Source organism: Andrographis paniculata, unplaced genomic scaffold (genome assembly GCF_009805555.1).
Source record: "Andrographis paniculata isolate CXL003 unplaced genomic scaffold, ASM980555v1 Contig30END, whole genome shotgun sequence".
In the NCBI taxonomy this organism is placed as follows: domain Eukaryota; kingdom Viridiplantae; phylum Streptophyta; class Magnoliopsida; order Lamiales; family Acanthaceae; genus Andrographis; species Andrographis paniculata.
Genome location: NW_026137563.1, coordinates 815,978 through 937,431, shown reverse-complemented (window position 1 = coordinate 937,431; position 121,454 = coordinate 815,978). Strand labels below are relative to the sequence as shown.

The 121,454-nt window shown below is 33.5% G+C and overlaps 21 protein-coding genes and 1 long non-coding RNA gene across 32 annotated transcripts; 8 read left to right on the top strand and 14 right to left on the bottom strand.

Moving 5' to 3' along the window:
• Positions 1-6,257: 6,257 nt before the first annotated feature.
• LOC127246291 (ABC transporter I family member 20) lies at positions 6,258-9,789 on the bottom strand. The gene is made up of 7 exons (XM_051267560.1): positions 9,339-9,789; positions 9,113-9,246; positions 8,107-8,226; positions 7,223-7,318; positions 6,973-7,125; positions 6,808-6,885; positions 6,258-6,621 (listed from the first exon to the last, which is right to left on the bottom strand). The coding sequence occupies exons 1-7, from the start codon at positions 9,502-9,504 to the stop codon at positions 6,385-6,387; spliced, it is 984 nt and encodes a 327-aa protein (XP_051123517.1). The 5' UTR covers positions 9,505-9,789; the 3' UTR covers positions 6,258-6,384.
• Positions 9,790-11,795: 2,006 nt separating this feature from the next.
• Positions 11,796-14,696, top strand: LOC127246290 (ADP-ribosylation factor 1-like). 2 transcript variants are annotated; one of them, XM_051267558.1, is made up of 7 exons: positions 11,796-11,862; positions 12,840-12,996; positions 13,445-13,515; positions 13,828-13,947; positions 14,031-14,149; positions 14,252-14,333; positions 14,489-14,696. In XM_051267558.1, exons 1-7 carry the CDS (start codon positions 11,839-11,841, stop codon positions 14,492-14,494), a joined length of 579 nt encoding a protein of 192 aa, XP_051123515.1. In that variant the 5' UTR covers positions 11,796-11,838; the 3' UTR covers positions 14,495-14,696. The 2 variants fall into 2 exon arrangements, with proteins under 2 accessions (XP_051123515.1, XP_051123516.1); XM_051267559.1 differs by having other exon boundaries at positions 14,486-14,696.
• A 1,750-nt stretch (positions 14,697-16,446) lies between these two features.
• On the top strand, positions 16,447-17,931 carry LOC127246289 (galactinol synthase 2-like). The gene is made up of 3 exons (XM_051267557.1): positions 16,447-16,896; positions 17,024-17,350; positions 17,447-17,931. The coding sequence occupies exons 1-3, from the start codon at positions 16,573-16,575 to the stop codon at positions 17,777-17,779; spliced, it is 984 nt and encodes a 327-aa protein (XP_051123514.1). The 5' UTR covers positions 16,447-16,572; the 3' UTR covers positions 17,780-17,931.
• A 3,254-nt stretch (positions 17,932-21,185) lies between these two features.
• Positions 21,186-24,968, bottom strand: LOC127246287 (chloroplast stem-loop binding protein of 41 kDa b, chloroplastic). Its single transcript, XM_051267554.1, has 10 exons — positions 24,754-24,968; positions 24,441-24,575; positions 24,263-24,349; positions 24,065-24,155; positions 23,594-23,648; positions 23,143-23,203; positions 22,768-22,989; positions 22,240-22,356; positions 22,081-22,170; positions 21,186-21,523 (listed from the first exon to the last, which is right to left on the bottom strand). The coding sequence occupies exons 1-10, from the start codon at positions 24,853-24,855 to the stop codon at positions 21,344-21,346; spliced, it is 1,140 nt and encodes a 379-aa protein (XP_051123511.1). The 5' UTR covers positions 24,856-24,968; the 3' UTR covers positions 21,186-21,343.
• Positions 24,969-25,320: 352 nt separating this feature from the next.
• Positions 25,321-28,725, bottom strand: LOC127246288 (Golgi apparatus membrane protein-like protein ECHIDNA). The gene is made up of 6 exons (XM_051267556.1): positions 28,597-28,725; positions 27,891-27,947; positions 27,587-27,790; positions 27,381-27,440; positions 26,772-26,898; positions 25,321-25,696 (listed from the first exon to the last, which is right to left on the bottom strand). Exons 1-6 carry the CDS (start codon positions 28,609-28,611, stop codon positions 25,608-25,610), a joined length of 552 nt encoding a protein of 183 aa, XP_051123513.1. The 5' UTR covers positions 28,612-28,725; the 3' UTR covers positions 25,321-25,607.
• A 4,729-nt stretch (positions 28,726-33,454) lies between these two features.
• Positions 33,455-41,601, top strand: LOC127246226 (protein AGENET DOMAIN (AGD)-CONTAINING P1). Of its 2 annotated transcripts, none has more exons than XM_051267477.1 (3): positions 33,455-34,224; positions 36,461-36,979; positions 41,189-41,601. In XM_051267477.1, exons 1-3 carry the CDS (start codon positions 33,742-33,744, stop codon positions 41,201-41,203), a joined length of 1,017 nt encoding a protein of 338 aa, XP_051123434.1. In that variant the 5' UTR covers positions 33,455-33,741; the 3' UTR covers positions 41,204-41,601. The 2 variants fall into 2 exon arrangements, with proteins under 2 accessions (XP_051123434.1, XP_051123435.1); XM_051267478.1 differs by having other exon boundaries at positions 36,473-36,979; positions 41,189-41,595.
• A 1,276-nt stretch (positions 41,602-42,877) lies between these two features.
• LOC127246967 (rhodanese-like domain-containing protein 6) lies at positions 42,878-47,986 on the bottom strand. Its single transcript, XM_051268646.1, has 9 exons — positions 47,733-47,986; positions 47,459-47,620; positions 46,498-46,603; positions 46,075-46,270; positions 45,408-45,489; positions 45,159-45,241; positions 44,582-44,714; positions 44,265-44,403; positions 42,878-43,732 (listed from the first exon to the last, which is right to left on the bottom strand). Exons 1-9 carry the CDS (start codon positions 47,919-47,921, stop codon positions 42,993-42,995), a joined length of 1,830 nt encoding a protein of 609 aa, XP_051124603.1. The 5' UTR covers positions 47,922-47,986; the 3' UTR covers positions 42,878-42,992.
• A 1,108-nt stretch (positions 47,987-49,094) lies between these two features.
• LOC127246540 (3'-5' exonuclease-like) lies at positions 49,095-49,748 on the bottom strand. The gene has a single exon (XM_051267980.1). The coding sequence runs from the start codon at positions 49,746-49,748 to the stop codon at positions 49,095-49,097; it is 654 nt and encodes a 217-aa protein (XP_051123937.1).
• Positions 49,749-51,476: 1,728 nt separating this feature from the next.
• On the top strand, positions 51,477-52,241 carry LOC127246805 (transcription factor bHLH150-like). The gene has a single exon (XM_051268379.1). The coding sequence runs from the start codon at positions 51,585-51,587 to the stop codon at positions 52,104-52,106; it is 522 nt and encodes a 173-aa protein (XP_051124336.1). The 5' UTR covers positions 51,477-51,584; the 3' UTR covers positions 52,107-52,241.
• Positions 52,242-53,867: 1,626 nt separating this feature from the next.
• Positions 53,868-57,082, bottom strand: LOC127246901 (uncharacterized). 2 transcript variants are annotated; one of them, XM_051268535.1, is made up of 3 exons: positions 56,895-57,081; positions 55,190-55,951; positions 53,868-54,212 (listed from the first exon to the last, which is right to left on the bottom strand). In XM_051268535.1, the coding sequence occupies exons 1-2, from the start codon at positions 56,965-56,967 to the stop codon at positions 55,194-55,196; spliced, it is 831 nt and encodes a 276-aa protein (XP_051124492.1). In that variant the 5' UTR covers positions 56,968-57,081; the 3' UTR covers positions 53,868-54,212; positions 55,190-55,193. The 2 variants fall into 2 exon arrangements, with proteins under 2 accessions (XP_051124492.1, XP_051124493.1); XM_051268536.1 differs by lacking the exon at positions 53,868-54,212 and adding an exon at positions 54,228-54,884 and having other exon boundaries at positions 56,895-57,082.
• A 468-nt stretch (positions 57,083-57,550) lies between these two features.
• Positions 57,551-58,155, bottom strand: LOC127246899 (histone H2A.1). The gene has a single exon (XM_051268534.1). It carries the CDS (start codon positions 58,103-58,105, stop codon positions 57,686-57,688), a length of 420 nt encoding a protein of 139 aa, XP_051124491.1. The 5' UTR covers positions 58,106-58,155; the 3' UTR covers positions 57,551-57,685.
• Positions 58,156-58,722: 567 nt separating this feature from the next.
• Positions 58,723-61,341, bottom strand: LOC127246539 (putative pectinesterase/pectinesterase inhibitor 28). Its single transcript, XM_051267979.1, has 3 exons — positions 60,739-61,341; positions 60,275-60,665; positions 58,723-60,209 (listed from the first exon to the last, which is right to left on the bottom strand). Exons 1-3 carry the CDS (start codon positions 61,339-61,341, stop codon positions 58,723-58,725), a joined length of 2,481 nt encoding a protein of 826 aa, XP_051123936.1.
• A 164-nt stretch (positions 61,342-61,505) lies between these two features.
• LOC127246734 (putative pectinesterase/pectinesterase inhibitor 22) lies at positions 61,506-63,446 on the bottom strand. Its single transcript, XM_051268262.1, has 2 exons — positions 62,437-63,446; positions 61,506-62,350 (listed from the first exon to the last, which is right to left on the bottom strand). Exons 1-2 carry the CDS (start codon positions 63,401-63,403, stop codon positions 61,680-61,682), a joined length of 1,638 nt encoding a protein of 545 aa, XP_051124219.1. The 5' UTR covers positions 63,404-63,446; the 3' UTR covers positions 61,506-61,679.
• A 1,465-nt stretch (positions 63,447-64,911) lies between these two features.
• LOC127246828 (uncharacterized) lies at positions 64,912-68,076 on the top strand. 2 transcript variants are annotated; one of them, XM_051268417.1, is made up of 9 exons: positions 64,912-65,248; positions 65,354-65,420; positions 66,418-66,457; positions 66,555-66,687; positions 67,085-67,156; positions 67,241-67,321; positions 67,410-67,471; positions 67,555-67,643; positions 67,780-68,076. In XM_051268417.1, the coding sequence occupies exons 1-8, from the start codon at positions 64,970-64,972 to the stop codon at positions 67,619-67,621; spliced, it is 801 nt and encodes a 266-aa protein (XP_051124374.1). In that variant the 5' UTR covers positions 64,912-64,969; the 3' UTR covers positions 67,622-67,643; positions 67,780-68,076. The 2 variants fall into 2 exon arrangements, with proteins under 2 accessions (XP_051124374.1, XP_051124375.1); XM_051268418.1 differs by having other exon boundaries at positions 67,770-68,076.
• On the bottom strand, positions 67,561-71,224 carry LOC127246827 (probable protein phosphatase 2C 34). Of its 2 annotated transcripts, none has more exons than XM_051268415.1 (6): positions 71,016-71,224; positions 70,089-70,376; positions 69,235-69,546; positions 68,407-68,524; positions 68,060-68,283; positions 67,561-67,968 (listed from the first exon to the last, which is right to left on the bottom strand). In XM_051268415.1, exons 2-6 carry the CDS (start codon positions 70,341-70,343, stop codon positions 67,756-67,758), a joined length of 1,122 nt encoding a protein of 373 aa, XP_051124372.1. In that variant the 5' UTR covers positions 70,344-70,376; positions 71,016-71,224; the 3' UTR covers positions 67,561-67,755. The 2 variants fall into 2 exon arrangements, with proteins under 2 accessions (XP_051124372.1, XP_051124373.1); XM_051268416.1 differs by having other exon boundaries at positions 70,089-70,371.
• A 5,180-nt stretch (positions 71,225-76,404) lies between these two features.
• LOC127246216 (uncharacterized) lies at positions 76,405-77,565 on the bottom strand. The gene is made up of 2 exons (XR_007837706.1): positions 76,869-77,565; positions 76,405-76,697 (listed from the first exon to the last, which is right to left on the bottom strand). It is a non-coding gene; the product is annotated as an uncharacterized LOC127246216 (long non-coding RNA).
• A 1,857-nt stretch (positions 77,566-79,422) lies between these two features.
• Positions 79,423-89,569, top strand: LOC127246299 (topless-related protein 3-like). 4 transcript variants are annotated; one of them, XM_051267575.1, is made up of 24 exons: positions 79,423-79,811; positions 80,499-80,678; positions 80,809-80,922; positions 82,578-82,736; positions 82,945-83,119; positions 83,245-83,371; positions 83,548-83,799; positions 83,957-84,066; positions 84,234-84,303; positions 84,377-84,450; positions 84,527-84,622; positions 84,704-84,796; positions 85,605-85,732; positions 85,862-86,096; positions 86,203-86,370; positions 86,462-86,545; positions 86,813-86,965; positions 87,048-87,158; positions 87,493-87,672; positions 87,774-87,902; positions 88,003-88,098; positions 88,254-88,436; positions 88,513-88,688; positions 89,067-89,569. In XM_051267575.1, exons 1-24 carry the CDS (start codon positions 79,732-79,734, stop codon positions 89,314-89,316), a joined length of 3,423 nt encoding a protein of 1,140 aa, XP_051123532.1. In that variant the 5' UTR covers positions 79,423-79,731; the 3' UTR covers positions 89,317-89,569. The 4 variants fall into 4 exon arrangements, with proteins under 4 accessions (XP_051123532.1, XP_051123531.1, XP_051123530.1 ...); XM_051267574.1 differs by having other exon boundaries at positions 83,242-83,371; positions 83,551-83,799; XM_051267573.1 differs by having other exon boundaries at positions 83,242-83,371.
• A 483-nt stretch (positions 89,570-90,052) lies between these two features.
• On the top strand, positions 90,053-93,622 carry LOC127246300 (pre-mRNA-splicing factor 38). Its single transcript, XM_051267577.1, has 6 exons — positions 90,053-90,474; positions 90,995-91,116; positions 91,204-91,294; positions 91,768-91,906; positions 91,983-92,053; positions 93,073-93,622. Exons 1-6 carry the CDS (start codon positions 90,185-90,187, stop codon positions 93,524-93,526), a joined length of 1,167 nt encoding a protein of 388 aa, XP_051123534.1. The 5' UTR covers positions 90,053-90,184; the 3' UTR covers positions 93,527-93,622.
• Positions 93,623-94,111: 489 nt separating this feature from the next.
• LOC127246634 (eukaryotic translation initiation factor 3 subunit A-like) lies at positions 94,112-100,882 on the top strand. 3 transcript variants are annotated; one of them, XR_007837748.1, is made up of 16 exons: positions 94,112-94,262; positions 94,510-94,612; positions 95,129-95,610; positions 95,942-96,157; positions 96,247-96,615; positions 96,706-96,735; positions 97,022-97,249; positions 97,323-97,484; positions 97,723-97,944; positions 98,019-98,225; positions 98,312-98,518; positions 98,648-98,728; positions 98,829-99,030; positions 99,116-99,547; positions 100,426-100,609; positions 100,768-100,882. XR_007837748.1 is itself a non-coding variant. In XM_051268111.1 (15 exons), the coding sequence occupies exons 2-14, from the start codon at positions 94,567-94,569 to the stop codon at positions 99,535-99,537; spliced, it is 2,874 nt and encodes a 957-aa protein (XP_051124068.1). In that variant the 5' UTR covers positions 94,112-94,262; positions 94,510-94,566; the 3' UTR covers positions 99,538-99,547; positions 99,698-99,817. The 3 variants fall into 3 exon arrangements, 2 of the variants coding, with proteins under 2 accessions (XP_051124068.1, XP_051124067.1); XM_051268111.1 differs by lacking the exons at positions 100,426-100,609; positions 100,768-100,882 and adding an exon at positions 99,698-99,817; XM_051268110.1 differs by lacking the exons at positions 100,426-100,609; positions 100,768-100,882 and having other exon boundaries at positions 99,116-99,621.
• On the bottom strand, positions 99,724-103,117 carry LOC127246636 (probable protein phosphatase 2C 5). The gene is made up of 8 exons (XM_051268112.1): positions 102,877-103,117; positions 102,121-102,383; positions 101,874-102,045; positions 101,526-101,743; positions 101,301-101,408; positions 101,103-101,228; positions 100,788-101,017; positions 99,724-100,253 (listed from the first exon to the last, which is right to left on the bottom strand). The coding sequence occupies exons 2-8, from the start codon at positions 102,334-102,336 to the stop codon at positions 100,034-100,036; spliced, it is 1,290 nt and encodes a 429-aa protein (XP_051124069.1). The 5' UTR covers positions 102,337-102,383; positions 102,877-103,117; the 3' UTR covers positions 99,724-100,033.
• A 4,869-nt stretch (positions 103,118-107,986) lies between these two features.
• Positions 107,987-113,866, bottom strand: LOC127246987 (kinesin-like protein KIN-14G). Its single transcript, XM_051268679.1, has 21 exons — positions 113,194-113,866; positions 112,964-113,059; positions 112,541-112,707; positions 112,307-112,426; positions 111,958-112,197; positions 111,800-111,871; positions 111,560-111,715; positions 111,397-111,462; positions 111,247-111,306; positions 111,024-111,146; positions 110,864-110,945; positions 110,675-110,770; positions 110,420-110,593; positions 110,207-110,313; positions 109,949-110,127; positions 109,688-109,849; positions 109,341-109,594; positions 109,108-109,271; positions 108,868-109,023; positions 108,464-108,795; positions 107,987-108,350 (listed from the first exon to the last, which is right to left on the bottom strand). The coding sequence occupies exons 2-21, from the start codon at positions 113,052-113,054 to the stop codon at positions 108,203-108,205; spliced, it is 2,949 nt and encodes a 982-aa protein (XP_051124636.1). The 5' UTR covers positions 113,055-113,059; positions 113,194-113,866; the 3' UTR covers positions 107,987-108,202.
• A 3,742-nt stretch (positions 113,867-117,608) lies between these two features.
• On the bottom strand, positions 117,609-118,811 carry LOC127246719 (uncharacterized). The gene has a single exon (XM_051268245.1). It carries the CDS (start codon positions 118,714-118,716, stop codon positions 117,775-117,777), a length of 942 nt encoding a protein of 313 aa, XP_051124202.1. The 5' UTR covers positions 118,717-118,811; the 3' UTR covers positions 117,609-117,774.
• Between the last annotated feature and the right edge of the window lie 2,643 nt (positions 118,812-121,454).

Genomic DNA, 121,454 nt, shown 5'->3' with positions numbered 1-121,454 from the left:
ATAAGAAAAAAAAAAAAGAAACAACTTTGCTACACTGATTCAGTTACCTATCCAATGTATCGTGCTCCTTCTGTTACGACAATTAGTTTCCGTCATATGTATTTTTAAAATAAAAAATTAATATAATAAAAAAATTTAAATACATACAGCGGAAGGTGATATATATTGACAGTAGAGTAACTAAACTCTACTATATATATAAACTAAAATAATAATATATACCACCGCTGAATATGTATGAATATAATATATATATATAGACTAAAATAATGATATATACCACCGCTAAATGTGTGAGAAAATAAAATTAATAAATGGATACGAACTGAAAAAGGATGTATAAAAAGAAGAAATATGATTGATCCTCATAAAATTGAGCTTCCGTTTTGCTTTTTAGTAATCCTTCCGCCCCTCTCTGTCCCAAAAAAAGTGCAACATTTATTTTTGACACAAGTTTTTAAGTGGATAGTATTAAGTATAATAATTTAAAAATTAGGTGATATAATTGAGAAAAAAATATATATTTTATTTTTTTTATTTGGACGATGTGAGGGGATAAAAGAATATGGGATATAAGGAGTATTTCACTAGTAAAATAATATGATTTTGTCGCACAAATATTTATCGCAAAAATGTATGATTTCGTGAAAAATTTAATAACATATTGTTACAATCTTCAGCAGTAATATTGAATAGCATTAATGATATTTTGTTGCGAAAGGTTGAATGTTGTAACAAATTATTGTAACTTTTACTGCAATACTGAATAACATTAATGACACTTTGTTGCGGAAGATTGAAAGTTGCAACAAATATATTGAATAGTGACACTTTGTCACAAAATATTGCAACAATTTGTAACTTTTGGTAACAAAATGTCAAATTAAATTATAAAATTGTCAATTGTATTTTATAATTTTTATTTAATTTTAATTTAAAATAATAAATTAAATATTCATATAAATATTTCTTTAAATAGTAAAATAAAAAGATATTCAAATTAATTTTAATGTCAAGATAAATATATTACAAAGGGGAAAAAATAGGATTATACAAAAATCTTATTAATACTAAGTAGGTCGAATAGTTTCATTATCATCGTCATTTTCATATTTATCGTCTTCTTTCTTGCCATAATATTGTTCATTTCAACTCGCTTCACTGTATCTTAAAATTTTTTAGAAACTCATTACTTCTTCATTTTATTTCATTTTTCAAGAGAAAATTATTTTGGAGATATACATTTTTGTTTCTAAGATAGTCTAAATTTCTTTTTAATAATCTGATAATTTTATTTAAAAATAAATTACAAATCTCATATTCATAGTAAGGTTCCCAACTCGCCTAATTCACACCTTCTATATATTATTAATTTAATTTTCTTTTTACTAAAAAAATACTAATATTTATTTTAAAAATTATATTAAGATTGATAGATTTATAATTTCTTTAATTTTATAAATTAATATTTAAATGATAGTACTTAAAAAATTATCACATAATTTAGTAAAAATAACTATATTTTACCTTATAAGAGTTTGTTGTGAACATCCGCAATAAATTATATAAAATTTTAAAAATTATTAATAATATTTATTTAAAAAATTATAAAAATATAGTGTTTTCTTAATATATATTTTTTAAAATAAAAATATATTTGTGTATTGTAATAGGGATTTCATAAAGAATAAAAGCTAATAATAATAATAATAATAGAATTTGTGAATAGGACATATATTATAAAACAATTGAAACGATACACGTGCTTATTAAATTAAGTATTTTTATTTTTATTTTTACAATTAAAATTCATATTTTATATACACAAATTTAACATACTGCAGTCAGCGTATAAAAAATTTAATTAATTTATTTGATAAAAAAATATATATAATGAGACCAACATATCAAATAATAGAAAAATAACGTAGTATTAATAATCTAGTCAAAATCACCAGAGCATATGAATATACTGACACTAATAAAAAAAAAAAAAAAAAAAAAATTTAATGAATGATAATTCATAAAATATATTTTTGGTGATTTTTTTTTTAAAAAAATTATAAATTATATACGATATTTTATATATTAGTATAATTTTTTAAAAAATCCTAAAATTTAAATACTTTAACAATAAATTAAATTTGATTTTTGTAAAATTAAAATAATATATATAAATTAGATAGTACAAAAAAGATTTTAAAAAATTAAAAAATATATACGTTTATATCATTTTTCTCTATTTCTCTGCGTATATTAGAGAAATAAAAATAGAGAAATAAAAATGATTTATTTCTCAAGTTCTATTTCTTCGACTGAAACAAACAAGAGAAATGAGACAATTTTCATTTCTCTAACCTTATTTCTCTGTACCAAACACACCCACTAGTATTCAATATATAGCATGTTTTTAATGAACAAATAAATATATATATAGTTTAATTATTTAAATAGTTTATAAATAAATTGTATCATTTTTATTAAAATAATATTTTATTCATTTAAAAAATATTTTGTTAGTTTATTTAAATAAAAAAGTAAAAAATAATAATATTTTAATACAAATGTAAGATAAGTAAAATATAAAATGAAAATATTATTAAAAAATTATTAAAGAGTTATAAAGATAATGAAATAAATAGAAAAAATAATATTTAAAATTGGAATAGTAAATTTGTGACTAGATAAAATATTTCATTATAAATATACTATACATAAGTATAGTGGATATTAAACAAAAATAATAGTATAATTTTGGCTTATGAAAAATAGAGTATATACTATATATTAAACTAAAACTATTGACGTGTTTGTCTACATTCATAATATATTACTCTAATAAGTTGTGAAAATTGAATAATGTTTTCGGATCATAATTTTATTATTATTATCTTTTTTGAATAGGGTGGGCAAGTAGAAATTGAATAGGTAGGCACTTGTTTTTGCAACAATTTATATAATATTTCATTTTTTTATTATTATTATTTTTTATTTATCAAAGAATACATATTCGGTTTGCATTATCGCTTTGAATAAACCTCAATCGAATTTAATAGCTTGCAAACTAGACTCAATAAGGCAAATCACACTAGGCGAATCATGTGTAACAGGTGGATCAGGAGGCATTGGGGTTTTTAAACCCATAACTTCACGATCACAAGTTTGCTTCCGATAACACCAGGTCATCTCTTACGGGACTTAATTTGACTCCGTTTTGAATGTATATATGCTTTGGAATATTTATGTTTGGATTCAACATTCTTTTCGTGCAAATTATGTTTATTTGGTAATTTTTTTAAAATTTTAAAGTTTTTTAAAATAAGATTATTGCTATTTTCATAAACTAATTTATTTTATAAAATATTACACATAAAATCAATGTTCAAAATAAATAAATAAAATCAGACTCGAACACACACGATTTTGGCTTTGAATTTTGTTTAAATAATGTGTTCTTTTACTCAAAACAAATTAATATAATTTTATATATAAAAAAATTAATATATTATACACACTCGTTATTTTTATATTACCTACACAATTTCTCATATTATAATTAAAAAAATAAAAAAAAATCATTCAAACCACCACAAAAAAACAAATAGACACATAGATTAAGAAATAAAATAAAGAGTTTAGGGTTTAGATGTAAAATATATATTTGCTATTAAATCTATATGACTTCAATAGAAATGTATTATTATTTTTATAAAATATCATATTAATATTCTATTTAAATCATAAACAAAAACAAACAAAGGGTGTGTTTGGATTGGATTTTAAATATATTATTCATCTCATTTTTTTAAAAAAATATCGAATCAAACACTTATTTTTTATTTTTTATATTATATTAAAAATCAATTTTACATTCAAAACATCACATCAACGACTATTTATATCACATCATACAACTATTCATATAAAATTTTTTTTAGAAATAGTAGAAATTCCACAAAATTTCTCAAACAAATACACCCTAAACAAATCCTATTATTTATATTAGGTTTGTTAACCCAATATTTATTTGAGTGATATAATTTTTGATAAATATTATACAAAATATACTATTATTTAAATGTACTTTTACAAATAATATACATATATTAGTCACTTACAACAAATTAATATTCAATTTGAAATATATATATTTTTTAATGTTATCGAAATAATTTTTCGTATCTAATATATATAAAAAAAACAAATTAATCTAAAAATATAAAATGAATTTACACCGAATATTTCTATTTTCTCCCTATAATCATTACATTAATTAAAAAAATTAGGTAAACTGTTTTTTTAGTTCCGTAACTGGACCCCTTTATCATTTTAGTCCCGTAAGTGGAGCCTGTTGCAAACTAGTCCCATAAGTGAAAAATTTTTGCTGTTTTAGTCCTCCAGCGCCGGAGACGCCCGCATGGCTCGCCGGAGGTGACGTGTCCGCCAGGTGTCCCGCCAGGTCAGCGACACCTGGCGAATACGTGGATTTATTGTTTTTTTTAAAAAATTTTTAATTTTTTTTAATTAGACCAAATAAAAAAATACAAATAAAATTAAAAATAAGTTTTAAAAAAAATTTAAAAAATAAAAAAATCCACGTGTCCGCCAGGTGTCGCTGACCTGGCGGACACGTCATCTCCGGCAAGCCACGCAGGCATCTCCAGCGCCAAAGGACTAAAACAACGAAAATTTTTTACTTATGAGACTAGTTTGCGACATACTCCACTTACGAGATTAAAATGACAAATGAATCCAGTTACGGAACTAAAAGACAGTTTACCCTACAAAATTATAGGGTTTGAAAACACATAATGGGTATAATATCAAACCTATTATATTGTAATAACTTTTTAATTTGCAATAATACTGAAAACGATTTTGGTAAGCTAGTGGGCATATAGACATTCCACTACAATCTATAAGTTCCCATAGCCAATCAATGACATTGACCATACAAAATTTCATTTATTATTATTTTTATAATTGCACCATAAAAAAAAAAGTAAAAGCATTTGGATTTTGTTTATTTAAAGTTTGATTTCTAGTTATTATATGTAATAATTATATATATATATATTTTATATAAAATTACACTATTATTTTTAGAAAAACATTATATTGAAGTAACGATCTTTTCGTAAGTGTATCAATTTCTTTTTTATTAAATGTATATTTTACAAAAGTACCTTTACAATCATCCTTCCACTTATGCTTCATGACTTGTAAATACAATCAATGGAATTTTGTTTGTTTATTTTGCAGTTTAAATTAATTTTTATTATTTAATTTATATTTTCTCCGTCTCAGTTAATTTTCTCTCTTAACTTAGGTATAAAATTTTAGATATTGTGTAATAGTAAGTAATTAAGAAGTGTATTAGTGAAAATAATTATAATTTAATAAAAATAATTATAAATTAAAATTAAGACAACTAAATAGTTTAATTCAAATAAAAATTTTTATAAATTATAAATTTTAAAATGAGATTAAAATATATAATTTTCTATCTTCAAACAAATAGAAAAAGTAAATATAAAAATAGTTATATATAAATATCAAAATATTCATAACTTTTATAAAATTATTTATTTTAATCAACTCAAAAAACAAATGTATATGCACTTCAATTGAAACTGATAAAATATGTTTTTTATAATATCAATTGGGAATATATAAAAAAAAATCTTGACTGAAGAACCCACCCACTACTTTTTGTGTATTCATTTGCAGTTTGATTTTTAATTTTGTTTTTAAATTTTAAATTTTAATTTTAATAATATTTTGATTGTAATGTTCTTTAGAAGAATACTACATCCATATTGTACCATTTTAGTATTTATGTCTATTCTATTATCATAAATAATTCTACTTGGACACGAATTTTAAATAAAACAAATAATTAATAATGAATAAAAGTACAAAAGTGATAAATATATGGGGTGTGTTAGTTTGGAAGTTTGGATCTTAGAATTAAAATTTAAATATTAAAAATTTTGATTAAAATATGATATTTCGAATAAATAATTAATTTTTAATATAATATAAAAATTAAAAATATATACTTAATTTAATATTTGTAGAGTGAAGCTCTAATGGACTGAGCCCAAGACGTAACGATTATAAAAAACAGGATATAAATTTAAATTCTATACTATCTATTTCGAAGATATTCATTTTATAAATCATTTTACAAACGCAGTTAAAAGTTTATGCAATCAGATTTCTTTACAAATGAATTTAAACCTGATAAGAAATCATAATTCAACAAAACTTATCACACAACTTATATTCGAGATTTATTGAAAATAATAATTGAAATAAGTTGCAGCTCAAATTGCATAATAATTTGTATGAAAATAAAAAAGTTTTGGTGTTCAAGGAATGTTACCTGAGGACCCTATTGGAGCTCAAGTTAAAATTCTCTTCTCCGGCAACGGTCGAATTTAGCCGGCCGGCAGCCCACCCATTGTTTAATACACGGACAGCAGCCCTGGCCGGATCTCCGGTGGCTCGACTGCCCTCAACTTGCTCTTCATATTCAGGAAGTCCTTTAGCCTTTCTTTCTTTCCTTTTTCGTCGCTCCTCGTCTCTCTCTTTTCTAAGCCAAGACTCCACAATTCTCTGCAATCAAGTGTTCATTTTAATGGAATCGGTATGATCATGTATTTAAATAGTCCTAGGATCATTATCTGTTCACACATATATGTGAAAAACACAACTTGATAAATTTTATAAGAATTACTGTCCTATCTATTAAAGTAAGCATAGCATAATGTAAACTCGGCGCCCTTTCGATGTTAAAATTACCATAAGTGGCAGCTTGCTCGTCTCCTTAACTTTATCCAACGGCATTGCTAATTGTAATTTTCCATGAGAAACATAAACCTGGAAAACATCGAGTAACTAAGATATTAAAGCAGTTTTGTGAGACAGCTATACCTCGAGTATCTATAGTGTTAGGATCAAACTTACGATATGCGACGGCCAATCCTCAAGACCATCAAAAATATGTGTGGCGTATATAATTACAGTGCCTCTTTCTTCGCATTCTTTCTTCAGAAACTTTAGAAGGTCGGCTCGGGCAAGCACATCTAAGTCCACTGTGATCTCATCGAGCAGGAGAACCTGACAAACATCAGGCATGATGTAATTGTGACCAATTCTTGTTACGGATACATAGATGAATGAATGAAATAGGTTCATGTATGGAAGATGTATACACCTTGAAAGGCTTTAGAAGACCCATACATATTTGAACTCGTCTTCTTTGACCATCGGATACTTTATGCATTCTCCAGGACAGGTCAATACCTAAAACCTACAACAAACAGAACATGCTCATTCAGAAAAGGTATAGATCCTTACTAGGAGATGGATTATATCTGAAAATTTCTATCAGATTTAATCCTCGGAGAAATAATAAATAAAATCACTATAAAAGTAGTCCATAGAATATCCAACCATCAAATACTTTTACAGATTTATTATATGTCCACCCCATGGTTCACACTACTTATCATCAAATGTCTATGAGACGAAGAAATTATTAACTAAAGCATTACACAAATACTGTAATGGTAAATAGCTAACATTCTACAATAATGCAAACTCATATTAATTAATGCAAGAGTTTGCTAACAAGAGAGCATACAAAAGGCTTGAAAGATCCAACTTGTGCTAGACATTGAGTTCTCTCAGAAAATGTAAAACCACAGGAAGCATATTCAGAGAACAGCAACTCCTTATGTTTTACTCTGACGATGATTCAATAGAAAATAAGATAGAATTAGCTCATTTAATTGATATGAATGTTTTATAACTTGAATGCCAACAGCAAATATGAAAAAGAACGTAATATGGCCTACACATTCCAAAAAGAATGGCAGAACCGTATTCGTTCTTCTTTCTGCTTCATCTTTCATTCATATTGCATCTAAATGTTCCCGGCTTTCAGAATTCTTAATTTTTATAATCTTAAGAACTGAGGCTGAGTATATATGTATGGCTTTGCAACCTCCTTATTGCTATTCAGAAAACTCCTTCCTAATCCGCAAACACAAAACACTCGCATGGCCACAAAAACAATCAAAGAAAGCATCATCATACCTTAATTAGCTCATCTCGTCTTTGGGGATCAATGCCTGCTACCCCAAAAATCATCTTATCAGCAGAAACATCCATCTGAATTGGAACCTCAAAACCAGCAAAAGCAACTTCCCTTCTCCACTGGAAATAAGCAATTTACACAAATCAAGACAGAAACTTGTATACAATAATCAGCATTCACATACTGAATAATAAACAAACGAAACTGTGTAAATAAACCCACAAGCATGTCCAGTCCCACCATAGAAAACAAATAACAAGATATAATATGTAAAAATGCTTTCACAGAGATTTTTATTTCTCATTTCAGTAACTGGTTTGTGGAAATTGTAGCTAAACCATCATAACACCCATCAAAATTTTGGAAACTCTTCCATGGCTCCAATCTTACAATAAGCAGCAACTTCAAAATCTAACATCTTTGGATGTAGTTTCACTAAACAAAAATGCACTTAAAAGACATAAGCTGCCAAACATAACTTTCAAATATCTAATGTTACATATCTAAAATTTCGACAAGTTAATAATGATTACTGGCCTCCAAGGTAAATTTTCATTTTAACAAAGCCATCTCCCCTAAAACCTTCAACTGACCATAAATCTTATATCCACCTAATCATATCATCTGACCATTTTATACTACTCTGTATAAATTATATATACATACATATATATATATATATAAACATGACTAATGAGGTCTACAAAAACTACTATGTGGGGATGCATTCGAAACACTTCAACAATACATCCAAACACAACTTAATACTGAATTTCAGTTAGATAGTTCCTTGTCAAAACTAAACTCATAATACAGAAAATCTCCTCAAGGTTGGCATGCTTATACAACAAAAATCCAATTCAAATCTGCATACCAAATATTGATACAAAAACAAAAGGCTAAGAGATACTAATGCATCCAAAATAAAAATACAAACAAAAAACAAAACCAAGAACATGAACGTAGTAAAAAATGTTAACAAAGTAAATTAAGTAATCGACAAACCTCCCCTCCAAGATAAGAAAGATCACCGGAGGTACACAAAGCAGTGTCATGAAACGCAGATCTCCCGAATACCTTTACCATATCCTGCTCCACCATGTGCTTTCCACCTATTATTTTCAAAATTGTTGTCTTCCCTGCGTTCCCACAATCCAATGGCGAATCAATCCACTGCCAAATAATAAACATAGGCACAATAAATAAATAAAAAATTGTATGAAGAGAGAACCAGCTCCATTTGATCCAACGAGAAGACACCGTTGGCCGGGAAATAAATTGAGGGAGAAATCGTCAATCAGGGGTTTCGAGCCAGCCGGTGGATGGCCGTCGATTCCAGGGTAGGTGAAACTGAGCCGGTTGATCTCTACAATCGGCCGAGGCTCTTTCGAATCCATTGTGGCCGCGAAATCAGGTTTAGAATTACAGATTGAATGAAGGTACTGCTCGACTGCGAGCTTCCGCAATGGAGTTCAATATGGCAGCAGCGAAGACGGCTTGTCCGATACTGGTAATCGATCGGAACATCAATTCGGAATGCAATAAAAACCCCAACTCCAAATTAGATCTGCATTAAATTCAATTCCGAAATCTGCGATGGCGCCATGAACGACTTGGCAAAAGGTAGAGCATACACGCCTAGCCATCAACCGCTCTTACCCAACACCTTAAACGCTGTAGTTTCTTGGTGCTGCCCAAAGTTATTATTAATTTTAGAAATATAATATATAATTATAATAATAATAATAATAATAATCACAATAATAATAATTTAACAAAAAGATGCAAACTCCATTTATCTTCCGTTAAATCAGCATCGTATTAATTTCTCAATAATATACTCTCTCTCTATCAAAATAATAAGAATATTTGGAATAAACATTTTAAAGCTTAAAATATTCTTAGTTCATGTAAATATTGTAACAAAAATGGAGATTATTTTTATAAAAAGGTGAAAAATTAGTTAGAAAAATTGAAAATAAAACTATTATTTTTACAGATAGACAAAAATGGCAAAATATAGACTATTGTTTTCAAGCTGAGAAAGTATATTATAAAAGTGCACAACATGTATGTTCGTTTCAAAATAATAGTCTTATTTTCATAAATAATCATTAAAATTATTTATACTTTTTTATTTTTATTACATAATTACCATTACTTTTTACACTAATACACTCTCACAAAAACCAAAAAAGTCTTTTATCTATCATTTTTACCAACTACCTATGTAATATAATATTCCTTAAATCTCGTATCCAACATAATTAAGATTATAATTTTAGGACGGAGAGAGTATTATATATTCTGATTTGATCGAATCAATATGAGATGCAATAACAAAAATACACAAAAGTCAAGAAAACATCCTTTGTGTTACTCTTACATCGTACCTAAGAGCATAAACATGGCCTGCACTTCGATGCCAAACTTCTTCAACTTCGACGTCATTTTTCATTTCTTTCGAAAAATTTCTAATACAGTGATTGCCAAGAAATTGACAGCAGAAGATTAAAGCAGCGTCCGCGTTGCCTGGTGCAACCGAAGCAACCTCGACCGTTATCCTCTCTCTCTCCATCTCTTACTCTTTTTTTTTTTTTTCTCTCTATTGTTTTTGTTGTGCTTTCTCACCTTCTCTTCTACACTTGAGCAAATCAGGCGATGGTTGGAATCAATTGCGAGTAGAGGAAGAAGTTGCGGGCGGCCGCTGTGGGAGGAGGAGGGTGGCCACGGCAACCAGGCTGAATAAAATCCAATGAGACTCTGTATTCCACGGTACTTTTGCAAAAATTGAAAATAAAAATAAAAAAATAAAAAAAAAAAGATTTCTATTTTTATTTTTAAAATAATTTGTTAATTGAGCACATCACTATAGTAATTTTTGGGATTGAAAATAAGAGAATCAATTTTATCTTTAAACATGGATAGATTTGGATAGTTATTTTAATTCAAGTCATTTTCTTTGTCCCGACAAAAAACATATTTAACTCTATGTCAGTATATATATTTTTTTATAACGTAAGAATAAATATATATATATATTATATTACTTTCACATAGTACATGACAAAAACATCTAACAATTACATATTCAATAAACAATAGTTTAGTATCTTGGAGTTGCTTCAAATATCCAACAAAAAAATAAATAAACAAAAAAACAGTATAGAAACTAAACAAAACACATTTAAAAAAATGAAATAAAATAAATCTATCATTTTCTACCAATTCAAGTTCTATGACCATAACCATTACTTATTATTATTATTATTATTATCAATAAATATTTATAGTATAAAATTTTGTGGTTTGTTAATTTTGTTGTTTAGAGTAATAAAATGATATTTGTGTGTTACAATTTTTACACAATTATATCCTATTAAACATAAATAAATACACCTTAGACCATTCATGAATTTTATTTTTTTAAATCCAATGTACTTTTGTCAACCATTTTTTCAAAATAATTATATATATATATATATATCTTTATTTATATAGTAATAAAAGAAAATAATAAAGTAATTTGGGAGGGAGGGAAGCATGCAGTTAGTTACAAGACGACGGTAGGCGTGGCGCAGAAATAAATGAAAGACAGAGAGCAGGGCAAGGTTTGGGTGGAGTTTGTGGCGCGCAGCCTCTCCTCTCCTCGACATCGCCAATGCCATCTCCCCTTAATTCTCCTTCTCATCATATTACGCTGCTTTCTTCCTCACATCATTTTGCGTAAGATGCCTAAAAGCATTACACGTTTGGTAATTTTTCTTCACATGCTTTGCCTTTCATCGTTCTCTTCTCAAAGATATGATGCTGCTGCTGATATCGACCTCAATTTTGTGTTGTTTTTGTGCGCTGTATTGTTTCTCGATGCTTTTTGCTGTTAATTTAATATATCTGCGTGAATCTGGATTTATTGCTCCGCTTTTTGTTGTTGTTGTTGTTATCTGTTGCACTTATTTTTGTGTATCAATTTGATGATAGGTTGGTGTTCTTTTGACAATTTGAGCCTGCTTGTTTTGGATTAGTTGTGCATTTGGAACAGGAAAGAGTTTTTTAGGTTCCATTTGGAGGAATGTGTTACGAGTCCTTTGATTTTCGGTTTTATTGAATTGAACGTGTAATTTGTAGGGTGGAGAAATCAATATTTTTAGATTTCGTAGGATTACTTTAGGAGGTGTTGGTGCTGAATTCAGATAATGAATAATCATATCAAGCATTATAGCAAATTAAATAAATGGAATTTTACATTTCGAGTTTGCAAGTGGGAAGAGCTAGCTCCTTAACTGATTCCTCATGCAAGTTAAATTAGGTCCTGCAATATGAAGTGATTTAATTTTTAGTACCACATTCTTAGATATGATTTCTCATGATAAATCTCAGATTTTCTTATTTTCGTCAATGTGCTTTTAAATGTGGATTTCATTAAGATATGCTGAGTTGAAATAAAACAACACTGTTATTAGTTCTATGCAATTTTCATGATGAATTAAATACAACTTCTATAGAATGGAAGTGAATGGTTACCATTACTATATAATGCAATGCTGTAATTCTGCACTATGACTATTCAGGGCATTTATTCTTTTCTTGTTTAAGCTACTCTCCTTGGTTCTCTGTTATATTATATCATCAATAATTATTATCTTATGGAATTGAGTACAAGAAACTTGAATCATCACGACAATTGTCTCAGAATGCTACACCTTACAGTTTTGGTACTGGTAAATTACAGGCAAAGAAAATGGGTTTGTCTTTCACCAAACTTTTCAGCCGGCTGTTTGCCAAAAAAGAAATGAGAATTCTCATGGTAGGGCTGGATGCTGCTGGTAAGACCACAATATTATACAAGCTTAAGTTGGGAGAGATAGTGACAACAATTCCAACTATTGGTAAGACAACATTGTTGTTTTTGTTGGACTCCAAGAAAGTTAATTTATGTAGCCTGTCTATGATGCTTGTTTGATTTTGGGGAAATTGTTTTATACCAGTCACCTTCACTGTTTAACATGTTTCATATTTGCAATTGCGGTTGCACATTCGAAGCACACATACACACGGAAAGAGAAGAATATATAAAGGGATCAGAGAAAATTTATGTAGTTTATTGCGTGAATTTTACTCTCTTGATCTTTAAGTAAGTTCATTGGTTGGTGAGGTGAAAATGTCATTTTGATGCAAGTATTGAGAATATGGTTTAAAGTCTTGCACATGTCTGTTAATGTAAATTATCATTATTCATTTTATGTTCTAATGTTGCATAATATGAGTCTTATGATATCACCGCCATCCACAATGTACCACCTTGTTCATGTTGTTAACAATGACCATTTCCTCCAGGATTCAATGTGGAGACAGTAGAATACAAGAACATTAGCTTCACTGTTTGGGATGTTGGTGGTCAAGACAAGGTATTATTACAAGCAATGTATTGTTTTTGCACTTGCTATTTATTGAAAATGTTATTAACCAAAGAGATTGACATATTATTCAAGTTAACCAACTTACATCAACATCAGGCATGGATGAAGAAATTGATAAACCCTATATAATTGATTACCTATTAAATGTATATGCTACCTGACACTATGCTCATTGCTCTCAATGTTCATACACCAAATCTCATTGAGACCTCTTGAATTTGGATTAGTCTCTCTTTGTTATTACTATTATTACTACTACTGTAATAAGTTGCTTGTTTTGTTCTACACTCCATTTCATAGATTCGACCGTTGTGGAGACATTACTTCCAGAACACTCAAGGGCTAATTTTCGTTGTTGATAGTAACGACAGAGATCGTGTTGTTGAGGCCAGAGATGAGCTGCATAGGATGCTAAATGAGGTAATCAACACCATTCAAAATAATCTAACTAACAATCATTAGTGCCAGAGAGTCAATTAATTATAGATTCTCATTAACTACAGGATGAACTGAAAGATGCAGTTCTTCTTGTGTTTGCAAACAAACAAGATCTTCCCAATGCCATGAATGCTGCTGAGATAACCGACAAGCTCGGACTTCACTCTCTTCGCCAACGTCATTGGTATGATCACATTTGCTTCGCACACACAACACAAATCTCTGTCTAAAGAAGTTTTAGCGTACCTCATGTCAATCAACTATCTATACCGTGTTTTTTTGCCAGGTATATCCAGAGCACATGCGCTACAACGGGAGAAGGGCTATATGAAGGGTTGGACTGGCTCTCCAACAACATTGCTAACAAGGTAAAGTGATTCTAATCTTCCCCTGCTCCCTCCCTCCCTGTATTATCTAATCAAGTAATCAATCATATTATTATTACCATAACCATTTTAAACCTGTGTAAGAAGAAGCCTATCTAACTCATCTTTATTGTTTTCTTAATGATGCACTGAAGTAGTCATAAGACATGGCTGTCTCTACACTGGTTGATGAACAGAGAGAGCATTCTTCTTTATTCTGACCACCACCCCACATTGTACACTGCAATAGGTTTATCTGTAATTTTCACCAAGGGATATTGGGCTTTATTTGTATATGTATGTATGTATTTATTTATTTATGTTATAGTATTATTATTTTTGTATGTAGTTTCAACACTTATATTGAATCCATCTATCTATCTAGTTGTAATTTTGGCATCCAATTGGTATCAGTTTTTGCTTGCTTGGGTGGGTATGATATGATTATGATAGATGAGGCGCTATTAGCAATATATTTACAAGATAATACATAGGCTTTGTTTGGTCGTATTTTCAATGTTTGTACTTTGCTGCAACATGTAAAGAGAGAGAGTAAGAGTTAGATGTCACATATTCACTTACCACAACACACCACACCTCACCTCGACAACTAATGAATGCCTAACAAATACTACTAGTAATTAATTAATTAAACAGCATTAAACATTGTGTTGTGTTTTCGTCTTAATTAATTAAGCAGTATTAACCACACAAGTGGTTCATGAATCAGCTAATCCGGATTAGTTAGTTAATTACCCTATCCAAAAGATTCACTAATTAATCTCCTCCTTTTAATTAGTTAAATCCTGTCCGCTCAATCACAACCCCAAACATCATCTTATCCACTCGTTTTAATTTAATTTCTTGGTGCCTCACCTTGCCTGCTGAGTTGATATATAATATAACGCGTGGGGGATCGGAGTTGGGCGGGGCACAAACGTCGGTACTGTGTTGACGGTCAACAACTGTCACTCTAGCAGAAATTTTTGTTGTAGTATCCATTGCACTAACTAACTATTATATTTGATTATTCTCCCCAACTAATCCTCAATTCTCACAAATATGCATTTTAACAAATTGGGAATTATTAATTAATTTCAGAGATTTCTATAATTTAAAATTAAAAATAAATAAATAAAAGATAAGAATTGCTCGGATGTCGGTATCAATAAAAATTGTGAATAAATATATGTATATATATATATATATATATATGGATGCTCGGGTCAAGAGTATTTCATATCAAAAAAAGTGTTGAGATCCTCCTAACTTATATATAAGAGTGAAGACTACTCTATTTAATATAAATTAATTTTAAATTAGAATTTTAAGATGATATCATATTAGAAGAAATATTGAGAGTATTGGAATTCTTTTTGTCCCACATAAAATTGTATGTATAATATACATTCACTTATTATGTAGCCATACATTATCACGAACGTTGGGTCATGAAGGGTTGGGAAATAGTGAAGGTTGATGATCCCCATCTTAAATTAATTAATACATATGTTAATTATTTATATAGTCAATAAAAATATTTAAAATATATAGTGTTAAGAAATTTAAGAATGTGAAGAAAAAATCAAGAGGGACTTGAAAAAAAGTGTTGATCATAAATATTACAAATTGAATTCATATTATTTATTTAGAATGCATAGCATTCCGAGAAATAATAGAAAATGTGCCAAATTCTAAGTTGTGTCCGTACATTTTAATCGATCTTTTATTTAATATGTAATTCAACACGTAAACATCCATTGTTATTTATTAAAATCAGAAAATATATTCATTGAGGAAATAGAGGGAAAAAAAAAATTGCAAACGAGCCTTTTTAGTGTAATAATCATTGTGGGCCAACGAAGGACTACCTATTTCTAGATTATTGATATTATGAATGTATTCCACCGCCCATATCCTCCAAGATCGTTTTCCAACCGCTCGATCATCCCCAACCAACATGTACGGTCCAGATTTACTCAATCTGTAAGCTTGTCGGGATAAAGCTACAAATAGAACTCAAACAACGCCGTACCCATATAATACGGCACCGTTGTAAAATCTTTATTTTTTATTTTATTTATTTCGTCACCATCAAATTCTATATAAACCCTACAGACCTTCCGACCTGAAATCACATTTACAGGAAACGAATTTCTTTCAATTTCTAAAAACCACTTTCAGAGCAGTCTTTCATTAATTTTCTCTCTCTCTCTCTCGACATTTCTCTGGATCATCGGAAATGGGTGCAACAGTGAGAGCTCCGGCGAACCGGGAAGCAGCCGGTTCAGCCAAAACCGGCGGCGGGGCTTACGTCACGTTCTTGGCCGGAGACGGCGACTACGTGAAAGGCGTGGTGGGTCTGGCCAAAGGGTTGAAGAAGGTCCGATCTCGTTACCCACTGGTCGTGGCGGTGCTCCCCGACGTCCCGGCTGAGCACCGCCGCCTCCTGGCGGAGCAAGGCTGCACCGTCAGGGAAATCGCGCCGGTGCACCCTCCGGAAAACCAGACCCAGTTCGCCATGGCGTATTACGTCATCAATTACTCCAAGCTTCGCATTTGGGAGGTAATAATTAATTAATTAATCTCTAAGAAATGCATGTATATATGTACATACAATTATATATATAACATTAAAATTAAATACAATTATTTTCTAGCTTCAGATATCTTAATAATGGTAAATATGGCAGTTCGTGGATTATAGGAAGATGATATATCTGGACGGCGACATCCAGGTTTACGACAACATCGATCACTTGTTCGATCTTCCAGACGGATATTTGTACGCTGTAATGGACTGCTTCTGCGAGAAGACATGGAGTCACACTCCGCAGTACAAAATCGGCTACTGCCAGCAGTCGCCGGAGAGGGTGCCTTGGCCGCCGGCGCCGGAAATGGGGGCGGCGCCGCCGCCGTATTTCAACGCCGGCATGTTCGTGTTCGAGCCGAATCTCGAAACCTACAATCGTCTCCTGCACGACCTAAGAATCACGCCTCCGACTCCATTCGCAGAGCAGGTCCGTAATTGAAATTGAAATTGAATTAGGGATAAAATTAGGGTTAGGGTTTTGTCCGATTCGATTAATAATTGGGGGAGACGTACGTACTTGCAGGATTTTCTGAATATGTTCTTCAGAGAGGTGTACAGGCCGATTCCGATTGTGTACAATCTGGTGACGGCGATGCTATGGCGGCACCCGGAGAGGGTGGAGGTGTCGGAGGTGAAGGTGGTGCACTACTGCGCGGCGGGGGCGAAGCCGTGGCGGTACACCGGAGAAGAGGAGAACATGGAGAGGGAAGATATCAGGATGCTGGTATCCAAGTGGTGGGATATTTACAACGACAAAACACTCGATTATAACCCTCGTGATCTCGCCGGCGCCGGCGCCGGAGAACTGCCGGAGGCCGGTGTCATTCGCTATATTCCAGCCCCTTCTGCTGCATAATTAGTCGTTAAGGTTGCTTAATTAGAGTTATTTTTAAAGATATATATATATATGTATATAATGGGGTTTGTATTATTATTATTATTATTATTATTATTATTATTATTATTATGTAAACTTTTCATTGTAATTAAGAATAATTTAAGATATTATTAGGAATAAACTTGAAAGTTTATTGAATGTGAATTTATGATAATGAAAGCATATTGGATATTAATAATAATTATTGTTGTTAGAAAATACTCTAGGGTGTGTTTTGTTTTGTGTTTAAATTCTTTGGATTGTGAATTTAAACAATAACTTGATTTAATATTTTGTAAAAAAATATATAGTATAAATATTGACAAAAAAAATTAAATTATAGTCCTACTTTGGTCATTTTCTCTAACTTGGAGTTTAATAGACCTTCCATGTATTCTTTGGGTTAAGTTTGGTTTGGTTAATTTAGGCTTCAAATCCTAAATACCTTTATTTTGTATTCTTTTGTATCTGACACCAGCAGATCATCTATTTAGCCAATAGTAAAAGTATTTACGAGTTAGTTATCAACTTTGATTGGTTCTTCTCTTTCTCCTTCTTCCGGTCAGCTTTACAATCACATAAAATTTTGGATATATATATAATTTTTTTTCTGATGACGTGGGAAAGCTAGTAGCTATCCGAAAGTGGGCACCGATAAAATAAAAAAAAAAAAAAAAACACATTTGTTTTTCACTCTAAAAAATTGCGGAAAGTGGGCACCGATAAAATAAAAAAAAAAACACATTTGTTTTTCACTCTAAAAAATTGCTCAGAATTCCACACTGTGTTTGTGTATATGATTATAATATAACAACCGATAGCTATCAACACTATAATGAGACCCTCTTCGTTATACACCATATTGGAAGCTGTGAAAGTAAAAAATTATATACATAGAACGTTTGTTTATTTCAATGTTTTTTACTATTAATTATTCTTTAAAATAATCATTTTTATTATTTATTCATTTACTATATATTTGCAAAGACAGAAATATTAAAATTATTTTACATAAATTTAATTTACTATAAAAATAAATAAATAAATACACATTAAGTTGGGATGGGAGAAATAGTTGTTTTGTACAACATAAATAAGTAGACATTGGTATAATATTTAAAATATAAAATTATTTTTAAATTTAATATAAATAATGTTGGGGTTGGTCTCGATCGATGTTCGGGTGCAAACCAAGTTGAAGAAAATTATTCATCTTATAAGTCTCAAGTAAACTTACAAATCAATTAATATATATTTTATCGAAATGAATATTATATACTTCTATTTCTATTTTAAGACTATCTAATTATAATATTTACTTTGCGTCTGGACGCTATTTTAAGACTGTCTAATTATAATATTTACTTTGCGTCTGGACGGAGGAGAGAGTAAATAGAATAATAAAAAATTTTAATTTGAGTTAAAGAAGCGGCAGTTAACAGTAGTCAGTAGACATCCACGAGCTGAGACTGAGCCGTTAACATTCTTGGTTGGGCAGCGGCGCGTCACCTGCTGCCGGCGCCGGACCTCCCTTGATCCGACACGTGGTCTTTACGGATGCCACGTGTCCCAGCATGCATACGTGTATTGCTTCATTAATTAATCAATTAATTGGATGGAATGTTTGGTCAAGCTTAAAATCATTGTATATACATAAATCCAGACCGTACTAATAAGTTTCATTTGGATAATATAAATTATTATTATCTCTATTAAACTTTTTTTTAAGGAAAAAAAAAATTATTTATATAATTTTTCTTTACTTTTTTACATTTATAAATATATTATAAAAATATACCCAAAAAATATATATATATATATATGAAATTATACTACGTAAATACTTAAAAAAGGTGAATGGCCCAATTATTATTATTATTATTATTATTATGAAAAAGTATATTTCGATTATTGCAATTTAACGAAGACATGTGTAACGACGCGTAATAAACCACTTTCAGTTAATTAATGGTTGAGTCGGTTGTCAATTTGATTGTTTGTTTCATTTATTATTATTAAGACCGAATTAAGTGTATGCATAATGAATTAAGTATTAAGACATTTATATTTTTTTAATTATTTTTTTATACTAATCTAAAGTATTACAGATACGTTCAAAATACTGTATCTTAAATGATTTGATAGTACATGTCATTAAATAATTAAAAATTATAAATAATCAAATGCTATATATTTAAGGCTTATTTTTATTTATTTTATTATGAAACCGGGTAAAATCGGATGCAGGTAACATTTTGTTCAGTTCAATTCGATAATAAATTAACATATGCGTATATTATCTTATAGTAACTATTATTTTAGTGTCAGAATTTATACGTACTCCATTAAAATTTTCAAACACGTGTGTAACAACTTCAATTTAATCGTCTAACAACTAGCACCACGGGAAATTTTAATCTTATATTAAATAAAAAAATTATATTAAATAGTGTATAAAAAACAGCTATTTTCATTCAAATGTCTAAAATATTCTATAATACCTTTCAATATTTTTTTATATATTGTATATTATAAATGATATATTTTAATAAATATTTGAGAAATCCTATATTTTTAATTTTAAAATACTTTTGTTTTGCATTATTTGATGTTTTATAAATAAACAATTGTCAGAACAGCCATAGCATATTATTTTTAATTAATATAAACGGACCGGACCTACCTAACTGCCAAATAATGACGCGTACACCTTTTTTCTTTAAAAAAAAAGTATATTATTAAATTAGTATAATTTTTAATAAAAATATATGTTATTTTTATATAAAATATAATATCAAATATTATTTAAATTAAAATAAAATCAAAATCAAACAAACCTTAGATATGATATATATTTAATTCTAAAATGTTATTATAAATAAAAGTAGTGTATTTGGTGTATTTTGATTTGTAGTGATTTAATATGAGTTTATCATTGATTAGAATAATATATATATATACTTTTCTTAGCCTAAAATCTAAAATTTTACACTATTTATTGGAATGGTAAGACGGTTGGGCAAAACTTGGTGGAGCCCAAACTTAGTTAAAAGGGAAGAAAAATAAAATTTATGGGTTAAAAAACCAAAATGAAGAATATATATATATATATATATATATAATAACAATAATAATAAATTAAATATAATAAAATTAAAAAACTGTGGAACACCAAAAATAGCATCGAAATATGTAACAGCACCCAAAAGTTGAAAATACACTAAGCATTCACAAATAAATGAGTATTCTTATAATTATTTGATATAAACAACTGCATTTTTTAAAGTAAAATTGTATAAATAAATTTATAGGTTGGAGATGACTTTAGTATCCTATCCAATTCAATTTTCCATTATAAGTGACTATTCTTACAACAATGTCAATCTGAGACTAAAGATGGTATTAAAATCATGAGATGTGTGTATAATATATATATATATATATAACAATAAGTTGCATTTGAACTCAAAACCAACAATGGAGAAAGATAGACAAAGGCTGATGACGATGAAAATATACATACATGTCCTGTCCTGTCCTGTCCTAGCTCTGGAGAACAAGCTTCTTTCCAAGAATTATGTCGTCCGCAGTAAAATCGGCCGCTTTCCTAAATGTTCCGCGGCCAAAGTCTAGGTTATAAGAGTCGGTAAGGCCTTCCACCAGATCGAATTCCGGCTGAAGCCCCAGCACACTCTTGGCCTTTTCAACCGATGCAAAGAAATGCTACAAGATTCACAACCACCACATTAAGTTGCTTGGAGATAAATTCTCGAAATCAATATCTAAATAGAAAATATTTCTTTTTCTTTTTCCAAACAAAAAATAACACTATCCAGTTTGTACGATTCATAATAAACATAATTTATTTTCTGTTGCCAAATATTACATCGAAATATTATCTAAACTAAAACTTAAATCAAACCAAACAAACTCTCTTCGTGTGAGCTATAAATAAATAAACATGCAAAATTTTCGGTTACTTTCAAAAGAAACATAGAATTATAGTATACAATATACAATTATTAGCATGAACACAATGGAATTTCAAACCGATCATCGATGTTAGAAAATGATAAAAATAAATAAAATTGATAGTTTTCCAAAAGTTTTGTTCACAAAAGAATTTTTAAGCATTTTTTGTTTTATTGGGGTTCATTTAAAATTCAGCATCAATATTAAGGAACACAAATTGCTATCCAAGAACATCTATATAAAGACCATACGAGTGAAGGCATATCTACATGATCAATAATCAATTAATGAATGTCAAACCCGAATACCTGATCTCGGAAGGGGAATGCTTTGCTCTTCCCAAAATCAAATTCTTTTGGATTGTAATGAATGATCTCCGGCTCGGGGAATCCACCAGCCTGTTGGATTCAAAAAATTCTTAGCAACTCTATCATCTTCTTCGGTTAAAATTTTTGGTTCATATTCACCTTAGCACAAGCCTTTGCCAATCCATCAAAGGTCACATATTTCTCTCCCGATATGTTGAACACTTGTTTGCTTGCCTTCTCATTCGCAAGAACCTTAACAAAGGCCGTTGCCAGGTCCTGGAAATTTGCAATTTCAAAGATAGTCAATTTTACGAACACACAGTTGATCAACTGGAAAAACAACTAAAAAAATTAATGGCACATTTGCAAATTTTAGGGGATATCTAATCAAATAATACCAACAGGAGAGTGTTGGGGAATTCCTATTTTTACTTAGGACTAATTTCAAAAATTGTACATTTCACATTTTCATAGCGGAACTAGTAACAAAAAGGTAAACACTGGTTTTTCCTAGATCAACAGTAAACTTTTCGAATTATGAATTTTTTAGCAAACCTTTCAATCTTTCAACTGATACTTCTTAATAATGTTAATTTCTAAGTCTAAGTTTGAGTGTAAATAAAAAAGTAAATGTTTTTGCAAAAAGTTCATTATCATATTTAAAAAAGATCTATTTGTACTACTAACCTTCACATGGCCAAGCTGTGTTATTTGTATTCCTGAGTTTGGAATCGGGATGGGGCGCCCTGCTTTCAGCCGGTGGAAGAACCACTCTTCAACAGGGTTATAGTTTAATGGACCGTAGATGTAGACAGGCCTAAGAGATGTCCAATTGACACCTCGTGATTGCAATAAGCTCTCTGTCTCAAGCTTTCCCTTGTGTCGACTCTTGGGATCAACTGCATCAGTCTTCAAAAAAGAATGCAGAACTCAAATCGAATGCTCTAGTCCAGTGCATATTAATGAAAATGCTCTTCACATTTAAATAAGCAGATGCTTATTGGTAAAACTGAATTGTTGCAATTGTAAACAATCTTTCTGATATAATGTTATAATTCTAACCTCGAAATGTGGTGGATAATCGGTTTTGAGGTAAACCCCTGCTGATGAGCAGTATATATACCTGGAAGTATGTCAAAACATTTCTTACTTTCGGTGTGCAACTTAGTTTCACACAGTCAAAAGCATAAAGATTCTCAAAAATTGATGATCGCAGGTCTCTTATTAGTAGATAAGTCAAATGGCATAGTTTCGGAAACCAATAAAAAGAATCAAACTTGCAGGTATCACATCTAAGAATGTCCATTGTCGTGCTGTCTAGTAGTATGTATCATTAGAGTCATTTGAACAACTGGAACCACATGATATTTCTTTCACAATATAACATGGATTGTGTAGAATGTAGTTGTAAATATGATCAACATTTAAATGACGTAACCATGGCAAAGACCTCACATCGACAATATCACCTGCGATAGAAATGAAATTCTATGAAGACAGGAGCAGAGCTTACTGTTCTAGATTTGGTAAAGCATCCAATATAGGTTCCACTTCAATGGCTTCGCGTCCTGAGAACACAAACAAACATTTGAAACTTCAAGTTGATAATATGTTGCACCAAACAACACAATTGCATTGCTAAATTAGGATTTGATCTCCTAAAACAATCCACCTATGCTCCACAATTTAAAGATGACTACAATAAAGTTCTAGCAAATTTAGTTCCATCATCACTAAAATGGAAAAAAAAAAACTAATATGCACAAATTCACGTCTCACATTCCAACACCCTATTGGACTAAAATTACTCAAGATTAGCCGACAAGTGCAACTTATTTTACATAGTAAAACTAAATCAATTTTACTGTGTAATGAAATCAACACAGAAGCAAAGGCTTCCTGGGAAACTAAATACTTTAAACATTATTACACACAATAAGAACACATATAGGAAGGATATCAAACAATCGAATCCCACACGCACCATTAATATCGTACACGACATCAAATCCTTGGGCTCCAAGGCTGCTCTTCACAAAATCAAAGTCCTGCCTGTCTCCCTTTAAGTGCAAGATCTACAAAAGGAAAAAATAAATAAATAAACACCACTCCATTCATGGAAGGTCCACAACATCAAAGGCAACTTAACACCATTCACAAAGCACCATAGCTCTTGTAATACCTTGGAGGAAAAATCAGCAAAATCAGAGTCCGATTCGCCCGGCAATTGCTGCGCAATAGGTGCTTTCCCTCTGGTAAACAGTGTGACCTGCAGTAATCCAAGCAGTCAAAATTTCAGGCGGCATGAAAACTCAGAATATCGAATCCTGGATAATCAGAACAGGACGGTTAAACGAAACCTGGTGGCCTTCTTTGACAAGAAGCCGGGACAAGAATATGCCGATGAATCTGGTGCCTCCCATTATAAGGATTTTCTTAGCGCTCGATGCTGTAACACGCAATGCTCCTTTTGGATGGCGCGCTCTCCTCTTATACTGCCCAAAAACAAACCCAAATTGTAAGTATGCACGTATGTAGCAGTTACTGGAATCAATCAATCGATCTTCACCGTAATTAACTAAATTACAGCAGTTTATTTCAAAATTCAACTGCAAAATCACCGGTACATAGACCGAATTGAATTCAAAGCAAGCAAGAAGAATTAAACAGTACCTGGAGCGAGGCGGTGAGTTTGAAGCCATTGAAATCGGAGAGAGAGGAAGAGAGGAAGACGGTGGAGGGCTGTTTGTGGTGCACCGCCATTACACCTGCCATGATTGTGTGCAGTCGCAACTGCCGTCAGGTCGAGTAGGAGTGGGAAAGGAAATAGTTGATGGGGTACCGCATGAGTTAGTGGCTGGATTTGAAGGATGTATCGATCTTACAAATGGGATAAGACAGACAAGAAATGAATGGCGCCCCTGGAACTTGATTTTTGGCGTCTTCTTCCCAACCATTGCCGTCGCCATTGCCCACCTCGCCATTTGCAAATAGTCCCTCTTTGTACCAAAAATATAAGTTGTAAAATCACCAATTCAAACCCACACAAAATCTCAAAATACTTTTTTACAATTCATTACATTCTTGTTTTTATTATAATTTGAAACCAAATTTACCCTCCTGTTCCAAATAAAGATATAAAATAACCCAAATCAAAACCAAACAAACCCATAAATCAAATTATATATATATATATATATATGGGAACTAGACCCAAAAGACAAAAGGAGAAGAATAATATGTCCTAAGCAAGCAGCCAATGTGTTTCACCTCAAAGAAGCATTCCCCAAAAAAATATTATCCACAAACTGACAGTCATATTACAATTACATTTTAGCTGGTTTTGAGGTGATAAACCAATCAAATAATAGAATTATGTTCAAGCGAGATAGATCGAATGGGGGCAAGGCAACGTAACTAACTCTTCTGCATCAGAACGATGATCATGTATGAAAAAAGATCCTTTCTCCAGTGTATGATATTATGTAGAGGCTTGTTTCCCTTCTTTGACGATACATATAAACCGTTCAAACAACACTAAATGCAGATTGGATGGTGGATGTGAAGCGAGATGCAATGGTCTGGGTGGCAAATGCTTGCAACTGCTTCTTGGCATCTGGAGACGAAACAAGGAAAAGCATGATTTTTCAAAGATATAAAAGCAAGCACATACACACATACTGTATATATCATCCCGTAAAAATTAAATGCAGAGTGTCATCATAAGTAACATGGTGAAGCTAAATTGTGAAAAAGTTTTAGTCCCATAATATATTCGGTCATCAAAATAAACAAAATGCAAGCACATGACAATACATAATTTGATATTTTGTGGAGAAATGAGGATATATTTACCTGTCATAGGAATGTATTTCAGGAATTTTGAAAGCAAAACATAGTATTTTATGGAACAAATAAAGTTGGCGACATCTGGAACTAAAATTTAAATTTCTATGAACATTAGCCAAAATAAGAATGCTCTCCAGTAAGATTAAAATTGAAATGAGTCTTTCCTGGAAACCAAACAAATTTACTTCTCCACAGCAGCAAAAAAATTGTCATTGTCAAAATTATCAGCACAAGATGACACCCAAACTAAAAATTTACAACTTAATGTCAAATGACGGAAGCAAGGCAACAATGTAGCAGATGTGCATAGTACATATTTACACCAACGCATATCACATTATTTTACCATATCAACTTAGTTAACAAAAACTTCTCAGCTGAGTAAATTTATATGTGATGACCATGTGTACTATTACATCTAACTAAGATCCAACACTAGAAGCCAATAATCATTAGAAATGGACATCGGATTAAGGTTTACTGCAAACATTTCATTATATAACCTAATTAATTTTGAACAAGAAAAATAATTTTCAGCACAAAATAATCTGTTTGTCATTTCTGTAATTCAGGTTGGGCTTCTAATTGTTATTTGTAAAAAGAATCACCCACTTTACTAGCCAGGTTTTTACCAGAATCTTCCAGGAATAACTCGTATGCAATATTCCTTTTAGTATCATAGATGCTTTCTGATGTCACCAAACAACTACTGAGCAGATAAGTGAATATATTTAAAGAGGGATCAAGTGCAATTTTATGTATATGAGACACCCTGGTTCAAGTAAATACTATCTAACCGCAATGAAAGGGCTTACTAGGATGCAGGGTTCAGTCAGTCATACCTTTGCGGCATCTAGTAAAGCCGACAATGTTGGCAATGCTGAGGGTCAAACATACACCAACGACGAGAAGATAATCAGCTTCAAACCGGATGAGTGAGAATATTGCAAAGAAGATCCAAGCAACAGCCTATGGGAAAAGAAATGTGCTTTAGCCCATCACAAAATCTCCCACACATAAGAACTAGTACACTTTCAGACAGCTATGTTCAGGGGAAGATGTACATCTATTAATATCAGGCAAGCAGCTTTAGCTTCTAAAAAAAACTACACACTTCTACCAATTAGTTGCTTAGGGTGTGTTTACTTGTGTGATTTTCATAATTATTTTACTATTTCAATTTTTTTTCCTCCAAACATATCAAATCAAACATTTATTTTTTATTTATGTATATTACACTAAAATTTACTTTTACATTAAAAAACATCACATCAACACATATTTATATCACATTATATAATTATTTCAATTCAAAATTTTAGTATTTAAAACTAAAACCAAAACCAAAATCCCACAAATAAACACACCCTTAATATTTTATATATCTTCACATGGGCTAAATTGAAAAATATATGCCCCAAAAGATAATTCAATCAAGAAATTTCACTTACTGTAAGGTACAATGTCCACCAGAAAAGCCATGAATCCTTCTTGTTTATCCGAGCCATTGACTGAAAAAACAAGAGATAAAAATTACTAATAAAGATTAGTTGCTGGATATCACACTTAGTCAAAATATTTTCTTGTGAATAATTGCAATATTTAAAATAATAATTAAATATTATAAAAAGTTGGAGAATGACCAAAAACATATCACCTCTTGATCAAGGCATTCAAATCTCCAAACACTTTCACCATTGTCGTTTATCTCATTCCACCATCTAAGGCCTACCAAGATTCGCCCACTAACATTCTTGACTACCCAAAAATCAAGGGCAGCTAGAAGCACAGTCACCACAAAGATGATAACAAAACTATCAAAAAATAGAGCTGAAAGAATATAAAACGCCAAAGCAGCACCCTGTCAACCAGAAGAATATTTACAATCAAATAATTTTATTGCATCTGCAGTAAACATAAAAAACAACAACCAAGAAATTTCAGAAAGGCATAGCGCACACCTTGAAAAGGACGTGGAAGAAGCATATATTTGGATGAGCATAATTTTCCCCTTGAGGCTGCATTTATAGAAATCAGAGAAAGATGAGCTGGATTTTATTTCAGAACTTTTATATGTTTATTTATTACACCACTCAGGCTGCAAATAACTCTACTTTGAGGTTACTTAAAGTAAATTCATTACATTTTCTGAAATCACTTTTAAATTATAGAAGCAGAATGACAAGCTTGATACATTCCGATGAAAAAATTCAAGAAACAACTTCGGAAACATTTTAAAACACATTTAAACATCACATCAATCATTATTGACTTGGAATTTACACGACAATACAAGCTGATATTAACCAGCTGAAGTTCATCCGCTGTTCAAATTAAATAAGATTCTGTAAATTTTCAAACCACAATAAAAATTACAAAAAAAAAAAAAAAAAAAAAGGAGATCGCACCGTTTCATCCCGAAATGTATTCATAGAAAAATACCAACGCGTTCAACTAGTCGAAAATTTTCAAATTCAACCCAGGACTAGGCAAATTGGATCTCCTAATTTCATATACGATACATAAAACCGCAATCGACAAGCAGATCTACGATGCCAACAAACAAACCAAAAAAATAGCCAACGCAAATATTTCAAAGAAACACTAGGACATTGAAAGAGTGCGATTCCTTCATATCAACAAAGGACGAAGGTTCGAAATACTTACCGGATTCAGATCCATTTTGGGGGATTATTACGGTCCAACTGAAGAAGTGTTTAGACTAACCCCAACGCTTCCCTCTCGTCTTTCTGCCAATCTTCCAAGGGAATCAAACCATTCTGGTTTTCTTCTCGAATATTAGTATATTTTTATCTATTGAAAAATAGGTAGGCACGTGCAAAGCGCGTGACATATTTTACATTAATTAAACATTTATATGGCCCAATTCAACTCAACCGTCCAGAACACTAAAAGCAGACTCTGCCCGGCCCAGGCCCATTATAAAACCTACACGAGTATGTGTCAGCAATTTTTTTTATTTGAAATCATTTTTTTAATTTTTTTAAGCAAATTAAAATTACAAACAAATACTTCCCCGTGCACTTTGAAAATTTATTATATTTAACTTTAAAATATCATTATATTTGTATAAATTTTTATGAAAATATTATTATATTTCTATTATAAGACTTTTAAAGTGGATGAAGGAAGTATAATTTTTTAAGAATGTGTTTACATAAAGCATATGTTGAGTTCTTTATGAAGTTTTGATTTTGTGTTTATAATTTAAATGATAAAAAATTTGAATTTGAATAATTATATAATATGATATAAACTTATTTTTTTAATATAATATAAAAAATATATAGAGAGAGATTTAATTTAATATTATTTTTTTAAAAACCCCTAAAAAAATAGCCAAGACTAATTATTTTAAATTTTCATGACTCTTTTTGTTTATAAGATTCCAGATTCTTGATTTTTTCTTCTTACACGTTTATAAGAATATTAATATATTACATAGATTCATTATTTTTATATTTTTTTACACATTTCTTTATTAAAAAATATTTTCTAAAACTATTTTTACAAAATATTTTTCACAAAACAAACACACTTCAAATTTAATCTTACTACTTCAAAAAAAAAAAATTAATCTCAAATACATCAAAATAAATATTTACTTTTTTATTTACGACATCACATTAATATTTAAATAATTAAATCAATATATATTTATATCCTATCAAATCAATATTTAAATTTAAAAATTTTTAAATTTACAATAGCAACGGATACCACCAAACTAATTATTACCCCCAACCAAAAAAATTCAAATTTACAGTAGAAACAAATACCACCAAACTAATTATTATCCCCCCCATCCAAGAAAATTCAAATTTACAGCAAAAACACATCCCCTCATCCAAAAAAATTCAAATTTACAGTAAAAACAAAAACACACCCAGGCCTAATTATTATCCTCTAACCACCTTACAGCCACCATAATACCTGTAAATCCTATCTGTAAATTTCTATCTCACCTAACATCTACAGGACCTACAGCTGTAATAAAACTGTATCCTCAAAATTTCTCTATAAAACCCCACAATATTATACATGTAACAAATACATTTCACTTAATTCTAAGCTAATAATCAGTTGTTCTAACACAGTCTGCCATGTCTAAAATTAAGTTCTTGGTAATTTTCGTGGCTCTGATAATTGCCATTCCCAGCAAGGCTATTTTAGCTTCTGAGGATGATGGCACCCCCAAAGATCTTCGGAAGGCGACGCCGTCGATCGACGGGGAGTTGGATTTCGAAGAGTTTGTCGAGAGATCGGACGAAATTGAATATGTATTGAGTCGACCGGGGCATAAATCGCCGGCACCTGCGCCGAAGCACCATAGAAGAAGGCATCGTCATCCGAAGCACAAGGGGCATCTTAGATCGCCGGCGCCGGCGCCTCATGGGAGGAAGTTCTTATTTAATTGATCGCATTAGTCGCGACTTTAAATAGTTACCTAATGTATTGATGGCTGTCTTTATGGTTTGGTGAAATAAAATTTTTTAGAGTGTGTTTGTTTTTTGAGATTTTGGTTTTAGATTCAGAATTTTATTTTTTTTAATAGTAAAATTTTGAATTCTTTTGTCGTTAGAAATTACCTTTTGGACGGCCGATTTGATTAGGCTCGTCGAAAGGATACAATTTTAAGCTCTAGGTCACTTTAAGAAAAATAAAAAATAAAAAAATTTCAATATGATTCCACTCTCGATGGATCAAATGAACACATGCACACGTATACACAAAAAAAATAAAAAATAAATAAATAAATGCTATAACTTTGCTGTTTGGAAATGAATGATTTTGGATTTGTTTGCGTACAATTTTTTTTGTGACCGTTTGTGTACAAAAATTTCTAGTAAGGGTGTGTTCGATTTGTAGGATTTAGACAAAATTTTACTATTCATCCAAAATTTTCCCCAAAAAAATATCAAATCAAACACCTATTTTTTATTTTTATATTATATTAAAAATCAATTTTACATTCAAAACATCACATCAACACCTATTTATATCACATCAACACCTATTTATATCACATCATACAACTATTCAAATTCAAAATTTTGACTATTCAAATCACAATTCAAAATCCAAACCTCCAAACAAACACACCCTAAAAGTATCTTTCATCAATCCGTCAAAATTATGTTATTTTATATTTTTTGGTAGCCGTTTGAATTTATATACAATTTATTTATAATAAAGAAATTTATTAACTATTCTTATTAAAAGACATAATAATTAATTGCCTCACCACTTTTTGTTATCAATCTTACATCTGTATTACTTTTAGGTCAGTTGAGTAGGCTAGCCCAACTTTCTTTGTCCATATAGAAATCACAATTGTTATTTTTTTAGTGCGCTTCACGTAAACTTAAAGAAAATCCACAAAATGCTATCAAACTATTTGTTACGATACTATATTTATTTCATAAAAATATATAGTATAACTCAACCCAAGACTAGCTCAATATAACTCAATCCATAAACAGAAATAAATATTTTGTGCCGATTCAAAATAGTTTTACTTTTATTTAAATTCATAACCAAGCGAGGATAAGTTGCACAACTTGATTCACACCTAATAAGGAGTTAGGAGTATGGTAAAGGTATATTTTAATATAAAATAATATGATATTTTATTAACATGCGGCGGAAGTTGTGTCCGCCCTGGACATCCGCAATGTCCTCCCACGCCTAACAAATTGGCTGAAGAGAATCGATTTTTCTGTCTTTTTTATATCACCAAGTATTACATCAAAGATGACTTTGTTTATGAAGTATATGTTTTGAAAGTTTGTTTGATTTTAGTTTTAAATTGAGTGTGATTTGAATTTTTGTTTAAGTAGTAATTCGCGGCGATGTTATGTGATATAAAATAATATTTTTTTATTAAAAATTGCACAAAATAAATATTATCATTTTATTTTGAAATCGCAAAAGAATAAATCCTAATATCTTTCCAAGCTTTTGTGTTTTTACTATGCTTTTGTACTAGTGTCGTAAAACAATATTAACAAAATTCTCGAGTTTGTTGAGTAATTGTTAGGCTGATTGAAAGGTGTTCGGAAAGGAACATTCCAACATTCTACAAGTGATATTGGAGTTGAGTTCAAAGGGAATGTCGATCAACAACGATAATAACTATGTGTTTGAGCTTGGGAATCAAAAGAGAGGCCGGAAGAATGTGTGAACAAATCCATCGATCTCATGAATCTTTCAAGAACAGGTTGATCGTGATGGAGCTAATCGTGGGTGACCATCATCGCTAATTTGAAAAGATAGAGAAATGTATTTGTGAACTTGAAGGAGGCGAGTCATGAGAGTTGATACTATCATCGGTCAATGGCATGATGAATGAGCCTCGGAAGTGAAAAGTGAGATAAAGTGATGTGGGAGCTTGTTGATGCATTGAGGGCCGACAACGTGCAACAATGCTTCAATGATGTTGAACAACCTTAAAGTTACAAAGTATAATGTCAAAATTGCGAGGTTGTAGAAAACTAATGTTAGGGAACCTTCCAATAGCCAAAAGGAGTGAATGCAATGAGAAAGACATAAAAGTTGAAAACAAAGGAGGCCTGACTTAAGTTGAGTAAGAAGCCCTGCAGAGCATGTCCCCGTATAAAAAATGCTTTGCTCGAGAATAGAGAGTTAAAGCGGTAAATGACTACATCTACAACATAGATCAATATTTCAAGAACGCATACATCTTCATAGATAAGACCAAGATCTTTATTGTCTCTCGCTACTTGAAGGGACTTGTTCACTCCCATTGGAGCCGGAATTATACGATATGTATTTAAGTGAGAGCTTAAAGAATTTGCGCTAACCGATAAAAAAAAAGATGCATGATTTAGAATCTGCTGACTAGAACACCGATATGTTGCCTAATGGCACATATAAAAAATTTTGTTGACTAATTGCTAAAGATGACGAGCATGTCAGACAAAGAAACTATGTTCGCATTTTTGAATGATTTTAAGTCATAAGCAAAATGTAAGTGAAAAAATCACTTTAAGAACGTGTGCAAAGTCACTATTGCTAAGAGAGAATCGACAACAATCGAAATCCAAAAAATATTTCTTAAAAGATATGAGGAGACCAAATTCCTAAAATTCTAAAATTTATGATATCAAGCTGTTAGACTTATGAAATTTAACTAATTTATTGTACTTAAATACATATGAAAATATTAACCTATCTGAAATTGAGAACACTTTATTTTTTTATTTTAGTCTTCTTAATATGTGTTTGTACCTATGTCAGTGTGGGATTTTTGTATTAGTATATGTTGAAAAATTGCAAAATTTGACATAAAAATATTGGAAAAATAACAATCAAATATATTTATTTTTGGATAAATATATTTTTTAAAGTTAGATATCACGAATTGTATTGTAATATAGAATAATATTTTTATTAAATTATTAATCATATAAATAAATTAAAAATAATATATATATATATATATATCACCATTTCATTCACCATTATTTCTACTCGAAAAACCCTAAGGATGAGGGCGATATTTACACATTGAATTCGTGTGAAGCTTTCTTGGAGAAAAGCCCCTTCGCGCATTGGTTCTTTCCCTCCCTCACTTCCTTCCCGTTACATCTTTCATCTTCCTCTCTATTTCAATTTCAATTCCCTGATTCAAATCTTCAACTCCAAACGTCTACTCCTCACTTCACACACCTATGCACCGCCAAATCTCTCACCTTTCTCGCATTGCAAATCCCCTAAATTGCTAAAAAAAGAATAACAATTCGGGATTTTACGGAAGTCATCGCCACTATGGCGAGCTCCAGTCAGGACCTGTCACGGTACTTCAAGAAAGGCGCCGAAGTCGAAATCAGCAGCGACGACGAGGGTTTTCGCGGATCTTGGTTTGCGGGCACCGTCGTTCGCCCTCCCAAGAGCTTTAAGAACGTTTCGGCTAAGGTGCTGGTCGAGTACAAGACTCTGATGCAGGACGAGAAGGGGAAGCGGCCGTTGAGGGAGGAGCTGAAGCTGGTGCAGCTTCGGCCGCCCCCGCCTCGGGAGAATCGGAGGAGCTTCAAGTCGAGCGAGGACGTGGACGCCTACTACAATGATGGATGGTGGGAGGGGATAGTGACAGAGGTGTTGAAGAACGGTGAATATTCGGTGTTCTTCCGCTGCAGCAGGGAGCAGTTGTCCTTCAAGGCGGCGGACCTGAGGCTGCATCGCGAGTGGGTTCATGGGAAGTGGGTGCCGCCATTGGAACGGCCGTCGAATGGCGCGGTTGGGGCTGATGAGGTACGCAAGTTTGCAGTAGAGTATGATGTTTGATCATTTGAATCCAATTTAGTTTCTTGTCAAACTAAGATAGTGTTTGGTTTTGTTATCTTAATTGGATGTTGATTGTAAATGTGATTGTGTTGATGCTTTTATAAGTTTATTCGTCAGTCTTTGTCCTTAAGACATTCGAGATTGTGGTATGTGATTTGAATGCTTCTCGTTGTTTAACTTTTTATGGATTTATGGCCAGGAATTTATATTTGGGCTCTTGTTGGATTTTACTGCATGAGAAAGTTGTGATTTTTACCATGTGTTTGTGATTAATATATCTGGTTTGTTTCCTTGCTTGTGGGTATTTTCTTGTGTGATTATCTGTTGTTGAAATTGTTTAGCATTGTAATCCCAACTAGCTTTTTGGGGTTTTGGTAGAATTTGTGAAATGTAGTGCTTTGCTTTTATAGATAAGACAATGCTACATTTTGATATGATAATATGGTATTATGATCGTTGATCATAAATGTGGTTTGCTCTGACATTTGGAATTTTAAGTAATCTATTAATTTTTTTTGCTCTTGGATACAATAACAATTGACAATAAAATCGAAAGGGTTCATTAGTTTTCATGTTGTAAAAGTTGGTGTTGCTTTAATTCTGGAGGCTAGGTGGCTGTGGATTGTAGAGTTTGTGAATAGTGATTAGGAGGATTGGTCAATGTACTTTGTGATTGGATCCATCCCAATTTATGTTTTGAGATTGGTGTTAAAATTACTAGAAGACTGAATAATAGGAGAAAGTATGTCCAAAAATTATGGTAGTGATTGAAAAGGTATAGCAAGGGAACAACTTTTGTAAAAAGTTAAAAAAAAAAAAAAGTCGTATTTTACATACACAAGCACAAACGAAAAAGAATTTGAATTTTGCACCTAACTGATCATGATTCCATATAAGTTATGCGGCTGCACAAATTTTTTACTAGTTGCTGGGAATTATCCATGGCATGAATATTGAAGCCAATTACTATTGGATAAATTATAGTCTACTCAATTTTCTTTCACATAAAATACTATGGGTTTTTCCACTTAGGGTGTGTTTGTTTGGGGGTTTGGATTTTGAGTTGGATTTGAATAGTAAAATTTTTGAATTGGAATAATTGTATGATGTGATATAAATAGGTGTTGATGTGATATTTTGAATGTAAAATTGATTTTTAGAATAATATTAAAAATGAAAAATAGATGTTTGATTCGATGAATAGTAGATTTTGGGGAAAATCCCCTAAACAAACACACCCTTAGTGTTTTTGAATTAATTTGGTTTTGATGTTAAGTATGAGAAATAGTGTCAGTAATATGAAAAATAAAATTTTGTATTGAATTGTTGACTTTTTGTGAGTGAATAATATATATTATATATATGTGAGTATATATTGTACTTTTTATAATGTTTATATGGAATCGTGCCACCAAAAAAATGTTGGGTGAACAAACCTTATGTTTTTTTTCAAGTTCTTTTTGGGATGTTTGGATATATTGGGCTGATTCAGGAATCACAAAGTTAGGGTATGGATTTATTTATATTTATTTATTTAAAAGAGGTATTGGATGTAATGATTTAAATAGAGCATAGGTTTTGAATATAATATATTCAATGTTAGATGTCATGTGTTTTTTTAGTGAAAAAGATATATTGTAGTTTGCATAGTGTGATTAAGGAATTGGTTAGTTGTAACCTGTCACCCCTCCATGCAACATGTATAAACACTAGGGGTGCACTTGATTTATGCGATATTTTGTGAGAGTAAATAGTTCAGTTTTATATGAAATTGTGAGGGTTGCATAGTAAAGATAGCGAAATAAAATTCAAAGAGACCAAAGCCCAGGGATGTTCTTTTGGTATTTTTTTTGTGTGCTTGTGTTTTAGTTTTTGGGTGAAGTAGCTGTTGGATGTGATGTTTTATGAAAAATTTGTATGTTTTTATATTGAATTGTGAGGTTGCATAGCAAAAAAGAAAGTGAAAAAGATAAAATGAAAGAGAATATAGCCTATGTAATTATGAATCACCCAGAAGCTTTCAGTTTCGTAAAGATGCAATGCTACTATGTGGAAGAAAATTTACATTTTACAGTATTACTATCCGTATCCATGGGTCTTGTTGAAATGTAGATTGCCTCCATCTTCTTTCTCACAATCCACAATAATATTGGCTTTTATTTGTGTTATCGAAGACTTTGGGCATGTGGTGATATATCTGTAGCCTTCAATGCAGAAAGTGCCACCATCTACTGAAGCAAAAGCTGATAATGATAATCTTAGAACCCAAGCACTGAATCATGTGGGAGCTGATAATGAAGTGATTGAACATAATTTTAACCCTGGAGAAGTTGTTGAAGTTAGTACAGATGAAGAAGGTTTTGAAGGTTCGTGGTTTGGAGCGACTGTAATAGAACACTTGAGTAAAGGCAGATACCTCATTGAGTACCATGATCTAAAGGATGATGATGATGATGATTCGAAGTTGCTGAGAGAAGAGGTTGATGCTAATCATTTGAGGCCACGCCCACCTGATGTCGCAATGCTTGACCGTTTTGGAGTTCGTGAACAGGTTGATGCATTTTATAATGATGGTTGGTGGAAAGGTGTGGTCTCCAAAGTTCTTCATAATGACAAATACTCGGTATATTTTGAGTCTACTGACGAGGAGATGAAGTTCAATCACTCTAAACTGAGAGTGCATCAAGAGTGGATTAATAGCAAATGGATTGTTCCTCACAAGGTAACACCCTCGAACAATGACTATGCTATGCTATTTAGTTGGGCGCACCTTTATAAAATGCCTACATTAGAATATCTTTAATTACAAAATTTAGTTGAGTGTAAAAATTGAAATTTGGTCCTGCCATTGAATAAATCACGACCGTGAACTATATCTTATCTGTTAAGAATGAATTATGTCAACTTCGCTAAAATAATAAACCATTGCATCACTAGGGGTTTGTTTAGTTGTGGTTTGAATTTATTTGAAACGAAGTGTTGATTTGAGTTTTTGTTTAAATATTATTTTGACATGATATTTTGTTAAGAGGAAATATTGTATTTTTATTGTAAATGATGTAAAATGAATGGTGTTGATTTTTGTTTGAAATGGTAAAATAACAAACCAGGTTTTCGTTTAAAGCAACCCTTTATTAGGATTATTCTTGAATGGAATGTTGACTCCTTTTATTGTTATAATCTCTTGACAATGATGATCAAATAGAGGTGGTGATTATGATAGGTTGCTTATAGAAACAAGATAAATCAATAGGAACAATCAAACAATATCAATTGTTTGCTCAAAAAACAATCAAACGGAATCATTCGTTCGTCCAAAAACTTCAAAGCTACTTTATTTCCAAAATCAAGAATATCCATGGGCCCTCTTCAACTATACCCTATTTACTAAAATTAAAATAAGTCCATCCAATAAGTAAAGAGACAAGTTTGACCTAAAATGATAAAAGTCCATAAAATCAAAGTCCAAGTAAAGAAATAATAAAAATATTGATAAATAAAAGCCCAAGTTGGCGAAAGCAAACTTAAGCTTGTCTCCGCCTCCGGTACACCAACAGGGGACTTGCCCCCACTTCATTCCCGAACTCCTGTTTAAGCTCCCTATTGGTTGCTACATACCTTCTATCACATGTTGAATATATTTGGACATATAAGGGTTTGTTTGTTTTAAGGATTTCGAAAGATTTTCACTATCGATACAAAAAAATTTTTCCAAAGAAATATCAAATCAAACATTTATTTTTTATATTTTATATTATACTAAAAATCAACTTTAGATTCAAAACATCACATCAATACTTATTTATATCACATCATACAACTATTCAAATACAATTTTTTTACTATTCAAATCCCAATCCAGAATCCAAACCTCCCAAACAAACACACGATTACTCAATGGTTACAAAATTTCTAACCAATTAAGTTCACCTCCATCCACTTACTAGTATTTAGGCAACTTTTTATACTTGCTCTCAAGGTGATGAATAGGACAACTTTTTTTATTTTCATCATGGAAACTTAGAGTTTGTTTGGTTGTGTTTAGGTGTTTCTGTGTGTTCTGAGAATAGTAAAAGTTTAAATTGAGGTTAATGTGATATAAATAGGTGTTTGGTGGAATATTTTAAATGAAAACTAAATTTTGATGTGATTTATTAATAAAAAAAAAATGTACTATGTGACGTTCTTTTAGAGAGAAAAAGTAAGTTACGGTAAAATAGTGAAAAATTATGTGTTTGAAAATACAACCAAACAAACCTAAGATTTTAGATATCTAACAACTCGAAGTTTTGTAAAAGTACCGGCAAGATTCCCATATGTTGTTGGCGCATGTGCCGTATAAGTAATCTAGGGTGTATTTACTAATCCCTATTCTGGGTTTTTTTTTACTATTTAACCTACACGATTTCTTATAAAAATACATTCGTTGTATTCACTTTTTGTTTTTAGATGTATGTATTTTTTTTTATGTTAGGTATGAGAAGTCGTGTTAATAATATAAAAAATAATATTTTGTATTGAATGGTATTTTATTAGCTGATAGAATATATTAGTATATATATTATGGAAGTATATGTTTATATTGTATTTTTTTGTAATAGTTTTTGGGAATCGTGTCATTAGAAATGTTTAGGTGAACACACACACTATTATCTCTCAAAAAACATTATATCAAATCACTATTTAAACACAAAACACAAAACACAAACACACTGTTTGTGTTTCAGAAACTTTGAGGTGAAAATAGATGGGTTTTGATGTGACACTTTAAAAATGGAAAATAGGCGTTGTATTTGATGTATTTAGGTAAAATAGAAACATATTGTAGATTGAATCGTGTAAAAATGAAATTGTAAACACAAATAAACACATCCCAAACTTGCTCTCAAGGCTTTGTTCATTTTTGTTGTTGTTTCCATATTTTTTTATTATTCAACCTACTAGTAAAAAAAAACACTAATAAGAAAACATATCCTTGGGAAGCTTTGCTTCATTTGTGCTTATTTGAATGATCATGGGGTGCCTTTTTTGTGTATGTTTTTGTTTTCTATTTTTGCTTTCGATATTTGAAGTGAAGGTAATTTGTTTGATGTGATGTTTTATATAAGATATAAGTGTTGGATGTGATATTTTTGCTGAGACAATAATAGATTAGATAGTAAAATAATGCTACGAAAAAACACAAAAGAACAAAGCCATTTGTGGCTTGAAATGTTTATATTTTATATTTAATTCCTTGAACATGTATCGCTGGAAAGTTTTCTTTTGTTAACAAATACTTTGCATGTGAAGTGTGTATATGTACTCCCTCCATCCACCTTTAACGTACATGTTTACTTTTGGTACAAAATTTAAGAAATATTAGTTTTAAGTAGTACTTTCTCCGTTTCACATAATTTGTCCATATTTTCTATTTTCGTCCATTTAATGTAGTTTGCTCTTTTCTTTTTTTGGAGAATAATTTATAATTATACACTTGAATAGCATTTTAAATTTTATAATTTATAATTTTTTTAATTTTAATTAAATTAATTAGTTATCTTATCTTAATTTATAATTATTTGTATTATACAATAATTTTTTTTATTAATATATTTTAAAATTATTTACTAATTATATTTTTGCCTAGATTTCCATATCTACGAGATACCTGATAATTAAGGTGGGACGAGAGTTTGTAATATTTATCTGTATTAAGACATTTATGTCCTTACTAAAGAGTAATAGTAATATAATGATATGATTGTAAATAAATGTAAAAAGAGTATTTGTAATTGGTGATTATGCCATTACTAAAAAAAAGAACCATATACTTTTGATTGGATAGACAAAAATGAAAATATGTATATGTTAGAGATGGACGAAGGGAATATTTGTTTATATTTTTCATAAAATGGATGGCATAGGTATCACATAGCGCCCCACACATGCTATAATTATTAATTTACATAATAAACATATATATGCAATTAATGTAACACATTTTCAACAAACAATAATCATTATTCAAGTATCTTATAAAGAACATGTAAAACATAATGTACTAATAGAGAAAAAAAACACAGGAAAAAAAGAAAGCAGTTTATATGAAATGCTGAAGCATCTGCTGCTGGCTGCCTTACCTGGCAGAAGACCTGTAGCGTGAATGGTGAGGAAGTGTGTGAGGCAAAAAGGAGATCTGAAAAACAATAGGGCAACAGCTATAAACTTAGGAAGAACGATAAAATAAAACTTTTCCATATTCTTTTTTAGTAAAAAAAAAGTTAAAATTATTCCCTAGTTAATCCTAATTAGCCCTAATAAATAAATAACTAAGACTTGAATCGTGCCATGTCCCATCCTCAAGCATGCCTTGCCAAACAAAATAGTGCAGAGGATGCACCATGGCATTCCATTTTCAATTGCGATGGATGATAATGGGGCTTTGAGTGCGTGATCGAAGTAATTTCATCACATGAAACATAGGAGATTCTTGTTTTATCATTTTTCCATTCTGCGTGCATCTGTCGTAGTATATTGCTTCCTTGATATAACATTTTGGCAGTACTACTGTTAGAGCTTTCTAGAATGTTGCTAGAGCTTCCACCATCACATGATCATATGAATGCCTTTAGTTTGAGCCTTAACATCTTTAACTTATACAATAAATAGGGGATGTTGAAATGGCACGTGGCGTGTTTGTTGATTCTAATTGTATTTGTATAAAATTTTTATATGCTTAACTTCTTATCAAAATTAATTGCAATACAAATATAGTTCATCTATTATGTAAATTTGCATTAAGCTTTAATATAGCACTTGGCATGCGTCTTCCTGCTGTGCGCCTGTGACAGTTATAGACTTAATTAAACCATTGAGTAGCAGCAAATAGATATGATAGAGTTTACCCTTCTACAATTGGAAAAATCGCTAACATTTGTGTGCATTGCAGGTTCCGCACTTGTAAGCAAAGGCAGGCATCCCGAATGGTATCTTTTACCCCTTGCTCAAATTTTCTTTGTACATAAATTTTCACAATGCTTAGAACATTTTTGGATCGGTAATTTTATGAAGTTCAGCTGGTAAATTTTGAGTTTTGCTCTTCGAAACCAGCTAGCTGTTATCATGTGTGGACCATAATCATGCTCAGAATTAGGATTGGAATTATGTCATGTACAATCAGCTGCTGATTCTTTTTGTGACTGAGAAAATACATTAGGCATTATTGGCGCTTGCTGTATATTTTTTTGGGGATTATATTGATAAATCAAATTTATTCATGCGCTTACCTTCCATTAGATACAGGTGTTTGATGAGAGAACTTCATTTATTTACAGGCTTTGGATTGTATAATTGATGCAATTGTTACTTGTTTTGTCATTCTGTTACAGGGCAATATATCTGTATATGTTATAATATTATATTGTTCAGGCGATCGAACCCCTGCATTAATGCATGTTATCATGTTGAGGAATTGAACATTTACCTTATGAGGTGATGTGCACTACAATTATTTGGTAATGTTGGGCTCATACTTATTATTAATTCTGAAAGTTGTTTTGTCTTTTTGTGTGAAATTTGGGAGTCCTAATCTATCTTTGGCCATTGCATTCTGTAAATAATAGTCTTACATTGTTATGGTTCTTGTGGGGAAAAGTAATAATGGAGGATGAGGTTGGGAAGATGAACTTGCTCTTGTAGTTGAGTTTTAGAGAGAGATTAGAGATGGGAAATTCCAACACAGATAATATATATTACCATCGTGAGAGTAGAGAACGAGTCGTGATTGAAATTGCAACATTTATTAGTATGACTATATTGTAAAAAGACTTGTGCTTTTCTTGACTTCTAAAAAATATCTCTACTGTTCTTTTGTTCTTAACATCAACAGAGCCCATTCTTTCCTTTTAGGTGGCCTTAACTGTTCTTGTTTTTTTTTTCTTTTTTTTTTTGGAAAATGATATGTTTAGGTTGGTTCCAATTTCTTAAAATCTTTTGTATAAGAGCAAATTTTATGCTAATTTCATTTTAGTTAGAATTGTGTTGTGTTGAGTGAACATTAATGTATATATATATATATATATCTCTTTAGCATATTATAAAATTTGATTGTATATAAATACTATTCTAATATAAATTAGTTATATAATTTTTTATTTTCTTCAAAAATATTGAAATGTGAAAATATTCAATAAATATATACTAAGTATATAATATTCCTTAGTCGGATAATTATATTGGCTATTTGTCATTATTTTTTTATTTATTTTATCATTGTTTTAATAAATATTTTTATAATATTTAACTATGTTTTTTACTTATACTATTTTAATATAAAAATTATTATTATTATTATTTGTTTATATCAGTGGCATAAAAAGCAGGTCAAGAAAATATATACTAAATAACTAATATATGAATATATAAATACGTCAAAATTATAGACCTATTTTTTTAAAGCCATATGTTGCATGTAATTTACAATTATTTGGGTAATTCTCCGTTTAAAAAAAAAAAAAAGGACTTATTTAAATCTACAAATTAATCATTCACAAGTAACTCCTACACAAAAGTCAACAAATGTAACAAAAAGCATCAATTTTTAGTCAGCAAATTTTTTTGTTTGTTACCACGCAAGACATAATCCTCCAAAACCACTAATATTACACCATGAATCAATTTAGGCTATTCTCACAGTTAATCAAATCAAACAACTAATATCACACCCTGAATCTAGCAGTTGATCCAAATATAAATTACAGGAATTGCTTTAAAAAATCTTTGATCTCATCAATGTATGGAGCTCTCGTCGGAATCATATGACCGACATTGTGTTCGATAATCACCCGACTGTCCTCCCGGAACAAGGCAGCCAGCTGTTGACTAGCCTGGCAATCGATCTGCCTGTCTCGACCCTCTTTGCTTCCAAAAATGTGAAGCGACGGGCAATCAATCGACCCATCAGCATGTCCTGCCATGTCAACTGCAAAACCCGAGCACAAAATTATAAACCTAAAATCCCCGAGCTTCTCCACGCCTGCACTAACTAAAGCAGCCATGGCAGCACCCTGAGAGAATCCGAGTATCCCATCAAAGGGCCCTAATTGAGAAAATACAGTTTTCAAGTATTCGATGGACTTTTGGAACCCCTCAGTTTGTTGCTGATATTGCAGAGAGTCGAATGGAGTTTCAGCGGCTTTCCATCTGTTGTCAAGATCTATGTCGTGTTCAGAGGCAACCAGCCAGGCAAACTTTTTATTGCATTGGGCGGAGGATGGAGGCGGTTGTGGTGAGGTGGATTTTGCATCGGCCGGGGGAGGTTGGTAAATGAAAGGTAATTGGTGTGGGGCATCCACGAACACGAGTTCTGCAATGTTCTTGAGTTTCTTGGCGAGTGATGCTGTTCTTCCTTTGAAACTGGAAGCATTCTGCCGGAAGCCATGCAAGCATAAAATTCGAAGCTTTTTCATTGACTTGGTTGTGGCAGTACATTGTCCTGCATAATGCACAGATTTTATCTTTTAGCTAAAATGGTACGGAGCTCTGACATCATGGATAGCAAATAAATGTACATTATACAGCAGTAGTAGATTTTATCTCTAAGGTGAGAGAATCCTCAGCTGTAGAGTACCACAGACACCAGTCCCCTCAAATAGATTTGTATGTACATATATATATATATATATATTTGAGGGGGTAGGGTGGGGGCTGAGGATCCCCCAGTCTGAAAGTGTTACTAAGCACAATAATGGCAGTTCAATAAAATAAAATTGCAAATTAAAACTGTGAAACAAACCTATGCAAAATAAAATCATAAAAAATAACTTATTTTTCAAAACACTGCAAATTGCTTTCAGGTCTTTTGGTGATTATACTTTCTCGGAATTTTTGAATAACATAAGGATGATATTAGGTGATTTTGTTATTTTTTCTTTTTGAATTGAATTTTTAAATTACTTTGTATTTTACATTAGAACAGTTTGCAAATTATGGCAGCGGATCAATACTGTTTAGATTACAGAGCATACCTTCGGTCACTTGAAGCTTGCTTAAACTTTGATCGTGAGGTTCTGATGCATTTTCAGACACATCATCTGGGTCAGAAATTGGAGGGATAGGCTTGTCATGTTTCTGGCATAATTCACAAACATAGGAAGAATTCTTTTCCTGCATCAAGTAATAGCATAAGTCTAAATTGGCTATTTAGAAAGCAAAACACTAATAATATAAAATAAAAATAGAGGATTATAGCATTGACAGAATGTAAGCCAACATGAAATAATCCACTATACCCCTTCTGATCCCAATATCCATGGGTTTAAAGTATTGTAAATAGATTCCATACCTGACAACTATCACATATCAACACAAGCATCCTACAGTGGGTACACCGACAGCGAGAAGTGTAGTCATCAAAAGACACACCACAGAGAAGGCAAGCTCCCAAGATGCTAGTATTTGAGCTCCCAACCGAAACACTAGAACAAAAGAACAATCTTGATATAAAAGAGTTTAAGGAAATCGACATCTTTTCTGCAAGGAAATCTTAATCTAAGTTAATATAATTCCCCAATGATATAAAACTGATTGTTACTAGTTCATATAGATTACAGCCTTCATCAAATCTCATGCTAGAGGATAACCGAAATAAAGATAACTAGTTCAAACCAAATGTGCAAAGAGTAAGTTTGTAGGTTGCAACTTTATATAGCATAAAGTAGCTTGTATAGTTGAACAGTTCAGCAATCAGATTACAACACAAATTGAAATTAAGAATTTGAAATAGATCGTTATCAAAAAAAAGAATTTGAAATAACCTCTGACTTCTAAAAGCTTGAAAAGTTATGCACGACTAATGTTCAGTAAAAATAAGGCATGAACCATCAGCTACGCAACGTAATAGAAAGAAATTGAAACCATACCGATGGTCAAAAACAAAATTTTTTCCCTTGAAAAATCCTCCATCAGGAAATTGTTCCATATATCTTTGAATTCCACCATATAACTGCAAATAATCCACATTTTGAATATCAGGATCATAAAGATCATAACTGCAAATAATCAAACTTCACTCCAGGCAATCAAATAACAGCCAGCAATAGAAGTATACACCAATAAGACATACAACAAAAGAAATGCATAAGAAAAGAAATATGGCAATTGTTCAGCACCTGATAAACATTTTCAAAGCCAGGACCTTTTGATCTGATATATGCTGATGCCATCTCGCATCTAATTCCTCCAGTACAATACCTTTTCAGAAAGAGAAAATTGATTACATATATTCACAGATAACATAGGTGATGGATGATTCACTGAAAAAGGCGATACAGAATTACTCAGAAGACTTGAAAGCAGCATAGGTTAGAGGAAATAGGAAATAGACACAAATTCAGCAGGGATAGAAAACCAATTTGCAAGTGAAAAATGCCATGAACAAAGGACCAGAAGAGAGGGAATAAAAGAGATTATAAATACCACAGGTTAATGCCACCCAATGGAATTATGAAATATCTTTCCATCAATGCAAATGTAGAAGGATATGTAATTCACCAAGAAGAAAGTAAAAGATAAACAACACTAGAAAATAGAGAGAATACAAAGCAGACAAAGAATGCTGTGTTTGTTAGCAAGTATGATAAGCAGCAAAGAACATCATGACATCACTCATGCAAACAGGAAACACATATCATCATTCAAGAGTATTAGAGCCATGTATGTATAATCAGATATTACAAGTCAATGGTGCACTTCTTTTGATAGTCTCAAGGTGCATATATCAAGAGTATTTTATTTTCGCAATTACTGCACATGCTGTATTTTAACAGATATACTCACATAAGGATATTGTTCCCTCGCAATTTATCAGAATTGTTGTCTATCCAGTAAGGTAGGTCGCTGTACTGCCTGATCTCTGGATCCAGGGTTTGGACATCTGCATTATCAAATTTCCCTATTCTTGTCTCATACAAGTTCCGCGCATCTAACAGTATCAATTTTTTGTCAGAACAAGAAGTCTCCTCTTCACACTTCCCTGATAGAACAACCAAAACATCCAACATGAAAGGGAAGCCAAAGATATCTGGATTAGTTCGTACTTCCCAGGATTACCACATAAAGTGAATGAAATATTCTCATGAATGCTTCATGCATTTGGATATTTATATTAGTTCAAATACTGAGGACCCCAAATCCAATTGATGTATATGAACTTGTTAAGACAATGAAAAAAAAAAAATGAAGCAAAAGGGCAATAAATACCTGCATTTTGAAGTACAGAATGAAATTCAGCTGCAGAGAGATGCTTCCCAGCATTTGAAATATCAGGAGACGTCAACAGGGGATGAGAACTTAAAGTCACCAATTCCTATGGACAGTGAGACAACCTGTTTCAGCTTGATTCTGAGGGAAAAAGCAAATGAAAATCTCAACCACTCTAAGACTTTCAGAAGGGTCAAACATTATAAGTTGGCTCAGAAGATTGTAACCGTTACGGACAGTGGACAGCAAGACACGCATGCTTGCATGATTGATTCTAGCATAAACTAAGTATTCCATTTGTTTATCAAACATGTCAGAATTACTATTTAAGTTGACCCCTCCAGATAACAAGAAAACATCAGAAAGTATTATAATGATCTTTTAATAGTCTCCTGTTACAAATTTCATAAAGAAAAATTCCAACCCCTGTTATAACAAAATTCTATATTTTCGCTCACAAAATCCTTCTATTTCACATTAGTTTCCTTTCTTTTCATTCAAACTAAATTTTTTTATGCCAAATTACTTCCTTCTCTCATCAAACAAATAAATTAATCCAGTTAAATACTGCTATTAAACATTGCCTAACCACAACACATAGGTATACCCCATTTAATATATGCTATCTTTAACCTACATGTGGGCACACAAAATGTCAGAATTCAGTTTCCACAGTCTAATCAATTTCAGCACTACACTAGAGATGCCTATCAGGTTAATGCAGTCTTCAATTGTCAATCCTGCTTACATACCTGGTGAAAAATAATTCATTTTCACTTTGCACTGTTTCACCCAAAAAACTCAACGAGTGGGAAACCCATAAATAACTAGTGCCATTCAATCAAGTCAGGTTGGAATAATTTCAGCAGGACAGGAGCAAAAATACATAATCTATACCCAGCTGATTGTGTCTAAACATCGATTGCCTTAAAATATGCAGGTAAGCCAAATTCCTAACAACCTTGACAATCCGGATAGACAATGAAGTGAATCCACATTCTCTAGCAACTTGATCATTCACCGGCTCAAAGCAAGACGCAAGCTTGAAATCCGTTCCTTCAAACAAGGCATTAGATTTCACTGCCTCAATATGCTTCTTCAATGCCAACAATCTCCCGCCAACCTGCACACAAACACCAAGGTTTACCCATGTAAAAAGAACACGTAAAATGGATAAGTTAAAACACTATTTCGGTGAATATGTGAGACTTGAAGAAATGGAAGCATCGAATTACAGTGACGTTGACACCGTGGGGGGAGAGGCGAACGCGGCCGAGGAGGGAGAGGAAGGAGCAATTAGAGTGGTAGAAATCGAAGAGATTTTGGAGATGAGGAATTTCAGCGTATTTGTAGTACAACAATACACCGTAATCCTTTCCATTTTCCTCGTCCTCCAAATGCGAATCGACTCCGTTCTCCACCATTGTCGAGACGAATTAGAAGCTTTTTGTCAGCCGTTAAACCCTAAATCGGATTTGGGGATTTAGAACAATTTTGCACTTTAACGTTTAAAATAAAATTAAAAAAAAAATACTATAGGGTGTGTTTGTTTATAAAGTTTTGATTTTAATTTTATTATTATAATTTGTTTTCTTAAAACAAATATTAAATTAAATATTTATCTTTAATTTTTTATATTACATTAAGGGTGTGTTTGTTTGGAGCATTAAATTGGATTTACACTGTTCATTCAATTTTTTTTTCTTAAAAACATCAAATCAAACACTTATTTCTCATTTCTTATATTATATTAAAAATTAATTTTACATTCATAATATCACATCAATATCTATTTATATCACTATCATACATCAAATTCAAAATTTTTACTGTTGAAATCCCAACTCAAAATCCAAACCCCCAGACAAACACACCCTAATATTACTTTTAATTAAGCATCAATACATACTTATATTATATTATATTATACAATTAATTTAATTCAACATTTAAATATTTAAAACTCATCCAGAACCAAAACATTACATACAACAGCACCCTATATGGGCTATGGTACTGATTTTATAGATAATTGAAGAAAATAATATAAATGTATATTAAATATAATAAATAAAATTTAAGTAACATACTTTATTTATAAATTTATATTCTATTTCATATATATTTAAATTTTTATTTATTTGTATTATAAAAACTATCACCCTCCACAGAATAATAAATATTGTATATATATTTTTTACCTTTTAATTACACAATGAAAATTAATAATATATTTTAATTTTATCAGAGAAAAAAAAGAAATGCTAGGCAGAATTTCTCAGCAATACGTCAGCTAAAAAATGAACAATACAAATTTTGGAGTTTTATACAATTTGCACAGTAAAAATTTAAATCTGAGTTGAAAAAACACACTTAAATAAACATTTTTGTAATAACAAAAGCCATAATAATTAAAATCAAATTCCATTAAACAACACTGAAACGAAACCAAAAGAAGCTCCAAAACAACACCAACAAGAAAACACAACAACAGCAAACTGACAAACCAAACATAGAAAAAAAAAAAAAAAGATAAAACCTTCGATCCAACGAAGGTTGACACCCAACAAGTCAACGACCCAAAAAGTCAAACCCAGTCACGCCTTCTCAATAAAAAGCTTGTGCCCAATCCTATAAGAAGCAAAAGCATCAATACAAGCATACTCAATCTGCGCCTCACTCAAAACCCTAATTTCCCAATTACTCATGCACACGTGACGCGGCTTCTTCATCGCCATTCCACAAATCTCCTTCGCCAGATCCTTCAGCCCCGGCCGCGAGAATCTCCCCGGCCACCGGAGCTTCGCAGCGTCGCGAATGTCGCCGCACCGCGCGCAACTAAGCCCGTACTCGGCGCTCAGCTTCCTGGCGTCGTCGGCGACCTCGATTCCGACGAACGTGAAATTAGGGTTCATCAGAAAATCCCTAATTGAAATGGGGACTTCGTCCATGTAGAACAGCTGCAGAATCAGGCATTTGTCTGCGATGCAAAGCTGCAGAGTGGCTGATTTGTTACTCATCGATTTGATCTGGTGCGGACGCCACTCGACGTCGAGGCCGACGACGGCGGGGGCATCGCCGTACAGGGAAGTGATGTCAGCGACCCAGGCGGCGGCGACGGCGGCCTTGTCGGTAACCGTCGTTTCTATGGCGGTTCCGGCGAAGGTCACGACGTATTTGGAGGTCGCTGCATTGTAGGAAATGGAAGAGGAATTGAGGTAAGGATCTGCTCTTAAGAAACTGTTAGACATCTTTGATTTAATTTAATTTAATTTTTAAATTTTAGGTGTGACAGTTTGATTTGTTTTGGAGTGATATATATAGGGCTCTATTTTATTGGACAAATCAATGATAGTAATTGTGGAAATACGAAAGGTCTAACTATCTTTAGTTACTATTTAATAAGAAAACCCTAATTGTGAGCAAGAAAAGTTGTGAACTTGTTTTTTTATTTAATTAAAAATAAATAAATAATGAAAAAAATTGTGAACAAGAAAGGAGATTAAGTGATTTTTACATATATAAGGGCTACACTAGTTATATTTGTTTGTATTTTTTTATTTATAATTTGTTTAAAAAAATTACTTTGTTAAATTAGATTGTATTCAAAATACTCCCTCCCATAATTAAAATATTCATTTATTTTTTCACCTAATTTTAAAAATATTAGTATTATATTGGATATAGTAGGAATAGAGTAAAAATGACTAAAATAACCTTATTAGTATGTATGATATAAAGGTAATGACATTTATGTAATATATTATAAGTTGTAAGGGTATTTGTAATGTTAGGCAGACACTACAGTAACTAAAAAAAATAGATATTTTATTATGGGACGGACTAAAATGGAAAAATGAATATTTTCTATGTTTTTTTAATCGAAAATTTCATTAAAATCCAAGACACTGTTTAATAAATTAGTTGCCTTTCCACGAATTTCAAGTATGATTTCTCGTTAATTTATTTATTACGGTTCGCCTTTCCATTCTTCACATGTCTATTTTTTAAAAGTGCATTAATTATTTAACAAAAAATATTATTATTGTCGGGAACGAACAAACTACATGTAAAGTTAAATATAATAAATAGTTGAAAAAAAAATCCAACACTAAGTTAAAGATTTACAAACCCTTTGTCGGCCTTCTTGTTTGGATAAAATATTGTTTGTTTGTGTTTTTTTTTAAGAAAGTATACATTGAATCTGCTCTCATGCTTAGCTTGGCTGTTTTTATTTGTTTGTAATCGCATGTAAATTAAACGTGTGTATAATTACAATATCAAATCAAAATTAATATTATTTATTTTATACGATTTTTAATAAATAAAAAGTATATAATTTATTTTCACAAAATACCATTATTATATATATTGTCCAATGCGGAACGACCTAAATAAAAGAATCCATTTTTTATTATATTTTAAATAAATTTTTTATCAAACTTGATAACCTTCAAATTAGATTAAAACAAATTACACTATGCGACGCGACAAACAAAATCTAAAATATTTAATTAATGAATTACTAAATCAGCGTGACTAACGTTAGTAGGATTGAAGTCTGGGACCCAAAGAGTGATAAAATTTCTTCTTTTGAATTAAAGAAAACCGGTAGAAAAATACTAACATGTGTGTGGGCCCTCACCATCGTTATGGTTCCATGCTACACCCATCAAAGTTTTTTTTTTTTTATATATTTATATATTCGAATTTTATTTTTATATTTTTCTTATTATATTTTTATAATTTTTTTTAACAAATATTATAAGTTATTAATGAAAATATTTATGTAATTTTTTTTAATTATATTATATTTTAATATAATAATTAATAAAAGAGTTCGTGGGAATGCAAGAAAATCAAAGGACGTGTTGTTTGTCGTTTTCTTCACTCTCTCTCTCTACCCTTTCTCACTCTTGATGGAGTGTAATTTTGATCACATTACATAACATTTACACAGCCCCACAATTACAAAGAGCACGACCACAAGAAGCAGTCCTCTTCCAATTCTGCCATTTCCATACCTTAAAGAATCCCACCCACTTTTTCTCCCATTCCCATACCACACTTTTTCTTCTCCACCCACAATGCCGCCAGAACCGCCGCCGCCGCCGCCGCCGTCTTCCGCCGTGGGTCAAAAACGGCAACGATCCACGCGGTGGAGGACCGGCGCCGAGCAGCAGATCTATTCCTCAAGGCTCGCCGGAGCACTCCGCCGCCCTTTCTCCGCCGCCTCCGTCCGCCGCGCCGCCGACCGACTCCTCGCCGTCTCCGCCAAAGGCAGAACCCGCTGGAGCCGCGCAATTCTCACGGGCCGGTTTAGCCTCACGAGGACCGGCTCGACCGGGAAAAGACACAGAAGAGCCGGTCCGCCAAAACCAGACGTTGGGATTAAGAAGCCGGCTCCGAGCCGGAAGAGGCTTCCACCGCTGCAGCGGAAAGTTAGGGCGCTGAGCCGGCTTATCCCCGGCTGCCGGAAGCTGTCGCTGCCGAATCTTCTAGAAGAAACCGCGGACTACATTGCGGCTCTGGAAATGCAAGTTAAAGGCATGGCTCAGCTCGCCGGACTTCTAAACGGCGGCGTTTCCGGCGGCCGGGCAGCCCGTTGATGTGTGCCATGTTGTGTTTATTTAATTTTCTTTTTCTTTTTTCTTTTTTTTTTGAGGTTAACTCACCTGTTGAAGAAACTTCTGTCCATGATATCTTCGTCTTCACCATAATTAATAAAATTTAAATTGTATTTATTTTGTATTACAATCAAATTTTTAAATATTGGTCTTTAACTTCTCTGATAAAATAGTATCATAGCTATACATATATATATATATTAAGATAAATTTAGATTTGAATGTAAATATATATGCAATTGAGAAGTATGATTTTTAAGTGTATATATGGGCACTTCTTTTGTCCATGATCAGTACGATGATTTTTATGGTAATTCTTTTAAAATGAATTTCATTAAATATATATATTTTATTATTATTATTTTAAAAATTGTTCGAAACTCCTATACAGATCTTATTTAGACAAATGTTTTTGTTAAAATAATATTTGTACTGTATAAAATGACGCATATAAGAGTGTTCAATTGTTGCAATTATGTCTCTTATTTAAACTTTCATTTGCTTTTAAAATACCATTATTAGGTCATTTTATTTGATTTTATTTTTATTTGTTTTTTGAAGTGAAAGTAAGTATTGTACTTATATGATATTTTAAATAAAAATAGATTTAATGGTATGAAATGCGTAGGTTTCATGGATATTGTATTTAATAATGATATGATGGCATTAAATGAAGAACAATACAACCAATTCAGGTTGAAGTTAGATAGCCAAATTCTAGTGTGGCCTAATTAAACGTCTCTTTCTTATTATTTAAATTAAATTTGATTAAATACCCTGAAATACCTTAATAGAAAAGTTACCTATATAAGTAAACAATTACTATAATTTTGACCATGTAACACATTTGTTCATTTTACAGGATATATATATATATAGTTACAAGTCCAACACCTACACCATTGGGTCATCTTTTACAGGACCATCATACTATTTTATTGTAATATGTAAATGTAATATGTAAACATGTTCCGTATATTAATATTATTTGATGGTTTGCTTCTTCTTTTTAAGTTTTTGTATATTTTGTTTTAATATCCTTTTTAGATGAACTAAAATTTGATTTTAGATATTTGTATTTTTTTTCTAGAAAAAGAAAGATTGATATGCAAAATTTCTTTACAAACCCAATATTTATTAGAGTTTCTCTTTAAGAATCGAATCCAATCTAATCTATTATATAGTATAATTTAATTAAGGTTGATATGGATGGTAACAAACAAAATAAAAAGGCAAACCTTAAAAAGAGCAAAATGTGACAAATAAAGAAGGCAAGAAGACACTTCTCATGTGATTCAATGTAATGAGACCCACAAATGTATGAATTATTTTCACATGTGAGAGATAGTGCCAAAATTTCAAACACACACACATATATACAGGGAGAGAGAGAGAGAGGCATATGCATTCATGTGACTGGTTTCAGAAAGTGTTTGATATATATGGGTTTTGGGGTAAATGGCAACTCCAATGTAATTTCAAAATTTAGCTAGCGCAAAAATTTACATTAAGCTGCGAAACAGTAAGAGAATTATGGATAATTTTGTAACACTTTTTCACTTCATACAAAAAACACTAGAGAAAGAGAAACAATGATGCCCCCACACAATCAAAATCAATGTTAGTAAAAGTTTCAATTGAATTTCAACTATAAAAAAAATTAATTGAAATTTAAACAACAGCAATAATAAAAATAGAAGGATACACAACACATCTGCAACAGAACACATCCTAAGTTTGTAGACAAAACTCCCAAAGTAGATATTTTTCAACAAGAATATCATTCATTTCCCGATCAATATATCAAATTCATCCAAAAAAAAAAAAACTAAGAAAATCTAATACTACATGTTTATACAGTGTGAGAAAGCTAAGGTGAATATTCAAAGAATCTAAAGCTCTGATAACTGTTTTACATTCCAACAGACAAATAAATCAGTTTAGAAAACCATCTACTCACCATATGTAGCGTATGTATGAGCAAGTGCATCCATCGGAGCATTGATCCACCGGCTGTTTAGTAGTAGTTTAAAGCAAGTTCTGTAATCTGTCCGACAACCCTCTTATCGTTTTCACCTCAGAATTTCCCTGTGGTTTGTAAAAACACTACATTGAATGAACCATGACTGAAACATACAGCAACACAGAATGTTCGTTGTTCTAGAAGATATTCTGAGGCTTTAAGGATCTAATTTCTTCATAACTTCCCAGTTCCTGATGCCCCATTAGTCAAAAACTTGTGATTCTTCCTAAATTTTATTGCTAACACAGAAATAGGTATCCCACATATGGAATAGCAATGTGCCGTTCAGCTGGAATCAAATTCGAGCCATTTATGGCTCCCTTTTTAACTCTTTATTTTGGTACAGTTGATCGAAATGGAAACCAAACTCAAACACCAAATACATGTAAACATGAGGTGAAAAGAATACTTTTCATCAGCTTAGCAGATAACCTTATTGAACTATTAATCATCGTTAGATCAGACACTCTCGAATAAATACAATTTGGATTTCTAATACATGAAATAAAAAAATATATGTAAAGAATATCGTCATCATCTACTAAGCCTTTATTCCACTATGAAGAGTCTTTCCTATATGGATCAAATGTCACTGATTTTTAATGCATATGAAGGTCTCCTATACATACAACTAAACTAATGTGCTTCTCTCACATTCTCACCGATTGCTGCTGGTCACACCTTCCTTGTAATGCATTATTTCCACCATCACTTATTGACCACCCATATCCTCTATTCTGCAACAACTTATGGAAAAGATTTTAATGCCTCTACTCATTCAATGATCATAACCATTACATCTGTAGAATATACACATGTTGGGACTGACATTTTGTAAGCATATAGCAATTTCATCAATCAGTTATTGGTCAAAATGGATCTTGTGTAAAATCGCTCCCAACTCCAACTTATATCCTACCGCATATATAATCTACCATTACTCGTACTTTTTCTAATACTCTCAACACTTGTGTAAAGAATACATACTAAAAAGCAATGTATGATCTGCACAGAAAAATGTACGAATAATTGAGTATTTTACCTTCTTAAAATTCATCATGTGCATCAAAAATCTCCTCAGGTGGGGTGGGGTAGCTGTTGGACTCATCCGACATACTACTGGATTCTTGTGAATAGAAATCTTCAGGCACCTGTTCTTCTACAAATGAATCTCCAGCAGCCTCAGAACTACCAACTTCATTGCGATCAGAAACTTCACCACTAGAAGAGTCCTCAGAAAGTTCAGTTTCGGGTGATTGGACAAACTGCAGAAGGTATTCAACTCCATTGACAACATCATACACCATCAGCCCAATTCTTCCTCCAACCCAACTACCCAAATGACTTCCCACTAAATACCCGAACCTGCCAAATCTCTGCTCTCCAATAACACCTATAGTGTAAGTACCGAATAAGGTACCTGTGCCCCGAAGAAATCCTTCTGTTAGAGTACCGCCAAAGTAAAGTGCTTCAAAAAAATCCCACCCCGAAGAAACAATAGGCCCGATAATGCGCTTGGCTTCTTGCTTGGCTAGCTTGGCAGCCTTTGCTCCTTCTTTCTGGGCTACTTTGGCTGCCTCTTTAGCAGGCAAGCCTTGGGCTACTGCATCGGCCAACGCAGCCTCAATTGCTTGATTCCTTCTGCTCTCCATGTGCATAGCTCTAATGTTGTAGAAATAGAGCTTCACACCTTCCTTTACTACACATGCAAGTGTTCCAGTATTCCCATCAAAGCAATTCAATATCGTAAATTGACCACTTTTTGATGCAGCTTCTTCTCCAACCATGAGCCTACACTTTTCAGCTGTACATGAAAAATAAGGGATATGAACAGGACAGAGCTAAAAAAACATGGGAAAATTGCAGCAATAATAGAATTTTCAATGTTTGGATGTCATTTTGGAACCAAAAACAACATCAAAAGACACAATCAAACTAAAAAAATTAATCTTCTCCTTCTTAAAACAATTAAATGAAAATAAATAAATAACTAACAAGTTCAATGGTAAAGATAGACAACAAAACTATAATGTAAATATATTGAAAACTTATTAATAGACAACAAAACTATAATGTAAATATATTGAAAACTTATTACACGTTAAATATTGAATGCAAATTTTGCTGAATAATGGAATAGATATGTTAAACCACAAAGAAAAACCTTTGAACAATCACTGCTCACTAGTCAAATTCCACAAAGAAAAACTTTTGAACAATCACTGCCCGCTAGTCAAATTCAGATTCAAGTTCATTCCTACTCCCAAAACAAATATAATCACATGTATATTTCACAAATAACCATGGCAATGAGTTAGCACTGTACAAATTAACAAACAGCATATAAAACTTTGCACACTTAACATACTTCAATATTACAACTAAAGCACCCCAAAAGAATGTAAGATCGCAATACAGTATTCACATACTCAGAGTTTTAAAAAATAAACAATAAAAGTTTCACATCCTTCATCCCTGATAAATCGCTTTTCAGTTACAATGCACATACACAAAAGAAGTGTCCGCAAGAAGAGGGGAAAACGCTCAATGACTCCAAAGTTGACCAATTTTGACCCGAATTAGCCAATCTCTCGCCATTTCTACGGGTTTCAGCGGAGAAAAGGATAAAAGGTACAGTAAATACTACACATAGTTCCAGTCAATTGATCGAAGAGGGTACTTAATTCAGAGAGCAGAAAATTTATAAGAGAAAAATTACGATTAAAAAGATAATCGCGTTACCATACCAGTGATGCTGAGAGCAACGACGGCAGCAATGAAGAGCAGAAACTGAACCCTCTTCTTCTCAAAAATCTCCATGAAAATTGTTGGATCAAGATGGTGCTTGCGTGAAGAAGGGAAGATGAAGATAGGTGGTTACTTGAGGCGCCTCTCAAGTCCTCAACTGTAGGAAAAGAATCTCGGTTAGCTTCTCACGCTTTCTATCTAGTTGCTTGCTTGATTAATTAATTAATTATTATTTTGGAAATTTATTTATTATTTTAGTCTTCAAAACTTAATGATTTTGTTTTCGTATTTATATTTTAATATTAATTATAAAAAATATAGCAAAATTATTTTTATCCGTATTTTATAGCACACTATTATAATAATATTTATATATAATATTAAATACAATAATAAAAAAATAAATAAAACTTGTAGCGATTAGGAAGAAAAATAAATAATATTTATTAAAATAAAAAGAAATAACACATGCTAATAGCAACAAAAATAATTTTTAAACATTTAGTCCATATTTTTTTATTATAATCTTCTCTTAAAATTTGTTATTTTTTTAAATATAATTATGTATTTTAATTTTTATTAATATATTAATTATATTTTATTTTTTGCTTGCTTATAATAATATGTACCATTTATATGGAAAAAAAAAAATTAATTAACAAGAACTAAAAATTTTGGTTTATAAATTTCCATGGAAGTTTACTCTTATTCCAAAGTAAACATTAATTATGTATCCGAATCCAAAAACAAATTCGACGCAATATACATACATATAGATATAATGATAGGTTTAAGCTTTCTTCGGCGATTTCGTAGCCTCCGTAGAAGAAGAAGATTTCTTAGGGAGAAGCACAGGATTAATGTTGGGCAACACACCGCCATTGGCGATCGTCACTCCTTGCAGCAGCTTCCCCAGCTCATCGTCGTTCCTAATCGCCAGCTGCACATGCCGAGGGATAATCCTTCCCTTCTTATTGTCCCTCGCTGCATTCCCCGCCAGCTCCAGCAACTCCGCCGCTAGATACTCCAGAACCGCCGCCATGTAGATCGGAGCTCCGGACCCCACGCGCCGCGCGTACCGACCCTTTTTCAGAAAACGGGCGATCCGACCCACCGGAAATTGGAGCCCCGCCTTCACCGATTTCGGTATCGACTTCTTCCGCTCGCCGCCTCGCCTTCCTCCGGCGCCAATCTTCGTGGTCGTCTCCATTTTTGGTAATTTGGTTTGATTTCTTCGCGGTTTTAGGTTTTGGTGGTTAGTTTGTGCTGTGTGGGGTTTTTTTATAGCTGCTTCGTGATCCGGGTGGTTTTGAATTGACCAATGGGGATTGGCCTTGGCTGGATCTGTTGGATGGCTGAGATTTAATTGATCCAACGGTGGAGGTGCGCGATCCTTGTGGTGACGTTGTCGACCACTCAGGCGGTTATGTTCGAGATTGGAATATTTTTCCCCTCTGTTCTTAATCAATCTTGCGCGGGAAAATATTAATTATTTTAAACAATTTTGAATATCTTTAAATATTATATTGTGAAAAAAAAAAAAAAAATTAATGTTAGTATCAAATTGGAGTATATATAGACATAGCCAAAATTTTCCAAAATTTTCACTAGTACTAAACCGTTACCCATACCCAACACATAAATATAGAGAGAGATCAATATGCTAGTACTAAACCGAACCGCCGGCTTCTGTGGTTCCATCTCTCTTTAGAACCAAAACTCGAATCGAACCGAACCGAACCGTCAGTCAGTATTATCCGGTTTTACATCAACGGTCCGACACGCTCTCAATAAAACCACGGCAGCCATAGCCATAGCTATGGCAGTCTAACCGTAAGGCATGGGAGAAGAAACACCGAACAACGATTCCCTTACGAATGACTCAAACTTCGAAGCAGAATCTGATTCTGGACTGATTTTGTTGTCTGGTAGATCCGAAGCAGGACTGCCGCTAGGAGACATTGCCGGAACACCAGAACTCGCCGGTACCGGAGAACCAACCTCAGGTGCTGAAGCTGGAGTCGCAGTAGGACTGATTGTATTCGGAGAAACAATCGTAACCGCAGCTGGATTGACCGGAGACATGGCCGGAGAATCAATTTGAACCGTCGCCGGAGGAGGTGCCGAAGCTGGATTGACCGGAGATATCGTAGGAAGATTAACTGCCCCCGCCGGAGGAAGAGCCGAAACTGGATTGACCGGAGATATCGTAGGAAGATTAACTGCCCCCGCCGGAGGAAGAGCCGAAACTGGATTGACCGGAGATATTGTCGGAATATTAACTGCCCCCGCCGGAGGAAGAGCCGAAACTGGATTGACCGGAGATATCGTCGGAATATTAACTGCCCCCGCCGGAGGAAGAGCCGAAACTGGATTGACCGGAGATATCGTCGGGAAATTAATTGTTCCCGCCGGTGAAGGAGCCGATGTTGCCGTGCCGGCAGGACTGCTTGCCGGCGATGACATCGTCGGAGAAGCAATCGGAACAGTCTCCGGCGGGGCTGATTTCGGCGACGGCGACAGCGAAGCTATAGCTTCTGCTTCAACCACCGATCCCAAATCTTTGGTTTCTTCCGGCGCCACCGGCGAGTACTTGACGTTCGGATCTTCCTTCGGGACCGGGAAGATGAATCCGGGAGCGTACGGGACCTTCGTCGGCGGCATCCACCGGTTGGCATCGAGAAACTCCGCAGCAGTGAACCGCTCAATCCGATCCGGCGGGAGCTCCTTAATGCCGTGCCATTTAATCCGGCCCATCTTCGGCGCGCCGGGACCTCGATTGTTGAATTCGGTGTAGAACAGAGTATCGGTCGCGAATTCGCCGTTCCACGGCGCCCATCCCTCCGGCCGGATCGGATAGTCGACGAACGACTCCATTATAATCGTCCTAGAGTATTGTTTCCACGGCCGGCCAAGGAACGACTCTGTTGTGCCCTTCACCGTGTTATACTCGTCGTCGCCTTTGATCGTGCAATTTTGGAGGACTAATCCCGTCGGCTGGCGAACATCCTTCCGGCCCTGCGCCGTGACGACGCATTGCTGGTTCGGCAACGGCTTCCGGATCAGCATCGTGCAGCCTTGGAAGACGACGGCGCTGTCGCCGAAGACGAAGTCGATAGTCCCCGAGACGACGCAGTCGCGGTAGAATTGTCGATACGTGTGCGCGTAGAGCGTGTCCTGATAGCCGTCGACACGGCAGTTGTGGAACACGGCCTTATCGGCGCTTACTCGCAGCGCCACCGCCTGATGCTTTTCCGGCCCGGCCGAGTTCTCGAACCCGATGTCCCTCGCGAAGAAGCCGTCTCCGTGGATAGCTGCGGCGATAAATCGAGTTTAATTGCGACATTACTAATTACGCGATAGATTCATCGATACGTACCAAAAGTTGCCGTGTTGTAGGTGTTGACGCCATCAACATAGTTTAGTTTTCCAGTTATTTTTGTTCTGGTCGGCCCGTCGCCGACCAGCATCAGATGTCTCAAACTACTGCCGATCTTAATTGTCTCATCGTAAACGCCTTCTTTTACGTATAATATGAATATTTCATTTTTATCCTTTGGGATGTCTTTCAATGCCTCGTTTATAGTCGCGTACTTGCCGCTTCCGTCTTTCGCAACGACGAGATTCGGCTTGATGTGTTGCGGCGGGGAGGTTAGAAGTTTCCGGCCGTTAAAGTCCACCCAGTCGGGGAATCCTCCGGCGGCCGGATTCCCTAACGAGAGGAGACGACGTTGCCTGTAGCTTTGAAACCCGAGGCCTATATAAAGAGACTAATGATCCTAATAGTATCGATCATATTTTATATGAAAAAAAATAATATATTTTTATAGGAATACCTAAGACCTCGAGATAAGTCGAGAGTTCTTCGACCATAGCAAGGGCATTGCTGCTCATCTCCATACTAGTTGTCATAGCTTCCCTCATTCTCCGGCCGGAGTCTCCGGGGACGTCGTCGAAGCCGTCGAGGCACGTCTCCTGGTTCGTGACGGCAGCGCTGATCCAAATCTTCAAGTCGAGGAGGATGTCGTCGACTTTCGTCACGTCAAAGCTGTTGAATTTGGCCAATGCCCGGTCGAGATCGCCAGCAGCGTGGTTTGCGAGCTCTTCGCACGTTTCGAGAGCTGATTTCCCCCTCGGATCGCTCTCGAGGCGGCGGATCACGCTCGAATTTCCGGCCACCTTTCTGACATAGTCGATTGCCGCCCGGAAGATGAACTGAATTAGTTCCCGGGGATCGGTGGAGTTCGTCCCGGCCGACCGGAGGCTTTCGACGCAAGTCTCCTTGTAATCCGTGGTGTCGCATATTGTTATGATCGCCTTCCGGGACGCCGCCACGTCAGGCGGCTCTTCCTCCTCGCCGCCGGCGAGATTAAGCGCGACGAGGGCCACGATCATCGCCACCAGCATCACTGAACAGACGATGACTATCACGAGCTTCTTTTCCATACTTTGATTCGATTATTGCACGATACATTAATCAATTGTGTAGAAATTGAGGTTGATTTTTTTACTTTTTTTTTTTTTTTTATTAGTGACATATGATCGTATGATGAGATGAGAAATGAGAATATCCAGAGCAGAACAGAACAGATGAATCCTTGTTTGTTCATAGTTAGTTACTGATATTATTCCTTGTTTTGAGAAGGTGATCGTAGCCGTTCATTTTGGATGCAGAGAATCTAGGGCCGTTGATACGATTACGAAGCCGCTTTAATATAGGCGATTTTCCCTTGCAACCGCTAGAACAATAATTAATTAATATAATTATATTATTAATTGATTAATTAAGTCCTTAAACCGGCGGTGAACCGGACGCCGGTGGCCGGCAGCCACGTCATCCCATCGAGAAACTTTCCGACGGTGAAGAAACCGGCGGTGGCGGAGTCGCTAATGACGTGGTACCCCGGCCACCGGACCCTGCCGGCGACGGCGGCGCCGGGGCCGTAGTTCCGGTACTCGCCGTACCAGAGCGTGGAGAGCGCGAAGTCTCCGTTCCACTCGAGCCACCCCCTCGGCTGCACCATGGCGGTCATGTAGGTGTTGAGGAAGACCGTCCGGGAGAACTGCTTCCATGGCCGGCCGAGGTAGGTCGGCCGGGTGGCGTAGACGAAGCTGTCCTGGACCACGAACCCGGTGCTCTGATGAGGGTCCTTCCGGCCCTGCGCTGTGATGGTCACCTTCTGCAGCGGCAGCGGCTGGCGCGTGAAGATCCGGCAGTTCTGGAGCACGGCGGCGCCGTTGCCGAAGATGAAGTCGATCGTGCCGGAGATGGAGCACTCACGGTAGAACTGCCGGAGGGAGTGCGCGTAGAGGGTGTCCTGGTAGCCCTCCATGCTGCACCGGTAGAACGCCGATTGATCAGAATCCACACGCAGCGCCACCCCCTGGCGGTTCTCCGGCCCGGCGGTGTTCCTGAACGTCATGTCCCTCGCGATGAAACCCTTGCCGGAAACCGCTGCCGGAGGAATTAAATTCAATAAAAAGAATTAGAATAGATTCAATTATTTATTTATTTATTTATTTATTTAATAAATTCAATACCGAGTGTTGCTGTTCTGAACGTCGTCCATCCTTGCAGGAAATTCCGGTCGCCGGAAAGTACAGTTTTCCCGGCTCCATCTCCGATCATCATTATATTAGTCTTCTTCTTCTTCATATCCACATTCTCATGGTACACTCCCTCCTTCACATAAATCACATACCTCCGGTTGCTATAGCTCGGAGCTCCGGCCACCGCCTGCGCCACCGTCCGGTAGTCTCCACTCCCGTCCGCCGCCACGACGGCATCGACCTGCATCCGGCGATCGCCGTCTCTACCAACAAGAAGCTCCTTATCCCCATCAGTCATCCAATTGGGGAAGACACCGTCATTTTCCTCCACCGTAAAATTCTCCGGCGGCGGCGCCGCCGGCCTAAACGGCATAGCGTGCATCTCTGTGTAAAGCGTGAGGACATTCGAAATGAGCTGAGTGACCTGCGAAAGGCTTCCTCTGACGAACCGCTCGAGGCGTCGGTCGGTGCCCTCGAAGCCGTCGAGACACGTGTCCTGGTTGCCGGCGGCGGCGCTGAGCCAGGCGCGGAGGTGGCCGTCCGACCGGGGGGTTTTCCGGCCGGCGCGGATTCGCGCCATTTCTCCGAGGGACCATCCGAGCTCCGACACGGAGAAGTCGAGGAGCTCCCTACAGTCGTCGACGGCGATCTGTTCCCGGCGAGAAATCGACAGAGTGTTGAAATCCGCGAGGGCGTCGGCGGAGGCCCTCGTCTGGTTCATGGCGTGGTGGAGCGCCGCCCGGAGGACGGAATTAGGGTTCCGGCGGGCGTCGCCGCCGATGCGGGAGTGCATATTAGAGAGACACGTGTCCTGATCTTTGATTTTATGACATGCTTGGAGGATCATGGCTTCGATTGTGGAGTTTTGATCGTTTCTGTGAATATTTGCATTGGCAAGAAATGTAAGAGAAAGGAAGAAGATTATTGAAATGAAGAGGTAAGAATTGGTGGACGCCATTGTTACATACACATGAATGAATTAATTAATTAATCAATTAGAATTGGTTCAATAAACATATATGGGTGGATGGACATTTGAATATGAATGAAGGGATTGCTTGAGGTGGATGAAATTCAATTGAAAGGAATAATTTTGAGGATGGGATGTTGATAGAAAGTATGCTTTGAGTTGGGCTTTGGCAAAAGATCATTAATTTGTTTCTTTTCACAATATAATTTCAACATATATTTTTTTAAAAAAATAAAAAATAAATTAATATGTTACGTATATTTATTATAAAAATTTGAGAGGTTTCTGTGTAATGAAAAGTGCCACGTCAGCAGTGGGAGAATAAAATTGACGTATGTAGAGGTTTTTATTACATTGCATTGCAGCATGGTCAAGTTATTATTCTGATATTGAAGCTGGCTGGCTGAAAGGGATTCTAAAATTATACACCAAGTTCTAGAGTGTGTTTTTGGTGTTATTACTTTATTTTGATCGGATTGTTTATTTATTTTTTATTTTTTATACTAAAAGTATTTAAGGAGTAATTAATTAATAACAAATTATACTACATATTAATCATGCACGTGTTTTAGCTCTCAGCGCGCGTCCCCTTAATTAGACGGTCAACAACCTCCATTAATTTTACAATCCATATCATTCTCTTATCAATTTTTATTTTACATTATTATACATATATACATATATATTCTTTTTATTCCTTGAAAATATTATTTTTATTATTTTTACATATTCTTATTTTTTTAGTATTATAATAATATTGTTGAGATATTTTAGATATTCAATTTTAGATTTAGTAGATTTATATCGTATCCATAGATTAGATTATTTAGATTTGAGTTTATTTTGTATTGCTTATATATATATATACACGACTTCTTATTTTGATAATCAAGATGACCATCTCATTATTTTCCCTCAAAATTTCTAACAAATATGATTAAATTTTTTATAAATTACAAACATACAATTATACAATAAATTGATGCAAACTTAGTAGTAAGTGAATTGATAAAAAAAAAAAAAAAAAAAAGAAAAAAAAAAAAGAAAATAAGTATTACTGGAGTGTGTTTACAAATGGAGAGACTGTAATCTATGGACTCTTAAATTTACATTGATAATTGTAGGAAGATAATAGTGTATGCAATTTTATTTGTTTGAATCAATCTTCATAAATGCATATACCAATTGATTAACGAAAGCAAAATTTAAATAAGTTGATAATAATTTCATTTTATAATTTCATAATGAAATTTTATAATAAACGACTTCTCCAAATATAGATCAATTTAATCGAATTGAGTTACCAATTTTTTTATTTTATTTTTTTATTTTTCTATTTTTTTTTATTTTTTATTTTTTGTCCCTATTTGCTTTTTCGCTTCAATACTGCATTATTTATCCGTAACACTTGGTAAATAAAAAAATTAAATAAAATTGAACTGATTATTAAGTGAAACAGCGATGCCACGTCTACATAGTCCGCAGGTTAATGTGAATTGTCTAGTTTGCCCCTCTGATTATTGTCTCCCCTTCCCGCAAATTCTCTGGCCATCAATGGCGACACCGAATGCGAGCCAAATCCTCTTGCCGATTACCGCCTCTGGAATTTCGCAGAGATCTAGCACACATTATTCTTCAAATTTCTTCTCCAGTATTAATTCCTTGCGTTTTTCCGGCGCCACTCCTTTGCGGCGGTGCAATTCGACTGCGACGCTCTCGAGAAGGTTCTTTCTGCCTTCCGTCTCTGGGATTTGGAACGTCTTAACCGGCGGCAACTCCGCCGCCCGAGATGCCTCCATGGCTATTCGACGAGGGATGCTTCTTTTCAGGCAGGTAAAATGCGGCCACGAGCTTCCATAATTTTTCATTATATATATATATATATTCCTTATAAATTCGATGCTCGGAGTTTTTAATTGTTCTATTTTGGCTCTTCAGGGCGATGTTCCAGGCTCCTTGGTGGAGTTTGACAAGGCTATCGAACTCGATTCTCGTCAGAGAGCGTGTAAGCTTGTTGAATTGAATTTGAATACTCATAATTGATGAATTTCTGCGTTGGTTGGTATTGTTGTCACTGTTATGGCTTGCAATTCTGAATCAGATAAATTTCTGGTAGCATCAGATTTTAGTGATTGTTCTTGCTGAGTTTAGTATATGCTTTGGATCTAGACTGCTTGTGAACTCATTTTTGTGCACATTTTGAATGCTTAAATTACAAAGTAATCAAGAACACAACTATTCTTCTTACTAAAAACCTACATTTACGACAGTTTTTGTATAATTTAACTCCATCCACTAGCTTGCAGCGAAAATGCACAAAATCTATTTCGATATGGAAACAATCAATCTTTTAGTTTCCAATAGTGTTTCTAACTTAACCTTTCCTTAAACAATGGTTGTTGCAGCTGAGCTATGTTTGAACAACAATCGAAGAATACATATTTGTACCAATCATGTTATTTAACTCACTACCTATTGCAATTTACGACGCAAAGAAATGACTATTTAGTATAAACACAAATGATAAGTAAGAGGCTCCATAAGATTGTATAATCTCAAAATCACTAGGTGGAGTTGTCTAACAGGTCATGAACAGTAAGTAAACACACACCTTGCTCATTGACATGAATAGTTTCACTAGTTCTTCATGGATTGTCATTGACACCTAAGTTGAATACGACCTTAGCTTCAGGCCCCAATAATGGCTATTATGAACTTCATCCTACTGGAGTAATTCCATCGTTGATTAGTATTTTGTTGAAGCCTCTGTCTTTCTCTCTAAGTGATGCTCGAAAGAAAGTCACATGTATCTGCTTTAAACTCTCTAGAAAATAATACTTCGCCATATCCTAATCGAAACAGCTGTACAACATCTTGAGGTTAGTTCAGCTGTATCATTGTTCCATTTTAAAGTTTAGATAGTAGATTAGATGATAACTTTTAGCAGGCATGTACCGAATCATTTATTCGATTGATGATTTTGAATTTTTTTGGGTAATCAGATCTTTGGCAAAGAGGATTATCTTTGTACTATCTTGATAGGTACTCGTGCCTCTCATTCTACTTATCTTTCTGGTACATTAATGTCGATTGTTCATGGTTTAACTTTCCTCTGTGGGTTCCGGAAACGTTTTGTTAGATTTGAAGAAGGGGCAGAGCAATTTAGAATAGATGTTGCACAAAACCCTAATGACACCGAGGAATCAATTTGGTGCTTTCTATGTGAAGCTCAATTGTATGGAGTTGACGAAGCCAGAAAACGATTTCTGGAGGTACCAACCTATAGTTATTTTTGAATGTGCTTAACTTGCTTCTACATGCAATGCTAATGGAAGTTTTTCATTTCTTGACATTGAATAAGTATCGACGCACCAGGGAAGTTAGTATAACACGACACACGTTCTCTGCACATTAGTCTTCCGAATTTAAATATTGAATCTCATTTGTAATGGTTACATTTTAGTTTCATTTCTTCTAAGAGATCGAATTTTGTCTTACGAGCTCAGCTGTCATCAAGTCTGTAACTTCGATTCTGTACTGTTTTGGCCATGGAAAATCGAAGACAACAACCCTATATACTTTGAATACAATTTTTCCTCAACTATTTCCCATTTTTTTGTTTTCATCTCACATTGAATTGGTATATGAGCAGTGAACCCTGCAATGCAGGTAGGTGTTGATCCCCGGCCCGTAATGAGGGATGCCTACAACATGTTTAAAGATGGCGGTCACCCCGAAAAAGTAACATACACACACTAATTAAGTGCATTTCTCCGACAATCTATTGGAGATCACTGCAGCAAAGTAACTTGGTTTTGTGCACAGCTTGTCGCTGCATTTGCAAGTGAACGAGGGAGCCAATACTTCTATGCTTCTCTATATGCCGGGCTTTATTACGAATCCCAGGTTCGTTTATCTGAGCAAATATGCAATGCCTGCTTGTGACAAATGGTTCTTGTCCATTTACTGAAGCCATTATATCTCCCCAATGCAGAACAAACCCGAGGAAGCTAAATTTCACATTGTTGCCGCCTGTAAATCCCCTTATGGCTCGAGGTTTGTCGTTGAAACTTTTTTCTCGAGACTAAAGATTGACAGGACTTAGTCATTTAATAATGGTTTGTCATGAATATAAACAGGTCTGATGACTACATGGCGTCTCTTGCCAAGGTTCATTGTAGTTGCCGAGACTGGAGTTTCGGATGAAACTAAATACCGAAAAAATCAAGTAAGAGCTTCATTTTCGATATTTATTGTTTTGATTTTCTGGGAAGTACCTTACCACTAGTTATTAATTTTTGCTTATTTTTAGATAATGAATGAAGCTTTTTTCCTCCATTCTAATTACTTCTAGATATATGTAGTTGGGGAGGTAGGGATGTCGATGAATCAAGAAACAATACAATAGCGGAGATATCATCCATAGCTATGCCTTTTCTCTTCTTCTTCCACGCCTGTGCCGCGCAATCAACCACACACTTTGCGGATTTTGGGCGGCTTGGAGCTGCCTCAACGATCTTAACTGCTTCTTGGTTCGATACAACATCCCATACCTTTGTTAGAAAGAAAAACATAAGCATTTTAGCTGCAAATTAAAGGATCGATGCAATCTTCGATTACGACTTTATATTTAGTTATATATACCCCATCTGTTGCCAGTATGATGAATTGGTCTTTGCTCGTAATGCGTCTCTGAATCACTTCAGGTATGGAGATAAGACCGAAAGCTTTTACACAGTAATCCCCGAAGGCTCTGGACATTGCTAGTCCGGGAGACTCATCATGGGGCAACCACAGCCTCTGAACCCCCGGCTCGTCATCCAGACAACATACTCTGCCATTGCTACGAATGATTCGCTCAGCTTCCTCTGTAGGCCATTTTAACAGAGTCTAATGATGAGCAGTCGAAAACACAAGAATAGTTCGTGCGCGCCCACATATATATCTATATAAGCAAATGAAACTGTAAATGTAAAAAGATAAAGACTAACGAGGCAGATTAGGCTTGAAGTCGATAGTAAGCTGAACTGCCGCTAAGTTGCCTTTGTCGCTGGCGGTGCCCAAAACCGCACGCGAATCTCCCACATTTGCCAAGTAAATGTTATCTCCCTGAAAGAGCGTCAAAAGTTTTGGGAATCAAAGAAAAGTTAGACTCAAATTTGGGCAATTGTTACTTTATTGATCAGTCAATAATATAAATACAACATATGAGGCGAACTTTAGGTAATTATTTGTGATGGTTATGATCAATTAAAATGAACATGCAAATAAGTTGGACAATTAACCAATCTAATGTCACAGGATAAACATGGCCTTACATGTAAAGTTACTTCCTAAAGCAATCTTTCGCGATCAGCTTCGTGAATTATTTACTGATTTGCCTATTAAATAGACTAATAAAGGTCAACATTCTTGCAGAAATAATGGTCCCAAATTATTAAATGGTGATGTATAGCCAAAGATTCCCATGAACCAACCAACTAATTTAGGACCACCTTTAAGAAATGAAGAACTTCTGTCTTTAAACATGCCTGGATGGCACACCTCATAAATTCTGGACTTAATTAGAACAAACTCCCAACTACTACAGAAGTCACAGGTGATGCTTGAAAATGCAAAACTTAAGAACAAGAAGGGGTCATAGTTACCCACAGAACCCATTTGTTAAGTCATATACTTGATCGAAACAATTGATCGGTGTGTGAGGAAACGAGCATTAGAAACCACATAAAGAGGTAATTAAGATGTTGAAAAACCTTGATAAATCATTATAGGAAAATATTAGGGATGTGATTTTAGGGTAGGAAGATTCAGATTACCTGTCTAACAACTGTCAAAGCAGTTGTTCCACTGTGGTAGGTATCGATTCTACGATGCTGCTCTAGCTCTCTGTCTACAGCAGCACAGGCCTTCATATAGGAATGCTTCCATATGTTGGAACTTTGGAGCTTCTTGGGAGATTCTAAATGAATTTCCGGATCATCAACTAATGCATCAACAAGGGACTCTTGCCAATAGCAAAGAAGAGATGCTGGCAGTGACTCTCTTACATGCTTTGCCACAAAATGTCCCCATGAACCGTGCCCATCAAACACCCCACAGAATACCATGTCTTCTTGACATCCAAATTCCTGAAATAAAACAATACTCTCATGGAGCTTATCTATCTAGGAAACATTAAAGATTCACTGTATTTATGGTATAAAAAAAAAAAAAAAGCATTGGAAACAAAGAGTTTGTTTACTTTGTGTTTGTGTTTTGGTTTTTGGGGTTGAATATGATAGTAAAATTAGCATGTTTTTATAGGGGATCTGATTAATCAAATATTTAAGTCACCTGCTTAAATTAGACATGAATAAAATAATTTTTCTGTTGATATCCATAAAGGTTCCTCCTCAGCATCTCTCATTAATTATTCCTCCATAGTTAGAATAAACAGATTTTAACATAAAAGTTAGTTTGGGAATCACTATATTTTCTCCTAACACCAGTCACCTACCCTTCATTATGATTCAAATTTTAGCTAGAAGGAAATGAAAGAAATATTTGTATTAATTGCCCCAACCACATTACCAATATTTGGTAACTTTAACTACTTAAACATCATGAACAACAAATCAAATCTTAATTGCTTTAACAGGGGCAAACATCCAAAGCTAATATCAGCGCATACCTCCCAAACAGTGCAGCAATCCTGGTTCACACCTTTCTCCCCTCTCTTTGAATAAACAGAGACCAAATTCTTGGATCCATCAACATTGACAACCCCTGACGTCGTTAATACTAATTCATTTCTCTTTGCATCCCTTGCCATAGCTTCGACAGCCTCCCTTCCATCGCAATCCCCACAATTGTTCTTCAAACTTTTTGTTCTCTTGATTGTAAATGATCTCGCCAAACCATTGAAGAGTGAAGACAAATGCCCCATAGTCTCACCACTGTCAATAGCTTTCAGCCTATACTACAGGCAGAAAAGCCTCATACGATCAGTAAACAAGTGGTTGTAAAGATTATGTTGTATCACACAGATATACGATTCACATAAAGCATATGCAGAATGGGACAAAAATGAACTAGAAGGATGATATCTGACTCAGAAAGCAAAAAAGTGCTGATTATTTTCGCAATACCGTACCAGAAATAGATTATTTACAATGAATAAACAATCCTTTAAATCTGCAAAGTTAGAGAACCTTAAGACTCGACAACTTAATAGATAGAATTCCAACAATAAAGGCGATTTTAACACGTTTGGTTAATCAGAAAATGTCGGAGGAAGATCCAATAGGACGTCAAGAAAGATATGTTCTTACATATTTTTAAAACGCAATAAATACGCCAAAAATACATCAAACATTAAGGAAACACAAAAAATTCTTTCTCCATTATTCATAAAACTATCCTCACGAATCAATATATATATATATATATATATAAACTAATAACAACAAACCAAAAATCTGAGCCTATGTCCAATTCTTCACTTATCTCAGTGCCAAACAAGCAAGCAAAACCTTCAACTTGCACTAAAGAAAAAAAAATATAAATCACGATCCAAATTCAATATAAACAACACAATAACATGTGCACTCAAATGAACCTGAAAGTTTCTGGCGAATGTGCTGGCGTCACCGCACCAGGAGATACAAAGCTGCCAAGTAAGATGACATCACTCGCCGGAAAACGATGGAGCTCCGATGGTTGGAGCTGAGAAATCCAGAGAATGAACTTGAACCTGCGGAGGCTCCAAATTCCATTAGCATTTCGAAGCTGTTATATAATGTGAAGAACACAAAGAGACGGGAGACGACTGTCAATAACTGCTTGTTTCAGCCCAGTATACAAATCAGCCTTCTGTGTCAAATGACAATAATACCCTCAATTATGTATAGCACCTGCAGGGTATTTGGGGAAAAATAAAATTTTGCATTCTAATTTTTGTTAACATTATTTTATTATTATTATTATTATTATTATTAAGAATTTCTGGCACGAAAGCTGTCACATTATTATTTCTGATCTTTATTTCTATACTTAGCTCATTTCAATCGGACAATTCTATTTATTTAAAAATACAATTGCTACAACAGTATAACTCTAATCCACAACTCTATTTTTAATTCAAAAAAATATTCTTTAAATATTATATTTTATATATTATTTTAAATAATTTTTATATTTAAAAATACAAATATACATCATTTAAATATAAAAAATTACAGATTGATACTTATAGAGACCAATTTACAATTTATAAAAATTAAAAAAAATAATAATAAATATCATAATTGACATTGTTACGGTGCAACATCATCAGTAGACATAAAAACTGAAGATAAAAATAGAGTTGTGTTGAAAAAGCATATCTCCAAATATGAAACTACAACGCCTCGGAGAAAACCTTATAATCATAGCTCAAACTATTATAGCATATGCATTATCGGTAAGAAAAATTGGCTAGAGGTACAGTCCAAATATCTCTCTTAATCTTAATTAAAAAATTAAATAAGATGTCATCATATAAAATTATGTCTGGGCATCTTTAAATAAAAAATTAATTCGTGTCTGTGACACTATTATTGTTATCAATAAATTGAAATGATCACAACGCTCTTCCCTTAAATTTCTTAATTATATATAATTGTGTAATTTAAATTTTTTTGTTTTTAATTTTTATCATTTCAAATACATGTCGTTTTTAATTAAAAAAAACAAAAATAAAAGGTCTTAATTTTATTCATTAAATATTTTTAAGAGACAAGTGTTTATTAAATGAACATAATTTAAAAATTTTAGTGGAATAATTATCAAATATTATACGGTATTTGTACTTAAAATGTGTTTATTATAAATTATAACATTATATTGTAAATTTTTGGAAGAAGAAAAAATGTCATCAAAATTTTCATAGTTATTCAAATATGGAATATTATGACATCAGCTTTAAAGTCATCATGTGCATGTTAAATACTTTTTCTAGAAATAAAATTGTACTTGTTTTCATGTGTTTTTAAAATTATTTTATAATTATTCATTAAATATATTGTTGTCAGTTAGACTTAATTTGTATAGTATTAGATCCGATTGAAAATTTACCCACATTTTTGGATAATAGATGCGATTTCTACAGTCATATAAAAAAATAAAAAAAAAATGATTGAAATATTTTAAATAGTATATTTTTAAAAATTATAAAATAAAATATTGATTAATTATTTACTTCTTTTTTTTTAAAAAAAAATGCCACTTAAGATAATTTTTCTCTCTCTCTCTTTTTTGAACCAGCAATCGCTATCCAAAAGTGCGCATTGGATAAACCCCTAATCGAACCTAATACTAGGGCTGGCAAACGGATTAGGTCGGGTTTCAAGTTTGGGTCAACTTAAACGGGTTACAAAACCCTTGACCTGAACTTGACCTATTTAATTAAATGAGTTGATATTTGCGACCTTAATCTGACATTTTATTAATCGGTCAACCTGAATTGACTTATATAACCCGTTTAAATCTAAAAATTTTAAATTTTAATTTAAAATTACAATTTATACTAATAAAATTTTCAAATACATAATATATACATATTAAAGCAAAAAATTATTTATTCATATTATGAAACTGATATTCAAGAATTGAATTAACAAACACTACAATACTCAAAGCGCAATCATTTATTTTTTATTGTTTAATTTTATAAAATTGACCATAAATATTAAATTGTATTGATAAAAATTTTTAAAATATATTTAAATTTAAAATAATATTAATTAAACAGGTTAGACGGGTTATTTTCAGGAACCTGACCTATTTAATTAAATGGGTTAAACGGATTTGACCCAATTATTAATTGAGTCGAAAATCTCAATCCAAACCCAACTATTTCATGTCAGGTCCGGATTGAATTAATTTTTGTCAGCCCTGACTAATACCATGTAAATTAAACCCGACAGGCGAGTCACACTAGGCTAACCAGATAAAAAAGAATTACAATCAAATTCTTACAAAAACAAAACCAATTTGACTTATTCTATTTCAATTATGCTTATAGTCAATTAATAGGTGCTTGGCCAAACACTTGAAAATAAAATATATTCAGCCCACCAGCAATTCTAATACTTCACATGTTTAATTTTATTTTTTTTATTTGACATACAAAATAACCACAATTGTTTATAAATTTATTTTTCTCCAAGCAAACAAAAAAAAAAAAAAAAAAAAAAAGTTCTGACATCCATACTGATTACTGATACACATGAGAGCGATGAAGCCTTTGGAGTAGGATTTATTTACTAATATGAATTGAAATAAATTAATGAATATATAACGCCTTTTTCATATGACCTAATCTCAAAATTGCTTTTATTCAAATTCCTATATTAAATAATACAGGTATTATTAAAATTATATATTTTTATTAATTAATAAAATACTACTTCCCCTATCATTCAAATCTATGTCCATTTTTTTTTTGAATTGTTATCAAAAAAAAATATTCTTATTTGTAAAAAATTATTCCACTTTGTACTATTTTTTACTATAAAATGAAAAATTAACTATTATTACTCATTTTTATTAAAACTCGTGCACAGTCAAATGAGCATCTATTTGCATGACGGAAAAAATACTATTTATTTTTATATGTATTACAAATATAAGAATAAAAAAGTAAATTAGGACACAAAGAGATTATTAAGTTTATTTGATTGTAATTTTAAATTGATTTAAAAATATATATTAATTTATAATTTTTATTTAAGTAATATTTTCTAACATAATATTTTATAAAAAGATATATATTTTTTTTATTAAAATTTTATAAGTAATACTACCTCCGTCCCACGTACCGTGTCTGCTACACTGTAGACACGGTATTTTAGGAGAGGTGTAATTAGTAGCTAATTAAAAATGTATTAGTGAAAATGATTATCCGATAATATAAATAATTATAATTTAAGATTAAGATAACAAATTAGTTTAATTAAAATTTTTTAAAAACATAAAATTAAAAAATTTAAAATGAGATTAAAATGTGTAATTATTTTTCGAAAAAGAAAAGTGATATGATATATAGGACGGACTGAAACGACAATATAGACATGATATGTAAGACGGAGGGAGTATTAATTAAAGTTTAAAATCACATAAAAATAAATTCATTATTGTAAATTTGTCAGTAAATAATATAGCAAGTGTCCATATCTGAGATAAGATACTATCACAGACTTCCAAAGATATGCTGCATATCCTGTTTTGTTCCAACTGTCTGTCAATCAACGACACAAAATAATAATGTAAACATAAAATAAATTTGGATTATTATTATTTTAATGAAATATACTCTATTAGTCTTAATTTAAAGAGCCATGAATTTGACACGAGAATTAAAAATTAATAATATTTAATTAAAAATAATATAAAATAAAATATAAAAGACTAAAATACCTTTATTTTTTTAAGGATTTTAAAAAGTAAATTAGAGTAATAAGTAGAGATAGTTTTAAAAAGTAGAAATAATGTTGTTATAAAGTGAGAAACATAATTACTAAATAAAAAAATAAGACAATTATTTTGAAACAGACTAAAATGAAAAAACAAGACAACTCTTTTGGGACAGAAAAATCACTATTTTTTTTTAGTAAAATAAAATATAATACTACCTCCGTCCCACATTGGATGTCTTAATCAACACGAAAATTTAGAATAAGTATATTAGTAGATAATTAAAAATATATTAATAAAAATAATTAACATATAATATAAATCATTATAAATTAATATTAAGATAACTAATTAATTTAATTAAAATTAAAAAATTTATTAAAAAAATTAAAATAAAATTAAGATGAATAATCATTTTTCAAAAAAAAATTGACATAAAATATAAATAAAATAAAATGGAGCAGAGTATTTTATTAATTAGTATAAATGATAATTAATTTTAATATTTTTTTACAATAAATAAAATAAAATGGAGCATTTTTTGTTAGAATTTTAAATTTAAAAATATTATAATAAAGTTGGATAATTATTTAATATAATATAAATAAAAATGATACAATATTTTAAATATAATTTTTTAAATAATACTAAAAAGCACAAAAAAATAAAAATAAAAATTAAATTTAATATTTTAAATAAATTATAAATAATACAAATCAAATAATGTTATTTACATGAAAACAACCAAAGTCGGTTTGGTTAATTAATGCCCTGCCCAACGAAGTTCTCCACAGGTGTGTTCGTCAATAAAATTTTACAAAATTTTTTATATTCCTTCAAATATTTCTCTTCAAAAATCAAACAATCGTATTTTCTATTTTTTATTATACTAAAAATTAATTTTAAATTTAAAATATTACATAAATATCTATTTATAAAATTGTTTAAATCTCAAACTAAAATTCATTCCTCCAAACAAGTACTTTTTTGTCCGTGGCTATTGCATTAGGAATAAAGACTGAATGTTAAATGTTATACCATAGAACAAAAAAATTTTATTTTAAGAAAATTATTTGAAATACATAGGTGAAATTGTTCTGCGAATTTTCGAGATAACTTGATGTTCTAAAAAATAAAATTTCAAATTGATTAACGAATTATATAATCCATTCCCAAGAGTCCTTCCACATAGAGGCAATACAGCAGAGACTAAAACAGTACACAATACTGAAAAAATAAGCTCAATTTGGGATGAAAATATTGCATAAGCTTTGGTAATTAATGAGATAAGTTTAAAATGATGCAAATAAATCATAGCAGAGTGAGTAGTGTGCAGAACATACAGCCAAATGCCTTTCCAATCTACATGAACATAACACATCTTCATTTAGCAAGAAATCATTCACTATATCTATAAACAAACAAGTGAGGGTCAGCATATCATTGATCCACATCAAATTATTTACTATTTCGTCGAGATTAAATCAATTTGAATTCGATTCCTCTGTCGAAATAATCACTTTAAGCCATAACACTTCCAAGTTTCGAGTAAATACAATCCAAACTTATGAGTATATTACTGCATTCAGAAATAGCACATTGGCAATTACTCAACAGAGTAATAGTAACAAAACAAACATTCTCTCCACCGTTCTTAACTTCCCCGAAAATCGGCAATACGAAAAAGTTATAGGAGCATAGAGTATGTGAAACAACGGTGCAACTACTAGCCACTTGAGAAGAACAACCTTAGCAGATTTGATCTAATTTATCTATAACAATGAGGCTCAAAACAATCTTTGCGGTTTAGGAGCAATCATGATGAAGCAAAAACATACAGAGATTCCTGAAACAATAGCATAACAAAGGGCAAGTGTAAGCCAGTTTTCCACAATTAATCAATTAAAAAGGACAAACACAGTGGGAGAATCATTGAACCAGGAATGACATAAAACAAATTATCAATTAGGAGCTTTATTCAATGCTATTCCCTATGTTGAAGTTGTCAAACACTCACCCAGGGCTTCCAGACGTTTCGCTATCGACCAATATATTGTGTGATTCAGGAAGATAAAGAGAAAGCAGTCAATTACAGGTTACCTAGAACTTGGTTGCATTTTATTAGTAAATCAACAAAGTTTATTGTCGTTCTAATCACCATAGATGAGCACGTAGGATCTCAACAAACACAGAGAAGCCTCTAGATCTATCCAGAATAAACACCGACTATTGACGCAGAAGCCGCAGTTCACATTCCAAACAACATCAATATATAAAGCATCTTAATAAATCGTTTCGTCGTGTCAAAAACTCATAAATCTCTCACTAAAAGCATCCTAACCAGAAAATCTCCTAAAACAACACATCAAACACTGAGAAAACACATAAAATAAGAACATCTCTTTGAAAACTAAGACAATAAAACAAAGGATCCAATTGTTCAAATCCACAAAATCAGGCTGTGCATCAATTGAAAGGATAAGTGGGAGCCCCCAACTAAGCATTGGGGGCGTCCAAAAATTGACGAGCCAGTCACCGCCGAAGTAGGGCGGCAACTGACTCGCCGTAAGAAATTGTGTTCGCACGTTCGTGGGTGTCGGCACGACCCGCCGTCTCTATACGATCATTAGCGAGTCGCCAAAGCACCCCCGACAGGACGGGTTAGCCTCTACATGTGCCTCACATCGTCCTTATAAGGGTCACGCCTGTGCCCTCCGATTGAATGATTTTCGATGTGGGACACAAGACCCTAATTATATGAAGACTCGAACGGGCGGTTGGAACCGCCGGTTCTTCGGTTCGAACCGTAAACCGCCTGGTCGAACCGGCGGTTAGCATTTTTTATTATTTCATTTGAAACATTTGAAAAATATATATCTGAACTTCACCGTGACCGGGGCAGAGCAGGTGGGTGAAGAAGAAGATAACAAAAAAATATATATATATTATAAATTATAATAAAATTTGTAACGTTAGATATATAATATTGTTATTAAAATAAATAAATAAATATTTTGTTATAAATCGAGCCAAAATAAAAAAAATAAATTTTTAAGGAGAGAAAGAGTAATTCATGTTGGGCTTTTATGTCATATTGTTGAAACATAAAAAATTAATGAATAAAAGTATTTTAATATAAAAATAAATTAGTATAAAAATAAAATATTGGTATTATGAACAAATTATTAAATAATTAATAAAAAATAATAAATAAATATAAAAAAATAGTAATTAATTATTTATTATTTGTCAATGTATATGTCATACAATTATAGATGAATGAAGTCGTTTACTTATATCATAAAAGAATTTGGTTTTTGAATTAATAAAATCAGTTAGATGTAATAAAAATTGATTGTTTATGCGACTTTTGCTATGGCATTTTTAAATTGTGTAGTCATCAATTTGGACTTTTCTTTTGTAACTCTGAATTAACTTTTTATTTCAGTATTATTTATTTATTTATTTTTTTAAAGAAAAAATTACTTATTCCATTGAGCTTTGAATACCATACTGTTGTATTTTAGTGTAAAAATACAGTGGGTAAAAAATAAAGTTAAAAATCAATAAAAAGGTTATGAAGTCAATAAAAAAGTTAACTACGAATTAATTATTATTTATTAAAATGATAATAATACTTTTGTAAAAAAATACAATTATTTTATTATAAATAAAATATACACATAGTTAATAGACAAAAATACATGACATAATTATCCTAAAGGGGATTTTGTATAACTATGAAATCTGAAAAAAAAGTTAAGAAAAATTTAAAGACATAAAAGTCTTAGACATAAATCAATAGAAACAAAATTTGTAATAAATTACTTTAGAAACTCTGCTATAAAATAAATGCCATAAGTATTAATTAAATATAACAAGATAAAAAAGCACATATTTCATTTTATTAATTTTAGCCATTGATATTTTTAGACATTCGAAGATGCATAATATCTTATCTTTGTTATAAATTTAATTTACGAAAATTAAATAATGTCAAAGATCTAAATACAAGGAATCTAATTTTAGTTTATTACACCCTACTTTCTTAAAAATCTGATATTAAATGTGGACAGTTTCAAACTTGTAAGATCAACACAAGATAGTTCAAAATTACAAAAGTAACAAAAAAAAAAAATTATTTGAATTCTTATAGTACTAAAATATTTAATATTTTAATACTATAATATTTCAAATAAGAAATAATATTAATGAAAAAAATTTCCGTTACAACTACTGCACAAAAAAATTAAAACATATGTAAGAGTTGAGTTCACGCCCAGTTCTCGAGAAACACGATTTTAGTGCGAATTATTAATATCTATTAAAATCGTGAAAGCGACACGAGTACCGCCTGTAACTGAAGTCCTAAATTTAACTGGATTTAAATCTATCATTTCAAATCCGCCAACCACACATTCCTTTCCTCTTCTCAATGAGCGATAATGCGTCAGATAAGCGAAATGGGTTATCTGTGATAAGTAGATGTACTTATGATAAGTGATCTTAATTATGGGTGATAAGTCAGTGGTAAAAGATAGACTCCTGCCAAACGCAACGACCAATTCATTTTTTCCCCACCACCACCTTCTTTTCTACTTTCTCTCTCTCTCTAGAACTCACATCTCTGTCTCTCTCTCCCTCTCTCTATATCTATATATGTCTGTGCATATATATATGTGCAATTCAGATAGGAAGTACGCTCTTTATTCTATTTCTACTCGGCTTTCTCATCATAGGTTGTGTTTTTAGAGAAACCCTAGAACGAGGAAGCGAAAAGTGTATCGGGAGGAGGGGTCGTCGGTGAAGGGGTGGGATTTGTTTTCTAGGGGGTATCGATCTGTCGAATTCGGGCTGATTTGTGGAATTTGAGGTCGGAAATGTCGTCGCTGAGCAGGGAATTGGTTTTCTTAATTCTTCAGTTCCTCGAAGAGGAGAAATTTAAGGAGTCGGTTCACAAGTATGTAGTTTTTATTTTTTTTATTATTTTTTAGAATTTATTTTTAATTTAAATACTCCCTGCTTTCATGGTGTGTGTCTTTTTTTTTTTTTTTTTTTTAAAATAATTTTTTACTTTCCTTTTTCCCTAAAATTTTGCGTTCGTACATATGTGTGTATGTGTTTGTTATGATGAATTGTTTCTGGTTTTACTTGCTTAGGATTAGTTTGGAAGATTGTATTATTGGAACGAGGAACATGGCAATAAAGATTAATTTATAGGTTGAGGATTGTTGTTATGTTTTGAGTTTGTAAATATGATGAAGGAAGGACATGCAGAACAGTTAATTGGTTATATATCTATGGAGTAGTTTATGAGGTTTAAATTTATAAGTGAATCTGCCAATTTGTTTGAATTACTGAGAAGTTTGAACTGGAACCTTGTTGAGATAGGATTAGTCAGAAACAGGAACTCAATGAAAATTGAATATGAACTTGAGGTATCATTACATTGGAACAAGAAGTGCTGCTGCAGTGAGTTGCAAAGTAGGTACTGTAGTAATGATACGTTTTTTTCAAGGGTCTCCTTGTTGCCCTTCGGTATGTGTAGCTGTCATATTTCTGGAGCCTGTGAAACCATTCTTTTACGCTATGTGTTTTACTGGTAACGCTTAAGTTTGTGGGTCCTAAAGGGGTTCTCATTTTGCAGACTTGAGCAAGAATCAGGATTTTTCTTCAACATGAAGTTCTTTGAGGAGAAAGTGCAAGCTGGTGAATGGGAGGAAGTTGAGAAGTACTTGTCCGGTTTCACTAAAGTTGATGACAATAGATACTCTATGAAGATATTTTTTGAAATAAGAAAGCAGAAGTATCTCGAAGCTCTTGATCGGTACTCTATAATCTGATCTTTGTTGGGCTCTTTTCTATGCGATTGTAGTTTAGTAATTAACACTTAAGTTGGCTCACTTTGTGTTCTCTGTTCCTTACTTTTGTCTTCCAATCTTATCTATCATTGTCAGGCAAGACAAAGCAAAGGCAGTTGATATATTGGTGAATGACTTGAAAGTGTTTTCAACATTCAATGAAGATCTCTACAAGGAAATTACTCAGTTGTTAACACTTGGAAATTTCAGGTATTGCACATTGCCTTTTCATACATAGAGGAAGTTAACTTTAAGTAGAAGAGACAGGCATTGAATAATATCTTAATCATTATATGATGATCAATGAGTTGAGACTTTTCAATTTTATGTTTTAACCTTTAATTGTAATTGCATGAATGAGATGAGTGGTTATTCTTAAAAGAGTTAAATTCTCATTGCAGTAAAATTATACACAAATCATGAATTCCTACTACCTATATATAATTTGATTCTGGTTAAGTATGAGGTATGAATAATCATCGAAGCAGCCACAGTATCAATGTATTTTATGGTTATGAAAGTAGCTTCTTGAAATGCTTGAATATTGATTTACATGCAATTGGCATTAAAACAGGAAACATAGAAGTACTGTTCCTGTAAGTTCCAGAAACTGTTACGAAAACAGGGGGATTAAATAGAAAGAAATACAGTTAAGCAAGAAAATACACAAAACTTGCAATGCAGTCCCGAAAATAGAACATTAAAGGTGAAAAGAAACCTTTCAAGGTTGAAGATAAAAATGCATTATCAAGCAGGTATTCAAATGAAAGAAATAATGAAAACTTAGTGAAGGAAGGCAAAAAGGGTTCAAATTACCTAGAAAATGAAAATGCAAAAAAATAATAAAAAATAAAATAAAATAAAATGAAGATACTAATCTGGATCCTCTGCAATTAAAATTTCTGTTTATTTTCTTAAAAAGGCGTGTCTCTTTGTAGTGAGAAAGAAGCAGCTTCCTTTCCAATTACGCGTCCCCACACCCACATATGCATAAGGTGCATGGCTTGCAAACCATACCTATGCCACGTACGAGCCTATTAGCATGGGTCTAGAATTAGAATGGCAGTTGGCCTGCACCCTGACACTGCACACCATTTATGAATGTGCTCATACTTACCATATTATGTTGAAAACTGCTTTGCATACACAGAGGAAGTTATTTAATTTATTTTCGAGGACATGTTGTCATATATGAAGTAAACAGAGTGTTGGCAAGTGCCTACTGCTTCCTTGGTAGAGCTTTGCTGGTCATGTTATGATTGAATGGGTTGATTATGTTGGCAAATTAATGCTTTGGGGATACATCTTGATTCTAAATGTATTCCTGCATGAAAGTCCTCTGTTTGGCCCCTTTCTTCTTGAAGGGGTGGATGATTTGTTCTCAAAGAAGTTCAGATGCCAGGCATCACCTTATAGGACCTTTATTTACTTATTTACTTATTAACTCATAAATCAATGCAATGTAAAACTATCGTGTGGCTTGATGGGATGGGGAGGGAAGAAACTAGGCACACATTACAAGAAAAAATAGAAAGGAAATGTAAGAGAATAATGACATTGGTCCCCTGCTTTAGCAATAAATGGGGATCTGTGTTTGTGCATCTAAAATTCCTTTTCTGATTATCAGATCTTTTACCTTTTTGTATTGCAATGAATAACCTGGGAGCTGCCTCATCTAGTGGTTGAATTAGTTGTAATTCTTCAAAGCAAGCAAATAAAATGCTCTTTTGCAACAAATTGGATAAACCTTGAATTCTTGTATATATATATTATTTGAAGAAATGTGTTAATTGTTTATTCTGGTGGAAATTTTTGTTTGGAAGGCCTTCCAATTTTCAAACAGTTCTCATGTTTGTTCTTGGCAGGGAAAATGAGCAGCTTTCCAAATATGGTGACACTAAGACTGCTCGTAATATAATGTTGCTAGAGCTCAAAAAGTTAATTGAAGCAAATCCGCTTTTCCGTGAAAAGCTTGTTTTTCCTACTTTGAGGTCATCAAGATTGAGAACCCTTGTTAATCAAAGGTATAGTAGTTCTGACTCAACATGTATTCTTTGTTCAGTCCTTTCTGTTGCCACACAGAGGCGCGCGCACACACACACACACGTATTACTGTCGCATACTTTATTTCTTTCCACCTGATAGTGCAAGTTATGTTTGTCCTTTTTGTCAACTTTCACAGTACATTTTTCTTTGTGCCACATAAGGATGTTTGGTTTTGTTTGTTTGCAGTCTGAATTGGCAGCACCAGCTCTGTAAAAATCCTCGGCCGAACCCAGACATTAAAACCTTATTTACTGACCATACATGCACTCCGCCAAATGGGGCTCTTGCACCTGCTCCTGTTAGTCTTCCAACAGCTGGAGTTTCAAAGCCTGCTGCCTATGCACCACTTGGAGCACATGGGGTGAGCCTTTTCACTCCATTAGTTGTTTCATTAATCATTTCACTCTCACAAGCTTTTCTTCTTTACTAATTGTGGATAAGAGGGATAATTGTGTACTTGTACCCTTTTCTGTTCATTATTAGCAGCCTTTCCCACCTGGTGCAGCAGCTAATGCCAATGCTTTAGCTGGGTGGATGGCAAATGCAGCAGCAACCTCATCTGTTCAAGCAGCAGTTGTTACAGCAACATCATTACCTGTCCCACATAATCAAAGTAAGTGTGTTGTTGATCACCAACAGCATTTGAAAATGTGAATTCTGTTAAGATGATTATTAAGAAGCCGGAGGACACTATATGTTCCGAGACTTAATGTCCTAAACCAGGACAATGTAGACAGTAATAATTGATAATCATCAAAATTTACTAGTAGCTGTTTTTGCTTTTTTAAGTAGGTTCTATTTTGAAGCGCCCAAGTACTCCAGCGACTCTTGGTGTAGTCGAGTATCAGAGTGCTGATCACGACCAATTGATGAAGCGTCTTCGTCCTACTCCTGCAGTTGAAGAGGTTACATACCCTACAGTTCGACAGCAGCCATCTTGGTCCCTGGATGACTTGCCCAGAACTGTTGCTTTTACGCTGCATCAGGGATCTGCTGTGACAAGCTTGGAATTTCATCCATCACATCATACATTACTTCTTGGTACTGTGTATCTGAAACTCAGTTCCTGTTTTTTTATGTTGTGTGTGTGTCTCTGGAAATGTATTCAATAATGCCGTCTACTTACCCTTGTAATATACATTAGCTTCTCAAAATTTGTTTGTTTTTTTTTTTGTTGCTGAACATGAGATGCCAACAGTTGGCTGCAATAATGGCGAGATAACTCTGTGGGAGGCTGCAATGAGAGAGAAGCTAGGTTCAAAACCTTTCAAAATTTGGGATGTACAAGCTTGCACATTAACATTCCAGGTATATAGATCTTCTGAAATTGATTTTTTGGTACTATTTCACTTTGTATTTGTTGGCCTCCTCAATTATATCAAATCTAATCGGTTGCTTGTATAACTATTCGTATCTAACTAGTTTATATCTTTATTCTTTTTATTATTTATCCCTGTTTGTCTATGTACTGACAGGCTTCTACAGCCAAGGATGCACCATTTTCGGTGAACCGAGTTACCTGGAGCCCAGATGGGACTTTCTGCGGTAATAATTTAAAAATAATATATCCTGCTCTAGTTAGAAAGTCTATACCAAGTATGAATTTTCATTTTTGTAGGAGCTGCTTTTTCCAAGCATTTGATCCATTTGTATGCATATGCGGGGCCCAATGATTTACGAGAACACAAGGAGGTATGTTGCATGGTAACTTGTTGGTAAGAATCCCAAACTCTGAATTAAGAGTTCTAATTTTCATTTTGTTCTGCAGATAGATGCACATGCAGGTGGGGTGAATGACATTGCTTTTGCTCACCCCAATAAGCAGCTTTGTGTTGTGACATGTGGGGATGATAAGTTGATAAAGGTGAATGGAAATGCTTTGAATTTCTTTCTGAAATGTGTGTTTGAATTATTCCTCTAAAATTGGGGGCCACATTTGGTACAGGTTTGGGATTTAAATGGAAGGAAATTATTCAACTTTGAAGGGCATGAAGCACCTGTTTATTCTATATGTCCTCACCAGAAAGAGAATATTCAGGTATGAAATAATGTCGCATAATTTAATTGAAGGGAAACTCATTGATGGTCACTTGTTCTGTAATAATAATGGCTCTTTTTACACAGAATTTGCACAGGCCTCAAGCCAATATTTTTCAAATATATTTTTTAAAAGACATTAAATTTCTATTGCCTTTCTTCACCTTACATTCCTAATTTTTTGCTGATGCAATCCCGGGTGAGATCTTCAACGATCCTCTGAGATTTGTTATTCCGTGTTTGCTTGTAGCAGACAAACTTCATGAAGTATTTGTGGGCCCTCTAAAAAGATTTCCCTTGTTTGTTTTTCTTCTGAAAGCTATAACCAGAAGCCATATTTTCAGTTCACATGAGACTTTTCACCAATAAAGTTTTGTAGTGTCTATAAACCTGGGCAATTTTTTAGAGTTCACCTTGTTTTGCTGTAATGTCCTATCAGGTCCATGGTAATACTTAATACATAGTTTTTATAAAAAAGAAGAATGGGGAAAACTCTTTTTGAAGCGGATTTTGAACCGTCTTTTGATGATCGTGTTTTGGTTTGCTGTATGATGATTTTGCATGCATGCTGAGAGTTTAATTTATTAAATGATATTTCTGAGGATATTTAATCAGAAAATTTCTTTATGAGTGCTTCCTGTTCAATTTTAGAATACTTCAACCTCTTTTGATATCAGAACTACTTCTAAATAAGATAGCATGTTTCAATAACTTACTGCAATTTTTCACTTCAATGTCCTTATCTAATATCCGAAACTATTGAGGTGATTTCTTGAGTACAATAATGTTTTGTCTTCTTATATATGCAGTTTATATTTTCAACTGCTGTTGACGGGAAAATCAAAGCTTGGCTTTATGATAATATGGGATCAAGAGTTGACTATGATGCTCCTGGGCATTGGTGTACCACTATGCTATATAGTGCAGATGGAAGCAGGCATGACTACTTGTTCTCATTGCTTGTTTATAGCATGCCTATTGGCTTTCATTATTATATTTGTCTGAATGAAGTACATGCATTGTTTGTCATAATCGCTTGATGCCTCACCCGAGCCATTCCTTTCAGGTTGTTCTCCTGTGGAACAGGCAAGGATGGGGATTCCTTTTTGGTGGAATGGAATGAAAGTGAAGGCGCAATAAAGCGAACTTATACTGGCTTTAGAAAGAAGTCAACTGGTGTTGTGCAATTTGACACCACTCAAAATCACTTTCTGGCTGTAGGTGAAGATAGCCAAATAAAATTTTGGGACATGGATAACACCAGCTTAATTGCTACTGCAGATGCAGATGGTGGTCTTCTGGTGAGTTTTAATATGTTGTCATTGTACAGTTCCCTTGCAGATATTTTAACCTGTACGCATCAATTTATAGAATTTAAAAGTTTAATGTTGGATAAACTTGATGCAGTCTCTTCCACGCTTGAGATTTAATAAGGAAGGAAATTTGCTAGCCGTTACTACTGCTGACAATGGAATCAAAATATTAGCAAATGCTACTGGCATGAAATCTTTGAGAGCAATTGAAACACCACCTTTTGAAACATTAAGATCCCCAATGGAAGCAGTGGCAATTAAGGTTCCCATTTTGTCCATATTTTTCCTGATATTATTTAGCTGAATGATTGCACACTACATCATACTTCTTTCAATTGTATATAATTGAACAGGCTTCTGGATCTTCTGGCCCAAATGCTGCTCCTGTGAGTTGTAAAGTAGAGAGAAGCTCGCCTGCCAGGCCCTCTCCAGTCCTTGTATGTCAAAAGTCCATCATTTTTTTATAAAAAAATTTATCTTGCTGCTGTTTCGTTGATAAGAGTGAGATCATTTTTTTTCTAATAAGGCCTTCTTAATTTCTGCCAAGTAAAAAGTATATCCAACTCTTGTTCTGAACGTATGCCTGCTATTTGTAAGTTTAATAAAATTAATACCAATATAGTTTTCTGTAGTTCTTCTTGGAAAGGAGAGGTCATGCAGATTTTGCTTCTCATGTTTTGACTCTTTTGGGTCGTTTGTTTCAGAATGGTGTAGAGCCTATGCCTAGAAGCGTAGAAAAGCCGAGAGTTGCAGATGATGTAAATGATAAGCTGAAGCCATGGCAGCTCACTGAAATTATGGATCCTAATCAGTGCCGAATGGTAACCATGCCTGATAGTGGTGATGCAACTAACAAGGTCTACCAGACAACTGCGTTTTCTTGCTTTCTGCTTTTCCTTTTCCTATATTGATGCTTTATCTAGTTTGTTTTTTCTCTAGGTTGCTCGTCTTCTTTATACAAATTCGGGTGTTGGCGTATTAGCCCTTGGGTCAAATGGTGTCCAAAAGCTTTGGAAATGGGCCCGCAATGACCAAAATCCAAGTGGAAAGGTAACAGAACAGTGATATTTGTTATGTTTGATTACCTTTTTTGGTGTCTAGAGTTTCTCAATAATCACAAGCATACTTTAGTTCAATGTCTAACACTCCCCGTTGAGTTGTACACAAATTTTAAGTTCCTGCTATCATCTAATAAACACTTTAAATTGTGTTAGGTGAATAAAGTGCATATATACAAACAAGCACACACATAGATACACCACAAAGATTAATCATTATGCATCTATGTAGCTAGCAAACATAGATACTGCATTTTATATGTTATAATTTCCTGTATCCCATGATTATTGTATGTATTAATGCCGGAATATCCTGTTATTTAAAGGCCACAGCCAATGTTACTCCTCAACACTGGCAACCAAACAGTGGTCTTCTTATGAATAATGACATATCAGGCGTTAACCTCGAGGAAGCAGTTCCATGCATAGCGCTTTCGAGGAATGACTCGTATGTTATGTCAGCTGCTGGTGGAAAGGTTTCATTGTTCAATATGATGACTTTTAAGGTGCATCAATAGTTTGTTCTATTTCTTTTGAAATTTAATATTAAATGCTCACACACATATTCTTATCAAGATTGTGAAAAAAAAAAACTGTATCTTTGAAGGTAATGACAACATTTATGGCGCCACCACCGGCTTCCACTTTCCTCGCTTTCCACCCTCAAGATAACAACATTATTGCAATTGGAATGGAGGATTCAACCATTCACATCTACAATGTTAGGGTTGATGAGGTAAATTCATCCATTCTGTGATGCTGAAAGAAATCTTATTTGGGCATTGAATCACCATGAGTTTAACTCCTACTTCCTAAACTGGATGTGAACTTAATAGGTGAAATCAAAACTGAAAGGACATCAGAAGCGCATTACTGGATTAGCCTTCTCCACCAGCCTCAACATGTTGGTGTCATCTGGTGCCGATGCTCAAGTTAGTGTTTCCTTTAGTTCTGTTGAGATCCTTTATGAAACATAAGAATTTTGAAACATTTATGTCACCACTATTCAGTTTTTTTGGAAGGGAGAACGTGTGTACTACTAGAGTGGTTGGTTGAATTTATGGTCTGACAATTGTTAATTTTGCAGCTTTGCTTGTGGAGTATTGACACATGGGAGAAGAGAAAATCAGTTCCAATACAAATGCCTGCTGGTAAATCCCCAACTGGTGACACTCGGGTACAGTTCCATTTAGACCAAATTCGACTGCTTGTAGCACACGAGACGCAGATAGCAATATATGATGCCTCCAAGATGGAGCGTATTCGCCAGGTAAATCAATCATACTTGGCTTGTCTTCTCTTCAAGCTTTTTGTAATTCATGTCTCTTTAAATCTCTTGGTTGCAGTGGATACCGCAAGACCCCATTTCTGCACCTATTTCATCCGCAACATACTCGTGCAACAGCCAGCTTATTTTTGCTTCATTTTGTGACGGTAATATTGGAGTCTTCGATGCTGATACTCTAAGATTAAGATGCCGGGTTGCTCCATCCGCATATCTTTCCCAGGCTGTATTGAATGGGTGAGAAGCTCCCAAATTCATTACTTTTCATTTTTTTCGACCCCATTAGCATGCCTTAGGCAGTTTGAGTGAAAGTTCAAAATTTTCTCAATTTCCTAAGTTTCATTTCCAGACTTCCTGTTTTTGGTGAAAATATCTCTTAGCATTTTTTCAGCCTACAACATTTTCTTTCTTAAAGTACAATTTACCTCCCTACAGCAGTTTCTAATGTTACTCTAATCAGTATATTAATTTCATTTTGAAAATCTTCTTTCAATTTGGAGCAGTGAAAATCTAAATAAAAGAAAGTGATGCATTATTGTTTCAAATTCAATATTTTATGACTTTCCGAATGATAGAATTACATCCCCTGACTGGATATGTTTCTTTGCACTGTAGAAGCCAAGCTGTATACCCGGTCGTTGTTGCAGCGCATCCTCAGGAGCCCAACCAATTTGCCGTTGGAATGACGGATGGATCCATTAAAGTGATAGAACCTACAGAATCTGATGGCAAGTGGGGATCATCTCCTCCTCCTCCACCCCCATCACCTGCAGCAGCTGCTGCCGACAATGGAATGCTAACTGGTCCGAGGCCAGGATCATCATCTGCTGCCAGCAACCATGCCCCTGATCAGGTCCAAAGATAAATATATATAAATGGTACTGTTTTGCTTGGTGGTGTGTAATTTGTCAGCCTAGGAAGGTAGGTAGGGAGAGGAGGGGAGGGGAGGATACAGCCAGCCAGCCTCTACTCTTTTGTGAAAGTTATTGGCTATTCATTTATAATATTGTCTTCTGTTTGTCTGTTTGACTGTTTGTCTACATTGTATGTGTTCTTTACTGTGTTTATATTTATTTATTTATAGATAGGTATATGACCAACACCAATTATTATTCTCATGGTCACAATCAGAATTTTATTTTTTCTTATTATTATTATTTTTTGATAGCCTGGGAATTCTGTTACCTAAAGTAGGTACGGGGTAAAAGTTCGATCGAATGTAGTAAAAGTTCGATCGAATGTAATACCTGCAAATTCATGTTAAAAATGCTGCTGTACAGAAGTGCAATGCATATTGAGTGGTTTCCAGGGTTGAGCCTACGGTATATAGGGCTTTATTGCAATTAAAATGGGCCGGACCACGTGGTTCGATTGGGCTTATTTTTTAGACGGGCCACCGTACGTTTATTGGTATTTGATGGGCCGTATGGATTGGTCTTTTCTTATGGGCTTCAAGGCTTATTATCTGGACTGAGGCTTTTGAAGCGGACTGGGCTTAGAAATGCATGGTATTAGATGCGAGCGCGTGGGTTCGGTTGGGGTGGAATTTGGAATTATGTTAAGGCTGAGGTCTAAATATAAAATATATATAATTAATTGTAAGCTTGAGAACCGATACGGTATTCTTCCAGAACCCCTGGATCGCCTTCAGCGTTTCGCTTGAAAAATCTAGGGTTTCTAGAAATCCATTTTACTATATTCAAATCGCTAGTAGACTCAGCTGAGGATCGATAATGGCGAATCGTACGGATCCGCTCGCGAAGAGTATACGGGGCACCAACCCTCAAAACTTGGTGGAGAAGATTCTGCGGACTAAGATATACCAGAATACCTACTGGAAGGAACAGTGTTTTGGACTGACGGCGGAGACGCTTGTCGATAAAGCCATGGAGCTCGACCATGTCGGCGGGACGTTCGGCGGCAACCGCAAGCCCACTCCGTTCATGTGCCTCGTAATGAAGATGCTCCAGATTCAGCCTGACAAGGAAATTGTTGTTGAATTCATAAAAAATCCAGAATACAAGTAAGTCGTTTCTCAATGATCTCGTTCCTAGGGGTTTTGCTTCCCATTTCGAGGTATACCTCCCCGACATGGCACTGCTTTGAAATGTAATTGTTTGGATGAGTTGGACTAGGTTAAGGGTGCTCTATTTTCATTTCCTCCTGAAAGTATTGGTACTTCGTTTTGAAAACGTGAAACATTGTGTTTTTTTTTAGAGTGACTGGATCCTGTCATTGGATGTACAATATAAGTTTGATGCTGGTTTTAGATGTATGATGTAGCAGATTTGTCTTTGAATTTGAATAGATGGGAATACTTCAATAAATATATGCATTTGCAGATTCTTGTTCTTTATTTACTTAATAGAGATAAGATATTGATTATGTGAAAGTTATGTTTGGCGGGTTGTGTGCTTTTAGTTATTTTTTATTTTCTTGTCTTCAAGACATTCAACCATGGTATGGGTGTTTCTTCAAGTAATTAAGAGAGGGCTCTATCTGTATTTCTGTACATGAGTAACACGATTCCTTGTTCCTGGCAGGTATGTTCGTGTGCTCGGGGCCTTTTACTTACGACTTACAGGAACAGATGTTGATATCTACCGATATTTGGAACCTTTGTACAATGACTACCGAAAGCTGAGGCAGAAGCTAAACGATGGAAGTGAGTATATATAACATGGTAGTGAATGCGTAACTATTCATACTCAATGGTATGATCCTATTTCTTTCTTTGGTTGGATTTTTTCAGATTTCTCATTAACACATGTTGATGAGTACATTGATGAGCTGCTGACAAGGGATTATTCTTGTGATATTGCTTTGCCTCGAATTAAAAAAAGGTACCAAACCTCACCCTTGTTTGAATTGGAGAATATATTTTTGTTTTTGTTTTTGTGGTTCACTCTTTATATTCACAAGGTAAAGCTGTGAAAATATTTGTTTCAAAATCTGTCTTGTTCGGCTAATGTTCACTGAGAATTGTAATGAACTTCATCTCCAATTTCTTAAGTATAAAATTTTGGAATTATTATGTAATCTTGTCAGCTCTATGTTCTTGAGCGGAAATTATAGATAGCATCAATGACTCGATATTTTAATCAAGTAGAATAGGGTTTTGTAGTGCATACAATGTCTAATTTATGAGCGAGTTAGCATTGCCATTTGTTTCTAGATGCATATTTGAGTCAGTGGATTAATGATTTTTGAATTAGTTCCCTTAGTTATTTGGGCACTTTGATTATTTTTTCCCACTTGATTTTTTTTTACTGTTGTTATTATTATTTTGAAAATCTATCATTTTTTATGATGCCAGATGGACACTTGAAGGTATTGGAACGCTTGAACCTCGAAGAAGTGCATTAGAAGACGATTTTGAAGAGGAGGAAGAAAAAGAAGAAGAGGACCAACTTGCAGATGGATTAAATTATGATGGCCATGAAGCTCATGATAAGGTTATTAGTCGGTCAAAATTTGAAATTAAATAAATACTTGTAGCATGAATTCTTATTTGTTTGCTATGTGCTTTAGGACTACCATCGTGGTCAAAGCCCCACTAGAGAAAGAGATCGAGATCGAAGACGAGATAGTCATAGATATAGGTATGTGAATTTAAGTCGTGCACTTCTGTGTTGATAATTGAGCTTGTGTGATTATTTACTATTGACACTGTTTATAACATCTTGAATATGAATGGTACTGTCGGGGTTTTTGGGGTTAGATATCTGTATATGAATGTAAGATACAATAAACAAGGCTCCTTGAGCCGTAAAACCATGATAACATGACTTCAAGTTCCTCTAATTTATGCTCTATTCTATGGTTGTTTGGGGATTAGAAAAAAGTTTTGAATTCTTCTTGTTCTTTATGTTTCTTGTTTTCTGGTAGCATTTTTAATACGTTGGAAGCTATCTCTGCATCAATTGTAAATACAATTGTGTGCACCTCCATGCAAGATGATTGTTCAACCACCGAACATTTTGAGCATTCATTAGTTTATCACAACAGCTTCCTAAACTAAGATATCATAGTGATCCTGCCAGGTTTCTCTGCACTGGCAGTGTGCAGCTGAGAAGTATGATGGATCGTACATATGTAGAGTTGTATTTTTCTTCTGTGATTATTGTTTTCTTTCACATAATTTCCAACCTTTATTGTTAATTAGATGGAGTTTAGTGTGCTGGGCTTATTACTGTGTCGGGTTTGACAATCAGGTCGCTACTCAAGTTAGCATATGATTTGAACCAAATTATTGCAATTGTGGCTCTAAACATCTGATACTTTATTTTTTACTTCTGTATATGTTTTTACGTCACCGGAATTACTATTCTTAGGGCCAATTGGTTTCCTTACGAATTGTGATTAAGCACCTTTTCCCTTGCCTTGTATCGAGAGCGTCCCTAATCCCTATTTAAATTGATCGAAACTAGGAAGCCATTGTGATATTTTATTGAATGATTTCTTTCAAAATATTTGTTGATCTATACCAAGTCACAATCTTTTCATCTTGGGAGAACGCAATATGAAGTAAACTTGATTAAATATTCGTATTTCATAAGTATGGGTGCAATAAATTTGTGGAGTTTGGATAGTGTTTCTGAAACTTTGGCTCGCCTTGCAGGGAGCGTGACTATGACAGAGACAGGGATTACGACAGAGACCGTGGAAGAGGGCGCGATCGAGATAGAGATAGGGAAAGAGACAGAGACAGAGACAGAGATCGTCATCGCCTTAGAGATGAGAAGGATTATGGTCGTGACAGAGACCATGACAGGGAAGGGCGGGAGCGAGACAGACGGGATAGGGATAGGGATAGGGACAGGGATAGAGATCGCGGTAGGAGAAGTCATTCGAGGAGCAGAAGCAGAAGTAGGGATCGCAAAGGTGATGGTGACGATCGGCGCAGCAAACGGCACCATCGTAACAGCAGCTCTAGCCCCAAACGCGATGAGGAGCCGAAGAAAAAGAAAGAGAAGAAGGCGAAGAAGGACGACGGAACCGACCACCCGGATCCGGAGATTGCAGAACAAAACAGGCTCAGGGCATCTCTAGGCTTGAAACCTCTGAAATTGTAAGCCTAAGCCCTTACCCTAGCCCTTGTGATTAATGGAGTATTTAATATGCAGCAGCACAGCACCAAAGTTTATGGAAAATGTGCTTGTTTGTTTGTATGGAGAGAATATCTTCTGAAACATGAATTCATCATCATTTAAAATTTTGCTAGTAGTATAGGTGTTTTATAACACAATTTTGGTAAATATGGACAATAAAAAGAAATCATCTTTATAATTCAATAATAATAATATAATTTTAAACTTATTACATTTTAAAGATGTATACTTTCTGTAATTAAATAAAACAATGAATATAATCATTTAATTGTGTTTATGTATATATTTTTAAGATGAATAATTATACAATTTAAATAAAAAGACATTATATAATGTAGTATGTTGTACATATTTATCTTTGGCTCTAATAATGACACGAGATTTTCAGAAACGCGACTTTATTGCAAGATGGATTAGTCGTTCTTCTATTAGATAGAATTGTATGTTCCGTTGCAGTAACTACTGCACCGTTTCTATTTCTTGCCTCTCATCACTCCTATTTATATATAAAATCGAAAAAAAAAAAAATTCCTCTCTTCTTCTCGTGTCCAATTTTTCTTCCGTTGTTCACTGGCGCATCGGAAGAACGGAAAACTACGGAGCAGTTCGGTGCCACCGTCTTCCATTTTCGGCTCATGATCGGCGGCGAGTCTCGCGCAATGCACTGATCCGTCAATGCAGGGCAGGGTGTCGATACGTGGTAATATGGATGAATGCAGATTCAGTATTATGGATGATGTAACGTCGTCCAGTTAGATTTGTTTGATCCTCTATGTTCATCATATATCTTTGTTCTTATTGTTGGTAATCTCGTAGGGTAATAATTGCGATCGTGTTTGTGTATTTTTGTTGAGTTTCGTCTGCTTGTTCGATTCAGACGCATGCTCAGTGATGAAATTTTGTTTCGGGGGAATTGATTTATGTTTGATCCTTTTTTGGTTGCTTAGGTGTTGATGTTACGTTGCTGGTAATATCAAAGCTGCAAAATTTTCAATAGAATCGATATGGCGCCGTTTGCTAAACCAGAGAATGCTTTGAAGAGGGCTGAAGGTGGGGGTGGTTTCTTGTCCCTAATTCTTGCGCGCTTTTCTATGGAATCGTGCAATTTGTTTAGTTTTTTCTATTGGTTTACTGCTAAACTATCAGCCATCTTGTTTGACGATAGCATGGAAATTAGATAAAATTTCAATAATTCTATGATTTGAAGTTTTTGAAATTCACTTCAATGGAAGTGTTGGTTTTGCAGCAATTTGTGTTACTTTAAATGGGTGATATGCTCATATAAAATTTGAAGAATGGTAAGAAGACTAGGATTATCTCTGAGGTTCATTTTTAAAGAATATCCATAAATTTGAATGCTTTATGAGCACGGTGTACTATTTCATGCTTATGATAGGAGTAATACTTACCTCTTGATGGGATTTAGGATAACAATTGATTTGGACTTGAGATTAACTACTAGTGATGATTTTAAATTATGGCTACATGCTTATAAGGATTCTGGTGCTGACTTTACTGGTTTGGTGTTTATTGTTTTGAATTGACATAAGAAATGTATGGATGCAGAGTTAATCAATGTTGGACAGAAACAAGAAGCTCTTCAATCTCTTCATGCACTGCTCACCTCAAGGAGGCATCGTGCGTGGCAGAAAACACTTGAAAGAATTATGTTCAAATATATTGAACTTTGTGTTGAAATGAGAAGAGGTCGGTTTGCCAAGGAGGGTTTAATCCAGTACCGAATAGTATGTCAGCAAGTTAATGTTAGTTCTCTAGAGGAGGTCATAAAGTTCTTTATTCATCTTTCAACTGAGAGAGCTGAGCAAGGTCGTAATCAGGCAGAGGCTTTGGAGGATGCTCTTGATGTTGATGACTTGGAAGCTGAGAAAAGACCCGAAGATCTTATGTTGAGTTATGTGAGTGGTGAGAAAGGAAAAGATAGATCTGACCGTGAACTTGTGACACCTTGGTTCAAGTTCTTGTGGGAAACATATCGAACAGTTCTTGAAATATTGCGAAACAACTCAAAGTTGGAAGCACTTTATGCGGTAATTTGCTAATTAAATTCACTAATGTATAAAGCCCTAAATATATCTTTGATAAGTCCTAAATTATGTATGCTTCTTGTCATATATATGCACACAATTAATTATTCGGAACATAAATTTTGAGTTCAGGCATGGTGAATTGGATCAGTGTCTTTGTGCTGAATAGTGCCGTACATGATAATCAGATGTTTCTAGTTTTTTTTCGTCATAATGAGATGTTTGTTTATTGAAAGGAAATAGCTTAAATTTTCCTGTCAGTCTCAGTTATGAGTGAGGTGAATAATGTAAAGCACTATAACGACAATATCATTGAATCTAAAATTTATTGTAGATGACTGCTCACCGGGCCTTCCAATTCTGCAAACAATACAAGCGTTTGACAGAATTTCGCCGCCTGTGTGAAACCATCAGGAACCATCTGGCAAACCTCATTAAGTATAGAGATCAAAGGGATCGCCCTGACCTGTCAGTCCCTGAGAGCCTGCAGTTGTATCTCGACACAAGATTTGAACAGCTTAAGGTTGCAACTGAGCTCGAACTCTGGCAGGTTTGAAAACTCTTTTGCTTGTGATGAAATAATATAATTTTCTCTCTGCTATTTAAAGGATATTCATATTGCTAAATTATTCACTGCAGGAAGCTTTTCGATCAGCAGAAGATATACATGGATTGATGTGCATCGTTAAGAAACAACCAAAAACATCTTTGATGGTCGTGTACTATGCCAAGTTGATAGACATATTCTGGACCTCCTCTGGTTATTTGTATCACGCATATGCGTGGTCTAGGCTTTTTGCTCTTTTAAAAAGTTTCAACAAGAACCTGACTCAGAAGGATCTGCAATTGACAGCATCTTCTGCCGTCCTTGCTGCACTTTCAGTCCCTCTCTACGATCATACACGAGGAGCATCTCATAAGGAGCTTGAACATGAGAAAGAGCGCAGCTTCAGGATGTCAAATCTTATAGGGTTTATTCTTGACCCGAAGACTGAAGGTAGAGATATGGTAAGTAATGCTGAAGTTTTACAGAATGCTTTCATTAAGGTTTTATTTTTCGTCTTTTTGGTTTCTGATAATGGTTTTCTATCACTACAGCTTTCACGGTCCTCAATTCTAACTGAACTGGTAAGATCAGCCTAACTGTCATTGGTTATTAAGTTCCATTTTTATGTTCCGTTTCAATTCTTACACCAACTAGCAGATCTGTGTAAAACTTTGACGAAACTTACTAAGTTTCAAATGAAATTGGAACTTTCTGATACACAAAAGTATATCAATACTTCAGTAAGTATAAGAACATACCTTTGTAAACAATTTCATTGAAGATTGTCCCAGCCGACAGCTGCAAGATTTATTAATGAAGCACCTTGAATATTTCTATCTGTATCTTCTGATTTTCTTCCTATGGCAGTTCTCAAAAGGTGTTATGGCCTGTGTGACATATGAAGTTAAAGAACTATATAATCTCTTGGAGAACGAGTTTCTTCCTCTGGATTTAGCATCAAAAGTGCAGCCCCTTTTGACCCGGATATCTACAGTTAAGGGTAAGATAGCCTCTGCATCGTCCATATCAGAAGTGCGACTCTCTCAGTACATTCCAAACATAAAAAAACTAGCTGCTTTAAGGGTGCTGCAACAGGTATGCTGCCTTTTAACCTCTATTTACTTTTTCGATTCTTATTTTCTGCTAATTGACTGTATGTGCAATGCAGGTCTCTCGAGTCTATCAGACTCTGAAAAGTGAGACTTTATCTCAAATGATCCCATTCTTTGAGTCTCATGTGGTGGAGAAAATTCTGGTGGATGCTGTCAAGCAAAATTATGCTTCAATGAAAGTTAATTATGTGAAGGGTGCTATCATAGTTGGTAATCAAGTAAGTTTTGACTATTCCATTGTGTTAACTTGATTTGATCTAACTGGCTGTATGTTTTACCTGAGAATCACTCAACCTTTATTGATCTCTATTCTATATGCGACTCGGACTGAATTTTCCGAATTCCTTAAACTTATTAATCATACTAGGCTGCACCACACATTATTTTTGTTGATTTTGTATATGTAATATTTGCATGGATGACTAGTTTACTAATTATCGATGGTTTTGGTCTTAGGATCTCGAATCTGAGGGCTTGCGTGGCCAGTTGATGATTTTTACCGAATCATTAAACAAGGCAAGAGGGATGGTATATCCCGCTGCAGTAAAAGAATCAAAGTTAGGAGAAATGCTGCTTCATTTGAATGATACTGTTGAAAAGGAACACAAGAGACTTCTTGCTCGGAAGTTGATAATTGAGAAAAGGAAGGAAGAACAGGAACGTAAACTCCTTGAGAAGGTAATGATCCCCGTCTCTCGGCACAATAATATCATGCCAGTTCTTTATCTGTATCCACATTTTCATTTGTTTAGGAGCGTCAAGAAGAATCGGAAAGGCTAAAGGTACAGAAGTTAACCGAGGAGGCTGAACAAAAAAGACTTGCCATTGAGTTTGAGCAGATGAGAGCCGAGAGAATCCACAGAGAAATAGAGGAAAGGGAATTAGAAGAGGCACAGGCTATGCTTCAGGAGGCCGAAAAGCATGGCAAAAGGAAAGGGAAGAAGGCAATAGCAGACAGGGTAAGTATCCGACTCTGTGACTCACTTTATGCATTACAGCAATGTCAATGACTGGGTAAAGTAACGGCGAGCGCCGGTTCATGAAGGAGAAAGTAACGAAACAGTCTTTGATGGAGCACGCTTTGAATAAGCAAATGAAAGAGAGAATGGAGGCTCAGAAAAAACTGCAGAAACTCTCCAAAAGTCTTGATTATTTGGTGCGAGCAATGAGAGAAGAAGAAGCGCCTTTGATCAACGCCGCCTACCAGAAGCGTATGGAGGAAGAAAAGGTGCTCGATGAACATTTGCAGCAGGTATATATATTTTCGACATTCAATTCCAGCTTTAGGAGGTGTAGTTTCACATAGATAGTTCATTTAATGTTGTCTATGTGATTACAAGTTTCTAACATTTTTACTTTGGCGAACTCCCGTCATCTGTAGAAAGAGATTGAATTGAGCAGACAGCGTCACGAGGGAGATCTTAAGGAGAAAACTAGGCTCCAAAGGATGCTGGATGACAAGGTATGTGATGTGTTACGACGAACATGGTTGATAATCGAATCAAAACTCTTATCCGTTTCGTAGAGCTCAGTTTTCATACACATACACGATGTTTCTGCAGTTGGCTTTCCAGGAAAGAGCAATCCAGGGCCGAAAAGATGAACATAAGAGAATGAAAGCCGAGAGAGAGAAGCGCTTCCAGAAAGTTATTCTCGGCTGGAAGCAGGAGAGGGAAGAAAAGCGGAAGCTGGTGTTCTATTTGAGATCGGAAGAGGAAAGACAGAGAAAGCTACACGAGGAAGAAAAAGCTCGCAAGCGGGAAGGTATGTGCGCGTGTGTATTCATGTTTACGTGCAGATATGGAATGCATTATACTGTTCGTGTGTGTTCACTTTTGTTGAGACGCAGAGGAAGAAAAGAGAAAGAAAGAAGAAATGGATCGCAAGGCAAAGCTCGACGAAATAGCCGAGAAGCAGAGGCAGAGAGAACGAGAACTGGAAGAACGGGAAAGACAGAGGCGCGAAGCTATCTTAGGGCGATCCTCCTTGTCCTCGTCCACCGACAAGGACAAGGAGAATCCTCTCCTTCTTCAGCCTGAGAATGGAGCAGCTGCCGCTGCCACCACCACCGGTGGTGGTAAGTATGTGCCTAAATTTAAGCAGCGGCTTGGAATGTCGCCGTCATCAGGGAAGGTGGAGGGGGACAGGTGGGGCAGTAGTAGTAGTAGTAGCCAGAAAGCTTCCCTGCAGACAGATGACGGCGGCAATAGGTGGCGGTCCGGCAGCAGCTCCGCCTCGAGGTGGACTTCGTCGTCTTACAACAAACGTTGAACGTATGCAGGTTAGCATTCCATACATACATTCTACGATGATACTTTTTGAGTGCGCATTAGATAAATACCTAACTATAGGTCGAAATAGTCTGCAAACTATGCTAACAATATAAGTTAGCTATAGAGAAAACTCTATAGATGACACAAGGACTCCACAGATCGAAACAGGTAACGGTACAGCCAATAAACGAAACTGAAACTCAAACCGATCAATCGAACTGAAGAATCAAGGCACACAGATCCGATACAACACGTCGAAATCTTTAGCTACACACTCAAAGCTGTTAGCAATCAGACAAACAGCATGTATGTTTCAGGGTCGAGCATGTACGCGACAAAAATTCGAATGCCTACCTAAAAAACTCTAGCAAATTTTACTCTTCTTACACACGCATCTACAATTTGGGGGGTGGGTGCAAAAAAAACGAGCATGATCACACTTGCCATGTAAAGAATGTCGATGATATGGTCGATGTATTTACCAGTTTATCGGATCAGATTACGTCCGCTGTCACTGAAGGTATTCCCGGCTTTTTCCCTTCCATGGCGTCTTTCTTTCTACAACAGCTCGCGCATAGGAGAGGGCCATCCCGTGGATTCGATGCAGTAGAGAAAAATGGAGCGGTGTGAGCACCGGGAGGCTGATCATCTTGACAGATTGCGCATCTAAAGAGGCCACCTGAGTTTGAATCCGGACGAAGATCCTTCCCCAGCCTGTGTATATGATTTTAGGATTAGTAATAATGGCAAAACTTGAGAAAACAACGGCGATTTATATGAATATGTTCACATAGAACTTTCATTAGTATGAATGGAAGCTATAGTGACACCAAATCATCATCTTCTTCCTCTCCTTCGTCGAGATAATAGAGATAATGAAATGCAGGATCAGCAGCTACATGATTAATCAGTGTAGATAGAGATAACAATTATATGAGATCGACAACAAGATCTGAGCTCGCTACAAAGAACACATTACAACTTTTCTAGTCTTCAATTTTACCCGAGTTGAAAGATTGCCGGATATTTTATGACCTCGGAAAAGCTTGGAAGTAAAGATGATCAGAAAGGTATACAAACTAAGCTTTAGAAACAACAGCATTGCAATTGAACATACAAATTGATCTAAGGCTCCAACAAACAAAACAGTGAATAAAGAATTCGAAAATTGCACAAGTATAGGGATAAATGTAGTCGTGATATTAGAGAAAATATAAAGTTTCTGTAGGTTATGTGCAGATAAGGTACCTCTCAGCAAGCATAGCAGATCCTTCCTCAAAAAGTTCCTCAACAACTCCGACTGCGGACAGCTTATTTGATCCTTTGGGAGAATTGGGATACCGTCTCCCAAACATTAAAGAACTCAGCAAATTATTCTTCTTTTTAGGCATTGGTGGCAAGACAGGATGGTCGAAGGGAATAATATCAACAACCAAGCACGTTGTATCATCCTTCAAACCCCGTGACCTTAGAGCCTCCTGCCATTGGAAATGGGTAAGAATTATCGAAACTATTTAGTTGACAATGTGCAAATGCATGATGTAGTTTTTGTGCGATGAATACCTTGACGACCATCTTGGCTGCAAGATCTGCGGGCAAACCCCGGCAACACTGAGCAGCACTATCAGATGATAAAGCGTCCCAAATGCCGTCAGAGGCGATAATAAGTCTTCCCCCGGAATTTGAAAGCTGACACAATAAATTCCTTTAGCACTTTCGAATAAAAATGTATGAGGTATTTAATTGTCTTCTCGTATAAACCTTGACTTGCTTAACATGGGGAATTGGGACAATGAACTCGCCGACATCTGTATCCCCGATTGAACGGGAAAGACACAATCCACCAGGCCAGCACCGCAACGGGCCAACCTACACAATAAATGCAAAAAACCAACCCAAATTAGTATATGAATCCAGGAGGTAAAGCTTGTCGGAGTTAAACAACGATGGAAGATGAGAAATTAGAAAGAAAAACTGTCAAATGACCTCACTGCCTCCAAATACATTGAGTCTCCCAACTTCACCGCCGCTTGCAGTTACACGCTCTCGTTCCTCGACATTCTCTTCCAGCCTGTGATCAACTGTCAAGAGCGAAACAACACCGCCTTGTGTGTCCAATATGCATCGAGAATCTCCAACAGATGCAACTGTCACAGTCCAACCGTCAATCACGACAAATGTAACAGTCGTGCCAGAAGTCTCGCCTGCCATCCATACCAAACAACAAACATAAGACGACATATAGGAAACATCATGTATATGAAGTCTAATCTACAAAAGAACAAAATCAACTCCAATTAAACTTAACCGTAAACAAATGTACATATAACATGCCTCGCCTCTGAAACTCTATATCCGTTTTCACGAATCCCGCTACTAAAGCCCTAGGAAGGGCTTGAAGCCACTCTTCCCTACCAAGTGTTTGAGGAAGAGCACTCAAGACATTGTTCAGCAAATTCTCTTTAACAAATATAGCGGCCGAAATACCATTATGCCCGTCGAATATCTATCATCAAACCAGGGAGAAAAAACATGTCAATCCTGCATCAACTGTAAATAACTGATGAGAAGTTAAATATACCGCGAAAACTGAAAACGATGTCGATGGATTCCCCGGCACCCTTTGACAGTCAGGATTGATCAAAAAGTAGTCCTCTCCTTTCTTAGCCAGACCTGCTTGACCATACTTGAGTGTTGGCTTCTCCAATTTCCAATTTCTCAGCTCACGACCAATCAAAGTTCCGAGTGGAATAGGTTGTTGCTTCTGCTTCATCCCTGATACCTCCGTCTGGCTCATTTTAGGACTGTTTGTTTCAGCATTTCGAATATCTCCATATCCAAACCCTAATGGATGTCAGAAGAAAGGAAGAAAGCTGTCTAAGCGAGCACATCGTCCGTACATCTAAGTAATCTTAGAGTTCAAAACACTTCAACTAAAGATCCATTCTGTCCCCAAACAATCCAACAAAGGGAAAAAGTAAATCGCGCACTTGCCTGAAACTTAGCCATCACTAAAAATTGAAATTGGAAAACGAAAATGGAATTCAATCAAGTTGGAATTGTTTCGATTGCGAAATGCAATCGAAAAGTCTAAGAATCGAATCAGATTCTGCTGTCAACTGTACCGTAATTCGAACTCGGAAAATTTTCACATCGAACACAAAACAACACTCGCAAAATGAATCAGACGATAGAGAGCATCTCTCCCGCATTTAGTCTACTTCACACACGCATTGACCATAACCATGAAACCATTGCAGAAAAAGGAAAAAGCACATACGCAGAAGAAACAATCTGTGTAGAAAAACTGTAGCGTGGAACCGGATAACAAACTTACAGCCAACGCATTGATGGAAGTTAAACTTATGCGGATCGATGCGGTGCACAACGCAGACTGTGAAATTCACTGAACCTTCCAATTTTTTTCCAGCAATCTGATCGGAAATTGGGGATATAAAGAGAGAGATGCTTTTAGAGAAGAGAGGAGTGGGATTGGGATTGATTCATGGAGTACGACATTTATATGAGACGATGGAGATTGCGATGGCGACGATGATGATATGATGATGATGATGAGCACAAAGCAGGTTGGGAGGTTCCTGTACCCCTTAATTGTTATTCACGACCCACCTCTGAAATGACCAAAGTGCCCCCATACTTCAGACCCTAATTTAACCCGTATGTAATTAAATTGGATTTAAATTTGCTTAAAGGATTTCGAAAAGTCATATTTAAAACATAACATCAAAATCTATTTATTTCATATTATATAATTATAATAATTCAAAATTTTTATTATTTAAATCTCAAACAAACACACCCTAAATTCACAGAAAAAATAAATAAATAAATAAATTGTGTTTAGTTTTAATTATTTTTCAGGTGTAAATAATAGTTAGATGCGATTTTATATGAAAAATAAATACTATATTTTTATTAAAAAATAAATATAATAAAATTATATGATAAAATATTTTAAGAAATATAAATAAAACAAAAAAGAGACTCCCATAGCAGCATGCTAAATTGATTAATTAATTTTTACTTCACATCAAGGCTCGTTTAAATCGAAAGTTTTGAAGTTATAAAAAAATGTAAGTGTTAAAAAAATTAGCATTTGAAGTAACATTTTATAACATAAAAAATATATGGTACAGTGTTTTAAAAAATATATTATAAGGGTGTATTTTTTTTTTTTTGGAGGATTTCCTCGGATTTTCATTATTTATTTAATTTTTTTTCCTAAAAATATCAAATCAAGACTTTTTATTTTTTATATTACATTAAAAATTAATTTTACATTCAAAATATCTATTTATATCAGATTATACGATTATTATAATTTATCCAAACCCTGAAAACTGAAACAAACACACCCTAAAAATATTAGTATCAAAAGTTCTAATAATGCATGTGTAAACAGAAATGCTATATACTTTTCTTCGATTCATATTTATTGTAACGAATAGTACTACTTTCGTCCACCGCCAATTTATCCATTTGTATTTGGCGTCATTATTTTTAATATTAAAAATATTATTATATTTGTATAGTTTTTTGTAGAAATATTGTTACATTAGTGTTATAAGACACCAATAGAATTATTTTTGTCATTTTTTTTGAATTTGTACTACGTTTTGATATAATAATTAATACTAAAAAATTAACATGCAAAAAGTAAATGGATAAATTTGCGATTGACGGAGGTAGTATAAAAATTTATTACTCCCTCCCTCAAATCACTACATGTATATTAATTTAAGTTGAATATACCTCCGTCCCACGTACCGTGTCTACTACACTGTAGACACGATATTTTAGGAGGAGTATAATTAGTAGATAATTAAGAATGTATTAGTAAAAATAATTATCTGATAATATAAATAATTATAAATTAAGATTAAGATAACTAATTAGTTTAATTAAAATTTTAAAAATAATAATAAAATTAAAAAGTTTAAAATGAGATTAAAGTGTGTAATCATTTTCCAAAAAAAAGTGACATTGTATGTGGAACAGACAGAAACGACAACATGGACATAGTATGTGGGACGGATGAAGTATTATATTGGCTAATATAACATATAGTATGAATGTTTTAAAAAATATATGAGTGAATTAAATTATATATCATATCATATAATTATTCAAATTCAAAATTTTATAACAAAATTCAAACTTAAACCAAATACACTCGTATATAATACTATCATATTAAGATTAAATTTATTGTTATATAAAAGGTATGTGATTATATTTTTAGGTTTAATCTTACACATTTAAGCTAATTCTCTTACTATTTAATCATACATATTAATTTGCTATTCAAATATATTAATAAACAATAATATCTATTTAATACCTAGTAAATTATCACTCTGCCAAATTTATTCTTATATTTTTTTAGTTTTATTATTAATTTTGATAAAATTAATAAATTAATATTTAATTATTATCTCCAATTCAATACTTATTTAAAATAAATATCATTAATTTTATTGTATTTTCTCTCTTTTCTAAATTTTAAAAATATTTTTAACTAACTATTATTTTTCTAATAAGATATTTTATTTTTTTAATTTATGTGCTGAGTTCGAATGAACTAATTTTAATGGACGGAGTTAATATTAATAGTGATGATAATAGATGAAATAATAATAATAAAATAAGGACATCAAAATCAAATGGTGACGTGGCCATGTGGTGTAGTCACCGATGGTTGAATTGTGAGGGGGCCTTTTGCAAGCTGGAAACCTCAAACCTCATCATCATCTTCTTCTCATTTTCATTTATTTATTTATTTATTTAATTTTTCTCACTACAAAATTATTTACAATATTTATATATATATATATATTAATAAACAAATTTAAAAGATACAGTACATTTTGTATAGTTCATTATTATCCTTTTAATAGTTATGTATGTATTAATTTTCTACGTGACACAAATTGTTTTTTAAAAGATATTATACAATTTTTTTATATAAAATATTACATTAAATATTTATTATTTTGATTTTCTTTTTTCTAAAGCTTTGTAGTATATTTTTTTAAGATCATATTTACAGGGAGCATGTCCATTTATTACAGGAAGATATTACCAACATCAACAAAATATTAATTAATTAATTAATTAATAATTAATAATCATAGGAAAAGCAAAAGTGTGGGCCCAACTTTTTTGTAAAGGTTACATACATTATTATACAAAACTTGAAAATTTTGGCCGTCAATCAAGCAAACTAATCTTTACATTTAATTATATTATAATTAAGAATATGTAATCACCATAAATTTATTTGTGTTGATAACATAGAATTGTCCTTATAGTATAATTAGTCTGGATACGAGAATTTAGGTAAAATATAATTAGTAAGTAATTAAAAAGTACATTATTAAATAAAAATAATTATAGATTAAGATAACTAAATAGTTTAATTAAAATTTAAAAAAAAATTAAATTTCAAAGTTTAAAATATGATTAAAGTATATAATTAATTTTTTTTTTTTAAAAAAAAAATAAATTATATGGGACATACGAAAATAAAAAATAGGGACAAATTATGTGGGGCGGATGGAGTATTTCTTTATATAATTTACACGTCAAATAATCAAATGCATGTTTATATATATATATATATATATTATCATGCATCACAATCAATTACTAAAATATTTAAAATGAAATAAAATTTATATGGATTGATTTAAGCTTTATTCAAATAATTTAATAATAATTTAGTGTAAAAAATACTGCCGAATTTAACACAATTTACAAGTAGAAAAAAGAAAAACAATGGATAATATAATCCATATGAATATTTTAATTAAAATATCAAAAGTCAATATCACACACATAAATTGGATTTAAAAATTTTTAGTCAAGAATTTATTATCTGGAGATGAGCTGCCATTTGTATAATGGGGTGACTTTTTCGTATTTTTTTGGTATATTTTTTCAATTAACTTTTTAATTTTTAAATAATATTTATGAAAAAATATAATATGTACTTTGAAAATTATAATAATCAAATAGCAAAAAAATGGGTAAAAGAGCAAAAAGAACATGCCTCTATTATTCAACAATCAAACAATTTATCTTTTTCATAATATTACCAATTTATCATATTTTATTATTCTGAATATACTAAAGTATTATACACTGGAAACTTTTTTTCAAGTAAAATTTTAATTTATATAAAGAATAAATTCTATTCGGGACCTCTTTTTACTTTATAAATATTTTTTTTAAAAAAAAAAAAAAAAACTCTGCTTTTTTTAATAGGAATGAATTTATTCATAAGCAAAATTACAATTTGAAGCGTGGCTGCCTAAGTAATATCATATGTGGTGAATTTAATTACTATATACATATTTTTAATTATAATTAGTAATAATACGTATTTATAAGATTTTTAGTTAAAATATTTTAGGAGTATTTGTTACTTGTCAATAATCAATTTTATTGTGTTTAAGTGTAATTTCAAACTGAAATAAAATTAGGCCAAACAATCCCCTTTTTTATAATTCAATTATAGAAAGACTTTTTATTTTGTGAAATAATTTGAAAAATTGTGTAAATAATTTTATTTTGAAAAAAAAAAATTTCTCACAAAAAGAACATAAGCCATTTTGTTAAACATTATATAAAGAATCAGACCTCAAATATTGAGATAGTTACATAAATGTATGTATATATTAAATATTTAATCAAATATTCATATTATATATAAAAAAACATTATATTCATATATTTAATCAAATCAAATCTTAGAAAATTAACTAGATGTTTTAAATATAAAAATAAATTTTAATGTTAATTAAAAATATAGATGTTTTAATGTAGTATATTTTAGAAAAGTTTTTCTGTAAATAGTAAAAAATCAAGGGTTTGTATCCTTTTGATTTGAAATTGAAATAGTAATTTAAATTTTTAAATTTTGATTTAATTAGTATTTTGATATGATATTTTATTTTATAAAATATTATATTTTTAATTGAGAATCATAGACATAAAATAGTAAAAGAAATTATTTTTAAAAAAAAACACAAAAACTCAAATATTACTCTTTCCAATAATTTTTCAACATCTAAAATATTTTCAAAATATATCTGAAAACAATAGAATTGCTAACAAATAATAACAAAGCTGCCTCAGGTCATCTATACATGGTTCGTCTAGTGTGACTTTTCCGTCAGACCTGGTTTGCAGAGTATTAGGTTTGATCGTAGGTTTATCCAGTGAGCACTTTCGAATAGCGATTACGGGTTCCCACATCATAAATAATGATATATATATATATATAAAAAAAAAGCTGCCTTCACTAAATAAATCCAAAAAAATAAAAAATAATAAATTGAGGTAGCAAATTTGCAACCATAAATAACAGAAATCTGAAATCGTGCAGATGACTTAGACATGTAAGAAAGAAATTAAACAGGATCTGAAGAACCTTAGCTTTGAGCAACAATTGTTCGAAAATTTCTCACTAACACAACAATATAATGCAACAACAACAACAAACACAAAATCTTCAAACCAGTGGGACATCAAAAATCTCATCACCACTGCAAATATATGTATATATATATATTTAACAAAAAATATAAAAAAATAAAAAAATCATGCATCAATTTTCAAGCAGCTCTAATTCCAGATTATCATCGGGAAGCTTTTGTTACCGGTTTACGCCTACCGGCGGCAGCCGCAGCTGAAGCCGCCGGCTGTGGTTGTCGAACATTTTTGTTTGACACAGGACTGAGCGCGCTCGACGCAGCAGCTTTCTTCGATGGCTGAGGAATGGCGACTCTGATAAAAAAGAAAAGTTACTGTTATAAAATTATTATATCGCGAAAATATCAAATAATTTATCGAAAATCAAATAATTTTCTAATAGTAACAAGTAATGAAACAGTGTTAACCTTTCTTGGCCTTTCATTGCAGGCTTGGAAACAGGTTTCCGGATTCTCGATTCCCCGGCACTCGGGTTGCTAGTGGATCGACTCATGCGGATTTGCAGTTGGTGTTCTGGTTCCGAAGAATCGCTCATTGCAGCTTCCATTTCGTCGAAATCAGCTGAACCGTTTTCGAGGCTGTTCCTTCCGTTTGGTGAATCGTTGTTCGACATTTGCTGCTTAGCTTTTGCATCTTTCGTCGACTCGGGACTGCTCGGCGCAGCCTGCCAAGAAGGAGAGTTGGGGAACTGGTCTTGAGAATCCAAGCTGTGCCTTCTTGACGTAGAATTGCTCGCTTCCTGCATCAATGTCGTCGCATTAAAAATTCGTCGATAACGGTGAATAAATTTGATGTCTTTATACATACATACCTCTGTTTTAGAGTCTCCGATATCGTTCCAGGATGCTGTCGAAGAACAGGCGTAAGATCTTGCGACCCATGTGTCGGGGCTGCTTGCTACCGAGTGGTGAAGGGATCCCGTTTCATCGCCCTCTTTTCGCGCCAAGGCTGCCTTTAGAGCAGAAATCTGCACAAATCGCAATTAGAACACCACTCGTATGAAAAAGATGTCGACATTTAAGATCATAAATACAAAGGGTATGTATGAAACCTGCTCTTTTAGTTCTTTGACGTCGGCACCATCTTTATTAGTTTTGGCGACGCCTAGCTCGACAGAGGAAACACGCTCGGCGAATTTGAGTGTGCTGAGCGTCTCTCCGAGAGCATCTGGCTCCGGACTGATGTGAACGAACATTAAAGTCTTGGCTTGTCCGCCTGACAAATGCGACATCACGAAAAGTGAGTGTACGATCGATGATGTTTTGTAAATACTAACTATCTTACCAAGCGAATCTTGTAGTAACTGCGTCAGCTTGCTATTCCGGTAGGGAACGTGTGAGCCCTTCTGAGCGAGTGCGGCGATCACATCTCCTAAAGCAGAAAGAGACCGGTTAATATGTTGAGCCTCCTTCAACCTTTCGCCAACTGCATCGGTTTTATCAGCCCTTTCGCTTCCTGCTAGATCGACCAGATGCATACATCCGCGAAGAACTGTACCAGATGTCAAGTCTCTGCCTTGAACATGAACTGTGAGACAGCTGCAGGTGCAAAGATTCAGGTAATCTTGTTAGAGTTTTTAGTCCGCGAACATGTCCTCAGAAGATTTCGTCGAATAAAGAAAGAAATAATACCTGTGAGAACGGCTACTGCGGTCGTTCATATTGGTAGATCCAACTGCACGGTTTTTATGCCCAAGGTTCATCAAATTGATGACGTCTGATGGCGAGCTAACCGGCACAAGGTTTGCATTTGGTACGTTGATGCCATTGGCGGTATTGTTGCGAATTTCCAATGTGTTTACCAGTTAAGAGAGAACAGACAGAAACGAAAACGGAGCTAATTAGTACGAAGAACAGCAAGAATCACAAATTGTTAGGCTGTTCAAAGGATATCGTTTATTGGCGCCATCAGTCGCGAGGAGATCTCTGACTTGCTCGTTGTAGATTTCGATCATTTGAACAGAGATCTCATAAGAAATGGTGTCTTTTCTCTCCTCAGAGATCAGAAACAAATCATTCAGCGCCCTATAGTTCACTCCCAAGGTTTCTTTTGTAAGTTCCTTCGGTCCTGTCTGTTTACGCAATCAAAACTTTTCATAAGAATCCGAAGATACTCTATCAAAAATCCGATAAATGTAAGAAATATGTTACCATTGTAAATGTTTTCCCAGATCCAGTTTGGCCGTAAGCGAATATGCATACGTTGTAGCCATCAAGAACAGATCGAATAAGTGGCTGCATGTCTGTAAATACTTCTTCTGCAGAAATTAAACAAAGAAGACAGAGTTGCTTGTCAAGTTCCTTCTCGGCTTTCCCACATGACTGTTGCGACAAAATAGGAAATATTCGAAGAAATTTGGTTACCTTGTGCGGAAGCTGGGCCAAACACCTTGTTGAAAGTGAAGGGTTTCTTCCCCTTTCCATGTTTCGAAGGAGTGAGCATTGTTATCGTACGGTCCTCTATTTCATCTACACTGCTCGAACGACTTGGCTGGCCAGGCAAAAATGGTCGAACCCGACAGTACACCCTTATATTGCCTGTTCAATATATAGAAATATATATGTATGAAGTCATGTCCTAAACATCATCTCTGGTTAACATAACATAGTTCTATGTACCTTTGAGGTCTTGCACTTGGTTGTATAGTTTTCGATTCTCCTCCAGAACCTTCTTGTATCTTGAAGCTGCATTGGCCAGAGAATTCAGGTGCTTACCTAACAGAAACAAACGAAAGTTAAATACGTTGCCGAGCTTCATTTGTTCCCAACTTTAGATACGAATTTCATGCTTGAAATATATGTCCATACCGAAATCTTCAAATCGTTCTTCGTACTTCATTTTTAGATTTTGAATTTCATCTCTAGTGGAATGAAGCATGTTCTTCAGCTCCTGAAATGTAACAAGATGTATTTCAATTAATCCTAACATCTGATTACACCTTTTCTGTGCAGTATCAGTAAATAGAACCTCTGCGCTTTTCTGCTGGCGTTCGACTAACTCTTTGCACTTCAATGAATGGCATTTTGAATCGTCGGAATCAAGTTTCTTCTCAACGCAACTCACAGGCGTCGCTAAGCTTGTTTTGTTTGCCTAAGAATCAGCACAAATGAACCTTTCATGATAAAAATCCATAAACATATAATCAAACACAGATGTGTGTTCGTTCATACATAAGCTAATGAAATCAGACCTCTGGTTGAGCTGTCTTTTCTGAACTGGAAACATTTTCTTCTTGTTTAGGTGTCGTAATCTGCCATACAGAAGAAAGACATTGCGAAAATACATTACTTCCTAGAGGCATGTTTTTGCTTGAAAATAATGTGAGTTAACAAAATCGAACCTCTGTCTCCACCGGTGGGCTGGAGCTGGGAACGGGAACATCCTTATCATCTGAAGCCGAAGGAATCTGTCTTGACAGAAAAAGGATGTTATAAAAATCCAAAGACGGCATTGAGGCGCAGGCTTGTTGGCTAATGTAATAACATAGGAGAATGTAACCGGACCTCTATTTTGCGCGTATTGTTGGAGCTGGGAACATCGTTCTCTGGCGAAGCTTTGGAGAAAGAAGGCAACCTGGAGAAATCATTAGGCTTACTTTGCGCCGTGACAAGTTTACGCTCAAACTCTTCCATGAGTTTACAAAGCATACGATCCACAACCTGTTCGATGGAACCATTTGAGTCCTAACCAAAACAATCAGAAATAGATGAAATGCATATGAAGCAAGCACTGTCGCAACTCACAAGAGGAATATCTTCTCGGCTCTTGTCGGCAAGAAGATCGCAGACAAGCTTGTGCAAGTGAGGAGATATGCCCTGCATTTGGGGAAGTGAAATGATCATCATATGGATCAAAATCTGTGGCCAAATAGTTAAGCTAGAAAAGTGTGGTTTTTACGAACCACATCATTGGGGCGAATAGCCGGACTACTACAGGAATTGTCCTCAGGCAACAAAATGTCGCCGGAAGATGAGCTCCTAGACATGAATCCCATAACTTTATCAGAATTTTTCCCAACAGCTTGGTTTTGTTCGACAGACTCTCCATCAAATTTCCACGGCCCATTTCCACCACATTTTTTCCATTCATGGTATGATTTAAGCGCTAAGACACAATTAACGACTCTTTCGGACTCCCCTCCCTGATATTTAGATCCAAACAACATTAATTTACTCTTCTTTGCATTCCAGATATGTATCGACAAAAAAACATGAAACCACACTAATGGCAAAATAGCATGTTAGACATACCTTTTCCAAATCGAAGGCCTGAAAAGTTGGAATTTCCATTTGCTCGGTCGCAACAAGGAAGTTCCTAATGTTTTCAGAGTTGGCACATGCAGCTCCATCCGAGGGAGCTTCGACGACTATCTGCAAGCAAGCGGAAGAAACAAAAACAGGTAATTAAAGTATTAAACAAGGCTAGAAGAGTATGTATTGCTAAAGAACCTAAAACAATGGCTCACATAACCATCATAAACATACTTTCGGCACCGAGCCTGGCTGGACTTTGTTGAGAGCATTGCAAAGTATAATCCCACTTCGCAAGCCAAGTCTGAAATCTTCTTCGGAAGGTTCAGCCGGCAAGTCTTTCCCCAATACAACGCCTACCATCTTTCGCAGCCATCGGGCTGCTTCATATCTTTGCAATGCTGCAACATAATTCTCCTCCCATCACAAAATTTTCCTCATTAAATAACATCATGTCTACAACAATGTACTGAAAAGAAGCTTATGATCGAGTTTAAGAAAATTGAACATGGGAAATAAACAACATGAAAATCATGATACAATGCACGATGATCCTCAAAGCAGCAAAAATGAAATTTCTTGATCGAATTTGAACAATTTGAACATGACAAAAGCTGTGAAAGATTTTGGCAAGAACAATTGAGACAGAAATCGCACAAGCTTCCACAGAAAATCTCTTTCCATGTTGTTGAAGAACATCTTCCACCATTGATTCTACACTGAATTGCGACATCCCCTCCGCAGCCATTGATGCTGCTCAAACAACAATAACACAAATCGATCACAAACCTTAATGGAAACCCAAATTCCTCCAAAAAGTAAAAAATGCAAGCAAAGCTCATTTACAAAAGCATTTTCACAAACACATGGAGTGCAAAAAACTGTACCCAATAATGCGAAAAGGCTGTAATCCTCCTGATAATCCAACAGATTTCAACTGCGAAACAGATGCATTTTATTTGTATTATTTTTATTTCTCTTTCTCCAGTAACGACGAAGAGCGAGCGGAGAGAAAGAGAAACGCAGGGGGGAATATTGAAGGAAGCCAAAAGGGGAATGCAATGAAGAAAACCGGAGATTATGGAGTATATATTTGGAGAATTTTGTGGGAATCGAACAGCGCAACACTGCAGTTGTCTGCCATCAATCCTCCTTCGTCGCTCCATATTTTCACTGGTTCGATTTCTCCTCGGACAGCGAAAGCCCCTCACGATTGATCGTTTAAAAGGAAACACAAAGAGCCATTGGAAGCGGGAAAATAGATTCATTCAATCAGCCTCAGCCTCAGCCTCACTATAAATAGGGAATGGAAATGGTAGTCGTTGATGATCAAATCTATCTATATGTAATCTGTCTGTGTGTGTCACTGTCAGTCAGTCTTCTTCCTTCTTCGACCAATTTCTTGACCTGCTGTAAATCCTGTCCTGGGCCATCATGTCCCCTTTACCTCTGGCCCCTCCCTCCATTGTTGCTGTATGAATGAACAGTTAAGGTGGGAATGAATGGACACGATGGATCAAGAAAAGGAGCAAGAAAACAGAGATGGATTGAAGAGTTTGGAAGAAATGGTTGATTTGATTTATATCATTCTCCTTTGTCTGTTTGGTCTCTTTCCTTTTTTAATAGTTTTTTAATCAAAATATATTATTTTATATCATAAAAAATCAATTTAAATTTTAAAGAAAAACTAAATTATAAATCAAAATTAAACAAATATTTTGTTTATCATTTATTCATTTTGTATTTGTTGGTTTGGATCAATTTAATAAACTAAGATAAGATGCAATTCCCAAGTCCAATTACTAACATTTGTAGCCCACCTCTTGCTAAGCTCAATCCATTGCGAGATTGATTTGAAGCCGTCCGATTTAAGGATTGCATCTCAGCGGTTCATCCATGTAATCCTAACTATGAAATTTTTATTTGAATTGTAATTTAAATAATATTATGATATAGTAATATTTTGTAAAAAATGATAATACTCCCTTCGTCCCATTGAAATATTACCATTTTTTATTTTCATCAGTTCCAAAACAAGGTTATCATTTCATAATTTAGTAATTGTACTATCTATTTAGCATAACAAATACCATTTCAACTTACAATATATTATACAAATATCATTACTTTTATATTACACCATACTAATAGAGGTATTTTTGTCATTTTTACTATAATTTAATATAATATTAATATTCAAAAATTTACGTGAAAAAACAAATGCTACCCTTTCAATGGGATAGACGGAGTATAATATATTTGATTGAAAACTACAAATTTTGAACAGTAATATTTTTTATTTGAAACCAAACCAAATACACTCTTCTAACTTAGTGTACAAAATGAACATTTGATTTTAGATTTGTTTGATTATAATTTGAAATTAATTTGAAATAAATTGTTATAGTAAAAGATTTGAAATTGAATAGTTGTTTGAGGTGATATAAGTACACGTTGATATAAGATTTTGAATGTAAAATAAATTTATAATATAATATAAAAAAATGCAATTTTTTAATTTGATATTTTTTTTAAAAAAATAATTAAATAGTAAAAAATTGTGATAAAATTAAAAAAAGAACTCAATCTTATGTTTTATTATTGTTTTCTTTTAATCAAAACAATATTATTATATGTATAAAATTGATAACATGAATATGTATAGATATGTGACTTCAAAAAAATGAAATTCTAAAGTTAATTTGAAGATTTACTACTAAAGAACCAAAACTTTAAAAGATAATTTTTTTAAAATTTTAATGTTAAGATCTTACCCTATAAATTAGTTGTTTTACAATACAGACAACTTAATATTAATAAACATATTTATACAAATATTAATTGATATATATATATATATATTTAAAAAAGTATATACAATGATTTTTTGCATCTTATATGTACCAATAAACACGAATAAATGTTATATATTAATTTCATAAAATATAAGATTTATATAATTAATGATTAATACAATTGCATTAATTACGTGTTGTAATAATGTTTTTTGCACAAATAATTGAATTCGAATAGTTTTCTATTTTTTTTATATTAATTGTTTACTATTTTAATCATACTATCTTATAAAGCAAAAAATAAAAAGGATGAACAGATCAAATATATTAATTACTTTTATTTTGTATTATTTCAACAATAGACAATGAAAAAACTTAGCGTGTAATTCAAACATAAATATTAATTTTTCATATTTTTAGAAAAAAAAAAATTCAAAGCTGAAAATAATCAAGATAAATTCCTCTAATTAGTTGTGTTCTAATAATAAATAAATTTTATTAATATTATTAAACTAAAATATTTATAATAAAAGAAATAATTATATTCAAAGCTTTTAGGGCAAATGGTAGAAAGAAAAATAAGTAAGTAGAAGAAGGGTATTTATGTACATTTACTTTGCTATAAAATCTTAAGCCACATACATTGATGAATGTTCGTTGACAGACAGCCCACAAGTAACATGACAAACCTACTGCTGCTTTGTACTAACATGATATTATATATATGGTCATAATCTTGGTGTGTTGTAAGTATTGCCTTTTTATTTTTATTTTTATTTTTATTTAAAAATAATAATAAAAAAATGTTTCATGTTATCATCCCACATGGAATGCAATCGACTTATTATTATTATTATTATTATTAGGATAAACTGTTTTTTTAGTATCGTAACTTGATTTCCTTATTATTTTAGTCTCGTAAATGGAGTCTGTTGCAAACTAATCTCATAAGTGAAATTTTTTTGCTGTTTTAGTCCTCCGGCGCCGGAGACGCCCGCGTAGCTCGCCGGAGGCGACGTGTCCGTCAGGTCAGCGCACCTGGTGGACACGTGAATCTTATTACTTTTTTTAATTTTTTAATTTTTTTAAAATTAATTTAAAATTGATTTTAATTTTATTTGTCTTTTTTATTTTATTATTTGGTCCAATTGAAAAAAAAATTAAAAAATATATATATAAATAAGGCCGCCGACACTTGACGGACACGTGGCTTCCGCGAGCCACACGGGTGTCTCCGGCGTTGGAAGATTAAAACAACGAAAAATTTTCACTTATGGGACTAGTTTGTGACAGATTCTATTTACTGGACTAAAATGATAAGGAATGCAGTTATTGGACTAAAAAATCAGTTTACCCTTATTATTATTATTATTATTATTATTATTATTATTATTACTCAACTTTCAATTCACAATGGCCATTGTTTCGTTTTGGTTTGTGATTATAATTTTTATTTTAATTTTATTTAAAATAATATTTTATATAAAAAAAAAATTCTATTTGACTGTCGTAATTATGTTATATATTTTAGTTGTATGTTAAATTTATGATAATTATTTATAACAAATAATTGTACAATTTTATTTATTCGTAATTTTATTATCTATATTTTAATAAATAATAATTAATTTGTAACTAATTTTTTACTTACTTCACAATTTTATTATTAATTTTTCGATAAATTTTTTATAATATCTTATTTTATATTTTTATATATTCTATTTTTATATTAAAATATTATTATTTTTTAGTGTACACATTGTGGCACAATTAGTGAGAAAATAATATATTTTTATAAAAATCATATGAGTTGAATAGTGTTACTTTGATTTTATACTGCATGTTTTTTTGTTTTTTTTTTTTTTTTCGGACAATTTTTTCAATTTATTGTTATTTTAAATCCTCAAACATCTTGATAAAAATAGATGAATCATTCTCATAAAATAACAAATTAAATTATTATATAACTACTGATACATCATACTTTGCTTAAAAAAATATATGATACAATAAGTAAGATGAAAAATAAAAAATAAAAATATTTTTGATATTAATATAGAAATAAAGAATAGTTTAACTTATTGGAATTGGAGGAGTGTATGATAAAAGAATATAAAAATAAATTGAAATCAATTAAGAATAGTGTGACAAGTAGACACATCCGATCCCCCCGGGGATGTGACCCGAATAGTGACGTGGCATATGGAATGGAATATATTGACTGTGTATCTGTCATAATAACCACACCAAACTGCCGATACCGACATCAGATTTTATCATTTGGACTGTGTGTCCAATAATATCTATCCTGTTAATTAATTAAAAATAAATATGATGGCTGTGTATTTAAAATAAATAAATAAATTAATTAAAAATGTATACAGAAATTCACTCCAAACCACAACAATATTGCTGCAGATATATACAGCAACTTTTGTCCTCTACAATGCTCATTTTAATTTTAATTTTAATTCTCATCATGATCATGAATAAACAATAAATGAAACTAAAATTAAAATTGAGCGTTTTAATTATTAAATAAATATATTACAAGACAACACAAACACCTTTTTATTATTATTATTTTATACAACCCAATCTCAATCCCAATAAATAAATAAATAAATTTTTATTTATTTTTCAATATTTACCTTAATTAATCGGCGAAGTAATTCAAGCTCGGGCGAATCCATTAATGGCGGCAGAGCTTTTGGACGACGAACTGAACCCTAAATAGCCGAGCAATCCCTGCCTGTACGGCAGGAACGTCTTCTTCCTCATCTCCTCCGCCTGAGCTCGGTTCGCCGTGTAATGCAATTCATGCGGCGATTTTCCGGCGCCGACGCTGCTCCGGTGATTCGCCGCCCTCTTCTTACCTTCCCGACTGGACTTCGGCGGCAATGGCGGAGGAATCTTCTTCTCCTTTACAGGGGAGGAGAAGGAGAGCGATCCCCAAAATTTGTGCCCTTCGCTTTTGCTTCTGTACATAAAATCCTTGAGAGAGATCCACCGCCGCGAGCTCCGGCCGGCGGACGACGCCGTTTCGGTGGTTCCGGCGTCGTATTTGGGGATATTTCCGCGCGGAGATGAACCGACGTCGTTTCGCCCCTTCGCTGCGGCGCTGTTCTCTTCTTCCCGCCACTGTAACGACGTCGTTCTGTTTGGGGACATGGATCTGGTCCTCCGGCGGAGGGGTGCGGACCGGGACTTGAGGTCCCTCCGGCGGGAGATGCTCTGGTCGGCGTCTGCGACGTCGTCGGAGGACTCGATCAGTGGGGGGAGGATCTGCGGGCGCTGGAGATGGGCGGAGAGCTTCATCGGCCGGATCTGGCCGTTGGAGAAGAGCTCGTCGGCGGAGGTCATGAATGCCGGCGAGGAGAAGTCAAATTCGAACGAAGAACTGGCGTCCGCCGGCCCCGCCGTGGAGGAGGCGGTGTAGGGTTTGCGGGCGGCGGTGGAGAGGATAAAGTGGGTGGGACTGGCGGGAGCGCTGTAGTAGAAGCCGGCTTGGGCGCCGGGGCTGGAAGGAGCGCTGGCGTAGGGGGTGGAGCAGGCGCCGTCGAAGTCGCCGGAATATTCCGTTGCGGCGGCGAAACGTCGGAGCTCTGGTTCCATAATTGGTTTGGTTATGTACGGAGAGTTTCTGGTTTATTGTGAGGGGAAAATATATTGTGGAAAATGGATGTGTTTATCTCCATTTATTTATTGTGACTTCAATATATATATATATAAGCATATTATTTTATTTGTAAATTATCTTTTTATTTTTCTTTTTTTTTTTTGAAAATAAATTTTCAATCAAACCTAATATATAACTATACATTGTAATTTTGGTTATTATTATTTCAATTTTAGTATTTCACATTTTTTTGTTTATAGTCATTTCTTCGATTTCAAATATAATAATAATTTATTATTATTATTTATAATTTATTTTTATTAATATATTTATTTTTATTAGTTATTAATCATACTATTTTTAAATTTCGTATTTACAGTGTACAAGACAAGACATGATATGGGACAAAATAATTTTATAAAAATTAGAGTATGTTTTTAATAATATTAGTTATACTTTTCATATGTAAAATAATTTCGTTTTTATGTTTTATTTTATACGAGAATATTAATGTAAATAATAATATTTATAGTAGATATTAATAGATTTTTTTTATTATTATTATTATTTTTTTTTTTCGAAAAAACAAATAGTCATAAACATCCACTAAATATGTCAATTTCTTTCTTCAGTTGTCCTTTAACGTTGCTATTTTAAAAATATAACACATAAATACTTAAATTTTCAAAATTACAAATCATATTATATAATTCCATACCATTCTTAAGAGGTAAGTAAAGTATTTATTTATATATTTAATTATAGTGCATTGATAATTAAATATTGTTGTATGGTGTATCTATCATTTATTGAAAATTGAATTTATGACCATGATTGTGCAGGTTTAGTTATGGTGTGGTTTTTCATTTAATTATTTATATATCTATGTTTGACTTAGGGATATATATGTTGCCACATTTGTGCAGTGCATTTGTCTCAATTTCAATAATCTTTAACTACATTTTCCTGACATCTCCACTTGTCATTAATCGTACACTTCGATTTACCAACATATATCTAAATATATATATATATATATGGACTTTATTTTATGCTCGTGTTGAAAAGCATTGATGTGGTGATTAATGCCATTAATTGTTTTCAGTCTTTCTATATATATATATATATAAAAGACGACAGTTGCGGTGCTGATTAAAATTGTGCTAACAACATATGAGTTATAAATTGATAATATAAAGCAGGGAAAAAATTATTTTTATTTTCAATATAATCAAAATTTATCAAATTTGATCTTAATATAAAATTTTTATCAATTTTGATCTCAATATAATCAAAACTCATTATTTTTTGTTCAAATATAATTTATTTATTTTTTTATCAATTTTAGTTCCAATATAACCAAAACTCATTATTTTTTGTTACAATATAATCAAACATTATCTTTTTTTGTTCAACCGTCAACAAACCGACCGAAAATGTTGACGTGAAAAGAAATCAAACTTTATATTTATATTCGAAGAAATTGCACAATCTTGCAAGTCCACGTCAGCATTTTCCGTCGGTTTGTTGACGGTGGGACCAAAAAAAGATAAAGTTTGATTATATTGGGACAAAAATGAAAAGTTTTGGTTATATTGGGACTAAAATTGATAAAAAAATTTATATTATGACCAAAATTGATCAATGTTGATTATATTGAGACCAAAATGATTTTTTTTCTTATAAAGTATATATTTTTATTAATATAAATACAATATATGAACGAATAATACATGACAGTAACATACACAGCATGAACTACAAGGGATCTGTACAAAGGGCATGTTAATACAATATATATATATATAATACGAATTGACAATATACGATAATAGTATATATAATTTAAAACCTATAGATAGCTAGTATCATTTATCACCTTGTTAGATGACAATGTTAAATATAATATGTCTCACGGAAGTTAACAAGCACATCTCTTTCACATGCAAAAGGATATACATACATGGGCGACAACATTCCAATGTACACGGTGAGATTCAAAAACAAAATCTATGACTCTGATATCAAGTTAAGTAATGTTAAATAACTGTATCATTTAAAAACGTAAATTAGTAAAAATACACATTATTCATTTATTTTAGATATCAAATTTTAGATTTAGTAGATTTATATCTAGATTTGATAGTATCCATAGATTAGATTACTTAGATTTGAGTTTATTTTGTATTGTCTATATATATATATATATAGGTTTCTTATTTTGATAATCAAGATGACAATCTCATTATTTTCCCAACAATGAAAAATAATGCATTACTCTTAAAAATTTCATTGATAATACTATAAGATGCGTTTGGTATTTAGAATAGAATTATAGAAAAATAATAAAAGAGAATAAAATCGCAAAAAAAAAAAAAAAAAAAAACTAGCCCAGAGACTTGGAATTGATTTTTTTTTTTATTACTCAATCCGTCCCAATAGAGTTGTCTTGTTTATCCATTTTCGTCCGTCCCTTGTTTCCTTATTTAGTCATTGTGGTCCCCATTTTATAACAAAATTATTTTTATTTTTCCAAACTACCCTTAATTATTACTCTAATATACTTTTTAAAATCATTTAAAAAGTAAAAGTATTTTAGTCTTTTACTTTCTACTTTATACCCACTTCCAATTAAATATTATTATTCCTTAATTCCAATGTCCACTCCCAATAAAATATCTTTTATCTTTTATGGGACGAATGGAGTATTATTTAGTATTAAAACAAATTCAAC

What these genes read in the sequence shown, in the direction of transcription:
- LOC127246291 (XM_051267560.1), bottom strand. Translation starts at nt 9,504, where the DNA reads ATGGATTCGAAAGAGCCTCGGCCGATTGTAGAGATCAACCGGCTCAGT. An exon ending in CGTTGGATCAAATGGAGCTG is followed by an intron (nt 9,247 to 9,338) that starts GTTCTCTCTTCA and finishes GTGGGAACGCAG; the next exon opens with GGAAGACAACAATTTTGAAA. An exon ending in GACGAGATGAGCTAATTAAG is followed by an intron (nt 7,319 to 8,106) that starts GTATGATGATGC and finishes TGTTTGTTGTAG; the next exon opens with GTTTTAGGTATTGACCTGTC.
- LOC127246290 (XM_051267558.1), top strand. Translation starts at nt 11,839, where the DNA reads ATGCCTAAAAGCATTACACGTTTG. An exon ending in TGCATAGGATGCTAAATGAG is followed by an intron (nt 13,948 to 14,030) that starts GTAATCAACACC and finishes CATTAACTACAG; the next exon opens with GATGAACTGAAAGATGCAGT. An exon ending in TCTCTTCGCCAACGTCATTG is followed by an intron (nt 14,150 to 14,251) that starts GTATGATCACAT and finishes TTTTTTTGCCAG; the next exon opens with GTATATCCAGAGCACATGCG.
- LOC127246289 (XM_051267557.1), top strand. Translation starts at nt 16,573, where the DNA reads ATGGGTGCAACAGTGAGAGCTCCGGCGAACCGGGAAGCAGCCGGTTCA. An exon ending in CCAAGCTTCGCATTTGGGAG is followed by an intron (nt 16,897 to 17,023) that starts GTAATAATTAAT and finishes TAAATATGGCAG; the next exon opens with TTCGTGGATTATAGGAAGAT. An exon ending in CGACTCCATTCGCAGAGCAG is followed by an intron (nt 17,351 to 17,446) that starts GTCCGTAATTGA and finishes ACGTACTTGCAG; the next exon opens with GATTTTCTGAATATGTTCTT.
- LOC127246287 (XM_051267554.1), bottom strand. Translation starts at nt 24,855, where the DNA reads ATGGCAGGTGTAATGGCGGTGCACCACAAACAGCCCTCCACCGTCTTC. An exon ending in TTGCTGATTTTTCCTCCAAG is followed by an intron (nt 24,156 to 24,262) that starts GTATTACAAGAG and finishes TTCCTTTTGTAG; the next exon opens with ATCTTGCACTTAAAGGGAGA. An exon ending in CATTCCCCTTCCGAGATCAG is followed by an intron (nt 21,524 to 22,080) that starts GTATTCGGGTTT and finishes TGAATCTTGTAG; the next exon opens with CATTTCTTTGCATCGGTTGA.
- LOC127246288 (XM_051267556.1), bottom strand. An exon ending in TCTTCCACGTCCTTTTCAAG is followed by an intron (nt 27,791 to 27,890) that starts GTGTGCGCTATG and finishes TCTGGTTGACAG; the next exon opens with GGTGCTGCTTTGGCGTTTTA. An exon ending in GGTGGACATTGTACCTTACA is followed by an intron (nt 26,899 to 27,380) that starts GTAAGTGAAATT and finishes CTTTTCCCATAG; the next exon opens with GCTGTTGCTTGGATCTTCTT.
- LOC127246226 (XM_051267477.1), top strand. Translation starts at nt 33,742, where the DNA reads ATGGCGAGCTCCAGTCAGGACCTGTCACGGTACTTCAAGAAAGGCGCC. An exon ending in GCGCGGTTGGGGCTGATGAG is followed by an intron (nt 34,225 to 36,460) that starts GTACGCAAGTTT and finishes ATATATCTGTAG; the next exon opens with CCTTCAATGCAGAAAGTGCC.
- LOC127246967 (XM_051268646.1), bottom strand. Translation starts at nt 47,921, where the DNA reads ATGGTGGAGAACGGAGTCGATTCGCATTTGGAGGACGAGGAAAATGGA. An exon ending in TTCTGTACTTCAAAATGCAG is followed by an intron (nt 46,271 to 46,497) that starts GTATTTATTGCC and finishes TTGTTCTATCAG; the next exon opens with GGAAGTGTGAAGAGGAGACT. An exon ending in CGAGGGAACAATATCCTTAT is followed by an intron (nt 45,490 to 46,074) that starts GTGAGTATATCT and finishes CTTTCTGAAAAG; the next exon opens with GTATTGTACTGGAGGAATTA.
- LOC127246540 (XM_051267980.1), bottom strand. Translation starts at nt 49,748, where the DNA reads ATGTCTAACAGTTTCTTAAGAGCAGATCCTTACCTCAATTCCTCTTCC.
- LOC127246805 (XM_051268379.1), top strand. Translation starts at nt 51,585, where the DNA reads ATGCCGCCAGAACCGCCGCCGCCGCCGCCGCCGTCTTCCGCCGTGGGT.
- LOC127246901 (XM_051268536.1), bottom strand. Translation starts at nt 56,967, where the DNA reads ATGGAGATTTTTGAGAAGAAGAGGGTTCAGTTTCTGCTCTTCATTGCT. An exon ending in CGTTGCTCTCAGCATCACTG is followed by an intron (nt 55,952 to 56,894) that starts GTATGGTAACGC and finishes TTTCATGTACAG; the next exon opens with CTGAAAAGTGTAGGCTCATG.
- LOC127246899 (XM_051268534.1), bottom strand. Translation starts at nt 58,105, where the DNA reads ATGGAGACGACCACGAAGATTGGCGCCGGAGGAAGGCGAGGCGGCGAG.
- LOC127246539 (XM_051267979.1), bottom strand. Translation starts at nt 61,341, where the DNA reads ATGGAAAAGAAGCTCGTGATAGTCATCGTCTGTTCAGTGATGCTGGTG. An exon ending in AACTCTCGACTTATCTCGAG is followed by an intron (nt 60,666 to 60,738) that starts GTCTTAGGTATT and finishes TAGGATCATTAG; the next exon opens with TCTCTTTATATAGGCCTCGG. An exon ending in CTACAACACGGCAACTTTTG is followed by an intron (nt 60,210 to 60,274) that starts GTACGTATCGAT and finishes TTATCGCCGCAG; the next exon opens with CTATCCACGGAGACGGCTTC.
- LOC127246734 (XM_051268262.1), bottom strand. Translation starts at nt 63,403, where the DNA reads ATGGCGTCCACCAATTCTTACCTCTTCATTTCAATAATCTTCTTCCTT. An exon ending in GTTCAGAACAGCAACACTCG is followed by an intron (nt 62,351 to 62,436) that starts GTATTGAATTTA and finishes TTCCTCCGGCAG; the next exon opens with CGGTTTCCGGCAAGGGTTTC.
- LOC127246828 (XM_051268417.1), top strand. Translation starts at nt 64,970, where the DNA reads ATGGCGACACCGAATGCGAGCCAAATCCTCTTGCCGATTACCGCCTCT. An exon ending in GGATGCTTCTTTTCAGGCAG is followed by an intron (nt 65,249 to 65,353) that starts GTAAAATGCGGC and finishes TTGGCTCTTCAG; the next exon opens with GGCGATGTTCCAGGCTCCTT. An exon ending in GGCTTTATTACGAATCCCAG is followed by an intron (nt 67,322 to 67,409) that starts GTTCGTTTATCT and finishes TCCCCAATGCAG; the next exon opens with AACAAACCCGAGGAAGCTAA.
- LOC127246827 (XM_051268415.1), bottom strand. Translation starts at nt 70,343, where the DNA reads ATGGGGCATTTGTCTTCACTCTTCAATGGTTTGGCGAGATCATTTACA. An exon ending in CTTTGACAGTTGTTAGACAG is followed by an intron (nt 68,525 to 69,234) that starts GTAATCTGAATC and finishes ACGCTCTTTCAG; the next exon opens with GGAGATAACATTTACTTGGC. An exon ending in TCATACTGGCAACAGATGGG is followed by an intron (nt 67,969 to 68,059) that starts GTATATATAACT and finishes TTTCTAACAAAG; the next exon opens with GTATGGGATGTTGTATCGAA.
- LOC127246299 (XM_051267573.1), top strand. Translation starts at nt 79,732, where the DNA reads ATGTCGTCGCTGAGCAGGGAATTGGTTTTCTTAATTCTTCAGTTCCTC. An exon ending in ACAATGTTAGGGTTGATGAG is followed by an intron (nt 87,903 to 88,002) that starts GTAAATTCATCC and finishes TGAACTTAATAG; the next exon opens with GTGAAATCAAAACTGAAAGG. An exon ending in AGATGGAGCGTATTCGCCAG is followed by an intron (nt 88,437 to 88,512) that starts GTAAATCAATCA and finishes TCTTGGTTGCAG; the next exon opens with TGGATACCGCAAGACCCCAT.
- LOC127246300 (XM_051267577.1), top strand. Translation starts at nt 90,185, where the DNA reads ATGGCGAATCGTACGGATCCGCTCGCGAAGAGTATACGGGGCACCAAC. An exon ending in GCCATGAAGCTCATGATAAG is followed by an intron (nt 91,907 to 91,982) that starts GTTATTAGTCGG and finishes TATGTGCTTTAG; the next exon opens with GACTACCATCGTGGTCAAAG. An exon ending in CGAGATAGTCATAGATATAG is followed by an intron (nt 92,054 to 93,072) that starts GTATGTGAATTT and finishes CTCGCCTTGCAG; the next exon opens with GGAGCGTGACTATGACAGAG.
- LOC127246634 (XM_051268111.1), top strand. Translation starts at nt 94,567, where the DNA reads ATGGCGCCGTTTGCTAAACCAGAGAATGCTTTGAAGAGGGCTGAAG. An exon ending in AGTTGGAAGCACTTTATGCG is followed by an intron (nt 95,611 to 95,941) that starts GTAATTTGCTAA and finishes AATTTATTGTAG; the next exon opens with ATGACTGCTCACCGGGCCTT. An exon ending in TCGATGAACATTTGCAGCAG is followed by an intron (nt 98,519 to 98,647) that starts GTATATATATTT and finishes CGTCATCTGTAG; the next exon opens with AAAGAGATTGAATTGAGCAG.
- LOC127246636 (XM_051268112.1), bottom strand. Translation starts at nt 102,336, where the DNA reads ATGAGCCAGACGGAGGTATCAGGGATGAAGCAGAAGCAACAACCTATT. An exon ending in ATGTATTTGGAGGCAGTGAG is followed by an intron (nt 101,409 to 101,525) that starts GTCATTTGACAG and finishes TTTATTGTGTAG; the next exon opens with GTTGGCCCGTTGCGGTGCTG. An exon ending in TCTGCTATGCTTGCTGAGAG is followed by an intron (nt 100,254 to 100,787) that starts GTACCTTATCTG and finishes TCATATACACAG; the next exon opens with GCTGGGGAAGGATCTTCGTC.
- LOC127246987 (XM_051268679.1), bottom strand. Translation starts at nt 113,054, where the DNA reads ATGGCTGCGGAGGGGATGTCGCAATTCAGTGTAGAATCAATGGTGGAA. An exon ending in CCAAGTGCAAGACCTCAAAG is followed by an intron (nt 110,594 to 110,674) that starts GTACATAGAACT and finishes TATATTGAACAG; the next exon opens with GCAATATAAGGGTGTACTGT. An exon ending in TCAAAGAACTAAAAGAGCAG is followed by an intron (nt 109,024 to 109,107) that starts GTTTCATACATA and finishes CGATTTGTGCAG; the next exon opens with ATTTCTGCTCTAAAGGCAGC.
- LOC127246719 (XM_051268245.1), bottom strand. Translation starts at nt 118,716, where the DNA reads ATGGAACCAGAGCTCCGACGTTTCGCCGCCGCAACGGAATATTCCGGC.